The following is a 144,179-nucleotide window of genomic DNA, read 5'->3' on the forward strand; positions in this document are numbered from 1 at the left end:
GAATTTAGGGACCTAAATTCTAGGGAATGTTCTTTCCTGCAGTTTTCTGTTGAGTCAATTTCCTGCTCTGAAAAATGAGGGTGTTGGACCAGTGGTTATAGATATCTAGCTGACACTCGGATTCACCTGAATAGCTTCATAAAGCCATAGATGTCAAGATCCCAGAGCTATCAAATCTAGACAGCTGGAGCTGGGGAGAGGAGTGTTGTAAAGAAGGGTTTATAAAAGAACCCTGAAAACTCACTGGATGATCAGACATGTTTGGAGCCTCTGAACAAGATAAGCTCCTAAGTTCTCAGCTCTCAGAATCTATGACATTACACCTATTTAGTTAAATTCTTCTGTCAGAAGAAACTGATCTGGGGTTGAGGCCTGACCAGAGGGTAGGGTCTACAGAGAAATAAAACAGAAAATAGGAAAAATAGTAAGAGGCATCATTTTGCCTCCTCTATGTATCTGAAGATTTGTGTTTGTGGAGTTTCTGTTCAAGTCTTATCATCATAGTCATATTGTTCAATGATGAGGTTTCATCTCTTCATGTTGTCTTTAAAACTTTTGAAAAAGGTGCCACTTGCGAACAATGATTTTATAGGGAATAATCGCTTTCCCTGCTATCCACCTCATCTCACTTGTACTCTAAGTCTGAGTTTCATTGTGCAAAGGAATCTCCTTGAAAAGTTTGTTTAAAATGCAGATCTCTGGGCCCTCCTCTGATTCTAACTCAGGAGATTTGGGTTGGGTCTCGAAATCTGCCTTTTTATGAGCATCTGAGACATCCAAACTGCTTTTGATCTCCCTATAAAACTTAGTTTGCAGCCTTTCTCAAACTACCCTTCTGTTAAGCATCTCTTAGGTCCTTCAGCCAATGAATGGATAAATAAAATGTAGTAAATCCATACAATAGAATATTATTCACCCATAAAAAGGAATGACATATGGCTACCTGCTACAACATGGATAAATCTTAATAACATTATGCAAAATGAAAAGTCAGACATAAAAGGCAACAAACTGTGTAATTTATTTATGTGAAATATCCTGAATAGGCAAACCCATAGAGACAGGGGTTTGGAGGGAGAGAGGAATGCAGAGGCAATGCTAATGAGTAGGGGGTTCTTTATGGGGTAATGGAACTGTTCTTAGCGATGGCTGCACAAATTTGTGAATATATTAAAAATAGCTAATTGTATACTTTTAAAGGGTGAATTTTATGGCATGAGAATTCTATCTAAAAAAAAAAAAAAGTCCCTAGGAAATTGTTTAAAAAAGCAGATTCCTGGGTCCTACCCAAGATCCACTGATTTAGCACCTCCAGGGCAGGAACCTAGGAATCTGTTTTTTAAATAAGCTCCTCAAATGATTCTTATCAAAGCCAAAGTTTAGGAAGAGATCCTTGGTGCCCAGCAGGCCTTGAACTGCCCTTCTTTATGGACTTGGATACTCCATCTGTGGAAAGCAGCTCCTAACATGACCACTGTGGTCCCTGCTTCTGACCTCCCCCTGAGTGTGGACTGGGTTTATTGACTCCTTTCTAATAAACAGAATACAACAGAATTGATGAGATATTATTTATGATTTTAGATTTCTACAAAAAATGTATCTTCCATCCAAAGAAGATGGGTCACTGTAAACACACACACACACACACACACACAGAGAAAACATGTGATGGTGAGGATGTGGAGAAATTGAGACTTATATGCACATTTGGTGGGAATATTCAATGATGTAGCTGCTGTGAAAAACCAGATGGAGGGTCCTCAAAAATGACAAATAGAAACACTATCTGATCCAGCAATCCCACACTGGGGTATATCGCCAAAAGAATTGGAAGCAGGATCTTAAAGAGATTTTTGCACACTCATGTTTACAGCTAGGCTATTCAGAATAGCCAAGGGGTGGGAGGAACCCAAATGCCTACTGATGGATGAATGGACAAAGAAAATGTGATATACACATAAAATGGAATATTATTCAGCCTTAAGAAGGAAATCCTACCACATTCTACAACATGGATGAACTTGAAGACCTTATCCTAAAGTGAAATAATCTAATTACAAAAGCCCAGTACTGTGTGGTTCCACTTACATGAGGTACCTAGAGTAGTCAGATTCAAAGGGACTGAATGTAGAATGGTGGTTGCCAGGAGCTGAGAGTAGTGGAAAATGAGGTGTTGTTCAACGAAGACAGAATGTTGGTTTTGCAAGATGAAAATGTTTTGGAGATATGATATACAACAATGTGACTATACTTGATATTACTGAATTACACCCTTCAAAATGGTTAAGATGGCTTAAAAAAAAAAACTGGCTTCCATCTCAGCCTCTCTCACTCCCTCTTGGTACGCTTACTCTCTGGCTCTGGTTCTCATTCAGGTCATCGGCTGCCATGTTGGGAAGACCCTCAGACATCCTGTGGAGAGATCCACATGGTGGGGAGCAGAGGCCTGCCAACAACTCTCTGTGTGAACTTGGAGGTAAATCTTCTGAGGACTGCCCACATGTGAATAAATCTGAAAGTGGATCTTTGACACCCAAGTAGGGTCTTCCTACTAAACTTCAGCCCTGGAAAACAGCTTGACTGCAACCTCCTTGGAGATCAGAGGGCACTCAGGTAAGCTGCATGTGTTTTCTGACACGTGAAAGCCATGGGATAATGAACACGTGTTTTAAGCTGGTAAATTTGGGGCAATTTGTTATGCGGCAATAGGTGACTAACACACCATCCAATGCATTTTGCTCAGTTAGATTGCAGTGCAGACCCCACCATGTTGGTCCACCTGTAACTCTGCTTTTCAGGATAGAAAAGTGTATGTATATCATGGTAGGTCAAATAGTAGAAACCCCAAAATGTCCACATCCTAATCCATGGAACCTATGAATATGTTAGGTCACATGGTAAAAGGGAAATTGCAGATGTAATTAAGTAATTAAGCAAATTGCAGTTTGTAATTAATTACAAACTTTAAAATAGATTATCTGGATGATCCAGTGGGCCCAGTCGAATCACATGAAGCCTTAAAATCAGAGAACTTTCTTTGGCTGGAGGTAAGAGAGATTTGGCAGAAGTCAAAGATGGAGAGATTTGAAGTGTGAGAGGAACCCCACCATTGCTGTGCTGGGGAGAATGTGTCCAGAGCGAAATTGAATGTGGGCAGCCTCTAGGGGCAAACACCAGCTCCCAGCCGACAGCCAGCAAGGAACTGAGATGTTGGCCCTGCAACTGTCAGGGACTGAACTCAGCCAGAAACCTGAACGAGCTTGGAAGCAATTCGTCCAGAATGTCTCCAGGAGGAATGAAGGCCTGCTGACACCTTCATTTTGGCCTTGTGAAACCCAGAGCAGAGGAATCAGTCCAGCCAGCTGGGACTGTGGATCTGAAAGGTATGAAGAAGTACATTTGTGTTATTTTCAGTTACTAAGTTTGGGGTAATTTGGGTAGCAGTGGAAAATTAATGTCTTTACATTATGATATTACACTATGAAAATGGTATTTATTGGGCTTGAGTACTTTCCTATCAAGTATCACAGCTCTGCAGATATTTCACAGTGTTATTTATCATTTTCTACTTAAGCCGCTGAAGCACTCATTCACTATCTCAGTGCCTCTCTGTACGGCAGGCTTGAACGTTCCATGCATTGTTTTTCAAGGCTCTCTGGGAAAGACACTCCTTCTCTGGGAAACTGGCGTCTGGCTGGAGAAAGACTGAGTGCCTACTGGTTGTTTCTGAGGCTACTAATCAATACTTACCATTAGGACGACAACTCCATGCATCACTAAACTCTGACCTCTGTGCCCCAGAGCAGTCCCAAGATGCCAATTGATGCACAGGCAATATACATATTCCTCAAATGCCATACCCATTTCATAGACTTCCATGAATTAAATTTTAGAGGCTTTAGTGATGGCAAAATAATGTTGCTAATGTACCAGCACGCCCAGAATATTTAGAAAGGGTGATAGGATGAAAGTAATTATGTTTGTGCCTTTTAGAAAGATGTTTTGGATGGATGCTGCATTTGGATTGATGGCCAGCTGTTCTTGTCTTCTACACAGCTGGGCGGTGCTGGCATAGAGTGTCTCTTAAGTCAGCCGTGAAAATAAGTACATACCTACAAGCCCAAGACCTGAAAGCAAACAATTGGCTCCCTCTAGAAATCACAAGGCAGGCCTAAAAAAGCCTAAAAGAGCTTTAACTGCACTTTCCCTTTATCTATAACTTTTGGCACTTTATTTCCCCAGAAGTATGTGTTTTTCAGCGAACTCTTCCTAATCGTCTACTATCATATAACATTGAGGTCTTCTGAGTAAGAAGGGGAGGATACTCCAGTGTTCCTGGATCTGTTCAAATGGGATCAATTGCCAAACAGTTGTTTGGATTAAAACCAAATGGTTAATCTAATCAGGCTTTTAAAAGGCAGTTATTTTGATTAAAGGAATCATATCTGAATGGCCTTTGGCAGCTTTTTATATCTAATCAGTGGGTCCCACACATTTAGCCCTTCTGTAGAACAAGGGGGTGTTGATTGCTCAGGTGAAAAGTGGTTTATCGGAAGAGAAGACTCATGAAACCCCATTGAAAGAAGGATAGCTGAGCCTCATAAGAACTGAAAAGCATTAAGAATCCAAAAGGGCAATTCTGTAAAGCAATTATACTTCAATAAAAAATAAATAAATAAATTTAAATGCAAATAAAATAAAAGAAAATAAAGAATTCAAAAGGGCTGCTGCCTCCATCTCTTTCTGGAGCTGCCTGGCCTCCGATCATTGCTTTACTCTGAAATTCTCTGCTTAATGGTTGATGTGCCCAAGGCTAAAAATTCTGTCAGCCTTGAGTTTATATCACTGTGAGTTCTGTACCCATCACTGTCATGACAGACTTCATCCAAGTCTGAATTCAGATGTGTTCAATTTTAAGTTCCCAGGGAAGAATCTTATTGGTTTGGTGTGGTCAAGTGTTTAGTTCTGGTCTAATCAACTGTACCCAGGATGAGTCAGGTCATGAGACATGAAAGGCTTGTCCCACCAGGTGGTGGATGGGGCAAGGAGAAAATGATAGATGCTTCCAGAATTTTTTCTAAACTGATAATAACAGATGCCTGTTTTCTACTCCTCTTCTTGGGTGTGTGTGCTCAGCCATGTCTGACTCTTCGCGACCCTGTGGACTGTAGCCTGCCAGGCTCCTCTGTCCATGGAATTTTCCAGGCAAGAATACTGGAGCACGTTGCCATTTCCTGCTCCAGAGGATTTTCGCAACCCAGGGATCAAACCTGTGTCTCTTGTGTCTCCTGCATTGGCAGGAAGATTCTTTACTACTGCGCCATCTGAAAAGCCCACTTATTTTCTTACCAGCCTGCAGACTCTTCAAGGGTAGATGAGCTTTTTTCATCTTATGTCTTCACCACCACTTCAGCACTACTTAACTCAGTGCCTTATATATAGATGTTCTATAAGTAAAGAAAGACAAAGTTGCTCATGCCAACTTCTAGTCATATGTACTTCTCAAAGTTCTAACCATACTGGTCATAAACTAGCTGAGTGTTTAGGCAGAAAAAGTAGGATCAGATAGGCTGACCACTCTTGCATTCTTTTTTCCAGCACTGCTTCGGTTAATAATGACTAGTATGTACTGCCCATTTTCCAAAGAGCTAACATAAAGTGCTTTATACATCATATCCCATTTATTTGCTGTGATAGTCCCATGAAGAAACTGGAGTTCAGAGAAGTTAAGTAACTTGCCCAAGGTCACACAACTCCAAAGAACTATGGCCAATTCTAAACCTAAATCTATAGCCCTGTCCTCCTAAGCACTGTCTATGCCTTCCTCCTGGGCCAGGAGGAGTTAAGAATGAGGCTGAGAGATGAAGCTAAGAGGAAAGATATTGGCTGAGTCAATGCCAGTTTTGTGAACTAAACAAAGTTGTTCCATGCTAACAGGTTTTGAAAGCTTTTTGAACATGGCCTTGGGCCTTTCATGATTCTGAGTTTTTCCTACAGCTCCTCTTGATTGAGTCTTTCTAGGTTGAGCTGCAGGACTTAAGTAATTCAACAACAAGAAATGAGTCCTCAGAATTCCCTTCCTTCCCTTTTAAGCTGGGTGAGAAGTTGTCCCTCATCTTTGTGCTTTTAACCGCTGGAAAATGTTCCAAGGAATCCAAGACAAGACCTGAGTCAGGGCTGTCATTTTGTTATTGTACTTTGCACAGTGAGAGCTAAAATCCAGGCTGCCCTCCACTTATCAAGTCATGAACCCTGATACTAGGCTGGCTGTATTGCTTAGAGGGAGAGGTGCCCTATTCTAGTTCCAAGCTAGGGTACCATGTGGGTGCACTGTGGTCCAGAAGCAGCCTTGGATGGATTTAACATTGTTTCAGATCCTCCTGCTTTAGGTTTGGATTATGATCTGTGATGATGCCATTTCTGGATAATACCTCTAATCTCTGTATTGGTAAGAGGAATTCAAATTCTGTTAAGTTCTCAAGTGAAAGAGGTGTTGACATTCGTGCCTAGAATTGAGTTTCCACATGTTGGTGAGAAGGCAGGGTCCTCTCCTTGGCACTTCCCAGCTGGTCTCTCCACCCACAGCTCTAAGATTGCCACAGGGCAATCTTAGCAGTCTTGGCAATACTGGGGAAAGAAATTGAAAACTTGGTTAGCAAAACGACTTGCCCCAGCCTTACAGCAGGCCAGTGTTAACCTAGTGAAAGGCTGGCTTGCCTTAGAGCTCTTTCTTTCTGAGGACACTGAAAGTACTTCTGCCCAACCCCCCAGGATACTATGGGCACAACTAAAGGGTTACATGGTATTTATGGCCTCTTTTCTTTCGTTTCTAGATAATGTTAAGATGCCTTTCCAACAGGAGGCCATGATTTAAATTAGGCATGTGTGCTCATCCTGAAATACACACACTGGAGTATATTTGGAACAGAGATAGGATTTTAAAGAAAGAGAATTTTGAGTTTCGAGATCCCCTCCCACCTGTCCCCTCACCCCAGTCTCATTCAATACCTGGAGATATTTATAACACAGCATTACCTTGGTATATAGTGGTTAATAAAACAATCAGTCTGCAGGGACAGAGCTGGGTGGATTCAGATCTCATCCCTGTCTCTCACCAGCTCTATGACCTTAAGCAACATGCTTAAACACTCTCAAAGACTCATTTTCCTCATCTGAAAAACAGAGAGTTTCTTCTCTGTTTCCTCTCCATAACCTCATTGGGAGGTTCAGTGAGATAACACATGTAAAATAGTGAGGACAGAGCCAAGAACATTTGCATCCATAAATGACAGTTCTTCTCACATCTCAAGATGGGAAACTAAATTCTGGTTGAGAACTTGTTGAACACCTGAGACAGTTTTTGTCACCATTTGTTGGAGGTCCCCTGTACTCCATGTGAATGCTTTCAGAATTCAATCCTAGTCCCCCAAACCTTGTCTGCATTGCTTCTCCTACCAGGAAGCAGTTCTGGCTACTGTGATGTGCACTTAGCCGTGAGCATGCCTCTCCCCCTTGGTCTCCAGGCCCCAGAAGTGCAGTGTTAGGCCAGTGAGCTTGTAAACAAGAGTGCAAAGCTGGAAGGAATGGGCTGTCCATTGGATGTACTTGGGATGCAAAGTTGTTGGAAAAATGAAATACTGAAAACGCAAAGCACTGGTGGAGAGAGAAAGCTCATGACAGCAAATTTTCCATTCTTAGATATGATCACTTCTACCTCCAGGATATGGTAAAACTTCCCAGTGGCTTCTTTTTAATCTAAGGAGGCAGTTAGTGAATGCACTGACTTTGGGAAGAGGCAGCCCTGAGTTGGCTGTTACTAGGGACCTCAGGCAAGTTATTGAACTGCTATGCACCCCAATTTTCTCTTTGATAACATGGGAATATTAATAACATCTATCTATCTCACTTATGTTTTGAGGATGAATTGAGATAATCAGTGTAAAGTGTGTGGCATATAGTAAGCACTCAGTAAAAGTACTTTATGGCCAGCATCATTGTAATTATTGCCTACATCTTGGTGATGCCCTGTGTATGATCTGCAAAGCAATCAGCCTTCTGTCAAAAGTTGGTAAATAAACGGTGGATGTCATGTCTCTGTTGTGAATATCAACTGTAAAACCTAATTGTTCTTTTTAAACTGAGGGCTTGCCCCATTCTGTAAAGTCTCTGGTTTGCTGGCCCATGATCCATCCTCACCCTGTGAAAGAATGCTTTCCTACAGCAAACACTGCTGGTTGCCAACCCAACTGTTAATTGCCCTTTTTTCTTGTAAACAGAACACCAATTCTACTCAGGCAGCCATGTTTCATATGCCTAACCCTGAGGGAGGAATCATGATTTGGGTAAGCCATTTATGGCTGGCCCCTTTACCTTTTTCTTAACTGGTCTAGAAGAAGGCATGTGATTGAGTTTCCAATGAAACATAAGGGAAAATCTCCCAAGAAAAGGAGAGAGTAGTGTGGGGTGAGCCTCATTTTGGCCCCTGCTGTCTTCCTTTCTGCTTTAGGTACTGTCAGCTGAGGATGTGATGCTTGGAGCTGCAGTTGCCATTTTGTGACCATGTGGTTATAAGCATGAGGGTGTCAGAGCAGGAAAAAAAAAAAAAAGAGGCCAGCTTCCTAATGACATTGCTAAACTGCTAGACTGACTCTGGGGATGCTTGCTTTCAAATTTCTATTTTCATACGCAATAACTGTTCTTATGATTTGGCCTATTGTGAATCTGATTTTCTGCTACTTAATTGATACCCTCCTTTTCTGTTTGCCAAGTCTGGAAAATGACTGCTATACAAATTTTGCCTACATATAAAGACATTCAGTTTCCAGTTTCTTTTCTACATTTGGATAATCAAGTGTCTTTAAATAAATTCCACACTCACCATTATAGTGAAACTGTTCTTGAAAAGGTCACCAATGACCGCTTGATTGACATGTCCAACAGCTTCATCTAATTTTACATCCTGCTGAACCCCTGATTCATAGGACAGCTTGACCACTTTCTTATTCTTAAAGTGAGTCTCTTCCTTGGCAGATGTCACTGCTCTACTTCTCTGGTCCCTTCTCTGTTTTCCCTTCTTTTCCTGCCCTTCAACTATGGATGAACCCTGACATCCTGCCCTTTGCCTTTTCTTTCTCATCGTTCTCCAGGCATTTCCCCTGAATGCTTTCTCCAGTTCTAAGCCTCCACAGACCCAAGCCACCACCATAGTCTCCAGGTGCAGGTCTTTCCTCAGCATCTAATCCACCTTTCTCTCTGTGCAAAAAATGTGCTCATTTAGATGTCTCCCAGGACTATAAACACCATATTGCTAAAGTGAACTATGTCCCCTACAAATTACTTCTCCTCTATGACACACCTCACTACTCACACCAGCCCTCAGCTGGAAATCTCAAAGTCATCCTCAGCACTCCTTCCCTCTCAACATTCAGTTAATCATGGAGTATAAGAATGTCTCTACTCTCAGGAGTCTGTGGCAGGTTCTTTATGTTCATGGCCTCCATCTCCATTTGTCATCTCTGTATCACGAAAGCCGCTCTTGTGCCTCCAAGCTCTCCCCTCTCCAATCATCTGCATCATTGTTAGAGTAGATTTTCTCAAAGCAAGTGGAATCATATCGCTGGATTTGAAATTTTCCAAGTGGATAGATGTGTGTGTAAGGGGGCGTGGGTGGGGGATTGTATCAGTCCATCATGCCCTCCAAATAAAGTCCACACTGTACATTATGTAGCATAGAAGACCCTTTAGTCTCTCTGAGAATAGCCTGGGATTTGTGTTTCATCTCCTACCATCTCCCCTCTACCTTCCCTGCATCCTCAGCTTGACTCCTCTTTCCCTTTACTGTGTCCTCTGATTTCATGCCAGACCCCCATTTCCCAATGTTCTGAACCACCCTCCAGTTCTTAAATCCAACTGCATTTCTTCCCCAAAACATTCCCTGAGCCTGGGACTAAACCAGAGTTTCTCATCTTCGGCACTGCTAACATTTAGGGTTGGATAGCTCTTGTTGTAGGGGCTGCTCTGGGCATTATAGGATGTTTAGTAGCTTCCCTGGCCTCTACCCACTAGATGCCTGCAGCTCCCTTCTCCCCACAGTTGAGACAAGAAAAACATGTCTAGAGACTGTAAAATATTCTTTGGAGGAAAAAATGCAACCATGTACCACCGAGAGCCATTGAATTAGATCAAGTTTCCTTCTTATCACCCCATAGCTCCCTGTTCTTTCCCCATTGTATCACCTGTGGCACATTTTTAGAATGACCTCTCTGACTGTCTCATTTGTTTCAACAGACTTCTATCTCCAAGAGGGCGTCTCACAGGGCCTGTCCCCAAATAGGCATGCTGTGCAGCTTCATGAAGGAGGCGGCTTCATGATGGGAGCCACCTTGCCTGTGCTCACCCTGGTGCCCCGCGTGGCGCTAGCACACAGTGAGGCTCACAGATACCTGCTGAGTGAAGGAAAGACTGAAGGAGCCCATTCAAACGCTCTTTCTGTGGCGAAACTTTTGCCAAATATTTGAGTGAATGTTAGAATTTTTTTCTTCTCTTTACCCTATAATATTGTGTATGTGCCCCAGCACTTATTCCATTGGATAATAATTACAGCCAAGTTGTTAATAAATGTTAGTAGAAATTAAACCATGCCCTCTCTCTTCAGGCCTCTTTCCAGAAACAGGAAAACTAGGTCCATTCCTATACCCAAGAAATGCATGATCTCCCTTTTCCTTAAACTGCTACCCTTGTTCTGTCCCTGGTTGCTCTCAGCCACACCCTCCGCACACGCTCATCCATCTTCCTTAGCTGAATTCAAAGAGAAGGACGGTCTCAGAGTTGCTGAGAATTAAGAACCAGCTTCTACTTCAAGGCCCCATCTTGCCCTGCTCTTCTCCGATTGTGCTCCCAGCTCTGGCAATGAATTCTGAGAGGTCTTAATAACAGATGGTGCTCGCTCATAGCCTCTCCTGGGGATGGGAAACACCAGCCCTGCAGCAGACCCACCACCTGATGACTTGAAATACAAGAGGCTACGGTAGGCTCCTCTGGAAAGGAGCTGTGATATTATTCAAGCAGACAGATATCCAGACTCGTTCACAGCGCTTTTCAGGTCTGTTACATCTTTCTACTTCTCTGTATTCTATTAATTTTTGAGAGCTTGATATTGGAACTCCAACTAAAAATCTTAATTTATTGACTTTAAAAAGTAATTGTAATATATACTGGAAGTATATGTAACCTTGTTCTGTATTTTACAAATCTCCTGCAAATGTGTCATCCCACTTCAAAATTTTTAAAAAACTGGAAAAACAAAAACAAAAACAAAAACTAAACAGTCAAAACAGGGATCAAAAGGGAGAGCAGCCGACTTGGGCAAAGAGTAGGACTCAGAGAAGAGTTGGGTGGTTTTTCCTGCACAGTAGATGGTTAATATGCATTTTTTAAAATTCACAAAGGCCTGTAGAGAGAAGATGCCGAAGTTATTATTTATATTTGGCATCCAACCGTCCACATAAATAACAGCACGGGGCCCGGTGTTTGGTTTGAGGTCAGCTCCGTTTAAACAGTCAGGCCAGGTGCAGACCCACATGCTGGACCTTTGAACTCAGTGTGTTGCAATCCAGATGTTCGGCAGAGGTGATGGACTTGGGTCATGGACAGTGAGAGGGTGTGCAGTGTTCTTCTAGCATCTTCCACAGGGAGCCCTGGACAGTAGACTTGGCCCTGAGCCCACTTTCCTCGCCAGAGTCAAGAAACAGTAGCAGCTGCAGTTGTTGCTAGGGATGAGGGATCATCCACTGGGGAGTTGAGATAGCCAGGAGGGGGAGGTGGGTAGCAGGAAGGAGGTCATGAAACTGACCGTGCTTAACCACTGCCCACATTTGGATTACTTGGAGACATTCTGCAACAGGAAAAATCTTAGGCTTTTAATGACAGCCCTGACAAACATGATCCGTATGACCAAATCAGTCTCAAAAGCAACTGCTATCATTTATTAAAGGAGGATTTGCCAAATTGCATGGTTCTTCTAGGGTTTTCCAAATCCCACACTTTTGCCTCAAAAATGTGCACAGAGTAAGAGGGGTTTGAACTTTTTGAATTTAATGCAAAGCACATCTGTTGTTTGGGTTTTGTTTGTTTGTTTGTTTTTGCAGTTTCAAAATATGTTATATAAAAAAGAACCGTATAGCAATAAAATGGTAATGTAAACACAAACCCTCCAAAAGGATGCAACATATTTCTAATGAAAGGAAACAACCACCTTCGCTTGATTCACACAAAAATAAAAAAATGATGAAGAGGGGCTGTTTCATTCACAGATTGTGGAGTCCTACTGTTTACTGCTCTCTGAATGAGTATTTTTGAGGCAAGACTTAAAAAAACAGGAATTTTCAGAATGAAGGAGCTCCTGGCACAGCAGAAAGGATGCTGATGTTGGCAGCCAAGCAACTTGAATTCCGGTCTTGACTGCTGACCCCTTGTTTCCTGGCTTCCAACCCTAGCACTCCATTCAAAGTGCTCTTGTCAAGGGTACCAGCGACCTTCTAATTGCTAAATCCAAAGGGCATTTTTCAGTCCGCTTCTGACCCGACCTCTCTTCAGCAGATGACATAATTGCCCACTCTTTCCTCCTTGAAATCCTCTCACCCTGTGCTTTCAACAGCACCACCCCATCCTGGTTATACTTCAGCTTTCCCCGTCAGCTCCTTCTCAGACCCTCTCTAGGCCCTTCTCTTTTCCACCAGTGGCTACTAGCAGCTGCTGTGTGCTGACGTCACACAGGGCTCTCTTGAGTCTTTTCTTATCAACGTTTCATTCTGGGAGCTAGGACTTAAGGTTCCACTTTACAGACAAGGAAAGCAAGGCTCTGAGCAATGAAGTAATATTCACCCCAGATCACGTAGCTGATAAGTAGCAGGACTGGAATTCCCATCTAGGGTTCTTTTAATCCAGACTCAAATTCTAAACTACCACATAGTCATTTCTCTTCCCCAGGCAGCCCCCTAAATACTGCTGTTCCCAGACCTCTGTTTGGCCCCTGTTTCTTCTCTCTGCCCCATCCCTGCAGAAGTTCATCTACAGCCTTCCTCTCTCAGCCCCTCTGTGGTATCTTCAGCCAAAATCTGTCCTCTGATCCACTTTTCCAAGATTTCTCCGTTTGCATGTGCCACAGTCACCTTGTAGAGGTGGTGATGGTAAACTCACTGAAGGCCACTCCATTCCAGATATTTAGTCAAAGCCTACGGATTGTTTAAAGAGTCGGTGCATGACCTGATTCTGCCAGGAGAGAGTTCTGGGAATGTTTAGGAAATTTTTTTTCCCTCTTAAAGAGATACATGAAAAATGGTTCCTTTTCTTCTTCTAGGTGTTGCATTGCCTTGTAATACTGGAGTCGTGACAACCATCAGCAACCATAAGGGAAAGATGGAACCTGGGTTCTTAATAGCCAGTTGATGGCATCTTAACTAGGACAGGAGCTTCCAACTATGTTAAATAATACATTTTCTCATTGTTTGTATGGGTTTTTCTTTTGTTGTTTTTGTTGTTGCTACTTGCATCCAAAAGCATCCTAAGTAAAACATCAAATTCATCATATCCACAACTCAACTCATTATCTGTTCCTCCAAACAGCCTCCTCTCATAATACTCCATCGCTGTTAATATCGCTATAATTGACTCATTCACCCAAGTCAGAAAACTGGACATCATCCTTGATTCCTCCCTCTGCTTCACCCACAAAGTGCAATCATGAACTAAGTCCAAGAGATTCTACTGTTGACAATCTCTCATTTTTTCCTTTCCATTAACCCTCTCCTGTTCTTTTCTTTGTCATTTTACTGGTTAATTGCCCCCTTTCTCAGTATGACTCAAGTCACCACCATCTATATTACTCTCAAGAGATTTTTAAAACTCAGTACTGATTCTGCAACTTCCTTGATTAAAATGTGTCAATAGTCTACCCTTGTCTTCAAGATGAAATCCTTCCAATCCACATGGTTTCTTAGATGCTTTAAGATGGGGCTTACTTCTCTGGACTCTCACTTCTACCACTCCATACACGCTCCGAGTTCTAGCACACTCATATCTGTGGTCCACTAGCCAAGTATCTGGAGAAGGTGATGGCACCCCACTCCAGTACTCTTGCCTGGAAAATCCCATGGACGGAGGAGCCTGTTGGCTGGAGTCCATGGAGTTGTGAAGAGTCAGACACGACTGAATGACTTCACTTTCACTTTTCACTTTCATGCATTGGAGAAGGAAATGGCAACCCACTCCAGTGTTCTGGCCTGGAGAATCCCAGGGACAGGGGAACCTGTTGGGCTGCCGTTTTTGGGGTCGCACAGAGTCGGACACGACTGAAGCAACTTAGCAGCAGCAGCCAAGTATCACTGCATGTTTGGTTCCCTCGACCTCAGATGTCCTCCCTGACTTGTTGCCCTAGACAATCCTGGCTGGCTGGATGTTCTCAGGCACCTTACTTTGCCACTAATGTAACATAGCAGGTGTGCATCTCAGTCATGTGAGAACAATATCTTTCCTTATTTTTATCTCTCTCTCCTTCATTTTGACCTGAGCCCCCATCCCAACTCAATCTCGGTCCGTTTGGTGCTTTCCTTTTCTCCAGTATTGTATCCAAGTTCTAGACTGTCTGGTGTCAGGGTGCTGAGGAATGTGAACTCCCTGGTCTCAGGGCATCCATTCATCACAGGTTGCCATAGAGACATCCCTAGTTTTCTCTTCATGGCCGCTTCCAGTCTAGGTGTTATTTTGGCAATGCCCACTCCATGCTGGGTCCCTGGAATCTCTACAAGGTGGCTTTTGGTATATCTGCATAGATGGCCCCATACCTGCTCTGAGATCTTGCCACCTTCCTGGAGGTCTGCAGACAGACACCCCTGCTGTTTGGCCCTTGCCCTCTCCATCTCATTACCTCTTTGCCTTCTGTCTCTCCTGCAGCACCTGGGAAGTATTCTTGTCTCATAAAAACATTTCCAAAGACTTCCCTGGCAGTCCAGTGGTTGAGACTCTATGCTTTGACTGAGGACACACGTCGGGGCACTAAAATTCCACGTGCTGCATGGTGCGGCCCTCAAAAATAAAATAAAATAATACTTCTGTCTGCTTTCTTCTTCTGAAGATTCGATTGTCCCACACTTCCCCTAAGCTTCCCTGGGAACATGGAGAGTTTATAATTAGGGAACACAAGAGACAGAGACTGACAGGCCTTTTTCGCTTCTACTGTGTCACATTGCTTCCTCTCAGAGAGGGAATTAACTGCTTGGGAAAGGGGGAAATGCCAGGAGATGAAAGAACACAAGGCCAATTACAATCACCTGGCCACCGCCGCCTTCCCCAACCCCTGTCATTTTCTGCTCAAGGCCCATTTCTCTCAGCCCATGCGCTCTAGCAGCTGAGGCCTGACATGGCCTTTCTCCCAGGATTGTCAGCACCTGAAAGCTGGCACATGGTGGGTGCCTTGTAAACAGGCTAAAATCTAAAGCTAAAAGTAAGAGTGAACTTTGGAGTCAGGGAGAGCCAAACGAGTCCTGCCAGCTGCCTTCCTTTTTGAGTGACCTGGAGCCAGTTACTGCATCTCTGTCCATGGGCAGTAGCCACGGGGAGGCAAGAGGAGGTAAGAAACAGTGCTCCTCAAAGACAGTGTCCCTCCTCCTAGCCTGCCCAGATTCTGGATGGACAGTATCATCTCTTCTCAACCATCATGTGGCCCACACTTCCATATCAGAAGCCTCTCCTCTACAGATGTATTTAGTGAGACCATAGCTTTGTGTCCTGACCCCTCGAGGTGGGTACCTCCACTCCTTCCAATGAGTGACTTCCAGGATTCTTGAGTTCCAGGCATTTAGTTTGTGATGAAGGATAAAGAACTTGGAATTCTGGTTCTGCCACGCCCTAGCTGTGGGAAATTGGACAGGTTTCTGAGTCTCAGTTTTCTCATCTGGAAGATGGGAATGATGATAACTAACTTAACTCAGGCTGCCTGGGTTCACATCCCTGTGTGTGTGTGCATGTTCAGTCACTCAGTTGTGTCTGCCTCTTTGTGGCCCCATGGACTGTAGCCTGCTAGGCTCTGCTGTCCATGGAATTTTTCAGGCAAGAAGACTGGAGCAGGTTGCCATTTCCTACTCCAGGGAATCTTTCCCAGTAAGGATTGAACCCGTGTCTCCTGCATTGGCAGGTGGATTCTTTACCACTAGCAGCAACTGGGAAGCCCCTGCCACTTTCCAAATGTACAACTGATTTTTGTCTTAGTTTCCTTGTATGTAAAAGAGGCTCCATCACAGAACCTACCTCACAGGGTTTTTGTTAGCATTCACTGAGTTAAAAAACCTAAATTGTTAGGAATTCCCTGGTGGTCTAGTGGTTCAGACTCTACCACCCCCCACCCCACAAAGAAAAACCCAGAGAACAAAAACAAAACAAAAAATCTTAAATTGTTTACCATCTCAACTGTAAGTACTCTGTGTATGTTGGTTATTATGATCCTGCTGTGGCCTCTCTTTACTGCCCACAAACTCATGACACTGTATTAGTCTGCTTGGGCTTCTGCAACAAAATACCACAGATGTGGGTCAGGGCATGGCTTAGACAACAGAAATGTATTGTCTCGCAGTGCTGGAGGCTGGAAGTCCAAGATCAAGATGTTGGCAGGTTTGGTTTCTCCTGCTAGATAGCATATTGAAAAGCAGAGACATTACTTTGCCAACAAAGGTCTGACTAGTCAAGGCTATCATTTTTCCAGTGGTCATGTATGGATGTGAGAGTTGGACTGTGAAGAAGGCAGAGTGCCGAAGAATTGATGCTTTTGAACTGTGGTGTTGGAGAAGACTCTTGAGAGTCCCTTGGACTGCAGGGAGATCCAACCAGTCCATTCTAAAGGAGATCAGCCCTGGGATTTCTTTGGAAGGAATGATACTAAAGCTAAAACTCCAGTACTTTGGCCACCTCATGCGAAGAGTTGGCTCATTGGAAAAGACTCTGATGCTGGGAGGGATTGGGGGCAGGAGGAGAAGGGGACGACCGAGGATGAGATGGCTGGATGGTATCACTGACTTGATGGATGTGAGTCTGAGTGAACTCCGGGAGTTGGTGATGGATAGGGAGGCTTGGCATGCTGCGATTCATGGGGTCGCAAAGAGTCGGACACGACTGAGCAACTGAACTGAACTGAACTGAACTGAGGCCTCTTTCCTTGGCGTGCAGACGGCTACCTCCTGGCTGTGTCCTCACTTGACCTTTCCTCTGTGCATATACATCTCTAGGGGGTCTCTTCCTCTTCTTACAAGGACACTGGTCAGATTGGATTAGGGCCCACACTAATGGGCTCATTTTAGCTTTAATGCTGCTTTAAAGGCCTCTCTCTAAATACAGTCACATTCTGGGGTGACTGGGGTTAGGGTTTAACATATGAATTTATGTGGGGGACACAATTCAGTCCATGACAACATGTAAACAAATCCTATGATTACATGTTCTGCAGGGGAACCTCTTAATCTAATTCTTGATAATGAAGTCCAGGGTGTTTGGCTTTAGGGGATTTCTTCTGTGGTTTAGTACTGAGAACCTGCTCTCAGAGAAGCAGGTTTTGAAGCCCCTGTTTAAAACTTGCTCAGGGGTCTGTGACTTGCCTGATCTTCATGGAGCATCTTCGTGCTGAGGAAGAGGATGGTAACTCACATGGGGATAGCTGTGAGGACCAAGGGCATCATACGGGTGAAACACTCCATAACCTCCACACCCACAGGTTTTTGCCTCTGCCCTAAAAAGCAGAACTAGATGGATGGTCTTGACTCTCCTTTCCATCCTCAAAATTCTATGACTATGATTCTAAGGGTAGAAATGCAAGCATCAAGAATAAGCTGCTGTGGAATCAGTTTCTGGGCCCAAGGCATCAGTAGATATACTTGAATCAATGCAGGAAATCACACCTGTCACAGGGACCCCTTGCTCTGCATATTCTGAAGCCCCAACTGCAGCAGTGCCGATGTCTATCATTCAGTCCCATGGTCCTGGCACATGTGGCTTTTCTGCTTTGGCAAGAACTCACAGTAACATGGGACCATAAACTAGATGTGCTGGGGCAGAGAACCTCTTTGTCTTTAAAAGGACCCTGTGATGCTGTCAAAAAAGACCACCTGAAGTTCCATCTCTGCCACCTTCCTCAGGTTCCCTCTAAAACCGACTGGTTATTTTTCAATGAAAGTTGTGCTCTAGAAGCAGAGATGAACGGATGGAGCTGGGAGATCAATGTTTAGTTTGAATTCAAACCCTGTCCCTGACTCTGGGCACTTCACTGACTCAGTTTCTTCATCCGTCAAACAGTCATAACAGTTCTTGGCTCACTGGGGTGTTTGGGGTTTCCATGGGGTAACAGATGTAAAAGTGCTTCATTCATTCCACCAGTAATTTTTGAGTAGTCACACACGACTTAGCAACTAAACAGCAACAACTGTGTGTAGGAACATTTCCTACCCTCTTTTAGGCACTTGGGATACAGAATGAAAGCAAAGCCATCATCCGGAGAGAAATTAAATTCTAGTGGATGCATCAGGCAAAAACAAATGATACATCACGCTATGCCAGGACGTGTAAAGCATAACGAGGAGACAGCACTGACGGGGGTGGTAGGGGGGTGGTAGGGGGGTAAGATGGCTTAGTCAGAGAGAGTCTCTTTGAAGAAGGGGTGTTTAGCAGATACCTGGACCGTGAGAGAGACGGAGCCATTGGAATATCTGAGGAAAGAACAGGCAGGAACACCCTAAAGGATGGCTGCACTTGGCAGGAAACTGCAAGAGGTGCTGAGTTGGGAGTGGATGAAGTCAGCAGGCCTCGACGACCAGGGTCAAAATTCTGGGTTTAATGCCATTTTAAAGCACTATATGTAATTTTTAGTTATTAATTCCATTTAGCTCATGAATCACTCAAGAAAATGTATGATTTATTAATTTTTTTATATACTGTGAGGTTGGAAAAAAAACAGAATGTTTACTTTGCCATCTCAAAATTGATTAAGAAGAAAAGATCAACATCCTTGATACATTTTGTATCGATTAAATGAAAACTATTAAATGTAAAGACAGAAAATGTTGGGGGGCGGGGGGAAAGGTTCTGAATTTTAACCAAAGTGCCACGAGAAGTCATTGGAGGATTCTGAGCAAGGGGAGTGACTCTGTCATCTACATCTTAGAAGGATCCTCTGACTACTGTTTGGAGAATAGACTTTAAAGAATCATGGTAATCACTAAGCTGACTGTCAAGTATTGCTTGCACCTCCCGGGTACACGGTGGGTTGCATTTCCTATTGCCAAGTGGGGCTATCAGACTGAATTGAGGGGGCAGAAGTCACAAGCGTCACTTCCAGGGAAAGCAGTCAATTGCAGGTACGAGACCCTCCAGGGCTCGTTTTCCTTCTGTGTGAGCAGTCAACAATATTGGAGGTGAAGCCTGGGTTTGGAGGTGGACAGAGCTGCAGCTGGCCTGCAGTGGGTACATCGCTTAAGTGAGAAATCAACCTTCATCAGGATAAATCATGAAGATCTGGAAACTGTAACCATAACCTAACTGAATCTATCCTAGCAGGTTCCAGGAGCAAGAGGGAAAGTAGGGAGCCATTTAGAAGGCTGGAAAGTGATCCCAGCTTAACCTGGAGTGATAGCAATGGGGATGAAGAGGAGTGGTCAGATTCAGGATATGGATTTGCTGAAGGACGGGAGATAGGGTATAAGGCAAAGAGATGAGTCATGGATGCCTCCAAGGATTATGGCCCGAGTAACTGGGTGAATTACTGGAAAGAACACCTAGGAAAGCACAGGGCTTACCCACAGTGTTAGGCACACAGCAAAACTACAAAATTGTAGCTTTGCGGTTATTACTATAAAGAGGGCAGGCAATGTGGAGGCTGGGGACCTTTTCAATTCCAAATGATCAAAAGTCAGATTTATTGAGGCATAATTTATATGGGCTTCCCAGGTGGCGCTAGTGGTAAAGAATCCTCCTGCCAATGCAGATGTAAGAAACGTGGGTTTGATCCCTGGGTTGGGAAGATCCCCTGGAGGAGGGCATGGAAACCCACTCCAGTATTCTTGCCTAGGCAATTTCACAGACAGAGGAGCCTGATGGGCTACCATCCATAAGGTCACAAAGAGTCGGACATGACTGAAGTGACTTAGTACAATTTATATACAGTGACAGCTACTTTTTTGGGTGACTAGATCCGAGTTTTATAGACATGTATTTTGTCTTAGCCACCTCCACAATCAAGATGCAAGTTACTTCCATTGCTTCCCCAATTCCCTTTTGCTGTTCCTCCTTGTGTAGTCAAATCCTCCCTCCACCCCTGGCAACCACTGATCTCTTCTCCATCCCTGTAGTTTTGATTTTTCCACAATGTCACTTGAACAGAATCACACCCTATGTGACCTTTGGAGACTGGGTTCTTTCACTTAGGATAATGCATTTGGGATTCACCTGTGCTGCAGAGATATGTCCAGAGTTTATTCCTTTCCCTTGCTGTGTAGTATTCCATGGTGTGGAGGTACCTACTGCTCATTGCTTCTCATTCACCAGCTGAAGGGTATTTGGGTTGTTTCCAAATTTTGGTGATGAGGCATCAATATCTGAGCACAGGTTTTTGTGTGAACATATGTCTTTACTTCTCTTTGTAAATGTCTAGAAGTGGGATTGCTGGCTTATATAGTAAGTGTATGTTTAACTTTGTAAGAAACTGTCAAATTGTTGTTTCAGAGGAATCATACCATATTGCCCTCCCACTGGTGTTGTTTGAGGGTGGCTCCATGTCTTCCCCGGCCCTTGGGAATGTCAGGATTTTTTATTTAAGCCTTTCTAAGGTACAGTGGTATCTCACTGCGGCTTAATTTGCATTTTTCTAATGAATAATGATGTAGAGTGTCTCTTCACATGCTTATTAACCATTCATACTTTTTTTTGACAAAATGTCCATTCAAATCTTTTGCTCATGTTTCATCAGATTACTTGTTTTTCAATTGTAAAAATTCTTCATATATCCTGGATGTAATTCCTTTATCAACTATGTGTTTTGCAGATATTTTCTCCCAGTCTTTGACTTTTCATTTTCTAAATAGTGTCTCTCAAAGAGCAGAAGTTTTTAATTTTGATGAAGTCCAAGCTACCAACTTTTTCTTTCATAGGTCATGTGGTTTTGTTTGTTTGGTTTTTTTTTGTGTCTAAGAAATCTAGAACTATCCAAGGCCACAAAGGTTTTCTTCTTTATTTTCTTTTGGAAGTTTTATAGTTTTAGGTTTTGCACTTAGGTCTCACCTATTTTGAATAAATTTTTGTAAATGTGACAAGATATTTCCTACTGTGCAATAAGCAGATCAATAAAACTTGCATGTGCACAGGTGACAGTGTAGCTCGTGGAAAAATCTGGTTAAGTTTCAAACACAGATGTTCTGGGAAGCGCCACCTCTTTCTGACTCCAAGGTTGAGTCTTTAGAAGTTAATCCTATCTTCAATAACTCTCTACAGATGTCTTCAGTGGTACCAGCACAGGCCTGAGTTTTTCAGCGAAATGAGCTAGGTTTTCTCCAGTTCCTAAGATACTGTAGGTAGTTAGATGCTTCAAGAAACAATGTTTTCTCTTAAACCACTGACGGAATATTCAGTGCAAAGTAGGGCATTAAATCTTAGCAATTACAATAGAAAAATCTTAATCTTCCTAACTTCTGTCCTTCTTGGGTGACTTTTTCATTCAAGTGATACTGGTTTTTTTCTTCCTGTTTCACTCAATAACACTATCTTGGAATGTTTCATTAAAGTTATTCAGATCTTGGTACACTTAAAATATCAAAGATAAAATTAGTGAGGAGAGAGTGTTAGGAAGCCAACAGAGAATTGTCCACTTGTGATTTGGTCAACTGAGGGCATTTTAAGCAGGCAAATACCGTCTACTACTGCCAACACTCGTTTAAAAAAAAGGAGCATTTAAATGACCCAAACCTTCAAGAAATGAAAAAAATTGGAAGGACATAATATCAGAATAAAAAATAGTGTTTGCTGAGAACCAACCAATTGGTAATTTATTTGGACCTAGTATAGTATTCATACATTTATCCCTCTGGCTTTCTCATTTCACTGCAATCTCACCCCAAACTATAGTTTGCACTCAGACTAAAGGAAAGTATATCATGGAGCGAGCAAGCCCTAAGGTACTGGAGAAAGGCTTTTTTCTCTCACTTAAAGTTCCAGTCTTAGTATTTAGATTTTCTGTCTGGGAGTAAAGACAGGAGAAAGCTGAGCTGATAACATTTCAGACCTTTCCTTTGACAGGCACCAGTAGTTTTGCATCTTTCTTGGGCATAAGAAAGGAGGGAAGTTCTTTATGAACTGCCTTCTTGTTCAACTTCCAAGGAGATCTAATCCTCCCACTGTGTCCCCGCTCCAAGGGAATCAGCCTCTCCCAGGCCCTCATTCATGAAAACAGACCACAGACAGTCCCCAGCAGAGAGTCCTGTTAAACTCATCCGTGGCTTCAGCAGCACTTAGGATAAAGACTGTACTTTCACCTTAGCGCACCCCACCAAACAGGACATAGCCAAGGGCTACATCTTCAGTCTCAGGGCTCCTCTGTTGTAGGGCTCCTGGTACAGCTGCTTGCCTCAGATTTCTTCAAAGCTCCACATCCCTGAATGTTCTTCCTTTCTCTTCTAGGCAATCTCGCCTTGCATCCTGTACTTTGCAGTAGTTGTCACAATCATAAAGAATTACTCAAATACAGTTGGCCTTTTCAAGTAGAATGCAAACTCCGAAAGAACAGGAATCAAGTCTATCTCGTTTATCTGATCTTCTTGTCCCTGGCATGGGGCAAGGCACCAAGTTGCTGTGCAATAAATTACTGTTAAATGAAAGAAATCCTCTTCAATGCATGTTTACCAGGCACTGTTCTAGGCATTTATATATAACAGTGTGTGTGTGTTGGAGTGGGGATGGTGGTATGGGGGAGAAAAAGAGGGAAAAAAAAATCCTTGCTGCTATAGAGCTTCTATCCTGCTGGGCAAAGATCTGCTAAACAAGATAAGTAAACGGCATGGTATGTTAAGCAGTGATAAGTGCAAAGGACAAAAAAAGTAAGGCAGTTAAAGAACACGTAGAGGGCTGGTGGATGATATTTTTGGATTAGATGACTTGAGAAAACCTCACTGAGAACGTGTCTTTTGAGCAAAGACATGAAGGAGGCAAGGCATCTGTAAATGTGGTTATTGGGGTGGGGTGTGGAGGAAGAGCATTCCAAGCATAGGGAATAGCAAGTGCAAAGGCCCTGCGGTGGGAACATGACAGTCCTGGAACAGTCAGTGTAACAAAAGTGGTGAATAAGGAGGAAGGAAGCAAAGCGTCCAAACGTAGTCTTTTAATCTGCCCTGTGTATCCACGGAATCATTTACACCAGACATTTCTTGGAGAGTGCTTCTGACCCTGTCTATTCTAAATTCACAGGTTTCTAATAGTTTTAAAGCAGTAGAACCTCTTTCCAGTGGAATATGAAATGGAAGTTCAAGATAGGAAACAAGGGAGCAAGAGGGTGGCTCTCTGTCAACTCCCACCCATCCCTTCACCTCACACTAGTTCAAAGCAACTAGTGGTGGAAGAAGATTTGCTCCCCACCCAGCTCAGGTTGAACGCACTGCTCTAGAATCATAGTCTGATGCTCTGTCTAGAGCCATGCTGTTCTCCAGCATGAAGTAGAGTTGTCTGGCTCCTGTAACCGCAAGGAGACTCACAGTACATATTTACCTCCAACATGTGAATGAACTTAGCTTCTACAGTTACAACCACATGGTGTGATGTGTGGGTGTGATATGTTCCCAGAAACTAGTTCTCTATTCTGGAACTTCTTTTTTCTTCAACTCAGGTTTTAAAACTTTTCTTTATTTAAAAGAGGTAAAACAGGTCAAACACACAAACACAAATACACTAAAGGGCTGGTCTCCTGTGGATAGCTAAATGACCATGTATTTGCAGTGGAATTCTACACACTTACGCAAATGAAAATGAACTACTAGGACAGGCAACAGTATGGATTAGTACCGCACATATTTTGTTGAGCAAAAGCTGCCAGCCAGATACTTCAGTGTATACCGTATGATCTTCAGGCAAAGCTAGTCTGCAGGGAGGAAAGATGGAAAGATTCTATATCTTGATCTGGATGTTGCATGCAAAGGTGCAGTGGATACATGTAAAAATTCATGGAGCTATCAAAAACAATTTGTGCGTTTTACTCTAGGTAAACAATAATAAAATCAGTGTCCTTCCCACTACCTGTGGCTCCCAGCTACCCTCCCCAGAGGCGGCTACTCCAGCTGGGATTTCTTAATTCCCTTTTTCTCACTGTACCTTCATGCTAGGGGCAGAGTCCTGGGAGCATGCCAGGCAGACACCAGAGGCCAAGGCTGTGGGCACCCGGCCATGGCTTGTGTACATGCCCCTTGTCTTTCTCTGGCCTCTTTGGCCCTCAGCCCCATCCCTCCCTCCTCCTCTTCCTCCTTTTCTCCCTGAAGGTTGGCCGGGGAGGTTGCTGACCCTGGCTAACAGTGTTGTCCCTCCTGGCCCTCCAGGGTGTGCCTCCCCGGCAAGGACACCATGTGCTGATCAAGGTTATCACTGACACATTCCCTCCCTCTTACATTCTCTCTCTTCTGATCCCTGGACTGATCCTAGGACTTCTTGCTCCGTGGGTACTCTATCTCAGGGAAGTTAGCTTCCCCGGTGTCCTGCCCTGGACCGCTTCCCTTTTATAGGGCAGCCTTGATAGCAGCCCATTCTGCGTTTGCACATAAACTGGGGGGAGGGGAGCTATCTCAGTGGAAGCTGAGAGCCCCTCTTATTTTCCCTCCACACCCCCATCCCCACCCCTCAATTTCTAGCAGCATCCTCTGGCCCTGTCCCTACCCCCACCCAGGGCTTCCACCCAGCCAAGCTTTTTATCTTATCATCTGGGTCCTACCTCTACCACGATTCCCCATTGCCTGAGGGCAGAGGGGCCTGAGTCACGTTCAAGTCAATTTGGCAAGCCTTCTTGGAGCAGGCTAAAAGGTAAAGGGTACTACTTGTTCCTGGCCTCCAAGAAGCTTCTAAAGCAGGGGAAATGGTGCACAACCCAGGCCCAGTTATAACAGTTCTCAACCACTACTTTCTATTGGTCCTTTCTAAGTGCCAGGTACTGACCTGCTTGCTTTTCGCGCATTAAGTCCCTGAATTTTCCAAACAACCAAAAGAGGAGACGGGCACTGAGGTACAAGGTTTAAACTGCTGGCATGTGGCTGCCGGCATTTGAACAGTAACTTCCCTAGGGAAACGCCCCATTTAGGCTCGGGGGGGGGGGGGCGGTTCAAGCAGAAGCAGAGTGTCGGGCCCTGGGGGACATTTAGTTGTGCCACACCTCTTCCGCACAATTCCCTCCTGCTTCAAGGGCTTGGAAAGGGGCTTCGGAGCGGTCTATCGACTCGAGGCAGGGAATTTACGAGAGGCAGGTACAAAGCTCAGCGTGGCAGAGGAGCAGAAGGGAGCAGGGGAACCTGGGCCAAAAGAGGCCCTGCCAGCTCCGGGGGCACTGCAAGCCTCGAGGCGTTGCGAGCGTCGCGGTGCTTGAAAGCCCTAGCGGCTCGCGCAAACTGCGCCCAACTACTTCCCCGGGGCGGCTTTGGGGCCCGGGGCCCTGCGACAGCCCTACGGGGCGGCCGCGCGGGGGCCAAAGCCCAGAGTGGGTACCCGGGCGCGGCCACGTGCGCCCTGCCGGGCTCGCACGCTCCGCCACGCCGGGCCGCGGGGCCACCAGCAGGCACGCGCGCCCCCAGCGCGCACACACTCCGGGGCACGCACACCGACGGCCCGTCCCACGTCCACCACGCCCCGCCCTCCCCCGCGCCCCGCCCCCGCCCTCGCGGCGCCGGCCGCCGCCTTCCCATTGGCCGCCTGGCGAGTGACGCGCGGCGCCCGGCCCCGCCCCTCGTCAGTCACTCGGCGGAGGCGGCGCTGGCGGGGACTAGTCTCGTCCGGAGACTGGCAGCGGCGGCGTCGGCGGCGGCCGGAGCTCGAGCCCCAGCGGCTGAGGGCGGGCGGGCGGGCGCGGGGGAGGGAGGGGGGCCGGTCCGCGACGACTCTCCGGACGGCGTTTCTCCTCCGAGCAGCGCGGGTGTCGGATTTGGGGGGGGCGGGGGTACAGCCCATCCATGACCATGGGCGACAAGAAGAGCCCGACCAGGTACCTGCTCCGAGCCGAGGGGGCGGAAGGGGAGGGAGGGCTGGGGGCGGGCGGGGGCCGGCGACGACTAGGCCCCGGAGCCACCCGGGGCGGGGGGAGGCGCTGCTAAGATGGAGATCCGGGGGCGGGGGGAGGCGGCGGCGGCGGGCGGTGGCGGCGGCGGCGGGAGGCGGTGTCGCTCCCGCTCGGGGCCGGCGGCCGTGCGCGCCGCAGCCATGGCGGCTCCTCCTCAGCCGCCCTCCGCCGCCGCCGCCGCCGCCGCCGCCGCCACTCCTCCCAGACAAAGGGAGATTTAACCAGGTGGGGAGGGAGGGAGGGCGCGAGCATGGGAGGGGAGAGGGAAGGAGCCAGCCCACTCCCCGCCGCCGGCCTCGGGCTGCCCCTGCGCGCCCCCTCCAGATCCGGCCCGCGGCTCCCCTCCCGGCCCCCCCAGCCCCACGCTCAAGTCCACAAGTCCGCCCGCTTCCTGCGCCCGCCGCGGCCCTTCCCGGGGCGCCGCCGCCGCCTACTGTGCGAGGAAGCACAGCCCGGGCCCGGAGGCTGCACGGTGCCGGTGGGGGCGCCCCGTCCCCTCCCCCGGTCTCTCCTCTCGGCCCTGAAAAGGGTGGGTGGGTGGTCGTCTTAGAGAAGTTTCCAGCGCCGGATTCCTGGGAAATTACGACGGCTCACCAGCGCCTGTGTTTTTGCTGTCGCTCCCCCTTTTTCCTGCTCCCTGACTCTTCCCTCCCCTTTCTCCCTCTCCTCACTCTTCTGAAGGCCAAAAAGACAAGCAAAACCTGCCGCAGACGAAGGCTTTTGGGATTGTAGCGTCTGCACCTTCAGAAACAGCGCCGAAGCCTTTAAATGCAGTATCTGCGATGTGAGGAAAGGCACCTCCACCAGGTACTTGAAGATCTCTATTACCTTTTGTTAAAGGACTTTTTTTTTTTTTTAAATCAAGATTGGGGAGAGGGTTGTGAGCTCTACTTTCTGCCCTCTTTCCAACTTGTTGATTACAGCTTTTTCTGCATTTGCAGGTTGGGGGGGGGTTGATGTGTGGTTTTGATTGTGTGTAATTTCATGTTGGGTGCACAGCCTCGTGTTCACTGAATGATTTATGGGAGAGAATTTTCCCAGGTTTCGTCTTATTTCAAACAGACGCTGGATTTATTTGACACTTGTATCCATTGGCTTATTGGTGTTGGCTCCAAAAGACAGGAAGCAGTACTTTCGCTATGGATTGTAGGACATTGGACCTTTTATTTTTGCCATGTGCAGAATGTTTTTAATTTGCCTATCCTGATTTATTTTTCTCTTCCCTGAGAAATTTGGTGGTGGTTGTACAGTAACGGGGTTGTTGTGCTTTTCCTGTCTTGAACTGCAGCTGTCTCCCCCCACCCCTTGCACTTGACAATAAATGGTGGGGTTTGATAAAGTGCATTTTTTGAAAGACTGAACTGCCAGTTTGTGTGTCTGTGTTTTTTCTGATTAGCTTATGAGGGATGGTGATGGAGGACGGATTTTTGGAAAATGTGTAATGAATAGTGTGGATATACTGAAGTTTGTTTAGAGCTTTATTATAATGAAAAGAATGTTGAAGGAATTTCTTTTCATTCTAGTGAAGGTAGTAAAGTGTATGGTATCAAAACGAGTTGAACTACTTCAGATTTAACATTTAGATATACTTGAATGAAATCTCAAAGCTGATTTTTTAAGTATTTCGGTCCTCTTTTAACTTTTATCTTGTATTGTTTCGGTGATTTTAGTTTGAAGTTAAACTATTCTTTATGTCATTTAATGGGCAGACATTGGGGGAGTGTGTGTGTGAAAATGAGATGGAATGAGTGATTTTCCTGTGCATCTTTAAAGTTGATTGCTGAAGGTCTCATTTCATCAGGTACTTGTTTTTGAATTGGCAATCTTCCAACACGACCGTGTAATAGTACTGCACAGTTCTAACTGGATGTTGTTCTTTGACTAAGTGAATGTGTCCTATTAGGGTTTGGTTGCTTTGTTTATACCTGGAACTAAATAGGATATTGAGCAACCTAAAGAATGTAACTGGGATGAATTGGTCCAATTACTGGTGGAACACTTCTGTGAATTTCACTGACTGTAAGTAATGAGACCTTTAAGTAAAAAATACTCCAGGGCTAAAAGTATTTCCCCATAGGTACTTTTTAAAGTAAATTCATATCAATATTTGGTATTGTTATAGAGCACATTTAGTTAAAAACACCCATTGGGAGCTCAGTAGATCTTGTTTTGCTACTTAAAACAGGGAATTCCATCAAATGACATCAAAGTTTAGAAATGTATTTGTTATTTAAAGCAATAGTGATTGTATTTTATTTGAGTAATGTTTTTTTACGTGTAGAATCCCTCAGAGGCCAAACCTCTTTATTGTGGTTTTGCTTTGAGTGTTACCGTAGATGATGTTAAAGTAATGACTAGGAAACTCCTAAGAACTTGAGAACTTCACTAGTGAAGAGAAATAAATTCAAAAGTTTACATCCAGTGTATTGCTGGGAATAATTATCTCATAACAGTGCATTTCAGTTTCTACATGTATTAAAAAAAAATCTGACTCATCAACTTTTGGAAGCACGTGGAAGGTGTTGATTTTAAAAACAATGTAGATGTTTAAATTTCCTTCAGACCCATAGATGACAACATTAGAATTAAGTTTTTTAAACAAATATATTAAATTCTTAATAATGAAAATACAGGAACATGATACTCATCCGTTGTCTTTAAGAGTCTATGATTTTTTGAGGTCTGTGGTTGTGTAGGATTTGAACACAGATTTAAGAGATCTGAGGATTTAGATTCTTACCCAACTCATGATACTTTTACATAACTTAATTTCATGTTGGTGGTTGTCAGTATTTTGGTGTGTTAGAACTAAAAGTCTTTATAAAAGACTGTTCTAAAAGTCATTAATAAGGCAAATAACATTTTGGCCTTCCTATGCTGTGAATGGATTTCATGTAGAAGGGTGAATTCGACAGGTTTTTGTCTTGTGCTGTCCAGTGTATTGACTGTTGGCTGATTTCTCTGTGATACTAGTTACTACTGCCTTGTCTTTTCCCCGGGCCTTTTTTATTTGTAATTTAATTGATACAGCAAAGGTTTGACATTTGCTGCCTTTTATAGTTTTATTTATTTAAAAAATTTTTTTTGCCAGACAGCATGTGGGATCTCAGTTCCTGACCAGGAGTTGAACCTGCATACCCTACAGTGGAAATGTTAAGTCTTAGCCACTGGATCACTGGGAAGTCCCATGCCTTGTGTAGTTTTAATCAGACGTGGTATTAGAAATGACAGTCGAAAACTTGTTGGGTTTTGGATACTGGGTAATAAGCAAAATTTTTTTGATTTTTAGTGTAATTTTTAAGTAATGGAAGGACTTCTAATCTGCTGACTGGTATAGTAATTTGGTTTTCTCGCTCTGAGCTGATATTTTATAACAGCCTTGACAGTTGGGTAGCTCGTGGTAATTCTGGAGTTTGTTCATCATTCATGTCATTGTTGTTGCCATCATCTGACAATCAAGTAAGGAAGTCAGCTTTGAATTAATGGTAGTCCAGTAGGATCCAGACTGTATTCTTTGAGAATAGAATTGATATTCTTCAGTTTGATTTGGAAAATACTGTCACTCATCCAAAGCACATTTATTAAATTACTAGGATGTGAAAGATTCCTGCTCAAGACATTGAAGACAGGAAGGGGTTTTTTTAGAAGGCTGGTAAGACATGTATAGGAATGACCATAATCCAAATTATAAAGGCTCTAGGAGAGGTATGCATAAAATGCTACAGGAGGTCTGAGCAATCTGGCTTGGGCATCAATTAGAAGAATTCCCCTCCCTTCAGTTCTTCTGGAGAATAATTGATTTCTACAGAATTACCTGCCATCTTTCACTGTTATTGCCATGTGTACCAGATAAATTTAATTCTACAGGTAGAGTCATGAAAGTGATTCAGAAGGTCTTTTCTTTTTGTAGCAGCATAGAGCAGAATGAAAGGTCAGAAGCTCCAAAGGAATCTGTTAAGGGAAGAAAGAAGAAATACTTTGTTGGCTACTTGGAGGTTCAGAGGGCAGTGGAAATCTTTATTTTGGATTTGTTTTGCATCTCTTTAGTTCTGAAATACACTCCTTTTCCCAACTATTGCATTCCACTCTTTATTTTTTTTAAATAGCTTTATTAAGACATACTAAAAGATTGACCAGTTGTATAAGTTTTTAATTCAGTGATTTTTGCTAATTTTAAACATTGACTATACAGCCATCACCACAAACCAGTTTTGGAACATTTCTGTCGCTGTGAATGGCATCCTTATGCCTGTTCTGTGATACACTTTTTAATAATTATTTATTTAGTGAGTGATTTATTTTTGGCTGTGCTGGTCTTCTAGTTGTAGCAAGTGGGGGTGCTCTCTAGTTGAGGGGCTTGGGCTTCTCATTGTGCTGGCTTCTCTTGTGGAGCACAGTCTCTAGGGCTTGTGGGCTTCAGTAGCTGAGGCACCTGCAGCTGAAATGTTCGTTTTCCCACCATGCTGACGTACTCTGAGCTTTTCAAGATAGAAAATAAAGGAGTGTGTATGGAAGGTGGTGTTGAGTGGGAAGAAACACTATCCCTTCCCTAGGTGATAGCCTAAATAGTATTTGCCAGCCCACTTTGCAAATCTCATGAAAGAGGATATCAGCTTTTAAAAGGGAAAAAAAGCCCAACAAAACCACAAACTCACAAATTTACCTAACCGTTGTTCTTCTAAGTTGAAGTTCTTGAGTACTGGACAGAGTAATAACTTCCTAGACATCTTGATAAATGTATTTTACTTTTGGTCTTGTTAATTCTCTGAATGCAATTATCTGTAAGTAAATATTGTAAAATAAAAATTACTAGGATACTGCTGCAGCTCTTCTTGATTAGTGGTGCCTTGATAATAGTGCTGCACTGAATACTATCCCCCTGAAAAATGTACTCTATTTAGAGCTTTTACAGACGAGTAATCAAGTGAGGTTAGGTGTGTAATAAAATGGTGTGGCCTTAAAGAAAAGAAAAAAAAAAAAGCCTGGTACTCGGGATATTGAATGGGAATTGGTAGTACTCAGTTGTCTGTGTGTAAAATAATTCCCTTGTCCAGGAACTCCGTGATTCTTTGCAGTTGCAACTTTGGACGTTTTCTCCCCCTAAATTGATACCCTGACAACTTTAGAGTCTCTTGACTTGTCATGAAGTTCTTTAGAAGTTTTAGGGGGAAAATGCACGTATTAGGTGAAACATGAAAAGTTTTCGTCTTTGCCGAAAGCTTCAGAGGTGCATCATCCTGTGATACTTTTCAGATAGGAAGACTCCCAGAAAGCTGGAGAGTCTCCACTCTGGCCTCATCTAGAGTGGAGCAGGGCTTCCTTCCCCAATAGTTCTGGGTCATCTGCCACCGCGGTTCTGCTTCTTAGGCCACGTTGGTTTTTTTTGTTTTTTTTTTTAGTTTTACAATTTTTATTAATGTTTGGCTCCCCTGGATCCTTTGTTGCTACTGAACTCCAGTTGCGGGGAGTAGGGACGACTCTTGATTGTGGTGGATTCTCTTGTAGAGCACAGGCTCTAGGGTGCATTCGCTTCGGTAGTTGCAGGATGGGTTTAGTCGCTATGCGGCATGTGGGGTCTTCCCAGAGCAGGGATTGGGCCCATGTCCCCTGCGTCGGCAAGTGGATGCTCAACCACTGGACCACCAGGAACTCCCCGCACTGGTTTTATTTTAGTGTTTGCCTTTTCATAAAATTTCTCCATAAAGTACATAGAAAATTATCCGTCTTCCAAATCATCAAACCTTGTTAAACATTTCAGCCTCATAGTTGGTGCAAAAGCGGGTACAGGTTAGAGATTATTCTTAACCCAGAAACGAAGTGATAATTTATTTTGTGTTTGCTGTTACACTGGACTTAACTGATTTATTGTTACTGACTTGATCTTATGTATACTTGGTGACCTTAAAGTATCAATAAATTACCTGGGCAGTTGTGATTGACAAGCTTTTATTGAGTACACAGTCATCTGGGCTCTGTGTACGTGGTGTACAGACAGATGAGATCTTTGTTTTCATGAAGCTTAAAGTACTATGGAGAGGAAAAGAAAATAAACAAGTGAACAGAAGAGAAAGATCGTTTCAGCTGGAGATCAGTGCTCCAAGGAAATTGGAGCAGGATAGGGAACTAGAGTGGTGAGAACTGGGTGGAGCAACAGCTCTACAGACAGTATTGAAATGCACACTGGCCTTTTTAGGAAACACTCATGCTGCTTTCTTCTGGAACAAGGGGATAACTTTTTTTTTTTGGAGGTTTACCTGCACCAGTTTGCTCATTTGGTTGGGGATAGTTTATAGAGTTTGAGCCTTTATGCCCAGGCCAATAAACTTTTAGTTAAACTTGTAGACGAAAGTCTGGCCAGCTGCCTATATACTGTTGCAATTGACCCTTGAACAACTGGGAGATGAGGGGTGCTGATTGCTATGCCTCTGTGTGTAGCTGGGACATTAACGTTTAACAGTTGTCCCTTGGTATCCAGAGGGCATTAGTTCTAGGACCTGCCTTGGTGGTGGTGGTTTAGTTGCTAAGTTGTGTCTGACTCTTGTGACCCCATGGGCTGTAGCCTGCCAGGTTCCTCTGTCCATGGGATTTCCCAGGCAAGAGTACTGGAGTGGGTTGCCATTTCCTTCTCCAGGGGATCATCCCGACCCAGGAATCGAACCCAGGTCTCCTGGATTGCAGGCTCAGTTTTGCAGCTGTGAATTCAACCACCCACGGAATGTGCAGTACTGTAGTATGTGTTTATTGAAAAAATCCGTGTATAAGTGGACCTGTGTAGTTCAAACCCATGTTGTTTAAGGGTTAACTGTTCCTCGAATAGGAGATGTTAAATGGATTCAATTATGTGTTATTTTTTCATGCATCATGTATTTATTGTGTACTTTCATAGATGCTGAAGAAATTCCAACTAATTGTATGTAGTTTAGCGAAATAGTTATCAGCACTAACACAGTTCCTTAGTACTTGAGGAAATAGTGGATCTCTAAACTTGAACTAAAACATTTTGCAATCACTGTAGTTCTCATTTGCCCTCTTGACCCATCACCAGGGCCTTTTCTCTTTGTGACATCTTTTATACTATCATTTGCTCTTCTGGTGTGTGTTTTTTTTTTTTTGGCTTGTTTATTTTTAAGTGAACTTTGTGAATTGTAGCATACATACAGAGATGTGCAGAAACCATAATTGTAAGACCTGATGACTTTCACAAAGTGAGCACACCTGTGTAACTAGCAGCCAGATTAGGAAACAGAATATTAACAGGACCCAAAAAGCCCTTTGGGCCCCCTTCCAGTCACTTCCCCCATCCCAACCCTGTTCTTACTTCTGACACTAGAGATGAGTTTTGCTTGCTTTTAACTTAGAGCATGTACACTTCCGGGTCTGGCTTCCTACACTCATTCTTATATTTGTGAATATTCATGTTGTGTGTGGTTCTTGCTTATTTTACCAGTGCTGTTTTATCGTAAGAATATCTTAAGTGTTGAACTCTGCATGCAGACCTCTAACACGTTCTAGAGATAGAATCTCTCTTCAACTTCTGTTCATTACCTACATACTTGAACTCGGGCATCTTCCAGCAGCAGCATAAATCCACATATCATTAGGTGAAAGGAGGAAAACCTGGTATGTGGAACTTTCTAGAGTATATAAATAGAATAAACTTTTGCCTGTCATGAGTAATATTGTTCATCAATCATTTATATTTCAAGGCTTTGGTTAAATAAACACAAAATTCCTGCTCTGAAGGAACCTAACAAACTTGTTGAAAAGATAAGACTATAAAAAGATGACCAGTGGTTGTGAATGCAAGCAATTGTTTTAGAGGAGGTGGAGACCCTGTTTTGAGGGGTATTTGGGAGAAGACCTCCTCACTGAATCTGAGATTTAAACTATGCCTTTTTGTTTCTTGATATGGGGTTTGTTATACAATTTGATGCAAGTTAGTTCTATGCCTTCTCCTTTTTAACTGTTCACACTCAGATGTCACCTGTACCTTCCCACTTGTCTTTACAGCTTGATAATTCCCAGATACTATTTATTAACCACCTGTCACCACCCCCATGCATGAATACACGTGACAAACAGATCCAACTGGTTCTTGGGCCTCACCACTTGGACAGCTTAGATTATCTCCTGGTTCTCATTGTTCTTAGGGTAAAGTCCAAATCCTTAACCATCACAAAGGCTTTCTGATTTGGTCCTTTACTGGTTCTTTAGAGTTGCGGGATGCAGCCTGCCCCCACACCGTTCGCCTCCCCCACACAGCACTTGTGTCTTTCATACTGAACTGCCTGGTATTTCCCTGTATGGACCATACTGTCTCATTTCCATACCTCCACACATTCTTTTCCCCTGGATTTCTTCTCAGATGTGCCTCCTTCCTTAGCTTGGCTGGCTCCTGTTTGTCCTTCTAGACGTCTTGGGAAGTCTTTTTCCAGTGCCCTACAGTCATGTATGCCTCTTCATAACATTTGAACCGTATTTTTCCTTGATTGCCTCTGTTATGTTTTCACCTTTTTGAGGGCATGATCTTTCTTTGTGTGTGTGTTACAGAGCCAGGCGCTCAGTAGGGGTTCAGTAAATGTATATAGAATAGATGAAGACTGGAAGTTTGAATTGGAGTTGCCTTGTAAAACTGTTCCCAGTTAAAGAGTTCTGATACATATTCCTGCACATTAGGGCTTGCGTTTTGTCTGTAAAGTTATTGAATTAGGGGAAATTTGTCTTTATAAAGTATGTCCTTAAGAAGTAGTATTCTCATTTTCTGGTTTTGTTTCCTAAACATGTTCTAGAAATTAAACACAGACTGGAACCTTGGAGACCCTGGCCTGTGCATTTAAAGTACTTTCTGGAGTGGTTTTGGGCTTCAGAGTTTTAGCACACTTACCTAAACAATAACTGTGACCATTCTTCTTCTCTTTGTGTTGAGCATTTGGTGATTTAAGCTGCCAAAAGTCATATGGAAAAGTCTGCAAATAAAGCAGAGGACCAATCATATTGTGTAAAACCAATTTTGAGGTGTGTTAAGGAACTAGGTAGCAGTCCATGGCATTGCAAGAGTCAGACACCACTTAGCGACTAAACGAGGAACTAGGTGAGTGTGCTTGTAAGCTGGCACCTAAAGGCAGTTTAGAAATGGCTACAGAGCAACTTAAGTGTTGTTGAAAATGTTAGGCTATGCTGTCCACTGTGTTAACATACCCATAACTTGATAGTTGCACCTTGTATATGGTGTACATTACTGTTATTTGAATTAATTACTGCTGTTAAGTTGAAGTGTTGACTCATTCATTTATTTATTTAGCTATAGTTTCAGTTCTGTGCAGTGATTGACACAGATGGATGCCAAAGATGAATTCTCAGTAAAGGCATTGCAAATAAACCCCTGTGTAACTCAGGAATCAGAAGTACAGACCTTTTTCGACTTAAAATGGGATTATGTCCAAAACCATCATAAGTTGAAAATAGTGAAAGGTGAAATGCATTTAAAACGCCTAACTTGCCAAATATCACAGCTTGGCTTAGACTACCTTAAACACCTCAAAACGCTTATGATGGCCTACAGTTGGGCAGAATCACCTAACACAAAGCTAATTCTTTAATGAACTGTTGAATGTCTCATGTAATGTTTGAGTACTGTACTGAAAGTGAAAAACAGAATAGTTGTCTGGGCACAGAATGGTTGTAAGTGCATCGGTTGTTTGTCTTGCCGACTGTGTGGCTGTTAGGGAGCTCCAGGGCCTGCCCTCTGCCCAGCATCACCAGAGAGTACTGGACCCCATGCCTCTGGCCCAAGGAAAGATCAGAATTTGAAGTGTGTTTTCTACTGACTGTGTACCACTTTGCCCCATCAAAGTCGAAAAATCCTAAGTTGTGAGCCATCATTAAGTTGAGGACCATCGATAGTTGAAATCACAGGGTAAACAACTGAAATTTTTATTTTTAAATATAATTAGATCTTTATTGCTCCTCTCCTTTCCTCCCTCAGTCAATTTAGAAAATCTATGTAGGTTATTCTTTGATTGGGAAAAGAAGCTAGGAAGCGGGGATGTAAAAGAAGCATCTTAAAACTTATTTATAACATTTTCTCTATAATTTGAGATCATTAGCAATACAATTGAAGAGAACAGTTCAAAAGCCTTTGGAAGAGACAAGAAATTAAGGGTGATGTAGGATGCAAGTTTCATCAACTTATTGGTCTTAAAATATCAAATGTGTGGTGGTTAGTTGGAGAAAACAAACCTGGTGACTGGTTTCCAAGAACAGATATGATTTCATATGTAGGCTCTCAGTTTTTGATTAAGTAGGTCTGGGGTAGCATTGCATTTCTTACAAGTTCCAAGGTGATGTTGATGCTGCTGGTCTAGGGAGCATACTTTGGAAACTGGTTTCAGTTCAGTTCAGTCGCACAGTCGTGTCTGACTCTTTGTGACCCCATGAATCGCAGCACGCCAGGCCTCCCTGTCCATCACCAACTCCCGGAGTTCACCCAAACTCAGGTCCATCGAGTCAGTGATGCCATCCAGCCATCTCATCCTCTGTCGTCCCCTTCTTCTCCTGCCCCCAATCCCTCCCAGCATCAGAGTCTTTTCCAATGAGTCAACTCTTCGCATGAGGTGGCCAAAGTGCTGGAGTTTCAGCTTTAGCATCATTCCTTCCAAAGAAATCCCAGGGTTGATCTCCTTCGGAATGGACTGGTTGGATCTCCTTGCAGTCCAAGGGACTCTCAAGAGTCTTCTCCAACACCACAGTTCAAAAGCATCAATTCTTCGGCACTCAGCCTTCTTCACAGTCCAACTCTCACATCCGTACATGACTACTGGAAAAACCGTAGCCTGTTAGAAGCCGTCAAATAGCTATAAATATTTTGCATCTCTTAAAAATGTTTTGAGATCTTTCATACACTGGTGGTGGGAATGTAGAATGGTACAACTACTCTGAAAAAGGTTTGGGCAGTTTTTGTTTTTTTTTTTTTAACAAAGTAGAAATTTGACTCCTGGACGTTTATCCCAGGGAAATTAAAACTTGTATTCACACAAAATCTGTTCACAAGTGTCCATGGCAGCTTTGCTTGTAATAGGCTGAAACTGGGAAGAAAAGTGTCTTTCAGAATGGTGCATCCGTACCATGGACTATTACTCAGTTCTTAAAAAGGAGCAAACTGTTGATGCATACAACTGGCCTGGATATCAAAGGGCCCTTGTGCTGAGAGAAAAAAGCCAGTCTCCAAAGGTCACCTATTGTAGGATGCTATTAACATTCTTGAAATACAGAATTAATGGTTGTCAGGCATTAGGGATGATGGAGAAAGGAGGGAGACTGATGTGACTATAAAGGGAATAGCAAGAGGGAGATGCTTGTGGTGATGAAGCAGATCTGAATCTTGATGGTAGCGATGGCTTCATGAATCCACATGTGTGATGAGATGGCGTAGAACTGTTTACATGTATTATACCAATGTAAATTTCCTGGTTTTGATACTGTGCTATAATTAAGATGCAGTTTTGAGGAAATTAGGTAAGGTTTATATAGGACCTTGTACTATTTTTGCCACTTCCTGTGAATATATAATTATTTCCAAACAAAAATTTAACTCAGCATTAAAGAAACTAAGATCATGACATCCAGTCCCATTACTTTATGGCAAATAGAAGGGGAAAAGTGGCAGCAGTGACAGATTTTATTTTCTTGGGCTCCAAAATCAACTCAATGGACATGAATTTGAGCAAACTCCAGGAGATAGTGAAGGACAGAGGAGCCTAGCATGCTGCCATCCATGGGATCACAAAGAGTTGTACATGACTTAGTGACTGAACAACAACAAAAATTTAAGGGAAAAAAATTAGAAATAATATGTAATAAAAGAAAATGCTCTTAATTTATTAGAGAAAGCAAGTTATAAATGGTAAACAGTATAATCCCACGTTAAACATTATTTCATGTGATTTCATCTGCTATACATACCTAGAAGTAATGACTGATCAAAATATTAATTCTGTTTGGTGGGATGATGGGATTTTTTTCTGTGTGCTTTTCTGTAGTTTCTGTAGTATTAATGAGCCAGTATCAGTTTTCTAGTTGGAAAAACCAATGTTCATGATAGAAGATTTTAAAAATAATTATCTAATTCTAGAAATTGAAATTTAAATTAGCAAAATCATATTTTAGGTTAAGGAAATTTAAAGTTCTGTTCATATTGATTACACTAACTTAGTGGGGTTTTTTGATGTTTATTTTTACTTACTAATTTTTGTCGGTGCTGAGTCTCTGTTGCTGCACAGGCTTTCTGTAGCTGTGGAAGGATGGATCACTAGTTGGGATGCACAAGCTCCTCATTGCGGTGCTTCTCCCATTGTGGAGCACAGGCTCTCAGGCATGCAGGCGTTAGCAGTTGCAGCGCATGCACTCAGTGGTTGCAGTTGCAGGACTCTAGAGTGCAGGACCAGTACACACTTCAGCACATGGGCCTAGTTGCTCCGCTGCATGTGGGATCTTGGATCAGAGGTCAAACCAGTGTCTCCTGCATTGACAGGTGGATTCTTTACTACTGAGCCTCCAGGGAAGCCCAGATTAAACTAACTTAGTATTAAAACAGCAGCTAGGATGGGAAAATACCTGTATACTCTAAAACATACTGTGTTTATAAATTTAAAGTTGTCTTGTGCTCTTGTTGTATAACATCGCTTAGATGTGGAATCTAGAAAAATAGTACAGATGAACTTACTTGCAAAGTCGAAATAGACATACAGACATAGAGAACAGATGGGATACCAAGGTGGGCAGGAGATATGTGATGAACTGGGAGATTGGGACTGCTGTGTATAAAATAGATAGCTGGTGAGAACCTACTGAATAGCACAGGGAACTCCACTCGGTGCTCTGTGTTGACCAAAATGGGAAGGAAATCCGCAAAGGGGGTGGGGGGAATACATTGGATTGGTTGTTTAGAAACGTTGTTTAGATTTTTCCATAGCATGGTACAGAAAAACTTAAATGACCTTTTCTGCCAACCCAATTTGTATATGTTAGCTGATTTTCTTTGTCGTACAGCAATAACTAACACAATATTGTAAAGCAACTATATTCCAATAAAAATTAATTTAAAAATTAAAACATTTAAAAAACTGTGCTCTTTTGATTCACAAAATCCTGTATGATATTCTAAATCAGTGTTGTCCAGTATATGCATTATAAGCCACAAGTAATTTTAAACTTTCTAGTAGCAACAATAAATAAAACTAGGTGAAATTAGTTTTAGAATATATTTTATTTAATCCATTATGTCAAAATCATGATTTCAGCTTGTAATCAATATAAAATTGCAGTGAGATACTTTGCATTCTTTTTTCATACTAGGTGTTCAAAATCCGTTGTGTGTTTTATAGCACAAGTCAATTCAGACTAGTCGTGTTGCAAGTGCTCAATAGCCACAAGTCCCTCGTGGCTCTTATATTAGAGAGTAGTAACGGTAGGAGTTGAAAGTCAGGGCTTTGGTGTCAGACCTAAGTTTGAGTAACATCACATCTGTCATATGCAATATTGAGACCTTGGGTGTGTTAATAGATTGTGTATTAGACGACTAACCATTCTAAAGGCACAGCTGATTTCTTAGTATTATTACTAGTGAATAAATATGTAAGAAGTATATGAGATAATCTTTGGTTCCAGAATTAAAGTTTTGGGCACTAACTTTTAAATTATGGCTGAATGAATGGACAAATATTTGAGAATTTATGTCCAAAATACTGCATGAGGCACTCAAACATTTGGACTGTAAGTTCTAAGATGATATCCTCAAATACAGTGTATTTGCATAGTACTTTACATTTTGCATACCAGTTTTATTTCTGTTTTCCCAGTGCAGTACTCAGAGCAGTCCTGAGAGGTAGTTGTTATTCCAGCTTTCACTGTTGAAGAAGCTGAGACTCAGAAAAGTGAAATAACTTACTTGATTTAATACCCAAGTTAGTAAAATAGAAGAAATAGAAAAATGAGTATAATTAAACAGGTAAATATGATACCAAAGTGTTCTAACTATATTCTTTTGATTCTTTCCCTTCCACATTTTCCACCTCAGAGAAGAAACACATCATCCTCGTCTAGGGTCATTTAAATTAGGAGAGGGTGGTGACAGAATGTGAGTTGAATAGCTACCTCTTTCAGAATTATCCTGTCATTATTATTAGCTGAATCAGATCACCTATGTTGTAAAAATGTTAATGTAAGCCTGTATAGACAAGGTGATATATTTTGCTCGTTGTTATGTTTCTCATAAAGTTGCAGGTTTATCATTCTATCTCTTGGCTAAATATACCCATAAAAATGGGCTAAGAGTATGCTATATGTGCTGACCGCCTTAAAATCATCTTCTTTAAGTGCGGTTTGTCTGAAGTGCTGTTCGTCGCTTGACTTACTCAGAATATTACACAGCTCTTTGAAAGAACATTGCATGCCACCATTAAAAGTCAGCGGTGAGAGGCAATGAGTTTGTGAACGATGGACTCTCGAGGCAGCGGTGCAGTAGAAGGCAGCCGTCTCCTGAGTGGAGTCAGGTGGAGCATGTATCATCAGGTGTCAGTTACTGTGTTACAATATGTAGATTCTCTTTACACTTTGTGCATTGTGGAACTTCTGGTTTCTTCAATTAAATTGAAGTCACAGGACCTCCAATTCGTTGCTATCAAGTCATCTTCACACAAGTACTTTGGTGTACATCATTGAAGCATATTTATAAGAAGGGTAATTATGTTTTGGTGCTCACGACAAGAGGGGAGGTAGGTGAAATGTTCTTTGCCCCTTAGTTTTCTCTTTGCCTTCTCAGTTTTCCTTTGGCTTAGCATGATTTACCTGACAATACCTCTCTTCCTGTCTATATTATCTTTACTGTAGGTTGAGGGCTATGAATCTTTCACAAAGAACCCATCAGAACTCCTACAAAAAGAGTCATCATTTCTGATCTTGGTGATACTTAACAGCATAAAATTCTGCTCAGTGTTTGTTTGTTTTCCTTTATTGGAGGGGTGTGAGAATTGTGGGTTGTAGCTATTCCAATTGACTTTGGGGATGAAATTTGATATAGTCATGTTTCAAAGATTTCTACTATTTTGTCTAGACTTTTTGTCAGGGGCAGTCTAGAATTTCTTAGAAGTTTCACTGTACACAGTGTCTGCTGCTACAGTTATATAATTAAAAAATAATATATTGTAATAAAACTTATCTGTACAGATTTGTGTACAAGGTTAAAATGTAGAACTGGATTGCAGTTAACACTTGAAATACCCTGAAATTCACAGAACTGAATGACGTCTGTGTTTCCTCCAATTTTGAAATACTGTGATGTATGTCAGTTTTGGTAGCTTATAATGACTCTTAAATATCATGGATGCCAAATACTTGTTTTAAAATATATGGAAAATAATGTATTTGTAATGTCTTAACCCTCCACCCACAAGCTATAAAACTGGCTGCACGTTTCACAATCTCTCAATAGGAGTTCTTTATTTGTGAAAACTTTCTGGCATTGTCGAGTTTATATACGGCTATGTAGTTTCCTATTTAAGTTATAGTTAATCTTTTTATTTTTAAATTCTTCATTTATGAGTTAACAAATCCTTGTCCCTGATTTTCCCAGATAGATTAAGCTCATTGCAGACTGACCAGAACACTAGATTCAGTTAATCTAGTAAGGATATTTAAGATACGGGCTTCCTGACAGAACACCTAGTGTGGAAGATGATTTTTTTTTGGAAAGTAAAGACAGGGGTACTGCAGCCCTAGGGGTATTCTTACTTACTCTTTGTTATAGCATTTAATTAAAAGAACAAGTTTATAGAATGGATAAACAACAGTCCTATTGTATAGCTCAGGGAATTATAGTTAATAAGCTGTGATAAACTAATGAAAAGAATGTGTGTGTATATATATATATAACATATATATAACACATATATATAACTGAATCACTTTGCTGTACAGCAGAAATTAACACAACATTGCAAACCAGCTATACCTCAACAAAATGTTGCTGATGCCTTTTTTTTTTTTTTAGTTTGTGTTATTACTCAAATAGTTAACGCTTGCATCATACCCCACGTCAAAGCTGGGTTCTTATAGAACAGGTGTACTTTTGGACTTTCTCATGCTTAGCGTTTATTGGACAACTTGATCAAGTGAGCTGCTGCTGCTGCCAAGTTGCTTCAGTCGTGTCCAACTGTGTGCGACCCCATAGACGGCAGGCACCAGGCTCCCCCGTCCCTGGGATTCGCCAGGCAAGAACACTGGAGTGGGTTGCCATTTCCTTCTCTAGTGTATGAAAGTGAAAAGTGAAAGTGAAGTCGCTCAGTCGTGTCCAACTCTTAGCGACCCCATGGACCGCTAGGAACTGTAAATGTAACACAGATCCAGAAGGAGCTTCATTAGGGGTAACAGGAAGGACAGTGGGATATAGCTCCTCAAAGACTTGATCAGTTCTGCACTCAACCCAATAATAATGCTGGTAAGGGCCACCGTTTAATGCCCATTTAACGTATAGCAGGCCCTGTTCATTTCATACATTGTCTCAGTCAATCTTTACATGGCCATGGTGTGTATATGATTATATTTCCATTTTACAGATAATGAATCTTAGAGTTCACATTCCTAATGGAAGTTAAAATAGCAGTTACACTTGACTTGGATCTTCCAACTTCACAGGATTTCCTTTTGTTTTCTGTTTAGTCTTGTCTGAAAATGTCATTGCCATCTATTTTGCCATGCAATCCAAATATATGAATTTTGACTCCACCTGTAGCAGTCAGATACAGAATTCTGTTGATTTATTTCTCTTTTCTGTTATTACTCTAATTTAGTTCCTGATCATTTCATGTTTTATTTAATTATGAACTTAATTAATCACAAGCCTGTGGTTGAGACCTGCACCTGGACCATTGCATTAGCTTTGAGACTTGTCTGCCAGTTACGTCACACGTCCAGAAAACATGTAGCTGACGTAGCTTATCTGCTTAGAATTCTTGGTTGTTGCCTTGTTGCCGAAGGAGGTATTGACTTGCTTCCTTAAACATGACAAAGAAGGCCCACCTTGGTTTGGCGCTATCCTGCCCACCTGCTCATCCATGCCATATCTTATTATGCACCTTCCAGTCAAACTTAGTGTTCCTTCAGCGTATTCTTTCATGCTGTTGTGCTGCCTAATGACTCTTAACAGCTGCCTAGACCCAGCTCCTGTAAACTCTTTTGGGAAACCTTCCTTGATTCTTTTCTTTTGTGATCATTGAAGCACTTTGTATGCATCTCTAGCATAGCATCATTCTGTACCAGAACCTCTTGTTTGTGTTTGTTCCCCAATTTTTCTTTTGAAGCTTTCATGAGCATGCACAGTGTGCATATGGTTACATTTTCAGAGGCAGGTTCTTCTATGCCGTTGCTGTTTTATTCTTCATTGAACCCTCTAGGGTGTAATCCATTCTCCTAATCTCTTTTTTAAAAATCCTGTTTCCTTTTTAAAATAATTGTAGAGTATTGGTTTACCCTCTCTGCACATGTCCATTAAATTAAAAAAAAAAAAAACACCTTGATAAGTGACTAGGAAATACTGCCAACTGTAGTTTACTTCCCCCTCTTTAGTTTCTAATTTTATATTTATTCTTTGCATAGTCTGTTGTTAACTGTTAAGTTAGGTCTCTTGATTTTCTCCCTTTCAAGTTGATACGTGCTTTTCTGCTCACAGTTAAGACAACAATTGATTGTAAGGTAGAATTCTTCTGTAGTGGTGTCTGTTTTAAAAAGATGATCCTTCTCAGGAGAACTAAAGAATGCTTCCTCTTAAATTCCATTCTGTCCTGTGCTTGCTGGCTCAAGGTTTTAGAAACAGAGTTATCTCGAGAGTTTTGTTAAACAGTGACTAGAGGGTCTAGACTCAAAAGTATGGCTGAGGAGGAAAAGGTGGATTAAAATTGACAAGATCACAAAGCCTTATTTCTCCTAGAAAGTTTGCAGCTGTGGGACTCAGAATGATTGTATTTCTCTTAGCAAAAGGATCTTCAAGAGGTGGACTAGAGAATTTTTTGAATTGTTTAATAATTTAGACATGTTTGAATTTTACCTGTTAGTTTTTCAGGAGTGAAGTCCCACATCTTTCCCTTTTCAGCTGGTAAGCCTCTGAATTAGTATTTTCAGAACTCCTTGATTTAATAATGAATTTCATGTGAGAAGATGTTTTTCCTGATGCATTATTATGTTTTGGTAAAAATGAATTTGTTACATTTTAAATAACCTGTTAGCTAGTAATGAACAGTTAATAACTGGAGCATGAATTCTGAGACTAAATTCTCAGTGAAAATAGAGACGAAAAGTTTCTAAACAGATGTTAACATGGAAACTTAATACCTAGTTTTAGAGGATATTTACAAGCAGGAAATGTCCTATAAAATTTGAATAATTTTAGTGTACAGCAACTGGGCTGATGAGTAGAAACTTTTGCTAAATTTAGTATTAGAGTTAATCCTAGTACTTAATCAGTGTACGCTAACTTGACAAGTCATTGTGATCCTCCATGGTTTTGAAGGTGTATTTTCAGAATTAATTCTGTCCGTAACCTGCTCACAGAAAGTTGGTATGAGGGTATTGCCTTGTTTTTCTCAGTGACTCGTAGAATGCTGAAATGTCCTTTTTAGTTTTGTTTTGCTGTCACCAAAGTTTGTTTTGTTTCCACTTCAGTGATTTTGCGAGTAAACAGGTCTTGATTATCTTTTCCCATTTCCCTTTACTTTATCTAGGGTCTATATAGTTTTATATGAAATAATACTTGAGAAATTTTTGTTGGTAACTCTTGTTCAAATGTCTATAGAGTAAAATTCAGATTTACATTAGTTTAGCTTCTTAGTTGTAGGCAGTATGGTGAAGTGGAAAAACCTTTCAAACTCTTACATAATGACAAGTATATATTGAATACTTTTGTGTCATTTAAACTTTTCAAACCCTGGTGCTTATGGATGAGATTTTCAATATAGGTCAGAGCTAACTTATAACTTGGCTTATGGTGGTGGCTGCTATGAATTTCATTTTAAAAGTCTTTTATGTAATTGAATAAACCTACCTGGATTGTAGAATGTAAGATACAGTATGTAGGTTTTTTTGTGTCCTTTGTATTTTTTTCTTTCCTTTAAAGAATTGGCTTTTGAACTTATGAATTGTTCTTTATATTCAGAATATTTGTAGTGTGCAGACAAATCAGACTTCTTCTCTAGTCCTGTTCTTGGGTATATGATTTGACCTTCAGTTTAGCAAACATTTGTGGAATGCATTTTATTGCCTGTGAATGAAGACATTTGTAACTCATTCCATTGGCTGTATTTAAAATCAAAGAAACCAGTATTGTTGGCCTCCCCTACTTCTGCCCTGTGAGATGAGGCAAAATAAGCGTGATGAATGTGGAGTGATGAATGCATCAGTTTCCAGTTGTCTTACATGATTTAGAATTTCCTCATCTAACTCCCAAGTTCATTTTAATCATTTTAATTTCAACCTTTTTATCACTGCTGTCACACACACCCCTGCCCGCCCAGAAACCCCCCCAAATAAAACACCAGACAAACCCAAGCCCTGGAATTAGACCAAAAAGGCTTGTGGCAAATGGAAATTGATAAATTAGTACTTTTCTTTGCTTACCTCTGAGTTTTCCAGACTCAGAGCTGACTAGATAACTGACCTTTAGGTAAATTCAGCCTAGCTAAGTATTGTTCCTTTCATATCTTTTCTTGCGCTGGACATAAAATGGTTTGGACCAGATACTGGTGTGGACATAGAAAAAGAGTAGGATTTCTGTATGTAGGGAATATGAGAAATAGCATAGTGACCCCCAAATCACATGAAGTTGTAAACAAGCCTGATTTATGGTCTCTTCCAGTCATCAGGAAAACCACTCTATGCCTTGGTGAAACTCTGGCAGTGCAGATGGTTTCCTCTGGAGAGATGCATGTTATAATTTATAGGGTGTGTTGTGTGTGTGTGTGAAATGGTAATGATCATATTGATACTAGATTTACAGCTAAAATGTCAGGCTCTGTTGCCAGTTAAAATTACTAGGAATGAATATAGAGTATTTTGAAAATACTTAAGAAGTTAGTGAGAAAATAACTCTGCTCTACAAGAAGATGACCTATTTGTAGCATTTCTAGAATGTATCATCAAATAGTACTGAACAGTTAGATTTTTATCTCCTGATTTAAAAGATGATGAACAGTAAAAGTTGTGTAAATTTTGTACACTAACGTATAATTTCTGCATAAACTGTTATATGTAATCCTTTGTATTGATTATTTAAGAGAAACCAAGAAGTATTATACTGCAGTCAGGAAATAAAGCACAACATCTTGTCATTTGTGTTTATTTTTTCTCAATTTTGTTAAGGTGTATTTGGCATATAAAAAAATCCACATTTAAAGAATATAAACTGGGAAACCACCATAAAGAAGATAATGATCATCTGTTACTACTAAAAATTTCCTCTTGCCCCTTTGTAATTGCCTTTGCTCCTTTTTGTCTCCAGGCAACTAGTAATCTGCTTTGTGTCACTGTAGATTAGCTTGCGTTTTCTTGAATTTTATCTAATTGTTATCATACACTATGTATTTCTTTGGGTCTGATTTGCTTGAATTAGCTTGCTTATTTTGAGTGTCATCCGTGTTAAATACTTTTGACTGCTGAGTAATATTCCATTGCGTGCATATTCTGCTGTTACTCCTTCACCTGTTGGGGGATATTTGAGTTTACATTTTCTGACCAAGTCTTTGGAGTGTAGACGTATGCTTTCACTTCTCTTGAGTACATATCTAGGGGTAAAATCAGTGAGTATGGTTAACTTTTTAATAAGCTTCCAAACTAGCTTTTTCAAAGTGATTATATTATTTTTAATTTCCAAAACAGTGTGTGAGAGTTTAGTTGCTCTACATCTTTCCCACTTTGATGTGGTCAGTCTTTTTACTCTTAGAGGACTTCTAATGGTATCTCATTGTGGTTTTAATTTGTTTCCCTAATAAGGAATGATGTTGAGCATGTTTTCATGTGTTTAGTTGTCATCTGCATATTTTTTTAAGTTCTTACTTTCTTTTTTGTATCTTTGTTTTAAAATTTAGTTGCTTGACTTAGTGAATTGTAAGAAGTTCTTTATTCTTGATTTGGATATATGTTTTGAAAGTGTGTTGAAGAGAAGATTTACTAATATTGATGAAGTTTTAATTTCTTTTTTCTTTTATAATCTTTGTGTGATTTAAGAAATCTTTGCCAAACATTATCACTCTAGTTTTCTCAGGTCATATTCTAGAAGCTTTATAGTTACAGTGTCTACACTTAAGTGTTATTATTCTCTTCATCTCTTCCACTGTTGATGTTATCTTTGGAAGTCTATAGTTTGGTTGCTTGATGGGTTGCTTCTTATTTGAGATGAGGGTTTCAGGGTGTAGCTTGCTTTCTCTTGACATGTTTCTGTTCTTGAACCCATCTAATTTCCCTCAGTGGGAAGCATGTAAAGGAGATTAGTGTGCCTTTTTTTTTAAGCTACCATCTATATGATACCCACTTCTTTTCCCTTTGTAAGATGTCCTTTGCTTTGAATCCTTTCATATTGATTATTCTTCTTGATGACTTTTAAAAAATATTTGTTATGTATTTGGCTGCTCTGGATCTTAGTTGTAGCACGTGGGATCTTTGATCTTTATTGCAGCAGTGGGATCTTTAAGTGCAGCATACGAACTCGTAGTTGCAGCATGTGGGATTTAGTTCCCTGACCAGGGATTGAGCCCAGGCCCACTGCATTGGAAGCAGTCTTAACCACTGGACCACCAGGAAAGTCCCCTTGATGACTTTATTTATAAGCAGTTGTGCAACAGCTGGAATACTTTTACAGATCTAGAATGCTTTACTTCTCTTTTTGGAGGTCATCAGATTGTACATTTCTTTGCATTAGAAACTTACTGTCTAGAAATATGGACCATTAGAAGCATGCTATCTAGAAACAGGGACAGCTCACCTTGTCTGGTAGAGTTGATGTTTGATGAAGCTGCTTGTATGAGACTCCTCATCAGAAGGCCATCTATAGGACATGATGAAAGGAGTTTCTGAATGGAGAATTGAAATGATTGAAATGTTTTGGAGAAAATACTTAAGGAAATATATGAGAATTTTTTAAAAGTTAGTTTTGTTGTGGTATTTGTATATAGTAGTATCAGAACTTTTCATGTATATGTCTGAACTTGGTTTTGTAATTACAATCAAGGGAAAGATTATTTCCATCATCCCAAAGGTACCATTTAGTACTTACATCAGCAGTATAGGAATTCCATTTTGGTGTGTCCTTCTCAGTAGTTGATATTGCCAGTTGCTGTTTTGAGTAGTAGGTTGTAGTGGTACTGCATCGTAATTTTTATTTTCATTTCACTAATGAATAAGGATAAGCATGTTTTCATTTGCTTATGTAACTCACCCATGTATCTTTGATAAAATGAACTCAAGAAGGTACACACTTCAGTTATAAAAAAGGGATATAATGCACAGCATGATGACTGTAGTTTCCACTGCTTCCTGATACACGCTAGTTCCCCGCTTATCCATGGGTGATACTTTCCAAGACCCCTAAAGGATTCCTGCAACTGTGGGTAGATAGTACTGAACCCTTATCGTTGTTCAGTCGCTAAGTGTGTCCGACTCTTTGTGACCCCATGGACTGCAGCACGCCAGGCTTCCCTGTCCTTCACCATCTCTCGGAGCTTGCCCGAACTCGTGTCCATTGAGTCTGTGATGCCATCCAACCATCTCATCCTCTGTCATCCCCTTCTCCTGACTTCAGTCTTTCCCAGCATCAGGATCTTTTCTAATGAGTAGTTGCTAGTATGTAGATACTAAATTGATGATTGTATTCACTTTAGTAATTTTTTTGGTATGTTCTTTGGGATTTTCTGCATATACAGTCTTGCAAACTCTGAATAAAGACAGTTTTATTTTGGTCTTTTTAGAATGTCTGCTCACTCCGTGGGCAAGAACCTCCAGTACAGTGTTGAATAGAAGCCTTAGTTTGCTAGTTTTTTGAAAATTACTACAGTGAATGAATGTTGCTTTCTTACTGCATTTATTGAGATACCGGGTTTTCTTTTTGGCGGGGCGTGGAGGGGCGGGAGGGTTGCTGCACAGCTTGTGCGATCTTAGTTTTCTGGACCAGGGATGGAATGCGACTTCTGTAGCGAAAGAACAGAGCCCTAACCACTAGACTGCCTGGGAGGTCCCAGCATACAGTTTGTTTGTTTAATCTGTGAACATGGTGAATTATTTTGATTTTTCAAATAGTGAAACAACTTTGCATTCACAGTATAAAACCCACTTAGTCATCATGTTTATTATTTTTATGCGTTTCTGGATTCAGTTTACTAGAAATTTGTTAACAAGTTTTGGGTCCGTATTTGTGAGAAAGATTGGCCTGTAGTGTTCTTGTGTTAGACCTTTGTCTAGTTTTAGTATTCAGATAATGCAGGCCTTTGATATTCTAGATACTGAATTGAAAAAAAATGGTTTTTTTCTGGATGAGATCTGTAGAATTCTTTTCCAGGAGAGACACTAATGAATTATCTTGGCTTGGAGGGTTTCTTCTGGATTTGTTAATTGCTGTAGGTTATCTAAGTACAAATCAGTTAGTTTAGTAGATACAGGTCTATTTATATTCTCTCTTCTTAAGTGAGCTTTGATTGGAAAAGTTCCTTGACACATAGTTCATCTAAGCAGTCAGTATTAAGCATAAAATTGTTTGCAATTTTCCCATAAACTTCTAATTTGTAAGAGTTGTAGTGATATCTCTTCTTTCATTCCTGATAGAGATAATTTTTTTATATTCTTTTTTCCTTGACTTAATATGTTAACCCCTTTCAAAAACGTAACAAACAGCATAATCCTGTAAGTTAATAGAAAAGTACAGAAGAACAGTAATAAGTACCTGTGTACTCTTACCACTCGGTGTCAATAATTGTTAACATTTTTTTTCTACATTTGCTTTGTGTGTGTGAATCGGTCAAGTTGTGTCCGACTCTTTGTGACCCCCATGGACTGTAGCCTGCCAGTCTCTGGCAGGGGGATTCTCCAGGCAAGAATACTGGAGTGAGTAGCCATTCTCTTCTCTGGAGGATCTTCCTGACCCAGGGATTGAACCTGGGTCTCCCACGTTGCAGGCAGGTTCTTTACTGTCTGAACCACCAGGGAAGCCCCAAATATTTAAATAGAGAACATTTAGTTTACGTTGAAATGGTGAGTACACACGCCACTGTTCCTGGAGCTGGTGTATATCATTCATGTGCACACTTTGCTATTTCTAGTACTTGTTTGTAAGAATTGATTATCAGTGTCAACCTTTTTTCTTTGGAAAATATGCCTCAATGGTGCACAGTGCCTCTCCTTTTGCATCTTTCTTTCCATTCAGTTTTGTTTGAGATATATTCATGTTGAGACTAGATCTGACTTGCACATTTTAATTGCTGTGTAGTATTTTATTGGGTAAAATATAGCTTGTCTATTCTTAAATAAGTTGCTTCTCCTTTTTCTTTATTACGGATAGCACTGTTGGAAGCATCTTTGAAAATTTTTCTTGTGATAAGTATGTGAGTTTCTTTAGAGATCTTTAAGTGGAATTGATGGACTGTAAGATATGAGCTTCTTCAGTATTAAGAATCATAGTCATCCCTGGGTATTACCAGGGGATTGTTTCCAGGAACCCATGAATATACTAAACTCTGAGAATACTCAAATATCTTAAAAAAACTGACATAGTATTTGCATATACCCTACACACATCCTCCTGTGTACTTTAAATCATCTCTAGATTAATTTTAATACCTTATACAAAGTAAACACTATGTAAATTGTTGCTGTCACACTGCAAATTGAAGTTTTGGGTCTTAGAACTTTTTGGAGAAATGTTTTCCTTTTTTGCAAGTAGTTTCAGTTAGCAGTTGGTTGAATCTGTGACTGTGGAGCCTGCAGATAGAGGGCTGACTGTGTATTGGATTGTCCTCCAGACTCTTTGCCAGCAACACAATTCCAGTTTTCCTGTATAAGGCAAACCTTGTTTTACTGTGCTTTACAGGTAATGCATTTTTTTTTTCTTTTTTGACAAATGGAATGTTGTGACAATCCTGTGTCAAACAAGTCAGTTGACATTATTTTTCTAAAAGCATTTGCTCAGTTTGTGTCTCTGTCACACTTTGGTAATTATTGCAGTATTTCAGACTTTTTCATTGTTAAATGATGATTGTGATCTTTGATGATACAAATCAAAGATTTTACTATTGCAAAATTTTATGATGCGCTGAAGACTTAGATGATAGCATTTTTAAGCAATATTGTCTAATTAAAGTGTGTATTTTTTCTTAAAGCCCATAACATTTAATAAACTACAATATAGTGTAAACATACTTTTATATGCACTGGAAAATCAGAAAGTTCATTTGACTCACTTTATGGCTGTGTTCTGGAACTAAACCCAGGATATCTCCAGGATATGTCTATAATGCCAGCAGTGGGATTATCAGATATAAATTTGAGAGGGGAGAATGGAATCTAGAGGATGGGGAAGAATTTTTCATGGTTTTGATTTACATTTCCTTCGTCAAGAAGGTTAAACATCTTTTCAAATGTTTGTTAGCTCTTTGAAATCCATCTATATTTGTTAACTATTGAAATGTTGAGAGGGCTTAATCTTCTGAACATACTTCCCTGAGTTATAATTTTGAACTTTGGCATTCCTTTTTTTGTTGCTTTATAGAATCTCTTATGTTTTCTCTCCTTTTGTCTCTGGTTATCTGTTTAGTTCAGGGTGCAAAGGACTATGTGGGTGCCCATTTTGATTATCTTTCTGTTGTTATAACTACCAGGTAATGTTTATAGTTTTAAATGACTACTTTACAGCTGCTCCTTTCTTTGAAACGGACAGGAAATCTTACCCACTTCTGCCCAATCCTGCTGTTCGTGGCAGCTGTCCATTCCATCTGAAGACTACGTAGTGCCATCAGCAGGTCACCAAGTTCCAGGCACTGAGTCTCACAGGCTTTTGTTGTTGTTGTTCTTCTTCTTCAGTTGCTAAGTCATCTCCAGCACTTTGCAACCCCTTGGACTGTAGCAAGCCCGGCTTCCCTGTCTTTCATCATCTCCCAGAATTGGCTCAAATCCGTTGAGTTGAGCCAGTGGAGTAGTCCATTGAGTCGGTGATGCCATCCAACTATCTCATCCTCTGTCACCCCCTTCTCTCAGTCTTTCCCAGCATCAGGGCCTTTTCCAGTGAGTTGGCTCTTTGTCCCAGCTGGCCAAAGTATTGGAGCTTCAGCATCAGTCCTTCCAGCGAATATTCAGGGTTGATTCCTTTAGGACTGACTGGTTTGCTCTGCTTGCTGTCCAGGGAACTCTCAAGAGTCTTCTCCAGCACCACAATTTGAAAGCATCAATTCTTTGGCGCTCAGCCTTCTTTATGGTCCACCTCTCACATCTGTACCTGACTACTGAAAAAACCATAGCTTTGACTATATTGACCTTTGTCACAGGCTTTTAGTGGGAATAAAAGTGAAAGAAGATGAAATCAGATTTGCAAAAGACAGGTGGAAGCAGAATGGCAGTTTATGGTGATACTTCTTTATACTAACCAGAATGCCCAGATATCCTTATCAAATGCACTTTGTCACATGCCAGGGTACTAAGAACCCAGGGTAGTGATTTGAACTTATTTGGTAAACCTGGAATTTGTAACAAAAGGTGTGTCTGTTTGTGTGCCTTACAGTTTTTTTAAAGGCATGGCTTATATACCTTTCTGATTGATAATAAGATTGTTCTTGTTTTTGGTGAAAATTTTAAGTCTACCTCCAGAAATTGTTTCACGTGACTTGGTGTAGAAGTTTTAAGTGCTGAATTTCTTTCTGCCGAAAGTTAATGATTGATTTTTGATCAAAACTTTTCTTATGGTGAGGAGGCTTATGCCCCATAAAAAAAAATAATGTATAGCAAGATTTAAACATAATACCTCCTCAGAATATGTGATACATTGGTATTGCACAGTGGTAATATATAGTGTGATTTTATTTTTACTTAAAAACCTTTATCTAGAAGTACATGTAGATTCATATGCAGTTTTAAGAAATACTACAGAGACATTTCATGTATCCTTTACCCTGTTTTTCCCAGTGGTAATATCTTGCATGACTAATACCACTTTTAGAAAATCAACATTGATACAATCCGTAGACTTTTTTCAGACCCCTTTGTTGGTGGTGGGTGTGAAAGAATTTTGTGTATTTGCTTTTTTATAATATTACCACATATGTAGTTTGTGTGACCACTATCACAGTCAAGGTGCAGAATAGCCCCATTACAAGAATCCTTCATGCTACTCTTTACTAGCCATAATTATCACCCGTACCCCAAGCCTCTCTCACAACTACTCAGCTGTTCTCCATCTCTATAGAATGTTATTTAAACGGAGTCATACATATGTAATTTTTTGAAATTGGATTTTTTTACTTATCGTAATTCCTTTGAGATCCGTTCAGGTTGTGTGTATCAATAGTCCATTCCTTTTTATTGCTAAATGGTATTCCGTGATATGAATGTACCATAATTGTGACATAGACCCATCGAAGGACATTTGGGTTATTACCCTTTGGGGCTATGAACAAATAGTTCAGTTCGGTCACTCAGTCGTGTCCGACTCTCTGTGACCCCATGGGCTGCAGCACACCAGGTCTCTCTGTCCATCACCAACTCATGGAGTTTACTCAGACTCAGGTCCATTGAGTCAGTGATGCCATCCAACCCTCTCATCCTCTCTCGTCCCCTTTGCCTCCCGCCTTCAATCTTTCCCACCATCAGGGTCTTTTCAAATGAGTCAGCTCTTCGCAGCAAGTGGCCAAAGTGCTGGAGTTTTCAACTTCAACATCAGTCCTTCCAATGAATATTCAGAACTGATTTCCTTTAGGATGGACTGGTTGGCTCTCCTTGCAGTCCAAGGGATTCTCAAGAGTCTTCTCCAACACAGTTCAAAAGCATTAATTATTCGGTGCTCAGCTTTCTTTATAGTCCAACTCTCGCATCCATACACAACTACTGGAAAAACGATAGCCTTGACTAGATGGACCTTTGTTGGCAAAGTAACGTCTCTGCTTTTTAACATGCTGTCTAGATTGGTCATAACTTTTCTTCCAAGGAGTAAGCATCTTTTAATTTCATGGCTGCAGTCACCATCTGCAGTGATTTTGGAGCCCCCAAAATAAAGTCAGCCACTGTTTCCCCATCTATTTGCCATGAAGTGCTGGTACCGGTTGCCATGATATTCGTTTTCTGAATGGTGAGCTTTAAGCCAACTTTTTCACTCTCCTCTTCCACGTTCATTAAGAGGCTCTTTAGTTATTCACTTTCTGCCATAAGGGTGGTGTCATCTGCATATCTGAGGTTATTGATATTTCTCCTGGCAGTCCTGATTCCAGCTTGTGCTTCTTCCAGCCCAGCGTTTCTCATGATGTACTCCCGCATATAAGTTAAATAAGCAGAGTGACAATATACAGCCTTGATATACTCCTTTCCCTATTTGGAAACAGTCTGTTGTTCCATGTCCAGGTCTAACTATTGCTTCCTGAACTGCATATACGTTTCTCAAGAGGAAGGTCAGGTGGTGTGTTAGGAGACTTGCCTGTGGGTGTCCGGGAGTCTCTGGTGAAGGCATGGGTTGGAGGTGGCCTGCTGCAGGGTTGGGGGCACAGACTGTGACAGTACATGCCTGGGGTCTTTTGAGGGAAGTCATCATCATCATCATTGCCTCCACCATAGTTTGGCCCCAGGTAAATAGCAGAGAGGGAATACGGCCCCACTCATCAACAGAAAATTGGATTAAAGATTTACTGAGCATGGCCCCACCCATCAGAAGAAGACACAGTGTCCCCCTCAGTCAGTCTGTCCTGTCAGGAAGCTTTCATAAGCTTCTTAATCCTTCTGTGTCAGAGGACTGACAGACTGAAAACCATACTCACAGAAAACTAACCAATCACATGGGCCACCGCCTTGTCTAACTCAGCGAAACTAGGAGCCATGCCGTAGGGCCACCCAAGCCAGACGGGTCATGGTGGAGGGTTCTGACAAAATGTGGTCCCCTGGAGAAGGGCATGGCAAACCACTCCAGCATTCCTGCCTTGAGAATCCTGTGAACAGTATGAACAAGTAAAACTGGCATAAATGTTTGTGCGGCTTCCCTGGTGGCTCAGATGGTAAAGAATCTGCCTACAGTGCAGGAGACCTGGGTTCAATCCCTCATTTCCCCTGGAGAAGAGAATGGCTTTCCACTCCAGTATTCTTGGCTGGAGAATTCCATGGACAGAGAGGAGACTGGCAGGCCACAGTCCATGGGGTCACAAAGAGTCAAAAGTGACTGAGTGACTAACACAAATATTTGTGTCCAGGTTTTTATGTGAACCTAGGTTTGTTTCTCTAGGATAAATGCCCAAGAGTACAATTAGTAGCAATGCATTAAAAAAAAAAAAAAACACTGCAGTTAAGACTGAAATATGTATGCTGTGTAGAATTTTCTAAACAACATGTCTTAAATGATAAATTGCTACTATCTTGAATTTACTTTAATTCTAATTTATATTTGTAAAACAGCCTATTGCTTAATTGGTAAATAATAAGAAGTGAGAAAATTTTGAAAATTTATTTTATAATTTAGATGATTGGGTTTAAAGTTAATAGCATTATTGCATTATTTACTATACAGTTCACCCATGAAACGATTCAAGTCCAGTTTTAGAACATAGCAGCTTAGAAAGTTCCCTCAGACCTGTTTGCCGTGAGTCCTCGCTGTCCAGGTAACCATTGATAAGTTTTTAATCTTTCTATAAATTTCATGGCAGTGGAATAATTCACTATATAGCCTTTTGTACCTGGCTTCTTTCACTTAGTACAGTGTTTTGGAGGTTTGTCCACCTTGTTTCATTATTGTAGTAGTATTTGGTTGCATGGTTAAACCAAGTTTTCTGTATTTTCACCAGTTAATGGGTTAGGATTGTTTCCAGTTACGACTGTTAGGAATAATGCAGCTATAAACATTTGTGTGGTTATTATTATTATTTGTGTGTTGTTTCTCTTGAGTAGATAACTTAGGAGTGGATTACTGACTTGCATATTTAGCTTCTACAAGACTGTCAAAGAGCTTTCCAAAGGAATTATACTTTTTTTATATTCCCACCAACAGTGGTTACATTTTCTCCACATCCTCACCAACACTTGGTTGTACTATATTTTTTATTGTAGTCTTTTTAGTGAATGTGTTGAAACTTCATTGTGGTTTTAATTTGCAGTTCTGAAATGACTAATGGAAGAGCATCTTTTCTTGTGCTTATTAGCCATTTGTGTATCTTCTTCAGTCAAATGTCTATTTAGATATTTTGCCCATTTAAAAAATTGAGTTGTCTGTGTTTTTAGGGTTGTAAGAGTTCTATGTTGTGAATATATGTCTTTTATCAAGTATATGTGCCTTTTCTTTTTCTTATTGATATGTTTTGAAGGGCACAAGTTTTAAATTTATCATTTTCATCCTCATATAGAAAAACATTTTTTAAGAAGGCAGTCTTACCAGTGGAAGAAATATACTTACATTGTGACCTTTATTCGTCTGTTTCTAAGATATACTGAGTTCCAGCCTTGATTGTTTTCTTGGTTTTAGCTTTTTTTCCCAACAGTGAAACAACAGCTTATAATACCCAGAGCCTTCTGAATGTATTATAAATCTTGTGTGAAAAATTAGGTTTTCATCATTTTACTTTATAGTGAAAAAGTAATAAATAATTCTCCCCCAGGTCTGTTTCAGACCATTTTTTGAATATCAGGTAATTAAACTTGATTGAGATACACAATATACATGTTAAAACTAATGCCAAATGCTATCAGAAATTCAGGGTGGTGGGGAACCACTGTCTCTGAACTCTGGAGCTCAGTCACAACAATGTAATTCTTGCTTGAGAGGGATCAAGTTTTTTATCATCATTTTTCCTCTTCATATCTCACTTCTGTCTTAGTTTGACATTGGCTCACTAGTAGTAAATTATTAAGCGCAAGGTAGATCTTGAGTAAATTCTGTTTGTTTTTTTTTTCTTAATTTGATCAGAAAAGGAATGCAAACTACACCTATTATGGCGTTGGAGTTGAATTTTTTACGCACTCATTTTCATAAGCGGAAGGCAGCAGAATGATTCTGCTTAATTGAAAGTGAACTTCTCAGGTGGATTTCAAGATGGGTTCAGGTTAAAGATTATTGAGTACTTTTTCACTGCTTTGCAACAACCATCTTTTATGAATCTCCCTATTCCAGAACAGTCCCGGCATTGGGTCAGTACGTATTCAGAAATAGATAGCAGACCATATAAGAGACTCTGATAATGAAGATCAGAAGCTTAACCTGTGATCACCTCTCAGGACTTTTTAGTATGAACTGTGTGTAAACTTCCTACGCATATTTTTGCCTGTAACAGTTAAAATTTTTCTTGCCAAGAAGTAAAATGACATATCTAAAGTTGATAACATGGAAAAGTTAACAGGGATTTAGTTGTGGCTTCAGTGAAGGCCTCTTAACCGAAATAATTTAATGAGGGAGAACATGTGTGGCATCCAGGGTGTTGGTGGAGTAACATGTTAAGGTCTCGAGCAGGACCAATCCCAAGAGAAAATTGTTGTTCAGTTGTGTCTGACTCTTTGCAACCCCATGGACTGCAGCATGCCAGGTTTCCCTGTCCCTTCCTGTCTCCCTGAGTTTTCTCAAACTCGTATCCATTGAGTTAATGAGGCCATCCAACCATCTCATCCTCTGTTGCCCCATTCTCCTCCTGCCCTTAATCTTTTCCAACATCGGTCTTTTCCAGATGAGTCAGTTCTTCGCATCAGGTGGCCAAAGTATTGAGCATCAGCATTAGTCCTTAACAGTGAATATTCAGAGTTGATTTCATTTAGGTTTCACTGGTTTGATCTCTTTGCTGTCTAAGGGACTTTCAGGAGTCTTTTGGGAAGTTGTCTTTGTTTTGCATTGTACGCCATGCCATGGACGTTGATCTTTCAGACATGGAACACCTGTTTGTGCAGATATTTACTTGTTGCAGTTTCCCGCAGCATGGTTGATTGCACAGAAGTGAAAATATGGGAAAGTGTTTTAATAAGCATGCTATAATCTTTCAAACATCTACTCTCTAGAGGTTTTGCCAGAAATGTATTTCAAGTAAGTAATAGTCTTCAAGCCTTCTGTGGTGATAGATCCTGCTGAGTTAACCACAGAATTTTTTGGTTAGGCTGCAGTTAGCCAAGCAGCACTTAGTTGTATAGGCAATCTCATCCTATCCTGTTACCAACCACATCTAGTAAGCTGAGGACCCTCCAGCCTAGTTTGGATGCCTTCTTTCAATTACGAACCAGGGTGCGTGTTTTGCAGACTGTTGAGAAAATGTGGAGAGTTAACAAGCAGGTGAGTGGACTTCCTGTCTTTAATTCTCTTCCTCAAAGTAATGGTGTTTCTCTCACTGATCATGTTTTAACTATATGATTTAATGAGGTTTTCTTCACAGCATTTACAGCTGGTGGTTTTTATCTTTCTGTTGTTGAAGAATATTCTCTGATACCCTTGTTTGTCAGTGTCAGTGCCAGAGTATGCAGGGAGGGTGTTTGGGAAGGAATTCTGATTTGATCAGGAAACTAGAACTGTGTATCTTTAGGCTGCTCTTCTCCACTTAAGCATGAACATGCATTAAAAAGGTGGATCTGCTAATAAATAATGGAAACCCATTTGCTGCAATATAGAAAAAATGTTAGATGATCTATTGTCCTTTATTTGTACCATTAGTGTAGCTGCGTAAGGGTCGATTGGGACCTTTCTGAGTCTCTTGAGTGATAAAAGTGTGACCCATCGTCCCTTTGCCTCCCTAGAGATCTTGTCCTTTATAGTTGCCAAGGTGCGTATATCATCCTGCTCACCTGTGAAATGGTTTTATGGGCCGTGGGGCATCCTCTGTTTACATTTGGTTCTGGAGATAAATGTTGTGACTTCTCATCACAGATTCACAAATTGGCTGAATCATCCTTAATTTTTGCTGTTGGTCTTAAATTTGTCTCTTGGGCTAAAGTTGATCGGTTGCTCATTTCTCATATATAAGTGGTATTTAAGTTTGTGTTCTGAAGTGTCTGTATATTAATAGCTTAAAATACATACTTTAAAGTTTCTAAATCATGGCAAAAGTTTGAGTAATAACCACTGTTAAAACCTGTGACACTGAAAATAAATGGCTTTGGCTTGAGCCAAGTAAGTTCAAACTTAGCTCGTTCTAAAAGTATAAATGAGACATGAGATGTTAATAAGTTGAACTTATAAAGTATTTTCTTATAGAAGCATTAAAGATGAGATTCACATTTTATTTCTAACTTTTTCAAAAATTACTACAAATGAGACACCTAAAGGTTCGATGGTCTTAGCATATTTTTCCTGATAGTAATCAGTTTCTCACTGACTTGAACAACAGTGTCACTAATAAGTAAACAAATCTAAAAGTATTTTCAGACTTTAAAAAAGTTGACATTGAAATGTAAACAGATAAGCTTAGTTCTTACAATGTGTGTTCAAGTGGATATAAATGTTGAATTCGGGAAGCGTTATAAAGTAATGCTGTTTCTTCCCTATCACTGCTGTTGCTAATTATCACCCCATTATAAAGTCCTCTTTTTTTTCTTTGAAGTGGTGTGTTTCACCTGTAAAGAGGACTAATAGTGAAGGGAAATGGAGAGTGGCTGAAAAGGCCTGAATATGGGATGTGACTCTGAACTTGTCCTGGCTTTTGTTTCTAAGCTATAAATAAAAGACTTACCTTTACTAGATCTCAGTAGTGCTTTGCAGCTCCAAATCCTTAAATTCATGAGTTCTAAATGTTTTTTACCTAGTTTTATTCTAAATAAATAACATCATCTGAGATGCTCAGCAATTAAATTATTTGCAAATATTGTACAGTTGTAGATTAGCATATCTTACTGCTTCCCCCCCACCCCCACCTCTAAGAAAAAACTATAACACCATTGGAAATTTCTTACCATCTAGTAGCTTTAGCAGAAGCCTCAGGTTGAGTTTCTATACACATAGTGTGTATAGAACACATACACATTCTGTGTACAGGCCTAGGATAACTAAATGCACAGAATTCTTAAACCCAACTAACTTTCTTAATGGTTCTGAAGAGAGTTGAACTCTACTGCTCTAAGGCTTCCATTGGCAATAGTGAATTACCTTCTCCCTCATGCACTCACAATCATATTAGTTTATGTATGTATACACACACACACACGTATTCTTGTCTGCATCTCTGGGAGACTTGAGAAAATAATAAGATCATTTTTCGTGTGCTCTGTGGTTCAGGTTGAGAAAGGCTGTGGACACTGATGTGGTGTAATCGATTCTCATGTGAATTTACAAATGCACGGCAAAAACCTGCAGCAGAGATGTTCTGTGTACTTAAGAAATCAGCCCCTGGCATAAGCTTTTAGTTTTCCAGGAACCCAAACACTCAGTGAACACCTGCAGTCCTTTCTATCACTGGTGATCGTGTGCTTTGGCTGCCCAGATTATTTGGAGTTCCCCACACTTAAAAACTTGTTTGTCTCTCCCCTTGCACGTTTCCCCTCCTCGGAATGTTCCCTTTGTTCACTGGTTCATTGGCTGAAAACTCCCTAGTCAGCTTCTGTTAATCATCTCTCGGTACAGAGTTGGTTTTCCCTCTTTTGTGCCCCTATACCTGGCCTTGTAACCATCTTTCACATTTGAAAAATAGTATTTTACAGCAGCATCTCACAACCCCAGCCTTATCCATCCCCAGAGGGACTGTTAGACTTGTCAACATCTGATGTGTGTTGGTTGAATATGGAATAATCCATTTACAGTCTCTTGCTCAGTGTAGATATGATAGGCATTTATAGTACGGTTTTGCAGCAGTGTATCTGGGTAGCAAACAGCAGAGTGATTTGGTCCATATGCATATAGAAATGCAATCTTGGCTTTGTTAATACCACACTCAAATCACCTGAGCCCCAAAACTGCTATTACCATGAAGACATTAAAAAACAGCTCAAGTGATGTAAAGGCTGTGTACGTCAAATACAGGTATGTTATCAGTGGCATAGGACAAGGCAGAAAGAACTTTAAAAAAATAAATAAAATAGAGCTTCAAAGGAGGTACCTACCCAGGAAACCTAAAGTGAGATGGCCTATACTGTCACTTTGAGGCCTTCCCAGGTGGCTGAGTGGTAAAGAATCTGCCTGCCAGTGCAGGAGACGCAAGTTCAATCCCTGGGTTGATCCTTGGGTTGGAAAGGTCCCTGAAGGAGAAAATGGCAACCCGCTCCAGTATTCTTGCCTTGAGAATCCCATGGACCGAGGAGCCTGGTGGGCTACAGGGTCGCAAAGAGGAGGACCTTCCGTAGCGATTGAGCACCAGCACATGTTTTCATTATATAGAACGGCTTCAAAAAGTCAGTACCATTCTTGGGCCTTTCATAGTTTTCTCATTTGTGAAACTGTTGTTTTGAGAGAATTGTTTGAGGATATATGAGCAAGTGTGTTGAAAGTGAGAAAGCAACAAAATAGAAGTGTGAAATATTAGTGAAACCGGAACAGATTCTGAAGTTTGAATTGTTGAGAAGTTTCTAGAATTGTCACCTCTTTTCTCAAAGAGGTTAATACATAAGACCTTGCATATAGTGAATGTTCAATAAATATTTCTTGAGTCAGGGGAACAAGTGAGGCTTGAACAAAATGACACCATGGCTTGGATTGGAGTGCAAAAAGAGTGGTCCAGGCCAAAGAATCTTCCGGAGAATGTCTAGAAGTGCCAGTGCTACCTGGCAATGAATTGTGATGGTAAGAACTTAGATCTGGCTTTAGGGCATGAGGGAACTCATGCTGACACTTTGAGGGAGCTGCTGCTGCTGCTAAGTCGCTTCAGTCGTGTGCGACCCCATAGACAGCAGCTCACCAGGCTCTTCTGTCCCTGGGATTCTCCAGGCAAGAACACTGGAGTGGGTTGCCGTTTCCTTCTCCAAAGCATGAAAGTGAAAAGTAAAAGTGAAGTCACTCAGTTGTATCCAGCTCTGCGTGACCCCATGCACTGCAGCCTACCAGGCTCCTCCATCCATGGGATTTTCCAGGCAAGAGTGCTGGAGTGGGTTGCCACTCTTCTACTTTGAGGGAGGGAGTGGTGTAATCAGTGACAGTGAATGAACTTTGGCACTCCTTGTGATCAGCTGAAGACAGGACAATACTAGAGGCCTGAAGGTTTGTAGTAAAAAATAGCTCAGGTGAGCTGTACTTTGATCCACAGTGGGAGGTGGAATAATAACCATTTATTGAGGGACCATTATATGCTAGACCTGGTACCAGGCGTATACTTTTTTATCTTCACAGCAGCCATGGAGACACCTAGTATTACTGCCGTTTTAAAGATGAAGATAGACATAACCCATCTGGAACATACGGAGTCCGTATGATGTATTAACTCCAGTTGCAGAGGAAGGTGTTACATGACAGGGAAAAGTGGGAGTGGGTGGAAATTCCTGTTTGTTTGTCGTTATAGTGAACATTGTCTCACTGTGAGGAAGAATCTTTAACCACTTTGGAAATTCATACTACCAGTTCATTTGATAATGAACGGTGGGGTAATGTATTGGGGGAGGAAAAATAACAAATACATACATTGGAAAGTAAAACTAGGAGCTCTGTCCAGTAACTAACTTGGCACTTGAGTAACCTAAGTATATGAACCACCCAAAGAAGAAATGAAAGTAAAATTTTAATCATGCGAGTATTTGATGGTGTTCACTGTGTGTTTTATTCTGCAGAGCCCCTACCTAGAACAGGTGATGTTTTCCTCTCTGATGTCTTCACACTTCTTTACTTTATATAGATCTTAGAGGTTTATACGCAGCAATCCACTTCATTTAAGCTTTCTATTCCTTCATGCAAACCGCCTTTCTAATTGCATTTCTTTCTGAACTGCTTATGTCAGCTTGTCACCTTCCTTCCCTCAGCCACCACAGAGATTTGGATCAAGAAGATTCCTGTTGTATTGAGGTGCAGCTGTTCTGTAGGGAGTCATGTGATTCATTGCAGCATACCGCTAGTACTCTTTTGCCTGTTTATTCACCAGTTTACTGAATGAGAATCCGCCTGCCTGTGCAGGAGATGTGGCGGATTTGCAGGTTAAGAGTCAGATATAACTTAGCGACTAAACAACAAAACGCAGTGCTTAGCTTGCTTAAGATATTTTATCTTGTTTTTTTTACTTTATATGTTCTGAATATTTTTATTCATATGTCTAGACCATCATCTCCAAAAGGAAACTGTAATATCTTCCACTTGTTTGCCATTGAATCCAGTGTGAGCAGGCTCATTTCTTTTCTTTTTTCTTTTTTTTTAAAAAAAAAAGGTGTAATAAGGAACAAACTTAGTCATTCTAGTTTTGTGTGTGTTTTAAGCTACACCAATTGGATGAAATAATAAAGGCAAAGGAAATTTGCCTATTAAATTACTGAGTTTATAGAAACAGCTTTTAAGTACCACATGAAAAGCACTGTATTTGTAAAAGATGCCTGATGTGTTATAAAATAATTTTGACTTTTTTCTGCCAGTTCTAAGATTTATATTAAGTTAAAATTTTAAACACAAAGACATACTATTGCCTTAATGGTGGTGATGATGGAATAGAACACATTTCCAAGAATGCAGCTGTTGTGAAAAGAAGGACTTCTACTGGATGGCATTTTCAAGTCATCTCATTTTTTCAACGTGTAATTTTCGGGAAGAAAATAAGAACTTGCATGAAGAGTGTTGTTTATTATGTCATCAAAATGTGGAATGGGATATTCTTGTTAATAGATTTAAAGAAAAAAAAACATTTTATGTATGTTTGCAACTTAGAAGTTTTGCGGGTGAGAGGCATTTGGTGACCAGACATTGTTTTTTATTTCATTAATTCCTTCAAGGCTCCTCAAGACACGTGATGTTAGGCTGACAGTTCATGTGCTCCGTCTTTCAGGCACACGCCCAGGGTCCAGCCTGTCACTAACAGAAGTAAAGACATTAAGGATCCCAGTAATCCGCTGTCACATGTGTGTATTCTGATCAGTGGAACTGGGAGAAGTTGTGGGTATTAAGGGCTACAGACAGTGAAAGGTACTTCTGCCATTGAGGTGAGACTCTTTAAATGGAAAATGACTTCAAACAATAGTGCCAAGATGGTGTCGTTTACAGTTGGCCCAGGTTCATCTTAGAATGGAAAGTTCTTGGAGAGAGCTAATTTTTCTCATTGTGTCACCTCTAATTGTTCTTAGAATGGCTTCACTTTTAAAATAGAGAAAGTGAAAACTGCATTGCATCTTTTGAGATAATTGTCACCAAATTCTGAATTTTTTCGTATGTAAAACTGCCTGCTTGAAATCTTTATGCTTAGTGCATCAACCTCATATCTCTGGAGAGATGCACAGAAAATCCACAGTTGCCAGAGAAATCTAAAATTACTCTGAAGTTGCATTTGACTTTGAATTATTAAAAACATTACCATTGTATATAACCAGGATTGGGGGATAGAATCCTATTATTACAGATAATATTGACTAGCAGTTCTCTTATATAACAAACATAAGCTATAGTTAAAGTCTCTCTGCTTAAACAGGCAATTTTAACAGCTTAAGAGTTGACCTACATTACTCTGTATTGAGTTCCTAAGACTGTTGCATGCTTGCAGCTTCAGGAGCAGTTTTGAGTGCCCTTCTTTCCTCCCATTCTTGGCGTCCTTAATATTCTCTGTTGATTTCCCAGAGCTTTTTTGCCATAGACGGCAAGTAGACACATCCAGTGGTTTCCTTGTCCGTGTTTTTGTGTGTGTGTGTGTGTGTTTTGCTGATAATGGAGGTTGGGGGGAAGTTTTTCTCTTGAGCAGAAGTCACCCTTCTTGTTTTGTCTGACATTTATAGATTTTACTCCTTTCACACAATCAAGAGTTTTGACTCGTATTCAAGACTGAACTTACTTTCAGGGTGGTTCTTACTACTCTAGCTCAGCACCTCACTCCATCTCCACCTCATTTTTTATACCAACTCGCTTGTTTGAAAAGGATCTGAAAAGAATGAGTGTGGTTCCTGGGACTCAGGTACTCTGATCTATGTTTGGGGACCCCAGCAATTGGGTTAAATCTAGGAGGAGTTAGGGGGCAATGTCTAGCAGTTAAGGAAGGTCGATGAGAAACATGGGGCTATTTCTGAGAAGCTTGTTAGGAGAGTTTGTCCCTAAAATGGCTCTCCATGCAGACTTCACAGTAGAGTCTCCTGGGGAGCATGGTTCCTTTGCCTAGATGGGCTCCATCTCAGACCCATTAAAGCAGTGTCTCTGTTGGTGGGACCGGAGCCTCATTATGCTTTCAAGGCTGCCTTGTTGATTGTATTGAGAGTTATATTGAGTTATATATATAGTCAGTCTATATTGAGAGTTACTGATGTAAGGGTAAACATAGTAGTTGGCAATCAGTGATAGGAATCTGGTAGGATTGTCTACCAAAGCTGTTCCTCCTTTAGCAGTTTCTGTGTCTTTTAATATTTTGGTGTATTCCTGTTGTTGAACTCAACTTTTCATTAAGCTAGTGAATTTTACTTTTCTATAAAATAGTATATAGAAGACAGTACAGAGGACTTAGGGTAGTTGAGTACCTGCTCCCTGAATAATAGTGGAGATCTGGCTCCCTGCCTGGCCTTGTGGTCTCATCTTCTGGTTCCCAGTCTGCAAATCTGCCACCTTGGTCTTCCTTGAGTATGTCCTACACTGTACTATTTTCCTCCTGACCATAGGGCCGTTTCCCGTGTTTCCCTACCTGAGGCTGCCTCTGTTTGACTCCTCCCCCACCATCCATCTCTGGTTCACTCCATCAGCCTACCCCAAAGCCACTTTCTTTGAATATGCTCTCCATGTTCCTGTGCTTTCTCAGTTGTAATTTTCTATGCATGTGTGTGGTTATTTGCTACTTTGATTCCCTGTTTAGACCTAGCTTTTTACGAGCAGAAAACAACCTGTTTTTACCCACTATTGGCTGTGTCTAGCATCTAGCACAGGGCTTGAGACACTGCATGCATTGAATGAGTGGATCAAAGTGGCAGTGGAACTGGACGCAAATTCTGTAATCTTGTGTGTGTCTGTAGAACCAAATAAATAGGACAGCTGTTAGGAACTCAGAGACTTCTGAGGCTGGAGATACTGAGTAGCATATAGGTTTTATCTTAAAGCTTTCAGGAGTGCTGTTTTGAGAATTCTGGAGCCCCATTTGAGCTCTGCACATTTGGTCTGGTTTGGAAGGGAGAGAAATTATGCTAATTGTTTATCTTCCATGGGCTTTGCAGGATGGAAGATCAAGAGTCAGTATGGAAAAATAGTGGTTTATAAAGAGTGATTATTTTTAGAGGAATTGTTATTCAGTGGTCGCAAAACTTATGGACACAGATTAGTTAAAACTTTTTTGGGTGCTTTTTTTCTTTTAAGGAAATAGGGATAATTCACACCTTGGGTTTAAAATTGGCAGGCAAATCAATTGTTTATTAAACCACCTGTTTATTAGTAGCAGAGGAGTCTGGGGATACATGTCTAATATTTAGGAATGTATTTTCACATATCCGTGAATGTTAATTTCAGAATATTTACATGAGTTTTATAAGGAAGGCAGTGTTACGGAATAAAAAGAGCAAGACCACTATACCCAGGAGTTAGACAGTAAATAACAGTTAAAACCTCTGGTAGATCACTGATTATCTATATTTCATTTTTGTCATCTGTAAAATAGAAGGAATTGAACTAAATATTTCCTAACTGGGAAGAACTGAGAGAACATTGTTACCTACAGCTCTTTCTTTGGTCTGAATTTACCCTACCTTACAGCTTAAATGAAAACAGAATGAAAGATAATCACAGATGCAACTCCCTTAATTCCTGCCTTTTTACTGTCCAGGGAATAAAATGCAATGTGATTCATCAGTGTTATTTGCTAATGACCAACTTTGCAGGAAGCCTGAGGCTTAAGCTCACTGGAAAGCATTAGCAAAGCCACGGTATTCATGACAGTAGAATGAAGACCTTTCTGTGATCTTGGTAGCCAGCTCTTCTGAGAAGTTTCCAGGCAAAAATCACCATCCATGGCTTAGGTAGAGCTTTAGGGGGTCAGTTTAGAACTTGTGCACAAACTGAGGTGGGCTTTTCAAGTAACAGAAAATGAGACTTTAACTATAGATGCCTCTGCTTGCTCACCCCGCAAGGGAATGGTTGACCTGGTCTAAGTGCCTACATTGTTGTCGTGTTTCAGGACTTGCCTCTGTATATGGTCGCTTGTATCTGGGCCCTCATCACAAAATTCCTCCTCCAGCTTATTTTGTTCAGCTCTCCCCCAAAATCTCCCCTCCCCCAAATTACTGATAATAATATAAACAGTCTGTTTGTCCCTAAATTCTCTTCTTAAGGGTCCAGTGGCCCTAAGTGAAGACTGTTGCCCTTTGGTTTTTAAAAGTACGAGGAAGCCATGGGAAACTCAGCCAAAATTTGAATTTCAGGTGATTAGAGTGACAATGTCAATGCCGTATATTCTTTTTCCTAGTCATAACTCTCTGCTTTGATCTTTCATTATATTTTAGATATATGTATATATATTTAATCTCTGATTAAGAAAATTTATAATCCACTTCCTTCTTTGTGGTATACAATGGAAGTAAAATAAAGGTTCGATTTTTAAAGAAATTTTTAAGTTTTCTTAAAACATTGAATTTCTCTAAGGTACTTCATATTTTTTAGATTTTTTAAGAATTTTACTTCAATATGGACTCCAGATACATACACAGCTTTATGTTAAGTATATCTAAAATATTAAAAGACTTTAAACAGTATCCGTATCATTCTTGGATTGAAACTGGATCCTTACCTATCACCAGATGTCAGAGATAGACAATAGGGTCTTTCCTAAAAGCTCTCAGCACTAAACAGGAAAACTGTGTTAACCAAGGGAATGCACGACTATGTATAATTTCACAGTGAGTAGCCAGCTATCTGTTTGTGGCAGATGTAGCTTGATCCTGTTGTTTTTCCTGTGGGGGTTTTCAGGGTCATTGGCCCACCAGACTGATTTCAAGTGCTGGCAGTGATATTTCCACTTAAGGAGGACTTTTACCAAGAAACCTTTATTGGGGGATAAAGATTTCTAATGAGAAAATTAATGGCTCTCTAATTTTAAAGACAGAGACAAAACATTGTCTTAAGGCAAATTAAACAATGAGAATGGCATTCCCTTTAGATAACATTTCACTGACTTTTTAGAGACTTCCTAATAAAAGAGCATAAGCAAATTGTGTGTTTTTCAAACCTTAATTTCTTTCCATTGTCCTGCAACGCTCCCCTTTTAACTACAAGAACACCTGCTTACCACCTAATAACAGTTAAGTAGACACAATGAAATTATTTTAGGCTTCTTCATATATGTTTTAGATACGAGTCATGAGTATCTGAAGAGTTGACATGAGGTCAGAGCTGAGTTACTTACATTAATTATTGAATAAGATTCACTTCCAGCTTGCTTGAATTAACCATTATTCCCTCTAGAGTAGATCTGATGAGACTGTATAATCTTAAAGGTTTTGTAGAAAATAGATGTATTTTAACGTGGAACATGGATTCTCTTTCCTAGACATTTTTCTTTTAAACTATTGTCTGTTTGGGAAATGTAGGAGGCATGTGTCCCTGCGTGAACTATTGATAGCTATTGCTGTGTAACAAATTATCCCCCAAATAGCAACTTAAATGTTATCTCACAGCTTTTTAAGTTTTACTGAGACACAATTGAATTATGTATAAACACACACAAATAGCACTGTATATAAGTTTAAGGTGTATAGCATGACTTGACTTAACTATATTGTGACGTGATAATCACATAATTTTTATTAGCATCCATCATCTCAGATACCAAAAAAAGAAAAAAAATATTTTTTCCTCGTGAGAATTTAAGATTTACTCTCTTAGCACTTTCAAATTACCATGCAAGAGTGTTAACTGTGGTCATCATGTGTGTTACATCCTCAGTACTCGCTTAATTTTATTACTGGAAGTTTGTGCCTTTTCACCACCTTTATCCAATTCTCACACCTTTAAAAATGCTTAAGAATCTGAGAGTGGCTTAGCTGGGTGATTAATCTGGCTCAGGGTCGCTAACGAGATTGTATCAAGATGTTGGATGGGGCTGCAGTCATCTGAAGGCTTGACTGGGGCCAGAGGATCTGCTTTTCTAGATGACTTCTTGTGTGACTTTGCTGAAAACTTCAGTTCCTCTAGCTAACGGTGGGCAAGGCAGGAGGTCTTGGCTGCTCATCACATGAACCTCTTCTTAAGGCCTTGTAAGCATCCTCAGTACATGCCTGCTGGCTTTTTTCAGTGGCCCAAGAGAGAGCAGGGGGGATGCTGCAGTCCCCTCTTACTCTCAGCTCAGAGCACTGGAGTCCCATTCTGTCCGTTAGATGCCTGTTACGAAGTGAAGGGACAGAAGGAAGGTATAGCAGTAGGTATCTTTGGGTGGAATGAGGAGCACTAGTGTATTTGGGTGGTATATTTGTGTCTGTATTTTGTTGGTGCCATGGTATGTGAAGAGCCTGTGCTTTTGAGGAGTGTGTGGTTTTCTATGAAGTGGATTTGGGAGGGCGTGAGTGGACATGTATATGTGTCTGTCTGAAGGGGTATGTGCTGGTATATGTGAGATGAGATTGAGGTAAGGTAACAGTGGGATGCTGTTTTTATCAGAAAGGAAGACTGATTGATTGGCCGGATAAGGTAGACTCTTGACTCTCTCAGGTGGGTTGAGATTTCATTTGGAGGCCTCCAAGAGGCATTTCTGCTTTTGGACGCTGCCTTTGCTGTGAACTGGAAATATTTTGTTACGTGCACGCATGCATGCGCGCGCGCGCACACACACACACACAGTGTTGATAGGCCCTTGGACAGCAGGGAGATCAAAGCAGTGAATCCTTAAGGAAATCAACCCTGAACATTCATTGGAAGAACTGATGCTGTAGCTGAAGCTCTAATACTTCAGCCACCTGATGTGAAGAGCCAACTCATTGGAAAAGACCCTGATGCTGGGAAGGATTGAGGGCAAGAGGACAAGGGGGCGACAGGATGAGATGCTTGGATGTCCTCACCGACTCAGTAGTCATAAGTCTGAGAGAACTCCAGGAGATGGTGAAGGACAGGGAAGCCTGGCATGCTGCAGACCTTGGGGTCACAGAGTCAGACACAACTTAGCAACTGAGCAACAACAAAAACATGTATTTAATATGGATGTCTTTGCACAAGCATGTTGAATTTGTCTCACCCAAGCTACCCATTTTCGCCTGTTTCCATCAAGGATCTGTTTGAAGTATCACCAAACTCTTAATTAACATTTTCATATTGGGCCTAGTGGATTTGGTTATAAAAGAGATTAAATAAATCTTTTTATAAAGACTTATTCCCTCATGTTGAAACATATTCCAAAGCATTTCTATTTTGAGAGAGCTTTAAAATGCAGATTTTGAATTCAGGGCTATTTGCCCATGGTGTCACAGGAGAAAAGAAACAGAAGAACATCCTGTAATACTAGACAGTTGGTGATTTTTGTTAGTCTTCAAGCTAACCGTTTATAGAGGCTTAGATCTCAAAAGAAAATAAGTAAAAACTGTTCTTACATCACAAAATACTTGCAGTTTATTAGTTAGGGAAATTAATATGCAAGCAGAAACTCAATTTAAGAATAGACAAGCAAGTTTGAACTTAAACTCTGTGTTAATTCTTCTCTAATAAAAGGTAATGATGGGACCAAAGTGAAAGGGAAAGATGGAATGATTCTGGGATATGGGTGTTCTGTCACACCCTAATGGTAATAAAGTCGGTGACTATATAGAAAAAAGATAGGATGGCGTTTGTGTTCAGTCATGTTTAGTCATTTTCATTTAGCTGAGTTTTTGAATACTGTTCAAGGACTGTCTTAAATTCCGTATTTGTGGTTTTCATAGTTGATAAAGAGAAAAATTGGACAGCTTCAATAATAGCATCCTAAGATTTTGTAAGTCCCAGATGGAATCTTAGCACATCATCCCTGTTCTTGTTTGTTTTTATATAAACTAGTGTTTGTGGTACCTGTCTTAACTGTGGGATCTACAAATCTTTTGAAGTTAAACCCTCACATTTACTTGTGGGCACTTTTTTCTGAGTAGATTAATAGTTAGCATATTTGCAAAAGTTTGCAAGAAGGACCCACATACCCACCCAGGTTAAGAACTGCTGAAGAATTTATTTGCAACATGCATAGTGTTCTTTATCTCTGTTTCCTCAGCACTTAGCACAGTGACTAAGTATGTCCTAGGGATAGGAGTCTGGTATTTTTCTAGGAAAATTTATTGCTATAGATGTCCCATAATTCCCTCTACTAACGCATGTTTTGCTTCCTTTTTCTTCTTGGGCCCCAGAACCTCAGAATAAAATGCAGAGCATCTTCAGGAGAGCAGTTCTCTTGGATCATTTTGAGAGTTTTTATTTTTTAAAGTCCCTAGGTAGAGACATGCAAAGTTAACTATTCCGGTCAAGTGGCTATAGAGAGGAGGAAATCCAAGCAGACCTCGAAACGAGAATCGGAAGTGTATATAGGGCTTCTGTGGTGGCTCAGCGCAGGGCGTCGCTTCCATCCCTGATCTGGAAAGGTCCCGATGCCTCAGGGCCACTGAGCCTGTGCTCTAGAAGCCATGCTCCGCACACAGGAGAAGCTGCCACAATAAGCCTGCACACCACGGCTGGAGAATGTGTGCAACAACAAAGATCCGGCACAGCCAAACATAAATAAACGTTTTTTAAAACGGTATTTAAAAATTAATTCCTTTTTTAAAATCCAGTTTTGTTTTTAAGCACTATGTGTTTTTATTGCAGTGGTAGCGATTCAAGTGCTGAGTGATCCAAAGGAGTAAATCAAATTATACACTGTTTTTCCTGTTCTGATATGCCACATTCCCGTATTTTAACCTTCCTGACATAGTGACATATACTAAAATTGTTGACATTTTACTTGGTGTTAGCAAGTAGAGGTGTAAAAATTTCCCTTTGACATCTGGTAAGAAAACATGACATCAGTTGGGGCTTGGAGTAGATGAATAAGAGTTTTAGTTACGCACTGACCCTTCTCTTAAAAACTCTGAAAAATTTTTTAAGAGTCTTGGTTAGACACTTGCCTGGTAGTTTACTGTGTGGAGAGGCAAATTAAAGCCAGATTCTTGTGACAATGACTAGTTTTCTCTAGGCATACTGCTCCTCTGTAAAATAAATGAAATTTTTCATTGTTATTAAAAACCAATTACTTTGAAGCTAAGCAGAGTAGCAGCCAGTGTACATCAGCCGCCTTTGCAGGTGTTCCCCTGTCTCCGTCTGCATTCCTGGATAATAATGCAGCCACAGTATGGTTACCCTGCGAACTGTAATATGTAAAGTGTATAAACTCATTACCATATTGGTTACTAGCTCGAACTTTATCACAGACACAGCACTTAGAGTAATTTTTATTACTAGAAAAAAAGGACAACAGTGAAACACAACTTCTCTTAGAATAACAATACCACCTCTACTCCGTTCTCCTAAAGGAAAAAAGCACCAGTCTTCATACTTCAACTGACTTGAGTGGTGAGACGGATGGAACACGAAAACACCGTATGAGAGCTACAGACTCAGGGAATATAGTAAGGAAAGCCAGAGAAGGTTCTATCATCAAGTAAATGTGGAATCACTGGGTAAAAACAGTGCTATGCAGATTCAGTACAGACGTTTCTTTAATGTTTGCCGTCTGTTGTGAACCCTAAAGGGGGTGTGATGACATGCATTTCTCTGCATAACCTAACTTCTCAGCTGAGAAGCTGAGCGGAAGCCACTGCCGTGTGCTGTGCCTCCACCACGATTGAGCCTCTTGTTCTCTTTACTATTTCTTCCATTTTAAGCATGTTCATATTTTTCTTAACTCTATGGGAGAGTTTTAGTTTTGCCAAAACATAGTCAACAGATTGTTAATCATATTCTTCAGTAGTGGAGAAGGTTAAATGAAGCTGATTCTGTTAAAAGTACACCAGGCAAGATAAATTGGGAGTTAGTGAATATTACCTAAGAGTTTCACGCAGTTCTAAAACTTCTGAGTTGAATTTGCTCATTCTTCAGGAGTCATTTGTTGGGTAGGAAACACCACTTCTCTGTTGAAGGTATTAATGGTTAGTCGTAATGTCCTTACAGATAGCCCTGCCAGTCAAGAATAGATTTCCTAGCTTCTGTGTGAAAGGAAAGGGTTTGGTCTTGATTTATTGTGTGTTGTTCTCAGGAGATGTTTCCTACTTAGAGAGTGAATATGACTATTGATGAGTTTGTGTCTTCCTGAAATTTTCCTTTCCAGGTCTCCTGAATTGCAGGCAGATTCTTTACTGACTGAGCCACTTGGGAATTGCTGAAGTTTTCCTTATTAGATTTTAAGTTTGGCGAGATTGTGTGTCTGTGGCTTACTTGTTAAGAACAGTTAGGTATGGGAGGAAGTTTTAAATGAATTTTTTGTGATCGATGAATTTGATGCAGTAATAACTCACGTAAAAAAGCAAATTCCTTTTATAGACATTTGGACAAGACCCTGAATTAGTGGTTAAAAATTGAATGCATTGTAATCTGTTTCTAAAAGAACTGTGTTCTCAAGTCTGGGCATGTTATTTTAAGAGCATTCCAGTTTCTCAGAATGAGGCCTGGTTGTGGGTGTGGATGCTCTTATTTTAACGGGAAGAGTGGACAGCTGTTAGGGCAACAGAGATGGCAGAAGTACAGGATATGGTCATCGATTTATAGGCTGTGTAAACGCTGTATGGGAACTGTACAGGACTGGAGCAGCTCTGTGCACTTCTCCAAGGAATTTCAGTGTAATAGCAAACTAAAGTAACCAGAAGATAAATTGTTTTCCATGTAATGTTTAATAATACTGGTAATTCAAAATACAATTTTTAAAAACCTTTAGAAAGAGAAAGCTGTTTGGCAAATTCACTCAACTCATCAGTGGTGCTCAATAACTGTAGTGTGGCAGTTAAGACTTGTCTTTTTTTTCCTTAGTGAATGATTATTTACGTAGTATCAACCCTCTGAGGCATATATTGGTATGAAACTTAGGAAAGCATTTTTTTCTGTTTTTACTAAACCAGTTTTAAAAACTTGGATTTGCTTAAGACTGCATGCAAAAGTGTGTGTGTGAAAGTGAAAACCAAAATAGTTCTGCTCTTCTACACCCAAGTGTAGGTTTTGCTGGTTCTAACATTTTATCTCATCTGTATTGAGACAGATGTAGGACATGTATTTTTCTCTCTGTTAAGTGGTTGGGAAAACTAAGGCTGAAGGCTGTGGTTGTTAAAAATCATTCTGCAAATTGATAAGAGAACTGGGGATAAAATGCCATTTCCTTACCATCTATGACTCTTCACTAGACCAGTTACATTCAGATGAAATATAGCAAGCAGATTACCTGTATAAATATTGTTATCCTGTGAAATCTTACTGTCTGATCCCATATCCATTATTCCAGTTCACTGAAATCCTTAGGTTTCCTTAGATTTCCATTCTGTCATCCAAAGTGGTAGATCTCCCTCCAGCTGTCCTTTTTAGGCTGGCCACCTGTCTGCTGTGTCCACATCTAATCAGTTGATTTTTACAGACCTTTATATAGTACATACACTCTTATTCGTCTGGGTCAACTGGGTAACTTTTAAGAATTGGTTGATAGCTCAGAGTCAAAACGCTTTTTATTCCATTACTCTACACCTAAATTAGACAAGTCATTGTCTTTTATTTTCTTCTTTCGGAGTCCAGTACCTCAATTAAGGTAGACAGTCCACCAGCCTTCTGGTTTATTTATAGCTTTTTTCAGTGGACGCAACTTAAACACAGAATTCTAATTCTGTAGAGACATCAGCCTCCCTGCCCATCACTCAGTTTCTGCAGTTACTATATTGACAAGCTTCTTGATCTTCACAAACACTGCAAAAGTTACTGTTTCTGGTAAGCCATCACCCGCATTTGTGTAAATGTGCCTCCTGGACAAAAAGTTGGCTCAGTGTCATTAGTCATGGGGAATTGCAAGTTAAAGCCACATTGCGAAGCTAATATACGTGCACTAGAATGGCTCAGAGAGACTGACGGTAGCAAGCGCTCCTGAGGATGGGGAGCAGTTGGAAAATCCTGCAGTCACTTTTGAGACAGAGTTTGTCAGTTTCTTATAAAGTTAAATATATATTGTACTTGCCATGGATTTTTTTAGCCAATAGAAATGAAAACATGTCCACACAAAGACTTGTAGATGGATGTTCATAGCAGCTTGATTCATGAGAGGTGCAAGCTGCAGATAGCCCAGCTGTCCATCAGTAGGAGCCTCGGTAAACAAAACACAGCAACAGGGATGACTCTCAGAAAATGCTGTGCTCACTGAAAGTAGCCGTATAAAACAGAAGATATATGCCATGTAGTTCCATTTTATGTGAAACTCCAGGAAAGACTCATTGAATACAGTGAGAGGGAACACAGGCCCTCCCTAGCAGCTCCGCTGGTAAAGAAGGCACCTGTAACGCAGGGGAGCCCTGTTTGATTCCTGGGTCGGGAAATAGCTTGGTGGTCTCCTGGAGCTGGGAGTGGAGATTGTCTGGGAAAGGACACTGAAGAACCTTGATCAGGAGTGGTGATTTCATCTCTGTATGTATTTGTCAAAACAAACTATACTCTTACAACAACGTGTGTTTTGTTGTATGTAAATTACACCTCCTTCTTAAGATTTGTTCTAGGCAGAGATTGTCCAAGTCAGCAGACCTCAGCACTGGTTCCTCTTTCTAGCTCCCCCAGGCCTTCCCTTTTTTGGTTGTTTGGATGGCAGGTGAATAGGCACATGTAAGCAAACAGAAAGGAATTTGGGAAGCCCCACTTTTCTTTAGGATTTTTAGAGCTGTGGAGAGGGCAGGGTAATGTCTGAAGGAACAGTGTCTTTGTTGCTTTCTTCTACCACAGGCTGTTTATTCTTTGGAACATGCACTCAGCCTCGGGTCTTGTACCTTTATTCCTGTGCAGAAGACCTCCAGTTTCTTCCAGAGTCTGAAATCTTTTCCCTTTGCCTCTGCAGAATACCAGAAATATATATTGTGTGTTTGTAGAGGACACTTTTGTCTGACTACAATGTGGGAGACCCGGGTTCAGTCCTGGGATCGGGAAGATCCTCTGGAGAAGGAAATGGCAACCCACTCCAGTACTCTTGCCTGGAAAATCCCATGGACGGAGGAGCCTGGTAGGCTACAGTCCATGGGGTTGCAAAGAGTCGGACATGACTGAGCAACTAAAATTTTGTCTGACTAACTGGAATTGTATCATCATTCCACCTGGAATTTTTACCACTGGCTACAAAATGTTTGATGATTAAGTATGTCTTTAGAACACAAAAGTTTTCTGTTAACAGAAGCATTAGATTAATGATTACATTCTGAGAAAATGTACTCCTTATGATATCCAGAGCTCTAATTTGCTTAGCTATCACCCAGCTTCTGTTAGTGGTTATGCTGTGTGGAATATATCCTGGATTGGGATAAGATGTAATGATATATCACTTTGAATGACAGACAAGTGTTTTATTCCTTCTCTAACTGGACTATAAGGATTTTCTTTGAGTATAGCACTTAGAAATATAATAGTCCAAGGAACATTTGATCCTAAAAACTTCTGTGCTTTTGGGCTTGAAAAAGGGCCAGGAACCTATCAAAAGAACTCAGCCTGAAGAAAGAGCTCCTGATGACCAAAGCTGGGACAATTTGCACAACAAAATAAATAACTATAGAATTGGGTTTTAACCTGTAGGATATGAGAATAGCCATGAATTCATACTGATTAAAAAAATGAAATAAATGAGTTCAAAGAGACAGCTCTTACTTACAGAAAAATTCCAGTTAATAAATGTAGAAGACCAAATCACCGTGGGGCCAAAACAATAGCAATATTTGCAGAATCCATGTTGGAATGCTAAAGTTAGTGGGTGAAAGTTTGTGGAGAAATGGCATATTGTTACATACATAGTTTGAAGAGAACTCTTTTAAAGTCTTTTATTTAATCAGTAATAACTTGAAAGTGAAGAAACCTGACAGACATCACCTTATGCACCTCATCATGGTTAACATCAGTGGGGATAAGACATGGAAACTCAGGAACTCCTTGCTGTGATGCCGCCAGCAGAATGCACGTCTTTGCTCTGGTATTGTATTGTCAGAGCGTATAATGTCATCGTGATCATGAGATAAACCCAAATTGAGGGCGATTTCTCCACAATAAGTGACTAATACTCACAGAAGTGTCCAGGCCATCAAAGATACCGAGGAACTATCAGAGATAGAAGGAGGCTAAACATGAGGAAAAGCAAACTCTGCTGTGGATGCCTAGATGGGAGTTTGATGGTGATAAGAATATCTGTGGGGAAACTGGTGCGATTTTTCAGAAAAAAAGTGTCCTGTTCAATTAACAGAATTGTACCAGTGACTAGTTTTCTTGTTTTAATAATTATACTCTGTTTATATAAGATGTTAACATTAGCTGAAGCTGAGTGAGGGGTATTTGGGAATGCTGTACCATTTTTGAAACTCTGAAAATTAAAATGAAACATTGAAAATTTCACTTCAGACTTCAAAAAAGACCTTGCAAATCTCCATTGTACCTCTGCAAATGAGTTAATCAAATTTTCAGCAAATCTTTGTTTGATGAAGTGCACTTGCAGCAGTTTAGTTTAAGAAGAAAAAAGTCCCTTTCAAATGAAGGCATTTCAAAGTTACTTTTGGCACACACAGAATCCTTACCTTGTTGGAAACTTATTACCGGCATGCAAATTGGCTTACTTTGATGCTAAAGGCAGATGCTTTGGAGTGGAATATCAACTTGAAAAGTGCCTGTACCAGAACGATGCAGATACATGGGTGTATGCAGAATATCAGCACCCCAGTTTAAGTACCCCTTTTTATAAGCTAAGGATTTAGATAAATCTGTGTAACTGAGGAGCTTGCTGGTGCTGTGCGAATCCCACTTGGTTCTGCATTACTTACTCTGGTGATAATGTGGTTTCCCTTAGGGGGAGTAAGCAGACTTACTTAATGTGCCATGCTTTGAGAAGTCAGTTGTTGCTACTTACAGGTCTTTTTTACTTTGATAGAGAAACAGGAAACCAAGGGCATTCCTGAAGGGCTTAGACTCGTCTTCCTAAGAATTTTGTCCTGATTCCCTAGCCCTCGATATTTAAAAATACAGGCAATGTAATACAGCATGTCAGAGTGTGCTTTTTTCATACCTGTAGTATGGTTGTGACTCGATGGTGGGGTATGTTGAAGTAGTTGGGATATTTGAGGTTAAGAGGAAAGGTGAAGGGTTAGGGGGCACATGTGATCTAGTGAAGGATTAGAAGAGAATCGAATCACTCCGTGTGGAAGGGCACATCCCTGAAGTGCCCTTCAGGCCGAATCAGAGACCTGTTTTCAGTCTTCATTTGTAGCAGTTTTCAGTACTACTGACTGCTTCATGAAATCTTTCTCCTGCTCTTTTTAGTGGTTATACCATTCTCCTTTGTTTCCTCAGTTTTACTGGCTCCAATTGAATTCCCTTCCTTAAGGTTCTTTGGGTGGGCCGTGTAGGTTAGTGGAAAGAACAAAAATAAACTTGGAGTAAACTGATCTAGCCTATTTGCTGTTGGACCTTTGGGCTTTGATTCCACCAAAAACATGAAAAAGTTGTGAGAATTATGAGTTATGTATGTAAAAACTCAACACAGTGCCTTGTCATAGGAAGCATTTCGTCATCTGTTTTCTTCCTTCACCTCTGACAAACTGGGGGCTGTTCTCTCTGGGATAGTGTTCTATTCACTGAGAATGTGCCATGTCCTGGGTGTTTTTGCTTAGTCTTGGAAGTATGAAAGATGCGTTTATGGCGTTCCTCAGTGCAGAAGCCCAGAGAGACAGTTCACTATTAGACTACAGTGTTATGTCACGTGCTGAGGCAGCATCTGCTCTCTACACCACATTGTACAGAGAGTCGAGAACAAATAATTCCTTTTCGAGAACAAATGATTACTTTGAAGCAAGTTTGGAACTTAGAGCATAAAATGTAAACGGCGGAGACTGCTGCAGAGACGTGCATAATCTGGTGCAAAGCAACATAATATCGTACAGATATACAGATCCTATAATGCAGAACATTAAGTGGTAGAGGTATGTCCTGTTTTGGGAACCCTGAAAATGTGACCACAAACTATTGTTTGCCAGGAGAAATTGGGAAAGCAGTGGCATATGAGTTGGGTCTTAAAATAGGTATGACTTTTGCAGATGAAGTGTGAGGTTCATTCAGCAGATAAACAAATACAGCCATTGGTTTTGATGTCCCCGGAGGTCCTGGAACCAACCCCCCTCAGATACTGAGGGATGACTGTATTGACATATTTAAGTTTCTGTTTTTATCCTCCAAATTCTAATTATTTCCTGGAATTCTGAGAAACCTTTCATTCATGAGTATCAAATATGACCTTATTTAATTCAGAGATTATATGTGAAATCCCATCGTTAACCTGTTCACTGTCCTAGTACAACAAAATCATGTATATTGAGTTGAAGGGCTTCTCCAACCCAGTGCTTGTGTCTCTAACCAATAACCGCAGGTAGTTTCAGAGTCTTCACCTTCATTCACATCTTATTTTTTAACCATTTGAAATGCTTGAAACCTAAAATTTTTTTCCTTCTCTCCCTGGAAATAAAGACCATGATTAACATCAAGTGCCTGGAATATGAGATGTTAGTTGTCAGAGTTGTAATTGTGTAGAAACCATCAGATGGTCTTCCCTCAAGCATCTGTTTGGTGATTAAACAGACTGGTCTTGTGGTGTATTATACTCAGAAGTTGCTTTACATTTTACTTCGTGTTTTTCCCTTAGAAAAGCCTCTGCATATTAAAATAATGTTTAAATCTTGAGCAACTGATACGTTCCTGAACAAATGTGTGATAGCTGTTTAGAATTACCAAAGACATCATGTTTAATCATTGTAACTGATCTATCTTATGGTGGGTATGTATATTTCCTTGCTGCTATGCAGTATAGAACTTTATTTAATAAAACTTTTGTAAATTATTTGAGGAGAATGATAGTTACAACTTAATTTTTAAAAAGCCCCACAGTATCAGTATATGAAAAACTCTTAGGATTCTTCTTTCTGAATCCTACCCTCTTATAATCCCAAGCAATTAGAATGATGAATTATATTATATCTATGTTTTTGACATATCTTTTGATAAAATATTGATGGGCCAAGGGCTGTTCTCTGCTGGGCTGCCTCCCTTTGTTTGTAAATATTTATATTCCTTTATGTTATATTCTTGTATAAACCAGTGATTCTGACCTGGGACTGATTTTGCCACTCAGGAAATATTTGGCAATGTCAGTCAGAACTTGGGAATGGAAGTGCTCCTGGTATGTGGTGGGTAGTGGCCAGGGATGCTGCCAAACACCTACGATGCATCAGGACAGCCCCCACAGCAAAGAGTTGGGAGCTCTCTAGCGTATCACCACTGCTGCAGCTGGGAAACCCTGTAGTCGACGCCCTTACAAGGTGATGACAGGCTTTAAGAAAGTTTTGACTACCAACGATTTAGATTTAGGAAGCCCATTATAATTTGACCATGAACTAGCCTGTTTGTTAGAACTGTTATTTTCTAGTACATATGTTTTTGTTTTAAGATTAGGCTTGAGAAAGTTCTTAAGATTACGTTAATTTAGTCCAACCCTCTAATTTCACAGGTGAGGAAACCAAGACCTGAAGAGGGCAAGTTTGTTAGACTTTGATTTCTTTATATTATCTAAGTAGCCTCCCCCCCCCCCCGAAGAATTACTAATTTTTCTGTGTGCTTTATAAGTGCCCAGTTTTGTGACTTGAACTGTAATTTCAAAATGGTTAAACGCGTTTTAAATGGGATCTCTGACAGCTGTAAAGTAATTTGCAGAGCAGATTGATTGCTTTAGTATAGAGTTTCTTGGAGGAAGACTTGATTCGTCATCAAGTTTACTTGCATCTGAAGATACAGTTTGCTAAGAGATTTGTAGTGTCTGTGATCCCTCTGAAAATCATTGACATGATTTACAAGGTAATTTCGGTTATCTTTGGGCGGTGGTGAGGAGAGGTCATTATCAGAGTCACTAAACCAGCAGCATAGTTTGTACAGTGTACTTCATGCAGACTTGCTTGTACCTTAAGAACAACTACTCTGTTCAGTTGTTTTTATTAAATACTGAATACAAGTATCTGAGCCATAGAGATTGCTTACTTACTCTGTTCTCATCTCTCTTATCAGTGAGGAAACTAAAGTTTGAATAGAGTATGTAATTCATCCAAAGTCATGGAGTTAGATTCCAAAATAAATGCAGAAAGCAGAGGAGAGACCCAAGGTGTCTCACCTGCTAAGTCCTGGGATGCAACTTGTGTGACAGGGACCAGTCCAGAAAACACAGTGGACCCTCAACAGATATCTGGGCCAGTGAAATCTAATGCATTATATTTTACCAACTCTTTGGAAAATAAACATTTCTGTACCTAGAATGCATAGTGCCCTGCCTCTGCATATAGTTGACATCAGTTTAATGAATTTGGAAACATAAGCCAGAATGCCAAAGATGAAACCAGGATAAGAGACAACGCAGGGACTGTTAAAATTTCTCTCTGCTCCTTTACCCAGTTGGGCTTTAGGAAGCAGAGATGCTTGCCCAGAGAGTCAGGATTTGGCACCTTCGCGAGGTGGGCAAGGGGGGGTGTGCACCCGCCACTCCTGCAGTCACAGTACCAGCAGCTCCTGTGATTCCTACACTGCCTCAGGTTGCTCAGCCAGCGAAAGACCCTTTTCAGTCTTAACACTGAAGTCTTCTACGATATAATAAAATTTGTGTTGAAATAAGGAATGGCAGGTGTCAAAAAGAAATGCGGTTAGCCATCTTCAGAAAAGGTCCATTTTGAAAACAGTTTAGGAAACATTTCTCCGTACATGTCAATTATTCCATTCTTTGTCAGTGGACTTACTTTTTGTTAGAGATCTAAAGGACATATTTATGGGACATTTACTTTAGATATTTGAAGGACCATGATGAAATTCTGTTGTTTTAGGCACCACCTGGGTGAGGAAATGGAAGTAAGCCAGATTTATAGTCTGTGGTTAAAATACTTTTAAGCCTCCTTCTTGGAAGTTTTTCTTGTGCTTGATAAGTTTAAAATGTGCAGTTCTTAGGGTTTTTCGGTCAGAGGATCTCTTGCACTGTTTAAAATTATTACGGACCCAAGTAAAAGTCCTTTTGTTCCTGTTGGCAATACCTCTAGCTACTTTCTGTATCAGATAAAACTGAGCAATGTTTAGCACACAAGAATTTGCCACATTAGCTCTCAGAGTGGTGATGTCACTTTCCATTTAAGCTGAAAAACGAAAATGCAAGTATTATTATGGAGATGATGATTATGGAAAACAGTGTGCATGTTGTAGACCTTCCCCAAGGGGTCTTGAATACCCCCAGGAGTCTCTGGATCACAGCCTGAGAACAGTTGGACCAGAATCTCTCTCCACTGCTGCCAGGTTGGTTTATAAAATAGGGATTTTGTTCTCAAGAATTGTAACCACTTGTAGCTCCTCCCACTTTCTGAATATATGTTTCTGAGTTACAGAAAAGTTAGTAATGCAGACAGTTTTTGTTGCTCAAGTGTGTTTTCAGAGCGTAAGAGATATTTGACTACTCACAATGACAATTTTGAATATGAAGTAGAACATGTCTGCTGTAACGGATGCTTATGTTCTTTCGGTTTCCAGCCAAGTTGTATCTGGTGAATTTGTGCAGTACCACGTATATTGGGAGGCTTCCGTTGTAGCTCAGTCAGTAGAGTCTGCCTGCAATACATGAGACCTGAATTTGATTCCTGGGTAGGGGAGATCCCTTGGAGAAGGAAATGGCAACCCACTCCAGTATTCTTGCCTGGAAAATCCCATGGACAGAGGAGCCTGGCAGGCTATATCTATGGGCTTGCAAGAGTTGGACACGACTGAGAGATTAAGCACATGCATACACATCTGCAAAACCCAAATTCTGTCTGAAATAATGCAGAAAAACTGACAGCTAAGTCAGTGAGGATCCTTACTTCTGCTGTTGCTGCCAGACAGTGTGATTAACTTAGGGACAGCTACATGAAGGATGTCTGTTGCTAGAACCATTATCTTAGAGCAAGGCTTACCAGCTTCTTTGACTTGTATATCTTTCCGTTGGCCTCAGAGCTGAGCAGGGGTGGTAGATGCAGCTCCAGCTGGGGAGATAGTGCTTCGAAATGTATCTGTTACTTTTAAGGTGATTTATCAATATTTTATATACTAGAGAATTTCAGAAAAACATCTTCTGCTTCACTGACTACACCAAAGCCTTTGATGTGTTCAGTTCAGTTCAGTCACTCAGTCGTATCCGACTCTTTGCGACCCCATGAATCGCAGCACACCAGGCCTCCCTGTTCATCACCAACTCCCGGAGTTCACTCAGACTCACATCCATCAAGTCCGTGATGCCATCCAGCCATCTCATCCTCAGTCGTCCCCTTCTCCTCCTGCCCCCAATCCCTCCCAGCATCAGAGTCTTTTCCAATGAGTCAACTCTTCGCATGAGGTGGCCAAAGTACTAGAGTTTCAGCTTTAACATCATTCCTTCCAAAGAACACCCAGGGCTGATGTCCTTGAGAATGGACTGGTTGGATCTCCTTGCAGTCCAAGGGACTCTCAAGAGTCTTCTCAAACTGGGGGAAATTCTTAAAGAGCTGGGAATACCAGGCCACCTTATCTGCCTCCTGTGAAACCTGTGTGCAAGTGAAGAAGCGACAGTGAGAATCAGACGTAGAGCAATGGGCTGGCTCCAGATCGGGAAAGGAGCACAGCAAGGCTGCGTATTCTTTAACTTACATGCAGACAACATCGTGTAGAATGCCGGGCCGGAGGAAGCACAAGCTGGAATCAAGACTGCCAGGAGAAATATCAGTAACCTCAGATATGCAGATGACACCACCGTTACGGCAGAAAGCAAAGAGGAATTAAGGAGCTTCTTGATGAAGGTGAAAGAGGAGAGTGAAAAAACTAGCTTAAATCCCAACATTCAAAAAATGAAGATCATGGTACCCAGTCGCATCACCTCATGGCAAATAGATGGGGAAAAACAGTGCCAGACTATTTGGGCTCCAAAATCACTGCAGAATGGTGACTGCAGCCATGAAATTAAAAGTCGCTTGCTCCTTGGAAGAAAAGCTGTGACCAACGTAGACAGCATATTAAAAAGCAGAGATATCACTGTGTCGACAAAGGTTGGTATAGTCAAAGCTATAGTTTTTCTCCAGTAGTCATGCACAGATGTGAGAGCTGGACAGTAAAGAAGGCTGAGCGCCGAAGAATTGATGCTTTTGAACCGTGGTGCTGGAGAACACTCTTGAGAGTTCCTAGGACAGCAAGGAGATCAACCCAGTCAATCTTGAAAAAAATCAACCCTGAATATTCATTGGGAGGACAGATGCTAAAGCCGAAACGCCAATACTTTGGCCACTTGATGCAAAAAGCCAGCTCATTGGGAAATACTCAGATGCTGGGAAAGATTGAAGGCAGGAAGAGAAGGGAACAACAGAGGACGAAATGGTTGGATGGCATCACCAACTCAATGGACATGAGTTTGAGCAAACTCCAGGAGATGAGATGATGAAGGACAGGGAAGCCTGGCATGCTTTAGTCCACGGGGTCACAAAGAGTCGGATACAACCCAGCAACTGAACAACAATCAGTATTTTGTAAGAATGTCTACATGTTCTGTGTACATGAACTATGACAAGAGCTAAGTGAACTTGACTTCCTTTAATCTTGACTTAAGCCCTGTTAAGTTAGGTGTAGCCCCATTCCCACTTAGAGAATTTACCCAGGCTCAATAGCAGAGTCTGGATAAAGTCCAGAGCCTGTCCTAACTCAGAAGTCTGCACTCTGCCTATCATCTGTGAAAACGAGGATGGAGAAGTTGGTGAGATAAAGGAATGGCTTGATTTTTTTTTTTTTTTTAACCTGATAGTTGGAGTCCAGTTTGAAGGGGAAATTTTTGTTTCCTTATGCAGAGCAGAGTGGTCCTCCTGAGTCAAGGAGAAGAACTCAGACTGCTTAAGGCCCTCCAGTGGCTCATTCTAGAAGATAAGCCAGAGGATTTGAGAAACTTCATGTTCAGTTCAGTTCAGTCGCTCAGTTGTGACCGACTCTTTGCGACCCCATGAATCGCAGCACGCCAGGCCTCCCTGTCCATCACCAACTTCTGGAGTTCACTCAGACTCACGTCCATCGAATCGGTGATGCCATCCAGCCATCTAATCCTCTGTCGTCCCCTTTTCCTCCTGCCCCCAATCCCTCCCAGCATCAGAGTCTTTTCCAATGAGTCACCTCTTCGCATGAGGTGGCCAAAGTACTGGAGTTTCAGCTTCAGCATCATTCCTTCCAAAGAACACCCAGGGCTGATGTCCTTTAGAATGGACTGGTTGGATTTCCCTGCAGTCCAAGGGACTCTCAAGAGTCTTCTCCAACACCACATCAATGCTTCAGAAGCATCAATTCTTCAGCACTCAGCTTTTTTCACAGTCCAACTCTCACATCCATACATGACCACTGGAAAAACCATAGCCTTGACTAGATGGACCTTTGTTGGCAAAGTAACGTCTCTGCTTTTGAATATGCTGTCTAGGTTGGTCATAACTTTTCTTCCACGGAGTAAGCGTCTTTTAATTTCATGGCTGCAATCGCCATCTGCAGTGATTTTTGGAGCCCCCAAAAGTAAAGTCTAGCACTGTTTCCACTGTTTCCCCATTTCCCATGAAGTGATGGGACCAGATGCCATGATCTTAGTTTTCTGAATTGTTGAGCTTTAAGCCAACTTTTTCACTCTCCTCTTTGACTTTCATCAAGAGGCTTTTTAGTTCCTCTTCACTTTCTGCCATAAGGGTGATGTCATCTGCATATCTGAGGTTATTGATATTTTTCCAGGCAATCTTTATTCCAGCTTGTGCTTCTTCCAGCCCAGCGTTTCTCATGATGTACTCTGCATATAAGTTAAATAAGCAGGGTGACAATATACAGCCTTGACATACTCCTTTTCCTATTTGGAACCAGTCTGTTGTTCCATGTCCAGGTCTAACTGTTGTTTCCTGACCTGCATATAGGTTTCTCAAGAGCAGGTCAAGTGGTCTTGTATTCCCATCTCTTTCAGAATTTTCCACAGTTTATTGTGATCCACGTAGTCAACAAAGCAGAAATAGATGTTTTTCTGGAACTCTCTTGCTTTTTCCATGATCCAGTGGATGTTGGCAGTTTGATCTCTGGTTCCTCTGCCTTTTCTAAAACCAGCTTGAACATCAGGGAGTACACGGTTCACGTATTGCTAAAGCCTGGCTTGGAGAATTTTGAGCACTACTTTACTAGCATGTGAGATGAGTGCAATTGTGTGGTAGTTTGAGCATTCTTTGGCATTGCCTTTCTTTGGGATTGGAATGCAAACTGACCTTTCCAGTCCTGTGGCCACTGCTGAGTTTTCCAAATTTGCTGGCATATTGAGTGCAGCACTTTCACAGCATCATCTTTCAGGATTTGAAACAGCTCAACTGGAATGAAGACGAGTATTTACTTTAGAGAGGGGAAAAACTCTTTAGGAGAGAAAAGAACAGCAAGAAGAGATACTATTTCGGGAGCAGAGAGAATTTAATAATGCCATGCAGTGTATGCTCCTAGCAGTGAAGGTCCCAAGGTCACAAACGTTCCGCACTGCTTTTTGGAGTAGCCTGCCTCTGTGCCAAGAGCAACTCTAGGGAAGGCCAAGAGTATCCCTCTTTCTAAAACAAAGCCAGCTAGGTCTGAGTAGTAATGAAGTGAAGTGAAGTCGCTCAGTCGTGTCCGACTCTTTGCGACTCCGTGGACTGTAGCCTGTCAGGGTCCTCTGTCCATGGGATTTTCCAGGCAAGAGTGCTGGAGTGGATTGCCATTTCCTTCTCCATAATGACCTGGGCCTAAACCAGCAAGCTGAAATGGCACCCTAGTCACTGGGACTAACAACTGTATAATAACGTCTGATGTTTCTTCCATTAAGGGAGAATTTGGTTGGAGTACTGTGTGGTTTCATCTTTCCATAACTGAACAGATGTGTTTATTTGTCTGTTGGTCTGTCAAGATAATCAATCCTTTAAAATAGTGACAAAGAACATGCTTACATAGAAACTCGCTTGGAATTTACTAAACTAGATCATCTGCCATATTTTCTCATCTGTTTTTCTTCATTGGGCTAGATTGGCTCACATGGGTGATTCTTAGTAATGACTGTACTCTAGCAGTGCATCAAATACAAAAATGTATGAAATTTTTATGAGATTAAAACCCTGTATTCAAAAACTCTCAGCCTAATTTGGTACACCTGAAAGACTACCGGACTAATAGTCCTTGGTCTGGTTGTAAATCCTCTTTCTCTTTTTTTAACTCAGAATACTAGTGATTGTGCAACATACCTGTTAGCGTTGTTGCAGATAAGCAGTAGTTAGTTGTTGTTGGATTTTGGTGTTTGGTTTTTTTTTTTTTTTTAAAGAAGGCTAGGTAAAGGGGAAGGAGGCCTAAAGTAGTCTGACTACTTCAAATTTGTTTTATCTGTGCGTGTTAGATTTTAAAAGAAGTCTCGTATTCCCGTTTAAGATTTTGTGGTCATTGATGTTGGAGCCAGAATCCTGACTTCTGTGTTCTGCTCACAGCACTTCTCCTCTGCTTTGTCTTTGGTCTTTAAAATATAATGGATCAGGAGTGGGCGGGTGAAATGGACAGAAAACAAGTTGTTCTTGTAGGACCTCTTTTCTGTTTTGCTGCGAAAGCCAGGAGCCATTAGTGTGTGGTTGACAGTGTTGGAACAGACAAACTATGAATCTTAAATCGCCTTAAAAGGTAAATACAGGCATTAGCCCATGTAAAAATGGATTGTATCCCACAAATACGTTTGCTGTTTGATTGCTTTAACTTGGAATACATGTTGTATGCAGACAAGTCCAGACTTATTTAACCTCATTATGGCTTTATCAAGGTACTCTGCAAAGGAAAAAAGTTTATAAAGCATTTTTATGCATTTGGCCCACCCAGTTCCTTGAGGTTACATTTACTATTCCCATTTCATTTTCAAAATGTTGTAGTTGGAAATAGATAAGCAGAGTACTACGCTTTGTTCCCAGGTGGTGTGTGTGTGTGTGTGCTCATGTATGTATTGTGGAGCATCAGTAATAGAAAAATTCAGTCATTGTTGAGCGGGAGGATGCATCCTAGTTAGTTCAGTGCACTTGTGTAGACTCTTGAGTGTAGGGGCAGGAAAGTGGGTCATGTGGGGAAGTCCCCTTGTAATTAAAGAGTCATGATGTGATCTGTCATAAAGAATGGTCGGCTTTCCTAATAGTGTGAGCTAAATGGACAGGCATTTTCAGAGTAGTTAGCTCTTGAAATTGCTAATTCTTCAACTAACAGATTGCCAAGGCAAGGAAGGGGTTGGCTGGGGGCAAGGGTGTAAAGGCAATGTTCAGAGACCTTAAGGGCAATGTAAGTTAACTTGGAGGAGACATTTTGTAAGTTGCAGAGTAGTTTTTTTGTTTCTTTTTTTTAGTAAATAATTTGATTGTCTGATTCCAGAGCCATTGAGGTATTTTAGTTGAAAATAGAGTTCCGTAGGTGAGCCAGAACACAAGTGACAGTTTAGGAAGAGCTGGCCATCGTGAAACAAAGGAAACCATGTGTTACTGCAGAAGTAGTTATCTCTTTTCTCTAGTTGTGGGAGCTGAGATACAGAAAAGCACAGAAGTGATCCCAGATTCCCCGAGCACACAGTGGAAAAGGAAAGGGCTGTGTGGGGGAAATATAAGGTTTGCCCATGTTCCCCAAAAGTGCCATGAGTACGCCCATGTAAGCAATCCAGGAAGATGGCTTGGTTTTCCTGTTTGTTTTTTGCTCTCATTTGTGTTCGTGTGGGCTCAAATAGACAAGATTTCTTGATGATGTCTATTTGAAATGTCACAGCAGATTTTCTTTTGTAAACTATTGTAAAAGTAATAAACACAAAATTTTTGAGAAAACTAAAAATTTTGTTATTGACAGAATATGGTGTTGAAGACTAAGATAGGCTTGCTAAATGTACTTAAAGGAAACCAAGCCCCCTGTTATATTTTAGCATTTCTGGTCAGGCTGTGTAGCATTTTTGTTGTTTGTTTTATTATTTTTAGCTGATGGACTTTGAGGCTTAGACACTAAAAGCAATAAACCACGTTCATTGACCTGAGGTTTCCCCTATACTGTGACGGCTGTTGATTGCTTATTTAAGATTTGTTTCTTGGGAAACTTAGGTAATTTTGGAGAATCCAGACTCTCAGCTCCATATTGAAGAACTGACTTCCCTACAACATGCCCATTAAACAAGCTATTTACGGTGTGTTGTGTAACATTTAAAAGACTGCATTGGGCAGTGTAAATCTGTGAGAAGTAACTATTTCTCACTGATCAGCAGTATTAAATACCGTGATAAGGGTTCATTCCTTATGGGAAATGTTCCATAGACATTGGAAAACATTCTCACCAGCTTCTCTTCCCCTGCCCTTTTCCCTTAAGGATAACCAAGTAGTCCTCCGCTTGCTCCAGTGAGGACGGTGGGGTTATCAGGTGTGCTGGAATTCTTGCGCAGGTGTCTGTCGAAATCGTAGCCTGGATTGACCTGGTCTTTAATTCCTAGCACCCTGTGCCCCCTCCCCACCCAACCCACCCCACACAGGCACGTGTGCACACACAGCACGCGTGGTGGAGGGAGGGACGTTGTGAAATTATTTTCATAAAGAGGAGTTTTTGAATGATGGTTCAGTGGGGTCTGTGTTGAAAACCCCAGTTCAGCCATTTGCTGTAAGCCTTAGACAGGGGTCTTGATCTTCCTGATCTAGAGGACACTGCACTGACTCTGGTTTCACAGTGTGCCTGTCCTGGGATACCTGGGAGGGGGCTCTGCTCCTGCTGCTTCACAGGCAGTGTATAGCGTTGAACTGGGAGAGCCCGGCAGGGTGGGAATGGGGTGCATGTGGCTCTTAGTGGAGCTGGCACATCCCCAACCCTCATGCCACTGGAGCGTGCTGGCCGAGATGCGGGGACGGATGGCAGGGACTGCCAAGGCAGATCTGGCAGGATGGCAGCTTTGGAGGGCCTCCCACTGATGACCCCTTCTTGTTTCTTCATCTTCGAAAGTTACACATTTTGTTCAGTAACACTGCACCATTTCAAAATGAATTAGATGCATTTTCCTACCTCACCACGTTCCCTGATCTGAGAAAGACTGTGGAATTTATTGGGAGAACTAGTTTCAAAAAACTGCTCTAATAATTAAAATGATGATTGTCAACTTGTTGATGAGGGTTTTTTTGGGGCAAGGGGCAAGTGGTGATGGAAGAGTTACTAGGTTGTTGCCTGAGGACATTGAAAATGTACTTCTGAAACAACACAGGTGCCTTTAGCAGACACGCCATATTTCTTGGTAATCTGATCTCAGCCTTGCTGCTGCTGCTAAGTCACTTCAGTTGTGTCCGACTCTGTGTGACCCCATAGACAGCAGCCCACCAGGCTCCCCCATCCCTGGGATTCTCCAGGCAGGAACACTGGAGTGGGTTGCCACTCCCTTCTCCAGTGAATGAAAGTGAAAAGTGAAAGTGAAGTCGCTCAGTCATGTCCAACCCTTCGCGACCCCATGGACTGCAGCCTACCAGGCTCCTCTGTCCATGGGATTTTCCAGGCAGGCGTACTGGAGTGGGGTGCCATTGCCTTCTCCGAGTTAGCCTTGGGTCCTTTTCATTTGTGAAGTTTCGGTTTGGTTACACATTAGAGGGGAGGAACATTTATTTCACCATTCTGGTCAGACATTCATTTCCTTAGGAGCGTGTGAGGACATCCTTAACGGTTTTGCTGTGCGTGTGCGTGTAGGTTGTGTCTGTTGGGTACCGATTGTGGCACACGCGCTGCAGCATTCTGAGGGGTTGCTTGCTGCGGTGTTAGAGCGTGGTCTTCCATGGGAGGAGCGCGAGACCGGCCCTGGGCCTGCTGCCTGTGCACACTGTGCCTTTGGCCTGGGTGAGCCGCCGGGAGCAGCCCCCAGGGCTCCGTCATGGAGCAGCACGTCCAGGTGCCGGCGAGCTGCTCTCGGTTGCACCAGGCACCTGGTGTGAAGGGCTGTTTGTGAGACAAGGGTGCCTTCCTTTCATCTCTGCCTATTCCTAGCTCTCTGTTCTGGCAGTTCCAGCTGCTTACCAGCCTAGGCACCATGTCTGATGTCCATGGTTTTAGGATCTCTTCTCTGATTTCTCATTTCCATATTCTGTCCATAACCCCAGTGCCTCGCATCGCTCCCCTGTCTCAGAAGACTGTGCCTCTGCCGGTGCTTTGCTTAGTTCTATGCTTTCTCTTCTTTGCCCCATGGCTGACATTGCTGTCTTGCCTGCCTTCTGTCTGTCTCCCTCTACAGTACATGTGACTTCAGCCTCCCTTTCCTGTGGAAATCTCCTCCAGCCATGCTGACCCCTCTCTGTAGTGGCAGGACCATCTTTACCTCACCGCGACATTTCTCCAAAAAAATTCTGTTGGCCACCTCTAGGTTATTCCGCTGACATCCTGTCATCCTTTCATTTTTGCAATCCCAGTCTCATGTGGCTTGCTCTCCTAAAAGTCAGCAGTGACCTCCTGATCACCGGAGCTTGGGCTTTTTTCTCAGTCCTTATCGTACTTTGTCTTTCTCTGCAGTGTTTGTTTATTCTTCATTCAACCAGGAGGTAATTTTATTGGGTTCCTGGTACTGTGCTGAATGCCTTAGTGACAAAGATGATTCAGGTGCAGTCGTGCCATTCAGGAGTGTACATTTGATTGATAGTTACATAGTGGTGTGGGAAGTAGCCTTGTAGAACATCATAGGATGTGCCTGGAGTGAGACAGGCCCCCCCCATAACTCAAATTGGGCAGGCCTGGTGGGCGAGCCTAGGGGTTCTTTGGGGCAAGGGTTTGGTGTGCCATTGAGTGTCTGTTGAAGGTGCTCTTGGACTGCTGTCCCGCTGTCCTCTCGTCATTCTGTGTCGTGAAGTATACATACGAGCTTAATTGAAGTTCTCGATCAAGGTAGCTTTTTGTTATATAGTTAGTTAAACTCTGATTAAGTTGTTTCATCTTGAGTATTGGTTAGTGTAAGACAGTTCTATTTTGTTTTTTTACTCTGATTTAAACTGCCTGGTAATCCCTGTAGACAACTGGTCTGATCTGTTTGTGTCCCTGGTGAGTACTTGTGAAATGACTTGTAGTGGTGATTATCTTCTCTCTTAAGTATTAACAGATACACTTCCTCTTTGAAGGAGTAGAATAGGCTGCTGCTGCCTTTGTTAAGTAAGTGTCTGACTTTGCAACCCTGTGGATTGTAGTAGCCCGCCAGGCTCCTCTGTCCATGGGATTTCCCAGGCAAGAATAGGGAAGTGGATTGCCATCCCCTTCTCCAGAGGATCTTCCTAACCAGGGCGCGAACCCGGGTCTCCTGCATTGCAGACAGATTCTTCACTGTCTGAGCCACCAAGGAAGCAAACCTATGACAAAGGAAAGTTCCCTTTCACAGGACAGGGCAGGGCCTTAGCGTGAGCACCTCCTCCCATTGCCTGCTGCACTGCGCATCTGTGTTCGAGTCCCTGCCCAGCAGCAGGTGAGGCTGGTGGTGGTTGTGGTCCAGCCTGAGGTGGCTGTGCCTGTGACTGGCTTTCCTTGTGTGCCATCCATTGCCAAGGCATGTTTGCTGGAGACCATAGGAGACTTGCTCTGGGATTGATGCTTTGTTCATCGGTTTCCTGCAAAGCCACATGACCGTGGAACCAGCACCGAGACGCTCAGACAAAAGCCAGGGACTTCCCCTAGCAGGGGCCTTGATGAAGTTGTGGAGTAGGCGGCTGTCCCCTCTTCATCCTGTATTTCTTCTTAGCCACATCACACCCTCTCCCAAGAGGTACTTGGGACACAGTGTGTCCTGTTCCTAGCAGTTGTTTTTTTTTTAATGGCATGATTATTTTTAAAAGAAACTTGTTTTTCCTAGGTTTGTTTTTTATTTTTTCCTTCTGTTTCCGTTCCTCTACCACTGGCTCTTTGATGGATGAGCCAGAGCTCATCTGTCCAGTTACTTTGTGTCTCATTGTGGAGAGCAGAGTGGGATATAGGGTCTGAGGGCGGTTGTTACATGGTGGCCGGTAGTTGCTTCACCTCATTAGTGACCCTAATTTAGATACATGTGTCCTACCTTGGGCTTCCCTTGTGGCTCAGCTGTTATAAAGAATCCGCCTGCAAAGTGGGAGACCTGGGTTCTATCCTGGGTTGGGAAGAGCCCCTGGAGAAGTGAAAGGCTACCCAGTCTGGTATTCTGGCCTGGAGAATTCCATGGACTGTGTAGTCCATGGGGTCACAAAGAGTCGGACATGACTGAGTGACTTTCACTTTCACACCTTATACTTAGAGAGTTTATGACATTGTAAATGTCTATCTAGATGCTAATGTCTTTGAAAATTAATATTGTGCGCTAAGCTTTCCTTTCTCCCTTTGCCACTTGGGTCTGAATGGTCATGCATTGTGAGAAACATTTGGCACCCTTTAAACTTTGTAAACAATAGTGCTAAAAACCAGTGTCAGTTGGAGACTGGCGCACACATAATGGTTGATGGCACAATGAATGTATCACTTTTCTAAGATTTTTTTTTAATAGTGATTTTCAGTGTTCACCCCTTGGGAGCTTGTATGACCACAGTTGCCTTCTATTGCTCTGTGTTGTTGGTGGTGCCAATCACAGAACTGCAGGGGACCAGACCAAGTCGGAATAATTAGATTGAGGAATGAATGTCACACTTCTAATTTCATTCTCTTTTCAAGGGATTACCAGTGTCCATTTAATAAAATGAGATTAACCCTCTGCAGCAGCAGTATTTGAAAGCTGTCAGTCAGTATAATCTTGACAACTAAAAGAAGTGGTGTTCTCAGCACTCTTAGAAGCAATCATGTTTTATTGGCTGAAAGTCTTGACTGCACAGGGATGTGTGTATTTGTTTGAGCGCATGTGTCTATGTCATTCAAGGTATACAGAGAGTGGATTTGAAAGAGGAAAAGTTTTATGGACTTAACCATACTACCTAGAAATAATAATGTAGAAATAATACCATATAATTTAGTTTTGAATTGCCAGATACCAGTAATAAAATACCTAAACATTATGAGACCAAAATTTTAAAATCAAAGAAATATTTATAAAGCAAATAATGAGGCATCTTTTCTTGACTGTTGTAGAAAACCTCGGATCAATTCTCAGCTGGTGGCACAGCAAGTGGCCCAACAGTACGCCACTCCACCACCCCCTAAAAAGGAGAAGAAGGAGAAAGTTGAGAAACAAGACAAAGAGAAACCTGAGAAAGATAAAGAAATTAGTCCTAGTGTTACCAAGAAAAATACCAACAAGAAAACAAAGTAAGTTCTTGAGTGACTCAGTACAGTACTGTGTTATTTTGCAGGCAAATCAAAGATATCTTTTAAATGCCTCTTTTTCTGTCTCCCCATTTAGACCAAAGTCTGATATTCTGAAAGATCCTCCTAGCGAAGTGAACAGTATACAGTCTGCAAATGCTACAACAAAGACCAGTGAAACGAATCACACTTCAAGGTATTTGAAACTTGACTGAAATACATCACTGCCCAGATTCAGCTGCTCATAATCAAGAGTCAAGGGTGGTTTTGTGCCTGTGGGTTTATAGGCTAAGAGGTGGGATGAAGAGCTGGGGTGGGACTATTAACTTTCAAAATACATGCACATATATATGAGCTATTTTTTTAATTACTGAGACCAAAACAGGAGAAAGATAAATTGATTTTAATTTTGCAGTGGTCCAAAGCTTTGCTAACTGATCATGGTTTTCATTCTTGCTAATAAACTTTTCAGCAGATCTGGTAGTAAGCATTGGTATCCGTGCTGGTGGTTTAGATTCATTGCCACGGTGTCATGAACGTGTGTGTGCGTGAGAGAGAGAGAGATTTATTGCCACAGTGTCATGAAGTGTGAGTGTGTAACATTGGAACCAAAGTCCTTTGCATCCATACCTGATTTAACAGGCTCTTCCCCTGTGCTGTTGCTTTCAGGCCCCGGCTGAAAAACGTGGACAGGAGCACCGCACAGCAGTTGGCAGTAACTGTGGGCAACGTCACCGTCATTATCACAGACTTTAAGGAAAAGACTCGCTCCTCCTCGACATCCTCATCCACAGTGACCTCCAGTGCAGGGTCAGAACAGCAGAACCAGAGCAGCTCGGGGTCAGAGAGCACAGACAAGGGTTCCTCCCGTTCCTCCACGCCAAAGGGCGACATGTCAGCAGTAAATGATGAATCTTTCTGAAGTTGCACATGGAATTGTGAAAACTATGAATCAGGGTATGAAATTCACATCCTCCACCTGCCCATGCCGCTTGCACCCCCTGGAAAATCTTCTGTGGACATCGACCTCTTAGTGATGCTGCCAGGATAATTTCTGCTTGCCATGGGCATCTGGCCACCAAGGAATTTCGCACCCTGACGATTACTCTTGACACTTTTATGTATTCCATTGTTTTATATGATTTTCCTAACAATCATTTATAATTGGATGTGCTCCTGAATCTACTTTTTATAAAAAAAAAAAAAATCTGCTGTGCACAATTTTCCATGTACATTACAACTGGTTTTTTGTTTTTGTTTTGTTGGGGGAGGGCAGGGTGGGAGGGGGAGGGCGCTTTTATTTATTGTGTTCACAGACTCCATCCTTTCAGCATATCCTTTTAAGTTTAGTTCTTTCTTCCAGTTATACTATGTACTATCAGTTTTGATATAACTATATATATATAAATATAAAATTATATATAAAAGGTTATTTGAAACCAATCCATGGCAACGCTGGTGCTTGATACACTGTGAAGTGAATACAACATTGAACAGTTACAGATCTGGGACAGTCCCTTCTATGAAAGTGCTGAAATTAAATTAAAATCAGTCTTACATGAAGTATGTTCCAACCCACGTGGGAACTTGACTCTCATCTGTCTAAAGAGTACTGGATGATACGAAAATATATATTTTTTAAACAATGTGATCTCAAATTTAAAGACTGCTCCAGATAGCCTGCATTTGTGGTGGAAAGACTGACAAATCACAGGTGGTTTAGTTGGGAGGGCTTTGATCATTCGAAAGTAACTAAACTAGCTCCAGAATGCCAAGTATTCATGTAAATTACGGTTACATGTTCACTTTGCTCTTCTTACATAAGCACTCATGAAAATATGGTATTCTGTAACTCGAATTCCATCCATATTCCAGACCTCTACTCATGTCTGAGGTAAATCGATAAATTGTCTCTCAGTTTTAGGATTCAAACTGTCTTACTTGTACTTTTGGTCCATACAAGAAGCAAATCCCTGTTTCCACTTTGCGCATGGTGTTTTGTTTAATCGAACTTTATTTGCCTCACAGCCCCTTGTTTCCCTTACCATTCAGTGAGAATTCTTTTCCTTTCTTTAAGTCTAGTCTTGTTGTTTGACTGAACAGAGGTTATCAACCAACACATCCAGTCCCCAGTCCTGACATGAAGCTTTTCAGTTCCATGATGTGTCTCGGTTCCCTGCTGTGGGAAGGAATGCAAGAGGTGAAGAAATGGTTGAGGGGCTGGCAGCTAGAGTTGCAGGGAAAGCTCCTACTTCCTGTGAGCTTTTACTTCCTCAACACAAAGACAGCTTGAGTAAACTCTTTTATAAAAAGATTCTATTCACTTTTTTTTTTAGATGCCTTGCAAAAATAAAAAAAAAACGTGTAAAAGACCACTAATACGAACCCACCCCTCCTCATTAAAAAAAAAAATGTTGCTTTGCTTTGTTTGGATTTAGGATCTCTCTTCTGTCTGACTCTTACATCCATATTCACAGAGTTCGTAGACTTGAGAGCCATTTCAAGCATGGGAACTTGATGTCACCTTCCTTTATTCAACCTGGGAGGGCAACAGATTAGTGGTTTGGTGTGAAAAACCTGGTTTGCTTAAGAATAGAAGTAACTTCTGTGTATGGAGGCAACGAGTAAAGTGAAAAATTAACAGCTTGATTTGAGTAGCCAACAGGAAAGGCTCCTTTCACGTTTACATTAAAACTATTCTGTAGTCACTGATGTACCATCATTTAAATTCTGTTCTCAAAGGTATAGATGATAAAGCAGTGCCATTTGTTGCTGTGGTCCTATTCTCAAATGCATGGACAATGTTTCCCCTCTTTTTAAAAAATACTGCTTGTATCTGGGATGCAAGCTATACTTACCTTTTTAAATACATTTTTAAAGTATTTATTAATGAACCAAAGGAAATCAGATGCTTTCTATAAGCATCAGAATATATAATACATAGTGATTTGACTATGAATTTTAAATCCACATTTTAATATTAGTGGGGTATTGCAAAGACATTCCTTCTAAAGTTTTAATATTCCTTTTATTAAGGGTCTCAGGGAGGGTAAATTAGTCAGCCATATTTATTTTCCAGAGATGTAAGGAATTGCTAAGTTTTTTAATTAACTTTTTAAAAAAATTTAAATGCCACCAAACTCATGTGGGTTGCACTGCTTTTGGAACCAGTAAGTGTTGGTATGCACTTTGTTCAGAAACACTGTGTACTTTTGCAAAATTAGTTTCATGTAAAGTGATTGGACCCCTAGACTAGTGGAAAAAGCTGATTAACCAGCTACTCAGAGGCTGCTAATTCATTGCCAATGTCTTGGTTTTCAGTTCTGCCTCCGTGATAAATTTAAGGATAAAGAATAGGGAGGGGTGAAGGAAGGGAGGATTGCTTTAGAACCGGTGAGATGACGACGTTGCCAGTTGGGTAGAAACTGCAGCGCATGGTGGGAGTGCTCTCAGCAATCAGATGTTTTTGGGCCCGTCCTTTAGCTGCTGTTGTGTATTGTGTTATGGTAGTGAGATGATAGGTACTTTAGACTTTTAATTTCCGAAATGGATGACATCCCTCAGGCATGTATTCTGGAAATGGAATTCCTGTAACTTCCTGCTTTTGCAGTTGACCCTACAATTAGTAGGCAGCGTGTAAAGACACTAGTGTAGATGATAAAAGGTATATATTGAAAGAGGACCAGAAATACTTGGTATTCAGCGGCACAGTAAGCAGGTTATAAAAGCAAAACAAAAGCACAGTGTTAATGCTTGCAAGTTTCCATTTGTTTTAATGCCACACGATCTTTCATACTCGTGCGTGAGCTCGCGCACACAGAGCTTACCCAACCTGCTCTGCTTGAGTCATGCAGTTCAAAAAAAGGCAAAAAAGAAAAAAGGTAAAGACATCCTGATACCCTCAAAATATTTTCAGTCAAAATCTTTCAGTTTTAATCTGGACGTTTAAAACATTGGCAGAAGCTTCTGTGAGTTTAGTTCCACTAAGATGTTTCACCTGCCTTATCAAGACCATTCTCAGTCTACTTTTTTAAGCTACCGTATCTTAAATTATTGAAAATTTATTAATTGCTGATATATAATAACCTTTGCTTGTATGTAACCGAAAATGGTTTAAGAGCCAACATTTAGAGTATGACAATGGAGCTGAACAGTTTTTAATGCGCAAGCAGTTCTGTTCTTGTGTATGACTTGTAACCTTAATTTACTGTGTAAAGATGGTTACATTATTTCCTTAGCTTTGTTTGTTGGAGACAAATAGAGAATGCTTGTTAAGTATGTCAAAACATAATCTTATCTTGTGAATTTTTGTTATTGTATTATACGAGCTCTATTTTTCATTTGCCCAGAAAGACAGCTTGTATAACGCTTTTGGAAGTTTCTGCTCTGTAATGTCTTTAGAGCTGACAGTCTGTTAGGTTTGTTTTTTTCTTCATGCTAAAGTGTCGGTGGTTTTGTGAACTGGTCAAATTCACAGGTCTTAAATGTTTGGGGGAAATTTATATTGGACACTGCTCTTTGTCTAGCAAATAAAAGATGTTAATATATTCCTGTTACTGGCATGTGCACGACTATGTTATTAGAAGCCACTTTATCGTTTTCCTGCTTTAAATAGAAATGTCTATTTATGAACTCTGCTTGTAGTTTTTTCACAAATAAAATAGTAAAATTTACATTGAAATCTTTATTTTTGTCTGTGTAGACATTAGCAAGTAGGAGGTTACTTTTTGTACTCAGATTTTTCACTTATGTAGTATTTCAGGAGAGCTTGAGTTTATCCGATGCTGAAGTTGATTTGGGTATCTCAGTACATCGCTCAGAGCTGCAGCAGAAAATATAATGGAACAAAAGAATGCCCAAATTTTGGAAGAAAGCAAACGAGTGTCTCTGAAGGAGTCCTTTGAGGTGTAGGCAGTGATGATTTAATGAAAGAAGTGAAGATGGTGGGTAACTGGTTAATTCAGTGCCTGACTGAAGAACCCTGGAAAGAACCCATTTCTGGCCAACTGCAGGTAGGTTAACTATGACTCTCATGTAAAGGAAATAGCGTCATACCTAAAAGCTGCGCAAAGCCGGCATCTTGCCCAGTGCTAGGGAGGTAGTCACTTCCAAAGAATGTGGAAACCACTTAGGACACTTTTAAGACTCACCCGATTACTCTTAGTCTGTACTTGAACTAGCAAATGGGAAGAGTGTAAATGGTGCAGGATCGTAATATGAAAATTGATTTGTCCTGGGAAAAGAAAGCAAACTTCATCCTGTTTTGTCTTCCAGTACTGGGTCATAACCCGAGTCTGGCTCTTCAAGAGTCTTGGAAAGAATCTGGATGGATTGAAGAGTAGGGAACAGATAGTGACTCATGTTTCCCAGCACCCTCAGGCAATGGGCTGGCTGCACCCCGACTCTCAGCTTTCCTTGGTACCTGAGGAATCTGAGGGCCCCCACACTGGCACTACCCTTTGGGGAAGCTAGAGGCTGCCCCCCATAATAGATGAAGGCATACAGTTGAAGGCTGGTCCCTACTATGGAAATGCAGGCATGTCTTTTAGTGAATTCCTTCAAGTTGTGAAGATGAGAAGGAAGGTGAAGTCTCTAACACATGTCTAGACAACCCTACTGAGGAATACCATGGCCGATGTATTAACATCACCGTGGTAGGAAGCTCTTGCTGAGTTAATCTTGGTTGAGGGTAGGATGATGTCTTCAGCTGAAAAGTTCTGCATTCATTGTCCGGTAACATGGAAACCGGCCAGCCCCTTCCCCAGAGCAGTGAGAAGGAAAGAGCTGTCAGTGAGGCCCTGTATCTCTTTCATCCATGACCTCCCAGCAGTTCTGTAGAGCTCTTGAAACTTTAACATCATAGCAAGGAAAGCTTCAGAGCCACTGGTGTGTTAGGTGTAAAAATTCTTGATCCAAGTCTTGCTTGCTAATCATCAAGAGAAGCCAGGTTCTAATCTGGCCACCCTTACTGGTGCTTGTCAGGAAAGGTCAGTCTGCATCTGGCAGCCTGAGCTCTGTTACACAGAGTAGTTAAGAAACACTGAATACTGTTGAGAAAAGGCTCAGATTTTTCTAGAAAAGATCATTGGCCTTGTCTGGAGAGAAAGGGACTGAAATCTGGAGTGAAGGCTGTTGTGTTCTGCCTGGTCACCCTGCCTTCTCTCCCGGCGTTAACTGCAAGGCTAGGGTGGAAGCCTGCTGTGGGGCATCCAGTGCCTGGTTATGCACCGGGTGTGGTTCTGATTGCGAGTGGGACTGGCTGTGTGGAGAAAGGGCACAGGCTGAGAGTGGCCGCTCCTGCACGTGTCTTTAGACCATGCACACCTGGTTTCCCTGCCTCGCACGTACCAGGCATCACAAATCGATCACAGTACTCTGGCTGAATTCAGACTCAGAAATCTCAACACGGCTCTCCAGGCATCCCACGTCCATGGGAGGTAAATGCCTTTGCCCTTCCTGCCCTGGATCAGACCTACCGAGGCAATCGGGGAACCCTACAAGGCCATTTTTAATCAACTCTTCCACTGTGGAGCACTTCCTGGAGCCGAAGGAATTCCAGGGAGAAGGCAGCTGAGAGGCTCGAAGGAGTCAGGGAGGAAGAGAACGAAATATCCAACACACCAATTCTTCAATAGCTCAGCACGGGACAAGAGAAAGAGGCCCATGGTGACACTGTCACTTTAAATGCCCGACGCCACGGTGCTGCCATGTAGGCTGGACCAGAACTTGCCCAGGCTGCTGCACCGGTTCTGCTGACCTCCAAGACTCTCAGATGACAGGGCAGAACACCAAGCGGATGTGATGCTTGGAAAGAACAGGACAAACTTTAGGAGCCAGAACTGGGTGAGACTCCCACCTCCACCTGACGGGGTGACCTTGGGCAAGTCAGCCTCCCAGGGCTCATTTTCCTCACCTCTGAAGCAAACCGCTCCTGCCCTGTTCTCTGCTCCAAAGTGGCCCATTCGTTGCTAATATTTTGCTATGTTTCTAGTAAGGGAGAGCAAAAATTTTCCTGCATGTTCATTCTACTGCTTCACTGATGTTAATAGCGGGAATGAATGAGAAGCGTTTTGTTTTGTTTTGTGATTGTCTTATCTTGTTTTTAAATATTTCCTTATCTATCTAATCTTTCTGCCACTTCCCACCGTGGAGGCCACATTTGAAACCACAGTAGCTTTGCAAGGGTATTGTTTCTTTCACTTTCAGGTTCCAATTAATCACAGAGATAGGGCCATTCAGAGCTGTAAACCAGGTCCAACCGCAGAAGAGGGAAAGTCCTGGCTCTCGTAACTGTAACCGGAAAATCTTCCCAGAGTGTCTGCGTGCCAGCATCGTGGTCATGGCAGGGGGCCGGCTCCCCACCCTGTGGGTTTGTCCTCTGTCACTTTCCGGGAGGATTTAACAGCGTGCTCCGCTGTCAGCTGCGCTCTTGAATCCTCTCTCATCTTAGTGACAGTCCTGCTTAAGTGAGTCATTCTTGACTCCCTGGACACCAGAAGCCTTTCTTCCTGACAGCAGGTGAGATGCTGGCAGCCTCTCAACGTGACCATCCACTTCAGTGCCTGTGAAAATCCCCACCGCCCTGAGACCCGGACATCTGAAGATTTTGCTTAATAGAGTCGGCTGCTGCTTGAGGGAGGTGTGCCCGGCTGGCTGGGGAGCCCAGCAGGAGACCCGCTCTGCCTGCGCCGGGGACCCTCCATGGCTGCTGCCTGGGAAAGGCTGGTGCGGCTGGAGGGCACGGAGGAGGCAGGCCACCCGGCAAGCCTGAGGAGCGAAACACACAAGACAAAATTCTGGAAGCATGGAGAGGGGGCATGAAATGCTGCTTCAACGTGAATTTCAACAATGGAACACAGGATCTCAAAGAAATTTCAGTTCTCAGTGTGCTCTGCTGCCTGATGAGTGCTTCTATTGGAAAGTTCCAGGAAGCCTGCTCTTTTCCTGCCCTTCAACCGCATGAAGCCTAGTTTGAAGAGAGGACGGAGGAGATGGTAAATAGGTATCTTGACAAGGTGTGGGCTCCAAGGCCCTACTACAGGCATTTTCTCGTCTCTGGCAGTCGGCAGATAGAGCCAGGGGCCTTCTCTCACAGATTCTCCTGAGCACCTCTAAAAAGCCTGCCACTCAACCACGTGATGGCCTGGCCATAACCCGCTTCTGTTCTTAGCCCGTGTCTCCCGCCATGAAGCCATGCCCCTCACAAAGCCCAGCACTGACTCTGCTGCTGTTTGATAGTAAAGGCCATAGTTCCAGGATAGAGAGTAGCCATAACCTCACCCCTCTTAACCCACTCCTCCCCACGTGGAGGGTTCTGGCTTCAATTTACAATTCCCTTGGAGAACAGGCTCTCGCAGTCCAGGGGCACTAGCTGTGCTTCTTGCGTCCCAAGAAGCATCAGACCCTGTGGGATGAGCTGAGATGGTGGCCAGCCTCTGCCCGTGTTGAGAGACGTAACATTTTATTTCCTGGCTCTGTTTGGATGGCTGGCTGCAGCACGTGTACCTTCACTTCTGGCCACTCTTAACTCTGCCCAAAAGGCGTCTACCCAGGAAATGACACCCTGATCTGGTCTCCACTAAACCATTGCTGTGGACCACACACAAGCAGAACTGTTCTTACATCTTGACAGCCTTCGCCCACTGTCACAAACGGCCCAGCCAGCCTTAGCCCAGGTCTGTCTGATCAGAAGGGTCATATGTGAATTTAAGAACACTGACATCGCCCAGTCACCCAGTAGAGACTCTTAACATCCTTGGATGATGGAAGGGAGGCAAACATCCTTTAGCTTTGCCTGATTCCTCAAGCTTCCAGCTTGGGACTTGACTGTGATGGCTGCAGTCATCTCAGTCATCTCAGCCTATCAGATCACCCTAAGGTTGGAAGCTACACAGTCAGGATAATAAGAGTTGAAAGATAGCAGTCTGGACACCCTGTGTACCTCCTGACCTCACAGGTGAGACAGAAACTTCTCTTTTATTTAAGCTGTTGTGTATTAGTTAGGATTCTCCAGAGGGAAAGAACCAATCGGAGATAAACAGGTGACCCTTGAACAACATGGGAGGGTTAGTTGTTCAATCACTCAGTTGTGTCTGACTCTTTGCAATCCCAGGGACTGTAGGATGCCAGGCTCCTCTGTCCTCTACTATCTTCCAGAGTTTGCTCAAGTTTATGTCCATTCAGTCGGTGACGCTATCTAAACATCTCATCCTCTGCTGCCCCCTTCTCCAAAAATCCAAGTGTAACTCACAGTCAGCCCTTTGTATTAACATCTGTGGTTCTGCATCTGCGGATTCAACCAATTGGAGATTCAACCAACTACAAATCGTGTAGTGTTGTATTGATAGTATTTATTGAAAAAAATCTGAGTGTAAGTGAACTACCTGAGTAGTTCAAGTGTATCTACCTGAGTAGTTCAAGCTGTGTTGTTCAAGAGTCAGCTTAGTTCAGTTCAGTCGCTCAGTCGTGTCCGACTCTTTGCGACCCCATGAATCACACCAGGCCTCCCTGTCCATCACCAACTCCCGGAGTTCACTCAGATTCACGTCCATCATGTCAGTGATGCCATCCAGCCATCTCATCCTCTGTTGTCCCCTTCTCCTCCTGCCCCCAATCCCTCCCAGCATCAGAGTCTTTTCCAATGAGCCAACTCTTCGCATGAGGTGGCCAAAGTACTGGAGTTTCAGCTTTAGCATCATTCCTTCCAAAGGAATCCCAGGGCTGATCTCCTTCAGAATGGACTGGTTGGATCTCCTTGCAGTCCAAGGGACTCTCAAGAGTCTTCTCCAACACCACAGTTCAAAAGCATCAATTCTTCGGCGCTCACCCCTCGTCCAAGGTAAGGAGCAGCAGCTGTGCTTTGCTGGAGCAGCCGTGAAGAGATACCCCATGCCCAAGGTAAGAGAAACCCAAGTAAGATGGTAGGTGTTGCAAGAGGGCATCAGAGGGCAGACACACTGAAACCATACTCACAGAAAACTAGTCAATCTAATCACACTAGGACCACAGCTTTGTCTAACTCAATGAAACCAAGCCATGCCCACGGAGCAATCCAAGACAGGCGGGTCGTGGTTGAGAGGTCTGACAGAATGTAGTCCACTGGAGAAGGAAATGGCAAACCACTTCAGCATTCTTGCCTTGAGAACCCTGTGAACAATATGAAAAGGCAAAATGATAGGACACTGAAAGAGGAACTCCCCAGGTCAGTAGGTGCCCAATATACTTCTGAAGATCAGTGGGAAATAACTCCAGAAAGGATGAAGGGAGGGAGCCAAAGCAAAAACAATACGGAGCTGTGGATGTGACTGGGGATAGATGCAAGGTCCGATGCTGTAAAGAGCAATATTGCACAGGAACCTGGAATGTCAGGGCCATGAATCAAGGCAAATTGGAAGTGGTCAAACAGATGGCAAGGGTGAACGTCGACACTCTAGGAATCAGTGAACTGAAATGGACTGGAATGGGTGAATTTAACTCAGATGACCATTATATCTACTACTGCGGGCAGGAATCCCTCAGAAGAAATGGAGTAGCCATCATAGTCAACAAAAGAGTCCGAAATGCAGTACTTGGATGCAATCTCAAAAACGACAGAATGATCTCTGTTCGTCTCCAAGGCAAGCCATTCAGTATCACAGTAATCCAAGTCTATGCCCCAACCAGCAATACTGAAGAAGCTGAAGTTGAATGGTTTTATGAAGACCTACAAGACTTTTTAGAACAAACAAACACCCAAAAAAAGATGTCCTTTTCATTATAGGAGACTGGAATGCAAAAGTAGGAAGTCAAGAGTGAGCTACAGATAGAGATATACAAGGTTTCCAAGCATGGCTATAAAGAACTGAATTCTGGGAAGCCTCCAGTGGAGTTTTGGCGAGCAGGGAAGCTCACTGGTGCAGGTGATGGTGGGGAAGGGGCCCAGCCTTGGTGCCGGGGGCCTGCTCTACACTGTGCACTCCCTAGGAGAATGAGTCCTCGCCGGCTTCCTCGAGGCTGAGGAATGCCATGTGGTATGCATTACCCACCAAGTAATAGGCCATTTACCTTCCCCAAGGCTGGGGGCAGATGGACCTAATTGGTGCAGCCCCTGGAATATTGTATGTCTCTCATTGTGGTCCCAGGACTTGAGACCCTCTTACTTTTGCAACCAGGACAACATGTGGCAAACATGGTGGTCTTCGGTCTCAACGGAAAAAGCAACAAAACCACATTTTAGACGGTGTGTGTGGGGGGGGGGGGTTTGAAGTGGTTTCTGGTTAATCCTAGCTGCATCAGGCCATCTGAGAGGTTGGCTCGAGCTGGGGGCTGCTAGAATGAGGAAACGATTTTGCTAAGCCAGCCTGTGTCTGCATTCCCAAATATGGAGTTCAAGGATTCATCTTGGAGAAAATGAAACAGAAGCTTCCAACAAAGGGTTCTTGAAAGTCAGTTTGTAATTAACCTTTCTGTGTAACATGAGATTTCTCAACTAGATGGAGGGGGGAAAATAGATTCCGTTTTAATAATTAACAGATACTTGTAAACAGCAGTTCCAACATGCTTAATAGAGTATTGATAACCATAGGCTGGGGTGTTAGTTGAGAGGCATGTCTCAACTGATCCAATCTATCTCTTGCCTTGAATTTGGGTTTTCTCCTGTACTTGATAAAGAGGCTGGGCCTGGCCTGGCTCTGTGTGGGGGCTGCCACACAGCTCCTAGAGCCTGGGGCCTCGGTTACAGGCTCTGCCCTTGTTTAATTAGCGACCTCGCAGACTCGTCTCCAAACCATAATTGAATTCCCACTTGATCCGTTTGACCCCAGCTTCCCCCTGGAGCCAACTCTCCTGTGGACGGTGTGCTCCGGGAACCTGTGAGGGTGGAGGGGTTGCCACCTGTGCCCTCCTGGGCAGAATGCAGCTCCTGGACAAGTCTTGTGTGACCCAGAGGAACTGAAAAACACTGTGGTGTATGAAGGCTGTCCATGTATTAGTTTGCTAGAGCTGGCCATGATAAAGTGCCCCAGACTGGGTGGCTTAACAACCCACAGTTCCTGGGGCTGGAAGTCCAAGGTCAAGGTGTGGACAGGGTTTCTTCTAGAGCTGTGAGGGAAGGACCTGCTCCAGGCCTGTCTCCTCGCTTTGTCGGTGGCTGTCTTGCTGTGTCTGCCTACATCGTCTTCCCTCAATGTGTGTCGGTCTCTGTCCCAATGTCCCCTTTTTATGATGAAACCAGTCATAGTGGATTAGGGCCCACCCCAACAGCTTCACTTTGACTACATCTGCAAAGACTCTGTTTCCTTATAAGGTCGCATTCTGAGTTCCTGGGGGTTAGGGCTTCAACTTGTGAGTTTTGAGGGGACACAGTTCAACCCCTAACAGAGGCCATGGCACTCCATTTGCTATGGTGCCGTCCATCCACTGGTCCCTTTTACTGGGTGCCTGTCATTAAGTACAGGCTTCTCAGGTAGTTATAGTGATAAGGAACCTGCCTACCAATGCAGGAACACAGGCAAGCGACTTGGGTTTGATCTCTGGGTTGGGAAGACGGCATGGTAACCCACTCCACTATTCTTGCCTGGAGAACCTCATGGACAGAGGAGCCTGGTGGGCTACAGTCCATAGTGTTGCAGAGTCAGACACAACTGAAGCGACTTAGCACACATCATTAAGTGCATTCGCTCCTGGCTTCTTTACTCTTTTGGATTGTGGCCCTGCCCTTGTTTAGAAGTTTTCTCATTCATTCATTTGTTTGTTCATTCATTCATGTGTCAGTCAAACATGGTAGTGCTTACTTTGAAAGATTGTTAGAAAATAAAATATTTTTAGCTTCATGCCTGACAGATGCTAGGTACTCAACTGCATTGATTCATCCCTGCATTTACTGACGTTTATTAAGCAGCACTAAAGCAGCCCAAGGCTGGGCTGAGCCTGCAGAGCCGGGTGAGATATCTGCCCTGACCAACATACAGGAGGCAGCGGTGTGTGAACAACACTGCTGAGTGCTCTGTGAAGATAGGGGTCCCGGGAACCTGGGGCTGGAGCAGAAAGATAGGGGCAAGAGGGCAAGGATGAGCTCCTAGAGGCAGTTCTGCAGAGCCCAGGGTCCACGGGAAGGCAGCTGAGTTTCCTTTTAGTGTCCCGGATGACACTATTGGTAGTTTTTCAGCAGAGGGTGACAGAATCAAAGTTGTGCTGAGGGCATCGGGTTGGACTGGGCAAGAGCGATTCTGGCAGAGACCATGGCAAAGCTGCTACTGGTGTCCCAAGGAATGAGATGGGACCTGGGCCAGGAGGACGGTGGTAGAGACAGGGAGAGGCGGTTGACTTTGAGAGATGAGGGTTAGAAGTGGCAGGATGTGGCGATGGGCGAGTGGGTGTGTGGACTGGGGGCAAGGATGGACTGGCTTGTGGCCCCTGCTGGAGGGTGCGGCTTCCCTCAGAGGAGCAGGAGGGTCTGGCTGGTGGTGAGGAGTCTGGACTTGATAAAGCATGAAGAGTTGCTGTCTATCGTGTGCTTGTTCGTTCCACTGCTATTTATGGAGTGCTTGTCCACAGCATGCACAGTGCTGGAGGCCAGGGCACGGCAGTAAGTAACGCAGAGCGTTATGCAATGGACATTCTAATGGGGAGATAGACAGCAAGCATGGGAGCACATAGATGATAAGGCTGTTCCGAACTATGATAAGGAAATGAGACCAGCCCCAGCGATGGGGAGAGGTTAGGGGCTACCTAAGTTGGAGTGGACAAGAAAGACCTCTCTGAAGAGGTGATACTTGAGCTAAAGCCTGAATGGTGAGAATAAGTCGCGTAAGGAAGAATGTGGGGAAGTTCTTGGTGGACACAGAATGTGCAAAGGCCCGGAGGAGGGAGAAAAAGGCTCCAAATGAGATGGGAGTGAGAACCAGGGACCAGGCCCCTTGGGGAAAGACAGGCGTTCATAATTTCCCTAGGACTGTGCTAGGTCGAGAAACCTTTAAAGCCAGAGAGGGCCAAATTTGAGAGAAGCTGAAGAATTCTGGGGACCCTGTACCTATGGTTCTGTTGGCCTAACTTGGTTTGAGTTGAGTTTTCATCACTTGGACCCCAAGGGTCTTGATGAACCCATCTGGGAAGAAAACTCTTTATGGAGAGGGGGATGGCAGTGGGCGGGGCGTGTGTCAGGGTCTGAGAGACCCAGACCAGTAGCGCTCTGGGGGCCCTGGGGCTGAGCTGGTAGACTTAAGTGCACACAGCTCCCCCAAGACTTCTGAGAGCCAAGACCCAGGCCTCAGTTTTCTGGAACAGCCGCTCTTTCAGCAGTTTTTCATGTGGGGGTCTGCGTGCTTGTTTACTCACGCTGTCCTTACCTGAAACTGTTCGGAAACCACTGAGCCAAGTGTGGGATGAGAAAACTTTGACAAATGGGGAAACTGAGGCTTGGGGAGATTAGTGAGTGCCTGAGCAGCACAGCTGTGAAGAGGTCACCCTGAGTGGGAGGCAGGCCTGCAGCCTCTTATTTCAGGGCCCTTTGTGGTAGAAAAGGCAGCCTGCCTCAGAGGCCTGGGATGGGAATTTTGCTCTGGCTCGGAGAATGTCCTTCCTGGCTGTGGCCAGGCAGGGGCTTGGAGGAGCCACAGCCTTGGATCCATCTCTCCCTGAAGTGGACCAGGGCCGTGCACCCAGGACCACGAAGTGCAGCCTAAAGTGGAAACCAGGGGCACAAGCTTTGGAATCAGGGCTGAGTTCTAAAACTGGGGCTGTGCCCAACTGACTGTGGGATGGATGTAGGCATGTCAGTTGGAGTCCCAAGCCTCAGTTTCCTTACCTGGGATAAAATGCGCAGCAGCCCCAGCAGGATGCAGTGAGATCACAGTGAGACCTCGCACGGAGTCTGTACCTCTGCACCTGTTGCCTGGCATACCCTGAATTAGCTACTGCTCAGCTATTAATGCCATCACTTCACAGGAAACGTTATTTCATTCTCAGGCTCACACTGCAGGGCTGGGTACAGGAGGCCCCCAAAGGCAGAGCCTAAAGAAGGCCCAATCAAGCCCGGTTTGTCCATTGGCATGGCAATCCCACCTCACAGTAAATTTCTGATGGAAAGGAAGCCTGAGAGTTCAGTGTGTGTGCACTTGATGGAACCGTGAATTTTCTTCCTGCCGTGGATCTTTCTCGTGGACCAAAGTTGCAGGAAATGCTGCAACTGCTCTTCTCACATCTTTGTTTCATTTTTATCTGATGAATGATTAAATAAGTAAGTTGACTTGTGATTTCAAGGAGCAAGGAAAAAACAGAAAGAGAAAACCTGTACAAGGCCTGAGTGGGCCCAGCTTGGGTCACATCACCAGACCAGAACCAGCTGTCTGGTTAAGGGGATACAGTATTCCCATAGGCCAAAAATGGATTTCTCTTTCTTGTGCTAGAACTATGAGTGTCACATATCTAGAAATTTTGTGAAGCAGAGTAGAAGCCTGAAGGCTCGGGTAGTCGTCCATCTTTGTACCTCTGGGACCATAAGGTGAAGCTAATACTGAGGGAAACAAGGCCAAAGGATGAGAAAGAATTGTGAGAACATTGTTTGAGCATCTGGATCCAGCTGTACCCGAAAGCCCTAAAACTCTACAGCAAAGTCTTTGGAGGAATGGAAGTGGGCTTAAGCCAGTTTGAATTGGATCTTGCCACTGAAAACTCCTTAACTAGTTCAGAACCAGAGCTGATGGTAGTAGAAAGAGAAGGCCAAGACCAGCCTTGGGCTCAGATCCTAGCCCGGCTCCTGAGAGCTGTATGCCCTGGTGGAGCCTCAGCCTCCTCATCTGTAAACTGGGAATAATAGTACTCTCTTTGATGACTGTTGTGCTGCTAAACTATATAAAACAGGTTTTCTGGATGTGACCAGTTGTAGGTACTCAGTGAATGGTCGATGTTTACTATAACCAGAGGATTCAGAAGCGGGCTTCCTGTCCTCCCTGGGCCAGGATCCAGCCTCACAGTTTGTTTGTCCGCAGATCCCACAAGTCACGCGACAGCACTTCCTGTCGCCCGCAGGACGATGGGGTTGGCACAGGCTCTGAGCTCTGACAGGCCTGCACTTTCTCTTCCAGAACCTCCCTCCTGCCCATCCTCCCAGCCCAGAGGGCTCAGCACCTTGGAAATACTGCTGTGCCAGTCCCACAGACCAGCCTGGCTATGCGCCTGGGGGGAGCTTCCTCCCTGTCCAGAATCACAAGCTCTTGGAGACGGGAACCAGGGACCCCGGGAGCTCCTCCTGCTTTGGTGGAAGGAAAACAGAGGCTTTCGGTGGGGGGGCTTTGCTAGAGCCAGGAGGTGGCATGCCCAGAATCCAAACCCTGCTCTCCGCTGGCCCTGATCCCCACCCTCAGCTCCTTTGCTGGGAGGGGAGATGTGGGACTTTCTCAGCACATGCCCACGTGGCGGGCAGTCACTCGATTTTAGGACACATACCAGAGAGTGTTTTTGATTTTAGCATCTTTGTATTCATTTGGACAGTGATCCCCTGCCCCTTCCACAGGACAAAGCCGGGTCCACAGGAGAGGAATCCCTTTCTGCGTTGTCCCTACTGCCATTTCCAGAGCCTTGAATACTGCCTGGCACATAGTCAGCGCATCATCAGTGTTTGGTTGACTGAACCAGGAAATAAAATTTGGGGGCAAATGTATGGCCAGCGGTGCAGTTTCTCCCCACTCAGAGATCAAGTTCTCTTTGGAAATCCATTGGAGTTGGACAACATCAGGTCAGTTTGAAGATAAATACTAAGGGATGAGGGGCAGCGTATGTGTGGAGGTGGAAGCAGCAGTCAGGTGGAGCCTGGGTGCCTGGATTCAAACCGTGCCGGGTGACTCAGACCCCACATCCCTGCCAGCAAAATCGCCTGCGGTTCTTTGTGGGCTGAAGCAAGAAATGAGCACGCCCTTCCCAGGTATATTAGTTTCCGTGGGTGTCATAACAGATTAACCACAGCTTGGCTGACTTACAGCGACCGAACTGTCGGTGTGGGCAGAGGCACACTCCCTTGAAAGCTTCCATGGGAGGCTCCTTTCTCACCTCTCTCAGCTCCTGGGGGCTCCAGGCATGCAGGGGTGTGTGGCCACATCATTCCAGTCTCTGGCCTTCTCTGTGTCTATGTCTTCTCTGCTGTCTTAGAAGGGGTATTGGTCATGGGATTGAGGACCTAGCCTGGAAATCTAGGGTGGGCCCATCTTGAGTGCCTTGGTTATATCTGCAAAGACCCTCTCCCCCAAGGTTCCGGGGGTAGGACTCTCTTTGGTGGTCCCAGATCAACCTATGATACCCGGGGGTCTGGAACCCGTGGAGCACCAACCCCAGTCCTGCGTGTCGCCTTCTCCAGGGAAGCCCAGCTGTGTCCCAGCGCCTCTCAGGGGTGACACATGTGGGATCTTTATTTGTGGCACGCAGGATCTAGTTCCCCGATCAGGGATCAAACTCGGGCCCCTTGCGTTGGGAGTGTGGAGCCTTAGCCACTGGACCACCAGGAAAGTCCCAAATGTCACTTTCTGAATGTCTGTGGGAAGGAAGAAAGGAGCACCTGCATGAGGAATGTGGCGCAGGGGTCCCGCAGGCCTGGACGCCCATGTGTCTGTGCTGCTGTCTCAAACATTCATACATCACCTGTTGGCAGTGGAGAGAACAGTGAGCCACACAGACACAGTCCAGCCCTCATCGGGCTGGCAGCCTAGGGCAAAAGAGAGGGTTAAAGTGAGCCTGTAGATAAAATGATGACAAGCCATTATCGCTGCGAGAAAGGAAACAGACTGTGTGTGGAGATGGAGCTTAACCACAGGGGAGGCCTTGCAGAGGAAATGGAATTTGAGCTGAGACTTAAAACTGGGGAAAAGCATTCCAGACAAAGGGATAGCATGTGCAAAGGTCCTGAGGTTAGAAAGAGCCCAGCCATCAGATAAATGGAAAAATGTCCAGTGGGTTGGAATGTAATCTATGGGAGTGAAAGGGAAGGAGGTTAGCAGGTGCCAAGTCCCTGCTGGCCCTGTCAGCTGTAGGAGGAAATTTGGATTTTATTCCAAAGATTTCAAATAGGTTGTGTCATACCTTGAATTAGCTTTTTGAAGGTTCCCTTTGGAGAATGGGCAGAAAACAAGACAAGGCAGGGGTTGGCAACCTTTCCCTGTAAATGCTCAGATAGTAAATATTTTGGGCTTTATTGGGGGCCATCAAATCTCTGTCTTGACTAATCAGCTCTGCTATTGTGTAGCACAAAAGCACCCAGAAGTAATTCGTAAGCAACCTGGTGTGGCTGTGTTCCAATAATACTTTATAAAATTGGGCAGCACTTGGACTGTGGGCAGCACTGACTGCAGTCAGTGGCTTGCTGATTCCTGTTGCTGGGGGACCAAGCTGGAAATGAGAGGAGCACCATGGCCCTGAGTGAGTGACTTAGCCTTTGGAGTTCTCAGTGTTCTCATCTGTAGAGTAGGCACACCTTACCTCAAAGAGACATTTGTGATATTTCTGAGTATTAATGGAGAGAAAGTGCTGAGCATAGAAGCCAGGCTTGTGGTCGGAGCTGGACACGTGGTGGCCACACACCAGTGGCCCCTCTCTTATCTCATTGAACCAGGGTGGTTGGATGTGTAAAGAAAAGACTTGAAAGCATGGGGTCAGTAGCCTTATACACATGCTGGTCCTCACGGTGCTCTGGCGGCTGATTGCAATGCCTGCATATGGAATTGCATGAATCCAGCAGTGCCATGGATTAGAGCCTCCGCTTCAGTCGGGCTGACACTCTGCAAATCTCCCTCCCTGTTCGTCACTATGGCCTCACCTCCCCACCTCCTGTCACTCTCTTTCCTCTTTGGGGAGATATCTTTGCAGCCACAGCTGCCACTGTGCTGCCCCTCTGGGCTGCAGATGGGGCTTAATGACACAATGCTCGCTGACACCTTCCTGTGGCTTTTCCTCCCTCTCCCACCATGGGTGATTTGGAGACTTCTTTTTCTGGCTTGGTAGGAAGGAAACTATGCAGGAAGGTAAGTTTTCTGTTTTTCTTGGGCATTCTGGCTGGAGAAGAGGGAGGCGAGACAGGAGAGTTTTGGGGAGAGTCTGAGCTCATTCAGCTTCCGGCTGATCCTGGGGGAACAGCTTGGGAGGAGAGGTAAGGAGGCTCATGTGGGACCTTCCCTGCCATGCTTCCCCGTGGTTGGGGTCATTACCACAGGCACTGAGCTCGGAGAGCAGGTACTTCAGGGGAGGGTAGAGCTCCTCTTGAGGTACTGCGTTGGGGGGGACCCTGTCGTGAAACTCAAGGAGGCAGAGGCAAGGGGGATGCACAGAGAGGCAGAGAATGTGGCCAGGACCTCAGGGCAGAGAAATGGATGATCCCCAAACCCAGAGAGAGAAAGAGAAGACAGATGGATGGATAAATTGGTACAGAGATAGATAGATACACACACACACACACACACACAGGCACATACATACTTAAGATACAGAGCATGTCTTCTCTCTGCAGTTAAGTGAGAGCCATTCCTTCATCAACAAAGATTTCTTGAGCACCAGCAATGTGCTGGCCATCGGCTGGCCCAGATTACACAATGCCAAGTGAAACAGGCATGCTCCCTGCTCTCACGGCACACTCAGTCTGTTGTGAAATCTAATGCCCTGGGCCAACAGAAACTATTTTTACTCCTCTCGTTATTTCCTAGGGTGAGTCACCCGGCAGTGCCGCCATTACCCCATCATCAGCCAGGAGAAGGCAGAGGGCAGGACCTGATGGCCTGGTACCCACATAAGTACGTTTGAAGAGGCTGACCGGCATCCTTGAGCGGAACTGTGAACATGTGAGAGTCAGACCCGCCTAGGTTCAGATCGCCAGCTTTGCCACTCAGTGGCTGGGTGACCTTGGGCAAGCGACTTTACTGCTCTGTACTTCAGGTGCCCCGTTTGTCCGTTATTGTTGGTGCTGGGGACGTGGCAGTGAGCAAGGCAGACAAAATGCCCAGGCTTTGTGCATGTTACATCCTAGTTGGAGGAGACAAGACAAATACATGAATTTCCAATACACCAGTTGGTGATGAGTGGAATGGAGAGAAGATGAGGCAGGGTACAAGAATAAGGAGCACTTGACGTGGGTGAAGGAATAAGCCATGTGGATTTCTGGGGGAAAGGCATTCCAAGCAGTGAAGAAAGCAAGTGCAAAGGCCCTGAGGCTAGAGGGACTTTCAGATGGGATTAACATAAGGAATTTGAGATGGGAGATGACCCAGGTGAATGCAGTGCAATCATAAAGGCCTTTTTTTAAGAGGGAGGCAGGGGATTGGAGGCCTAGAAGACCATGTGAAAAGGGAAGCAAGAGGTCCCGTGATCAAAGGTAGGGCCGCAAACCAGGGGAGGTAGTGGCCTCTAGAAATTAGGAAAAACAAGTTTCTCAGCTGAAGACATCAGAAAGAGCTCAGTTCTCCTGATACCTCAATTTTCTTTTAAGCTCAGCCGCGGCGAAGGGATCCCTCCCTCCCCTGAGTATTTCTGGGAGCCCGGAGTGGGAGGTCTTCAGTTTGCCTCAACTGTCCCCAGCCCCAGACCTAGGGCTGCTTCCCCTGCCCCATTCCCCTGGTACTACAGCTCTGGGTCCACTAGCCAGTCCGGGTGCCCCCAGGCGCTCCCCTCTCTCCCACCTCCGGTCTCTCACAGACCTTCCCTTCTGCCTGGAGTGCCCCAGCCAGTGCCCTCTGTGCCTTGGGCTAGCCCTTGATGTCTGTGACTCCTCTAGGCCTTTCTCATCCCCTCCTCTGTCCTTAACTTAGCTCTTAGCACGCCCTTGGTATTTAAAGGCCTATTTTCTTCTTTGTTTTTCTCTCTCAGGGAAAGACAAATGGCTCCTATTTATGAGTCCTCATTGTGTGCAGTCAGGGTCGCTGTGAAGAGTTGCAGAGGCTGTGGCTGATCACATAGAAATGTGAAGAGCACCTTGTAGAATTGTGTAAGGTGGCAACCACTCGGCTAAATGCTCAAGTGCTCGTTTCCTCCTCGCAATGAGCCCCAGGGTAAGGTTAAGACCATTTTGCAAATGAGGAAGCAGGTTTGGGACAGAAGGGACAGACTCTGAGCTCCCTGCGCCTTTTATTTTTTAAGCATCGATTGAGCATTTTGTCCAGCCCTCTCCACGACTCTGAGACTGATGCTGTAGTCACCACCATTGTGTAGATGGGACAATTCAGACTCAGGGGAGGAGTCGCAGTCCCAGGGTCACAGGTCTAGAAACCGACTGAGCTGGGATTCCAGTGCTGGTCAGCCTGAGGTCTTAAGCCTCAGGAATAAGGAAGGAATGAATCAGGAGACAGCCTTCAGTTCCTTGGCTGTGACCTTGGGGATGCTTCATTACCTGGTTTGTGATAATTTGCTGCTATAGGTGGCTCTGAGAGTCTAATCTGTCCTCAGAAGCCCTTTGAGAATAGGGCAGCAGCATTGCTGTGGGGGGTGGGGGTGGGGAGGGAGGGATTTTTCTGGGTTCCACACCCAGGTTCTCAGCCCTCTGGGGAAATTCCACCCCTTGGCCCGCCCTGGCGCAGCCGGGAGCCTGGCCTTTTCTCCTGGCCCTGGAGAGACTTCAGAACAGTGGGTGTTCCTGGAAGAGGCCCCTGCCCCACCAAGGCTACTCAAGAACCCTGGGTCCTTGGCTGTTCCCAGGGGAACCTCTAAGACTTTCCTTCTGATTTTGCCTCCCTGTCCCCTGGGGGCCAGGCCAGTGGCTGTGGTGTCTGCAGAGAGTCTGTTGGATCCTTTGGGGGCCCGGGGGCACCTCAGGGCGGCTGGGAGGGCCTGGTGGGGCTCAGTCAAGGGGCTGCTTCCCGGCTGAGTGGCTGCTCCCAGCACTCTGAGGCTGAGTGAACTTCCTGGCTTCCTTTCAAAGATCTTCATTAATCTCAACATCTCCTTTGATATGAATATGAATATCATGAGCGCTCACACTGCTTGGTCCTTTACCAGGTGCCAGGTACTGAGCTGCAGTCTTTATCTGCATTATATATTTTTCTCACAAGCTTATGGAGGAAGAGCCATTACTGACACCATTCCCTTGGTGGGTGGGTAAGTGGCACACATATCTGTGAATCCAACTGGAGTTCTGCTAAACGGCCTCTGGTTAGAAATACCAGTTGAACAGATTGAGGAAACTGAGGCTCAGAGAGGTGGAGGGCCTTGCCCAAGGTCATTAACTTTGCTCCTGACAACCTGCTGCTCAGTGCCCCCTGGGAGAGTGGGAGCAGCTTGGTGTTCACGGCTTTCCTGAACTCCGGTGGGGTGGCCCCAGGAGGGCTGTGTTTTGGGAAATGCCCCGGGGCCCTGAGGGTGGTGGGCCTCTGTTTCCTCAGCTATAAAATGGCAGTGGTAACAGAAGTGTGCCTGACAGACACAGGCTCCTGCCTTAAGGCTTCCTCAGCCCTGAGTTACAAGGCCTGAATTTTCTAGAGCTGCAGTTGGCCCGCAGCCAAGCCCCGTAACTGGCAGTCACGGGCTCTGCCCCGCGCCCGCCGGGCTTGCCTCCTTCCCCTCCCCCACACCGGGCTCCTATAATTGGAGTCCTGTCTGTGAGTTATTGGCTCAATATTTGTATAGGTTTCCCCCAGCCCCCTTTCTCCTTGCTGCCCCCGAATAAAGGAGCCGCACGACTCGAGCCAAAAACACAGCTCAGAGCATGTGTGCCAGTGACCCAGCCCCTGTGAGGGTGAGGTGGAGAACTTTCCATGTGGGCCCAGCCCTGGGCAGGGCCTGTTCCTGTTCTCCCTCTGGCAGCTCCTGCCTGCCTCCTCCTGCTGCTCCACAGAAGCTGCTCTGTCCCCTCAGGCTGGGCCGGCTCCCTGCAGGGCCTCTAATGATTCTTCTGGGACAAGTATCCACTCTGTTTGCAGGCTGCCCAGGAGGCAGTCAGCCAGGAAAAGTCAGTCAGTCTGTCATTGTCTCACAGTCAGGCTCCGACAGACAACCTGGGCCACACAGTGAGGCAGGGCCCCTCACAAGTCCAGTCACAGCTGTGGTCAGCCGGTCGCTTGGCCAGCCTCAATGGGTCAGACAGCCGGGCAGTTAGCCACTGACTCACAGATGGACTTGGTTATACCTAGTCACAGCTGTTCACACCAGGGCTCACAGTCACCGGGTCATCCAGCCAATCTCAGTCACCGTCTCACAGTCAGACCCAGCGGTACATTCAGGGCTACACTGCCAGCCCCGCCACTCACTGTGTGGGTCACAGCCACGGTCAACATGCCTCCTGCCAACTGGTGAGTCCCAATCTGTCAGTCAGTCAGTCAAGGCCGGGTCAGTCAGCCCACCTCCAGCAGCCGCCCAGTCATCTAAAGCACCTTGTCCTGTCACCTAGCAGCCCGTCAGAGTCAGTCAGCCGGTCAACATGTTGCAGATAGTCAGCTGGCAGAATGTCGTCTCACAGTCAGACGCAGGTACACAGGCCCAGTCAGCCAGTCAGGCAGGTGATCATCCATCAGTCCGGTCTGTCTCAGGCAGCCCATGGTCATCAAGGCCGCCGGACAGTCAGTTTTCAGTGACTGAGGCAGATAGTCAGTCCACTGAGGCAGATAGTCAGTCCACTCAGTCAGACCAGTCTTTCTACTGAGCTGCTGTGTCCAGGTCAGTCCCAGCCACAAGGTAATACCAGCCAGCCAGTCGGTCCTTCTCAGAGAGTCACAGGTGCAGGCACCAAGGGCAGCTGAGGCCCTGGGGCTGCAGTCAGATATCTGGTCGTCCAGTCAATCTGAAAGGGGCAACCCCTCCCCCAGCTTTAGTCCTTCAGGCAATATCACCACTCGAGGCTGTTGGACTGGGAGTCATAGTTACCCAGTTACCTAGTTAGTCTGAATCGGCCACCAGTCCCACTGAATTAGTCACAGGAGTCAGGCGAAAAAAGTAAGTCGCGGTAAGTTCCTAGGTATCCATTCAGTCTTAATTAGGCAAACAGCCAGTCAACTACCTACCACCAAGCCCATTGTCATGAACCAGTCAGCCAGTTGGTCATGCGATCCCAGTCCGTGAGCTAGTGTGCTGATCAACCAGTCCCTTGGCCAGTCAGGCTCCACCCATCAGCCTAGTTTCAGGCAGTCCATTCAGCGTGGTCAGTTGCAGGCTTCCACAGTCTGAGGCCAGGTCCAACCCAGTCACAGCCAACCAGCCCCCATCAGTCAGTCACTCATCTAACCTCATGCGCACCAAGGTTCAGGCTGGCTTCTTACAGAAGCAGATGAATCGTTAGCAAATCCCTGACAGAAATCCTAAATCAAACCCCAGACATGCCTTAACCCCCTTCAGCAGTGTCCAGAAACATCAAATCAGGCTTTGCTCCTGATTTGTCAGGAAGAGTCGGGGTGAGGGGCAAGTACGTCGATTTACAACTCCAGCGGAATTCACTTGTCAGCCAGTGAGGGTGAAGACCACCAGAACAGGGCGGGAGACCCCAGGACAGCTTCCTACCCACACCACCTATATGCCCTTGGTGGTGTTCTCAGAGCAGGGACCACCCAGGGCTCTTCACAGAGGAAGAAGGTGGGGAGCATACCGGATGCCCCAGAAGCCCCTGGCATCCTCCTTTCCCTCGTGCCCCCTCTCACCTCTTGCTCTCCACTCCCTCTTCCATCCTCACCTCCCACCTGCTCTGCCCAGATCCGCACCCAACCCTCCCCTGGCTACTCAGATCCTGTCCTTGGCATCCCATAGTGCTGTTCACCTCCTCAACACATATGCATGGACACCACTCTCCTTCACTTACCTCCTCGTTTCAGAGCATCCTGATCCAAGCAGCCTGGGGAGGGGGACGCTCAGGCCCCCTCTGTGCCCTGTCTCCCCTTTCTGCCCTCATGAATTCCGCTGCCCAGCGATGTCCTTAGGGGACCCACTCCTGGCTTGAGAAGGGGCATGAAAAGGAGATGCGGCTTTTCCTGCTGCAACACCCCCTCCTCCCAGCTCTCTGGAGGAGAGGGATGACAGGGAAAACCCTGGGAGGGTGGTCTCCATCTCCCTGATTTCCTGTGGTGGCCCCAGGATTCCTCTGGAGCCAGGTAGGAGTTCTCATCATGGGGCAAACAGGCTCCAGTCCAGCAGGGGAGTCAGCGGGGATTTCTCATCCTGAGCGGAGCACTGTTCAGAGGCACTGAGGCTGCCTCCGGCTGGAATGGACCTGCTCCTTGCAGGGGGGCTATGGGCCCCTTCTGGCATGGGGACTCGCCCACTTGTGACAACAGTGGGCACAGTGGTTGGTTTTCAGAGCCTCAGATCCTAACTCCTAGGGTCAAGGTGTGGAAGAAGTTAAGAAAGCATCGAAAGGGATTAGGTCCCTGTTGACTTGGGGCTAATTTTTTCTAAGCAGGCAAACTGATGGTCCAGGCTAAAGGGGCTCATGGAAGCTTCTTCCCATGACTCTTCTCAACCTGATTCCACACACACCCGGCCCTGCCAGCAACTCCAGGGCTTCCTGTGCACCGGTGACGCTAGATGGGCTGTCAACATTTTACACCTACAGTAATCATGTGAAGTCTGTGCTTTTGCTGTGCCCATTTTACAGAGGAAGAAATTGAGTTTCCAGAAGTTGGAGTAATTTGCCCAAAGTCATGGTGCTAAGCGGCAGAGCCAGAACTGTCTGACTGCTAAGGCCCAGGGGACACCTCCCCTTGTTCTGAGAGCCTCATGTGCACCGCATGCCCTGTCCGGCAACATTTCAGTCTTTCCTCCGCAGTCTCACACTTCCCTGTCTTCCTGCCTCACCTTCTGGCTCCCACTGTCTGGAACTCCACTCTCTGCTTGATGTCCCTCGATATTTGTTCTTCCTTCTTCAGAAACTGAACCTCCAATTAGGTTAGGTGGAGGTTAGGTGGATGCATGATCCCTTGGGATAAAGAGGACATTCCTGCAGCTGACCTTGCTGTTCTGTGTTTATGCCTGGGTTAGGGCTGACAGGATGCAAAATCAGGCTACTCTTCGCCGGGATGGCTTTTCTAGGAATTGAAGAAAGCTGCTGGTGGTCTCCTGGCCTAGGGCTGGGAGGGTGGCTGGCTGTGTGTCGAGGAGGACGCAGACCCGTGTCAGGGCACACTGGCGGGGACAGAGTGCACACTGGGGTTTCAGTCACCCTGTAAACCAGTCCTGGCATGGGGTGGGGTAGGAGGGGGCTCAGCCCTCGGCCCAGCCCTGGGCTCTGCCCCAGGCATAGAGGGAGAGGGGGGAGCCAGCAGTCAGTGGTCTGTGGAGCGTTTGGCAGGGTCTCTGGGCCTGGGACCCCAGGACCGGCTGTCTTGGGGCCTGTGACTGTCCTTACTCAGCTTCCCTCACCCGCCTCCCCCTTCAGCCTCTCTCCCAGCTCCCCACCTCTCAGCTGTCCCCATTTTCCTTCCTCCTGCTCTGCCTGCTCCCCTCTCTCCAACTCCTTCCTGCTCTCCCGCTTCCCTTGTCCCTCCTCCACACTCAGCCCTCCCCTTTCTCCCACCCCATCTCTTCCTCTCCCTTTGGGTCTCTCTCACTTGGTAGAGCCTCCATCTCGTTCCCAGGGGGCTGTCAGTTTAAACATGCCTCTCGCCCCCTCCCTCAGTCTGTAGGTCTCTTTTTGTGTCTGTCTGTCGGCTTCTCCTCCCTGCCTTCCTCCTGCCCCCACCTTCCCTTACTTTCTTCCTTCCTCTGGTGAATCTCCTTTCCTGAGCTCAGGTTTGCAGGAGCCGCCCCCGTGTCTGCAACGTTCTGTAAGCTGACCGACCCTGACTCGAAGCCCAGCCCTCGTGCGGGCGGGCCAGGTTCCCCCGCTTATCTGGCTCAGTCCCCATGGAGCCTCCCCAGCGTCTTTCCTGCAGGGTTTGCCTGAGGGATAGGACCTCTTCAGTCTTTCCCCACCCTCGTTGCTGCCTCATTGCCAAGTGCAGCGCATCCTTTGAAGTCTCCCAGGGCTGCTCTTTCTAAGCCACACTTGGATCTGGCATTCTTCCGTATCAGATATGGGGAATCGGCCTCCTTGGGATCCCACAGAGGAGCCATCAGCTCCTCTCCCCAGCCCCACCCACCGCCCTGAGGGTGCCCTGAGCACTTTAAAGTTCTATCCCTTTCCTAGGCAATGTTCCCTTCTCTTCCCTCTGGGAGCCCAGACTAATCTTCTAGATTTCACAACAGCCAGAGGCTATCTCCAAACCCTGCAATAACCCCGAAGGGCCTGGCTCCCTGCTGGAGCCACTGTGAGCCAGCACAAACAGCTCTCCTTCTTTCTGCTTCTTCCCCAGCAGCAAAGGCAAAGCAAACACACATCAACAAAAGGCTCAGTTAAACATCGCCCCATCACCACCACCTGCCCCCACACTCCCCCCATTCTCTGTATTCTCAAGTCACTGCTTTGCACACCCTTGATCTGTGTTAAGCCTTGCCCTGTATCCAGCTGGGGGGCTGCACACCTGTGTCCTGGGGGTGGATGTGCAGCAGGCCCATGTGGGAGTGCCTGTCCAACCACGTTCCCAGCAGGATCACCGCTCTAGGCTCTCCTGACAGCCTCTACTTGAACAGTCTTTTGGTTTAAAGACAACTCAAGCACCTTGGGAAAGAGTGCTGAGGCCTTTGAAGAGGGGCTGGGTGCCGTGTTTTCCTTATCCCAGGTACAATCGCCTCCCCCCCGCCCCCACCACCCACTCCAGCTTTTGCTCCATCTTGTAATTACCTGATAGGCTGTTTGCTGCTAACATGTGCTGACCCGAAGTTGGTAATCAGTTGGGTGGATATCGGTGGAGGCAGAGGCCCTCAGGAGACTGGGGAGGGGGGCATGGCAGCCCCAGGGACACTTCAGAAACTCTGGCTGAGGAGTTGGGCTGTGAAGGGAATGTAGGCAAAGACTAGGAGGCGCTTAGACGCTATCTTTTGGGGATGGGGGAGGTCGTAGGAGAAAGGCCTCTGGTGTATGTATCTCCACATCTTTTGAGTCTTGGTCCAGATAACAGGAATCTTAAAAGCAACTCTATACTGGCCCCAGTTTTGCAGGAAGTGAGGGCTGTGTTTTAAACTATAAACTTTCCCATTAGCAGTAAGAGCCCCAGGACCCCACCCAGCGCCTCCTGAGATGCGGCTGCCCTGCAGGAGAGATTTCTGTAAGGGACCTTCTGGTCGCCTTCCAGCGACACTGCTCCCATTCTGTATCCCCAGCGGCTCTGTGGAGGACTTTATTTCGATTCATGCTTGGTGGTGATGATATTTTTTGAGGGGCCTGCAGGGTGAAAGGCAGTGTCAGAAGCCCTTAATTCTGAGACTCGAGGGGGCTTTGCAAAGACAGTCCCTCCCCACAATGACAGTTCCTCCCCTGCTGAGCACAAACCTAGCATTTTCCTCACTTTCGGGTTCCAAGTAGGAGGGCCAGGCCACAATGTGAAATGCTCTTAGAGGAGTCCTGCTGGGGTGACAAGGCGGAAGAAAAAGGCAGATGGCTCCCCACTGCCCTTGGGATGACATCCAAATGGCCTGCCTGCTGGATTCACAAAGGCCGTCCTCACCCTACCCCTGGGCACTGCTCCAGCCTGTGCCATTGTAACTGGTAGCCTATTCCAGCCATTAGAATGTCTTCAGTCTTTGGAACAGGTCTCCTGGCACCTCAAACCAGCCCCTCTATAGAGAGCACTCTTTCCTCCCATTACCTCTTGGCCAACTCCTATGCAGCCTTCAGGACTTAGGCATCACTTCCGCCAGGAAGCCTTTCCTTAATGCTCAGAGGAGAGTCAGTAGACCATAACTGTTAGGAGTTCAGCCACAGTTGGGTTAGACTCTCACTTCACTAGCTGTATTAGTTGCCTAGGGTTGCTGTAACAAAGCATCCTAAGCTGGGTGATTCAAACAACTGAAATTTATTGTCATAGAATTCTGCTTGAAGTTCAAAATCAGGGCGTCTGCAGAGTGAATCTGTTGCCTGCCTCTCCCCTAGCTCGTGGGAGCCTCAGGCATTCCTGTCCTTGTAGAGGCCCTCCTCCCCGTTCCTCTTCATTGTCTTCCCTCTGTGTGATGTCTCTGTGTCCAAATGTCCTGTCTCTATAAGGACAACAGTCAGTCATGTTGATTAGAGCTCACCCTAATGACCTCATCTGAGCTTTCCCTTTGTAGAAAGCATTTCTCCAATTCAGGTTGTATTTTGAAGTACTAGGGTTTAGGATTTTTTACCAGCTGAGCCACAACGGAGAAGGCAATGGCACCCCACTCCAGTACTCTTGCCTGGAAAATCCCATGGACGGAGGAGCCTGGTAGGCTGCAGTCCATGGGGTTGCTGAGAGTTGGACATGACTCAGTGACTTCACTTTCACTTTTCACTTTCATGCATCGGAGAAGGAAATGGCAACCCACTCCGGTGTTCTTGCTTGGAGAATCCCAGGGACAGCGGAGTCTGGTGGGCTGCCGTCTATGGGGTCGCACAGAGTCAGACACGGCTGGAGCAGCTTAGCAGCAGCAAGCTTAGCAGTAGCAGGGTTTAGGATTTCAAGGTATTTTTTAGGGGGGAGATACAGTTCAACCCGCAACCCTTCTCTGTGACCTTGCATGTGTCACTTCATGTCTCTGAGCCCTGTTTTTCTCATCTGTTAAATGAGGGTTGTGAAAGGGAAAAGCGTGGCTCCAGGATGCTGGGGACTTGGGCTCAAGGCTTAGTTCCACTGACCAGCTGTGTGACCTTAGGGAAGTCCCTTTACCTCTCTGAGTCAGTTATCTACTGCAGCAGACAAAGGAGTCCCAGGCTTAGGGGCCTAAAACAACCGCCATATATTTCACTCATAAATCTGCAATTTGGGCAGAGCTCAGTGGGGAGAGCTCTTTTTGAGTTCTGTGTGACAAAAGCTGAAGCAGCTCAGACTGAGGCTGGAGGATGAGTTAAGGTGACTCATTCATGTGCCCAGCAAGTAGATGCTGGCTGTGGGCTGGGCACTCAGCCAGGGCTATGAGCCAGGGACCTTGGTGTTTCTTGTGAGTCTCTCACTGGCGCTGCTTGGTCTTCTTCACAGCACGGTAACTGGCTTCTAAGAGTGTAGCGTGGTGGTCAGGTCAGGCTTCCAGAGACTCAATATTCCCCCACACCTCGAAGGTGCCATTTACTTGTGTTCCCTTGGGAAAGCACTTCACCTCCCCAGGGGTTCAATTCCCTGTCTGAAAAAGGAGGCTGAGAACGGATGCCTCATTGTGGGTAGCAAAGGAGAAGATGCACGCACAGGTCTTTGCTTAGAAGAAAGCGCACATGACATTCTCCATAAACGTCTTTTTTTCCCGTAAACGTTGCTTCCCAGGTTCCTAAAATGGAGCTGGTGTCAGAGGTGGGACCCACAAAGGTATTCCATGAAGTCACTGTTTGTGGCCATACGATGGCAGAAATGTAAGGAACCTGTAACCAACACGACCAAATGAATGAATGCTTTCTGTCTTAGGCTGCGTCCCTTCAGAAGCAGACTCTGAGGCAAAGATTGGAGAGGACTCCAGGAAACACAGGCAGGTGTGTAGAGAAATGAGACAGGGCAGGGAAGCAGCCAAGACGGTGTGTATTAATGAACAGGTCACTGCTTTTGGCACCTGGGACTTGGTGCCATTGGGTCCCCTGGGAGAACTGTCCTGCTTGAGATCCGAGGAAGCTGGGTATTGGATCCCCACCTCCTGACTGTTTCGCTTGAGGTTGCTCCTGGGGTGTTTACTGCACAAACTCTGCCCGGTCAGGCTCACCCCTGAGGCCAGGGGCTCCCAAAGATGAGGGCTGTCCAGGTGCTTGCTGAGAAGCCTTTGGATGTCAGAGAACAAGGATGTAGGTGAAGGACCTAGAAACTCAGTTTGGGGTCTCAGGGCTCCCTGATTCTGGATGTCCTTCAAAGGCAACACATGATTCTGTACATGGTCTCCCCTCCGCCCTCTCCTACACTCTGAATGTTCCCATAGAACAATGGGTGTCTGTCTGCACGAACCTTCCTTCTGCTGGCATCTTCTCGGGCTTTTTCTCCCCATTGCCTCTAAAGCAGGTCATCTGATCTGAGACTCTGAGGAGTTGGGGCTGGCTGGGAAATTGGTGGATAGGTCTGGGAGGAGCTGGTTTGCATGAGAACATTTAAAACATGTTTGGCTAAAGAAGCAGGGAAGTTTCCTGCATGGGTGTCTGGAGGTTGGGTGTGAACCGCTGGCCTGTTGTTGGTGCTCCCCGCCCCCTCCCTGCCGTTCCACATCTGGCTCCGAGTCCTCTGCAGGAAGGGGCTGCAGCAGAGACTGAGGTCCCCTTCCGTGTGGGATGAGGGGACAAGCTGGGCCTGTCATTGACACTGCACTCTATGTTGGGCTTGGGTTCTATTCCTGGCTAAGCCACTGTCTGGTGGTGACCTTGGACATGTCACTTTGTTCTCCAAGCTTATTCTTCTGCATCTGTAAAATGGGGTCAGTTCTTCACTTCTGCCTCACAGGGCCAATGCGAGCTTGGCACTAGACCTGCATGTACTTGGTAAATGATAAAGTGGGGTGAAGAGCGGCCCCCACTTGCAGCCTGAAACCAGAGCTCTAGGGGTGTGTTCTTGGAGAATTTGAGCCTTTGAGGATCCAGAGTGGCATATATGCTATTGGCTACCTTGGCATTGGGGACATGAATGAGGACCAATTCCAGGCAGTGAAGATTGATGGAGCAGGGCCTGCAGAGGAGAGGGTGTCTGCGGCAAACTCTGGAGGCAGTGAGTTCATAAGGCTGAGTGAGACACACCTTGGAAAACTCACCACACCCAGGGAAAATGGGGCCAGGAAGAAAGGACTCTGGTGCATCCATGGGAGGCAGGGCTACGCAATGCTTGCTGACTTTACTCACAGAAACTTGATTGAGCCTCTGCTATATACGCGGCCCCATGCGGAGGGCTTGCCTCAAAAAAAATCCTATTTTATCCAAGCAGCAATGGAATGAGGTTGAAACTATCTTTTGTCTTCATTTTATAGATGAGCAAATGGAGGCCCAGATAAGAGAAGTAGATTCCTGGGGTGGGGGTGGGGTGAGGGACACACAGCTTATCACTGGCAGAGTTTGGGCTCGAACTCATGTCTGGGGGTTGACTGTAGAATCTGGATGTTTTCCACAAACACAACTAAAAGAAAGTCTCGCTTTATTCTAAACAGGAGGAAAACAAAGTGACGAACTAGTCTAGCATGCAGATCAGAGGAATTTGCCAAGAGGGCCGGAGCTCTCCAGTGGGATCAGCTATAGTAATTTGTTGACCCCTACAACTTTCCAACTGCAGATATGGAGCCCCTGGTTCCAAAATGATTTGAGAATGTCAAGGTGGTGACAATTCAGTATGAAACTGAATGTGTGGCCCTTCTAAGTGCAGGGCCTGGGTGACCACATGGACCACACACCCACAAAGTCCCTGGCCTTGTACCCCTGCTGCCAACAGCTAGTGGGTACAGATGGGGTTCTCTGTGGCAGGATAAGTACAGGGCAAGCTCCAGGGCCAAATAGCCTGGGTTCGAACCCTGGGCTCCCAGCTTTCTAGTTCATGACCCTGAGTAACTTCTTTAACCTCTCTGAACCTCAGTTTCCTCATCTGCAAAATGGGATGTTGTTAGTTCTTTTCTAGGAGTAGTGTGAGGTGGAAATAATATGATGCAGTAAATTGTTGAGCCCAGTGTCTGGCCCACAGTACATACCAGCAGTACCAGGTACTGGAGTCAATAGTCCCTCCCCCTTCCACCTCCCCCAGGGCACAGACGCCAAGGAAATGCCAGGTCCCAGCTGTCATTTCCTCCTGCTGCTCAACCTCGGGCCAGAATCTCAGAGATTGCAGCTTCTGCTCTAGCAACCCCTCCTCCACTCCCCATCCCCCAGGCTTTTAATGAGTTTAGTATTTTCATCAAATCATTCTTCCTACAACACAGGACTGGGGTAGGCTAAAAATAGCTCCCTGAGTCACGTGACAGCTCCAAATGCGGAGGCTCCCAGCAAAGGTACAAGTGCGACTCCCTGTTTCCTAGGAAATGAGAGTCATTGTGATGCCTGACGCCAGGCCTCTGCCAACGCAGCCAGGGCGCTAGCAAAAAGCACATTGTCTGCTGTGACATCCCCGCGTGTGGCGGGCGGAGGGCGAGGCCGTGGGGAAGGCAGAGCCCCCGCAGCTGGCAGACCCATGGCCTGGCGCCCTGGGGTCTGAGCCAGAAGCTGCCCCTCGCCTTCAGGAGTAAGGGGACCCCAAGGCAAGAGCTTCCCCACGCCTGGATTTTCTGACCCCATCTTTCTACCTAGGAGCAGTCAGGAAACTGCTTTGCCAGCAGGAATGATGTTTTTTTTTTTTTCTGGTCCTTACACTTTCTACCTCTTGCTCTCCTGTCAACGACTTGCAACTAAAGGTATTCTATTGTTTGGCATTGAAAGTGAATCTGTGGACAAACACTCCCTCATGGAAATCTTGCCAGGCTCCTCTACTCCCTGCCCCCACCCCCCACCGCACACCACCCCCCGGCCCCCCCCCGCCCCCCCCCAACCAACCCCCTAACTCCCAGTTCCCTAGACGGGTCATGAGACTCCCAAGCTTGAGTGCCTCACAGTCACCTGGAGGGTTCATGAATCCCTTGATGCTGGTCACAGCCCTGAGAGTGTCTCATCCTGTAGGAGTGGGGTTGGGACCAAGACTTTGCATTTCCAGGTAGTTCCCACAAGACTCTGGTGCTGTGCTCCAAGGAACAAACTTTGAGAACCACCGCCCTAGATGCTGTGGCCCATATTTCCCATCCCCTCCACCTCCCCCCATCCCTACTTCCCTTCCTTCTCTGTTCTCATCTTAGAGCAACCCCATGTCACTTCTGGGCCCTGGCTCTACCCTCAGTAAGGCTCTCTGGCCTGAATCTGCATCTTGCTGCCTGGGCTGCCCTCTTTCCCACTTCTCACTGGCTACCTCACGCTTTAAGTGTAAGAATTACAGTAAAAATGATTGCTTATTGATCAGGAACCACAGAGTCCTCCCTCTTCACAATGCTGTGCAGTAAACATTGCTTTTATTTCCATTCTATCCACTGTCATTATCTCCATCCTGTGATAAGAAAACCAAGACTCAGATGGCAAGTCATAACCCCAAGTCACAGAGCTAGAAAACAGCTGGGGTTTAAGGTGGTCTGAATTTTAAGCCCATAGGTAAGTCACAGCTCATCTGCATCCCTTGGGAGCCTTCCCTAAACCTTCTAGACTAGATCTTGTATACCTTCTTGGAGTCCCCCTATACTCCCTGTGTGTCTCTATTAATGCACTAGCAGCCTCGTACAATAGTGACCCTTTGATGGGTCCGTCTCCTGATTTAGATTGTTTGTTGCTTAAAGGTGTGGACTTTGTCCTGACTCATAACATCACAAGTGCCTAGAACAGGGTCTGGCATTAATAAGTGCTCAATAAACGCTCATTTGCTGGCTGACTGACTGAATAATGGTTGTTTAAATGTTTGTTGAGTGAATGCACAAATCGTTGCTGCCTGATTACTCATCAGGTAATGCATAAACAATAGGTGCTCATTGCTGGAGTAAATGAATGAGCTTATTCATTCATTCAGTTCCCTAGACAGGTTGGTTGGTTGAATGAATGAACTGATGGTAGCTACTGAAAATGCTTGCTGGATATATTAATGAATACATGAATGACTGGTAGGTATTCACTAAGTGTCTGTTGCCTGGCTGGGTGCAGGGATGGGTTGGACTTGCAGAAGGATGGATGGGTGGTTGAATGGTAGAATGGATAACCAGTTAGGTAGGTTGGTGACTAAACAGTCCACAGAATTCTCCAGGCCAGAATACTAGAGTGGGTAGCCTTTCCCTTCTCCAGCAGATCTTCCCAACTCAGGTCTCCCACATTGCAGGTGATTCTTTACCAGCTGAACCACAAGGGAAGCCCAGGTAGGTTGGTAGATGGATAAATAGATGAAGAGATGGGTGGGTGAATACCTGGATGGATGTGTGGTGGATGAGGGGATGGATGGATGGGTGGATTGGTGTATAGTTGGATGGATGGGTAAATAGTTGGAGAAGTAGGTGGGTGAGTTGGTGGGTGCATGGTTAGATAAGGAGGTGGGTGGGAGACACGGCCATGACTCTGGCCTTGCCAGCATAGGTACTCTCTGTGTGATGCCACTTCCACCAGGTAGATGACAAAGAGTGAGTTATGCATGGAACCCCAGGGCACGTGGAGTCTGCAGTCAGCAGGGCAGCCGGAGGGTTCTCTGCGCCACGAGCTATGACTTGGGAAGCCAGGTGGATGATGCATCATGAGTGTCACAAGGGGGCTGTGAAAGTGTTTTAAATGTCAGGATGTCACCCAGCTGTGAGACTGGGTCTTGACGTTTGTCATGTTCCCGAATCACTTGTTTTAATGACTAATTATTTTCCCTCTTCTGACATGGCTCCTTGGGGGAGAGTGCGGGAGCTTGGCGGGAAGCCGGGAACCTGTGCTTGGCAATTGAATTCACTAACAAGCCAGACGTGAATTAACCCCGACCTGCCAGGTGTGCAGCAGAACCTGGCAGGCCCAGCTCCCAGGCCCAGGCAGGTGCTGCTCGGCTGGGAGGTCCTTCCAGGGCTGCCAGGCACCCGAAAAGAATTCAGAATGTCTAAGCCCAAATCCAGATGGCTGTCTGAAAATCTATGAAAATGCAGGTTATTGGCTCAAGAGCTACTTGATTTTGATCTAAATGAAATGATTAGCCTTGTGGTTTTTATAAAAAAGTACTTGCTACGTGTGGGCCATTGTATAAATACTTCACCTGAAATATCTCATTTCATCCTTGCCATAGCCCTTTTATCATTATCTTCTCCATTTTACAGTTGGGGAAATTGAGGGACAGAAATTGTTATCAAGGTTTTAAAACATGTCTTGAAAATTCTCTGATGTTCCCTTCAAGAGGTGAAGTCTAATTCCCTTCCCCTTAAATTTGACCTGGGATTAGCAACTTGATTATGCAGAGCGGAATGAGGTAGAGATGCCCTATGTGACTTCTGAAACTAGATCAGGATGGTGGCACAGCTTGCTCCTGGCTCTGTCTTGAGACACATGCCTCTGGAGACTCGAACTTCCATTAAAGAACTCAGGCTGCCTTGAAACCGCCGGGCTGGAGGGAGAGCCCCTGTGGGGAGACCACATCCATGCAGAGAGAGGTCCGAAGTGCTCTAGTCATTTCAGTCTCAGCAGTTCTGCATCTTTCTTGCCCTGGTACCAGACACGTGAGTGAGGAAGACTTGGAGGTGACTCTATCCGCAGGCCATGCCTGATCGTAGCTGCAAAATTGACTGTGAGGGAGAACCACCCAGCTGAGCCCAGTCCAACCCCATATCACAAGTCATAACAGTAAAATGACTGTTGTGAAGTTTGGAGAGGTTTTTATGTAGCAGTAACAGAAACAATGGTGAAATGTCCTAGATGATACAGCCAGAGAATGGCCCAGCCACTATGTGAACTGGGCAGGTTGGCTCAGGAGCCACACACTTACCCTGTAAAGTAGTCCAGACTTGCCTTCATGGTCTTGCCTCTTTACTCTACCCATTGCATGGACCAGTCTCAACATTGGAGGCTTGGAAGAGGATTCAGTTAAATAATCTGAGTAAAGCATTGTGTTCAGTGCTTGGAACATAGTAAATGCACCATCTTAGTTAAATTCATCAACTTCAGCCTTGCAGATCCTCAGACATAAACTTTGCCCTTATCCTCACATTGCTTTCCTTCTCCCACATCACATACCTAACGTGTCTACAGACCCATTTAGTGCCACCTTCTTTGGATCCAGAAAGTCATTCCTTCTTCCTTCCTCCCATCCTGGCCTCTTCAGTCTTTTCTCAACAAAATGGCCAGAGAAATCCTGATAAAATCCAAGTCAAACTGTTCACCTCTGCCCCAGGCCTTCAGGGAACAGCCCATACCTCTCAGTCCATACCTACCTAAACAAAGTCCTTTCAATGGCCTGCAATGTGCTGCACAATCTCCCTTCTCATCACATTCCTCCCTGTTTCATCTCTTGAGATGCCCGCTGGCCCCCAAGTACTCACTCCAACGATACAAGCTCCTTGCTAGAGCAAGCCAGCACACCCTACCTCGGGGCTTGGCTTCTGCGGTTCTCTCTGCCGGAACTGCTTTGCCTGCTGATCTTGACCTGGCTCACTTCTTTGCCTCTTTCAGACCGTGGCTTGAATGTCACCTTCTTTTGGGGACCACTCCTCACATCCCATTTAAAATGGCAGCCCCATTCTCTCCCCTCCTCTCCCTTTTCATTCTTCCCCATGGCGCCTGTCACCACCTAACACACTGATGTCTATTTTTCCTCTTTAACCTGTTTCTTTTCTCTAACTCCACTAGAAGGTGGGCACACAAAAACACAGATCTTTGTTTTGATCACTGCCCCTGAGGGAGAGTGTGGCACACAAGAGGTGTGTGTGTTATCAATAAATGCTTGGTAGGTGATAAATGAATGGTTGTTGACTGTTATTATCAAGGGGACCAGGTAGGAAGCTATTGAGCTACTCCAAGTGAGGACAGAGATGAGGAATCTGTGGAATCTGGTGGAGGAAGGAAGGAATGGTGAGGACTCCTGGTGTTCTGGCCCATGCGAGGAGCTCCCCACCAGGAGACGTGGTGGCAGGAGCCAGCTGTGGACAGAGGGAATGATGCCATATTGGTATGGGACAAGGTGGAAGTCGTGCTGGGATGTCCAGGTGAGCTCTAGGTTGGTGACAGAAATGAAGACTGGGGATGTGGTGGAAAGCCCAGCATGGAAGAATCCTGGGAACCCCAGGAGGGTGGAACCCAGAGGGATTAGACAGTGAGAACAAAGAACAGTGAGGACGAGGCCCCCCCACTGTGAAGCCCATGGGAGCCCGGGGGTCACATTATGGAGAAGAGGGGCTGTGGCGAACAGAAGCGCCTATATAGCTGCTGGAAGAAGAGGGAGCCGCTGGGTTTTCACTGGCTTGTTTTTAGGTGTGAAGACAGGTCTGGGATTGTAAGAGCTTCTGGTTTGTTGAAGGAGGCCAGAAATCTGGATTTTCATGGGAAATTTACTCTTGTTTTGAGAGAGTTTATGCAAGCTTTGCAAAAGTACTATATGGATTGAATAGTGCACATCTATGAGCTGGATTCAGCCCATGGGCACTCAACTGATAACCTCTGGAGTAAGATAATGAGGGAAAGGGCTGGGGGCAGACCCTGGGGCATGCAATCTCAGGGGGTGTTGTCTGGCTAAAGGCACAAGAGGCTGGGGTGCTCTAGGCAGTGGGTTGAAGTGCTGACCCTCAGGTGAGGGCCAAGAATCTTAGAAACCTGACCCTCAGGGCATCACAGCAGAGCCTCACACAGCAGGTCTGTGGAATGGTAGGGGCAGGAGTCAGACTTCACTTCTCTGTTCAAAAGGTTTCCACCTTCCATACAAGGGTCAGCCCAGGGGAGACACAGATGGGGTTTCTTTGCTTCAGACAGGGGCTGCCCCTAGAAGAGAATGGGGCCAGGACAAACCAGCCAGTGTGAGGCCAGTGCCCCCAACACCCGCTTGAAGGGCACCTTCAGAGTCCTCCTGGAATACTGCGATTCTCAGACATTTGGAAATTAAATGTTAATGACGTTCACAACAGAAGAGTGAGGTTTGTGGCTCCCCCCTTCAACTCCCATACCAAACCCAGTCTGGGGTGGACACTGCGGTCTCCCCACTGAGTTACTGTGGAAGCCGGAAGCAGCACTGCCTGCTAGGACTTTCCACGTCGATGGCAGCACCATCGATACAGCACCCACAGGCCACACGTGGCTACCAAGCATGTGAGGTATGTTGAGTGTGGCCGGGCAGCAGGATGCTTCATTTAATTGAATTGAAATGTGAGTGGCCTCCTGGGGTTAGGAGCTGCCTGAGTGGCCGGGGTAGGTCTAGAGATCTGGAAGAAACTGTCATGGGTATAAAGACAGGAGTCTGCTCTTCTCTGCCATGGCTCCCTCCTCTCAGGGCTGGATGGCCAAGAAGAGGCTGGACTTCCTCCTTGGGGCCCACGTGCACACCCTGGTCCCGTCTTTGCCATTTCCCGGGAGCATCTCTGACATCCGGGTCTTCTCCGGCCCAGCAGACAGCTGGACGTGAAGCCGGGCTCAGCGGAGGGTCCCGTGTAGGTTATGGGTCTGGGCCTTATGCTGCAGCTCAGTTCCCTGCCTACCCAGTAGGCTCTGCCTACCCGCGCACCAGCCCAACTCATAATAAAAAAAGGCACTTTTAGCTTTCTTTCCTGATCTCTCGTGTGAGTTTGTCTTCTAAAGGGACTTTGTGGGACCGAAGTGTGTGTGGCGGGGGAGAGCCAGTGGCTCTGGTTTGGCAGGATTGCTGCATTCCCGAGTTCCTAAGACATTTGCATCGAATTAGCTGTAAGCCCCTAACAATGGTATTTTCTTATTTTTTTCTTCTGGTATTCTAATTAAAACAAAAGAACTTCATATATAACATATGAACACAGTTCCTGTGTAAAAGATTAAAATAGTTCAGAAGGCTTTCTCTACAGGTAGAATGGCCCATGGCCTTCGCCTCAGCGCCCCCTCTGTGTGTGCACACACACACATACCAACACACACATAGACAGAAACTGATACACAAAGACATACAGACACACACAGACACACGTGCACATGTGCACACACAGACATTGAAACACAGACAGAGAGACACACACAGACACACATATACACAGACATTGATACACAAAAACATGCACACACACAGACACACAAATAGACATGCAGACACATTCACATAGACACATAGGTGGGTGTTTCTCCCCTCAAAGGTGTCATACTAAATTTGTTTTTCTATGACTTTCTTTTCTCACTTATCACATCTTAGGGCATCTTGCCCTTTCTGTTCGTGAATTAGGTCCTGTTTCTTTTGAACTGCTGTATGGTATTCCACCATATCCACGTGGTACAGTTTATTTAATCACTCCTTGTTGATGGACACTTTTGTGTCTCTAGCTGTTAATAGCACAACCTGTATCGCAGCAGACATCCTTGTCCATGCCTCTTTGTGCAAGAGTGTGAGCATAAGCCAACACACATGTGTAACAGAGTTGTGCAGTCCAGATCACTGCTCAGCATGTATTCGCTCCTCCCTTATTCCAAACTTTGTGACACGCAGATGCCTTCCTGTCCCGCCTTGAATGTTTCTACTTGTCCCTCTTGTCCTTATGCCATCACTAGATGAGGGACATTCCCCAGGAAGCTACTGATCCAAGGAGATGGGAGACATGGTTCATATCAGCCCAACCCCTGCTGAACTGCAGGTAAATGAGCTGGAAAATAAATGCTTGTTGTTTTGTGCAGCTGAAATTTCAAGGTTGTGACCCAGGAGAGGATGCCTGACCCAGGAATGAAAACTGGAAGAGCTTTGAACATCTATCAACATAATTCTTGACATGCCCTTGGACCCGGCCTTCTATTTCCAGGTGTCCAGCTTCCCGAAACACTGCACACCAAAACATATAAACCAGGATCCTTAGGCCAACACCTGCGTGGTAGGAGTGGGTGTCTTCTTTCTCATTTGATGGGTGGGACTGTCTAGGCATGGAGCTGTGAAGTCACTTAGCAACTCATCCTGGGAGCCCGTGGGGGGCTGGGGAGTTCCTGGGGCTGGCTCCCCTCTGCTCAGAGCAACAGCCTCAGGGGTCAACAACCCCCATGGTTTTGCATGTTTGGGCACCCCCTGGCCTATCTGAGGCCAGATCATGGACTGAGAGCCTTGAGGTTTTATTGCCCTGGGAGACTTTTCCCTGCAGGAGCCGAAGCCCCTGCGCAAGCAGTTCTGATCCCTAGAGGGCTGCCGGGGGCTCAAGATTGGCTGAGAAAACTCATCAGACAGAATGCCTGGGGAAAGAAGAATTTCCCATTGGATTGAAGATGACTATTTTCCATTCATCCCCCAAACAGCCAATCTTTTCACCAAAGAACTGCGTTTTCCAGACTCTGTATCCCCCTGGTCCTTCAGTGGCCTCTTGGACAGGATTGCAGGAGAGCTTCCTTGGGGAGGAAGATGCTCAGTACTGCAACCGTGTGTCTGTTGCCAGAGCTCCTCCTGCTTTCTCCCTCAGCTGCTCAGCAAAGGCCCAGGGGGAGGAAATTGATTCAGCCACAAAGTTTCATAGACACTTGTGCAGAGAAGTTGTCTTTTGCTGGGGGGAAGCCCAGATGGAGTCTTGGAGCTGGGAGATAGATCTGTTTGCGGGCTGTCCCACTCACTTCTCGGTCCCACTCTCTCTGTTAGCTCAGTGCTGATAATTTTGTCGACTTGGAGCGCTCACCTGGCTTGGAAGCGAATGGAAAGGAGGAGTTTTTCCCCAGCAGAGACTTAGCATGTCCATGGTTATTTATGATGGATGCTGTTGTTAGATTTGGGGACAGCAGGTTGAAGGCTGGGAGGAGGGAGTGGCTTCATATAGGGCTTTGGAGTCATTGGGGTCTCTGTGCCCAGCTGAGGTTATGGGCATCTGGGCATCCACCAGCATAGCCTGCCACAACAGGGAAGGGATAGATGAGCAGAGAACTGTACTCCTCAACCATCCTGGCTGTCCACTAGCCTGTCCAGAGGGGCTGCTTCATCTTTCATCAGGTTGTGCAGGAAAGTCTTGTTCCTTTTCCAGCTGGTGCCTCTTATTTCCTTGTAGGTCTGTGATGCTGTCTCTGTGATGGTGAGGAGGTGGCCCCTGATTAAAGCAGTGAGGACAGAAGACTGATTGTTCACGGGCTGGTCAACAACTTAGGAGGTGTCAGGCACGAAGCCTTGCCCAGCTGGCATCATAGGCTCACCTCAGGACCAGATACACTTCTTCCCTTTGCTGTGAGGAAGTGGGGGACCTCATTTATCCTCAAAACAACCCTATGAGGTAGGTACCATTATCACCATTTTACAGATGCATAAACTGAGGGTCAGAGAAGTTAGGAATTGTGCCCAAGATCACACAGCTAGCATATAGCAGAGCTGGGATCAAAGCCAGGCCTGACTGGCCCCAAAGGCCACCCACCCTCATAACTACTACCTCCCTAGACGGCCTGCTCTGCAGGAGAAGATCAGGAAGACAGGAGAATTGGGGACGAGAGGCTCTGTCCTGAGCGTCATAGAATTCCACATATGACAATAAGCCTCCCTACGCACACTCAGTAGCTTTATATAGCCAGGGGGGCTCTGATTTTGGTCAGCAGTCTGATCAAAGTCCAAGGCTTTTGGTTTGCTAGCTTTAGCCTAAAATAGCCAGATCACTGCTGCAGAAGCGAATCACTCAGGTTGAGTTGTGAAAGTCAATCGCCTCCCTCCTGGTCGTGCCCCTCCCCAGGGAAGCCTTTACCCTTGCTTTGCCCGCTTTGGGGTGATCAATGTCAAAGCCAGAGTCCTAGACCCCAGCATCAGCTCTTGTCACCCTGCAGTCAGAGAACCTAGGTCTGGTGGGGATTGATGTTGGGTGGGGGTCCCAACCTCCTGTAAGCAACCCAGAGTGCTGGAGGCCCAAGCTAGGGTGTCAGGGGTCCCTCTGCCTGGCAACTCCTGGCAGACGTGCTGCCTGGGGCCCTTCTGCATACAGCACCTCCAGGCTGGGCCAACACTAATATTTACATTCAAAGCCAAGGCTTCAGCTAAGGGCTGCTTCCCATCCCCTGGGCTCTCCTGAGCCCAGGGGATGGAGTTACAGAGTGGGGTGCTGGGTGACTGCCTGTGCGGGGTGAACAGGAACCAAGGGAGATGGTGGACAGGGAATCAGGTCCAAGGCCTCAAATAACAAAAATCACTATAGTGATCAGACTAGCAATTATTTATAAAGTTCTTACTTTGTGTCCGATGCTGGGATAAGTCTTTCTCATGCATTTCAATTTTAGTTCTCACCCTGGTTCTTCAAGGCAGGTGTATCAAGTCAGTTTTACAAGCTAGAAGAGAGGGAAATAAGAAGCTTGCCCAAGGTCATGCAACTAGTAAGTGATGAACCTGGGTGTCCAGCTGGAGCGTATGAACCTTGGCGATTCTCATGCCCAGTTTCTACAAGGAATGGGCAGTTTAACGTAATGAGTGAGGCCTGGTAAGTGTGAAGCAGTAGGGAGTTGCAGGGACTGGGGCACGCTGGAGACGAAACCCCTGTCTAATGCTCAGCTCAAGATAGTTGTTGCCACCAGGAAATGTGGACCCAGTGGGGCCGGCTTGTCTGATTTTCAAGAGAAAATCTTGGCGTGCTTATTTCTCAAATCAGGAGGAATATACATATTTATGTATCTACAGGTTTTTATTTGAAGTATTCCAATTTTTAAATGTTGGCAACACATTCCTTTTCTTACAAAAACACAGTGGGAGCCAAGTCAAACATGGCTTCAGGCGACCATTCTGCTCCCTCCGCAGAGCCCAGCTTGTTTGCCTGGCCCTCTACTTCCTCCATGCAGAAGGGCATCACTGAGAATTAAGGCCCACAGTCCAGACAGTCACCTCTGGGCCACTTTTGGGCTGGGAACCTGGGAATAGGGGTACCCTTTGGTCCAGATGATCAGGGCCCCACTGGTCCCACACTTCGGAGGGTCGCCTCCTGCTGTCCCCCCGCCCATGAAGAAGAGGAGGGTCTGCTGGGCCAAGGTGTCTGCCCACCCAGAGCTCACACCCCTTCTTCTAGACCAGCCTCTGACTCCTGGCGACCCCAGAAGTCCCTACATCAGAGGCCCAGAGCCCGTTTGCCAGACCAGTGTGTCAGATTTCCATTGCTGTAAAAGAAGCCACAGGGTGTTACACAGTCATCCCATTGTTATTACCTCTCACAGCGCTGGGGCTGGCAGGGTCAGTGCAGCGCTGACCCCTCAGGTCTCTCCTGCCGTCCAGCTGGTGGCGGCCAGGGCTGAAGTCATCCTGAGGTTCTTTTACCCACACGTCTGCGGTCTCTGGCTGTCAGCTGAGGTCTCGGCCGGGGCTGCCAGCCAGAACATCTGCACGTGGCCTCTCCAGGGCCCCTGTTTCCTCATCGCAGGGCGAATTATGCTCAGAGCAAGGGTCCCAAGATGGGGAACCAGGAGGAAGCTGGATCATCTTTACCATCTAGCCTGTGGGGTCACTTCCGCCGTACTTACTGGTGGAGGCAGAAGCGAAAGTCTGCCCAGGTTCAAGGGGAGGGATGTGAACTCCCCCTTGATGGTGGAGGGGCAAGATGTCATGGGGAGAAGAACGTGGGCAGTGGGAGATGCTTCCTTCCGGGGCCGTTTGGGAGAGTCTTTTCTGCAGCAGTCTGCTTGCTTCTCTTCTCTGCAGGCCTCCTCTGAGGACCGGCTAGCCGTGGGAGAGGCCCCAGGGCGGTCGCACAGGCTGGGAGCAGTCTGGTGGGGCATAGGCCGGCTGTGCTCAGGCCAGCGCCCAGGCCCCCTGACCCGCCTGTGTCAGGGGCAGGTTGCCTGGAGGGCAGGGCAGGCCCTCTGGATGCGCTTTGAGGAGCCCCCACCGAGAGCTGCATGTGGACAAGCCAGAGGCCAGCTCCTGAGGGATCAGAGTGACGCCGCCGCTGAGCAGGAAGGGCCCAAGGGGAGGAGAGAGACGGAGATAAATGAGCCCCTGTGTGTCCGGCCGAGCATCTTGACTGTGTAAAGGAGAATCAGCACTTGGCTTGCAGGGAGCCGTGAGGGGTTCTACATGGTACTTCCTGGCCAGAACTTGGTTTTGCTCAGATGAGACAAAAAGACACACAAGTCATATCAAATAATGCAAGCCACTGGGTAAGTTTGGGTCAAAGCACAGGCCTTTCTAAAGATGGTTTTGTTTTGTTTTTTTTAAATGGTTTATTTATGGTCATACTTCTTGGCATGGTGGGCAGGATCTTAGTTCCCAGACCAGGGATGAAACCCCTGCCCCCTGGAGTCTTAACTGGACGGCCAAGGGAAGTCCCAGCCCTTTCTAGAAAGAAGAGATCAGGGTCCTGGTTCTCTTATACCCCCTGCAAATCAAAATCACCTGGGGGAGCTTGGTGACCTAGTGATGCCTGGGTCCTGTCAGCTCAGTTCTGAAGCAATCTGTCCCTTGGAGGCCTAGACTTGGGGATTTTTCTGAACTTATTTTTTACAAAGGTACCATTGGTTTATAACATTATAAAAGTGGCATGTGTACAACCTTCTGTTTCTGTTTACACTATAGCATGCTCACCATCAAATGTCTAGTTTCGATCACTCACCGTACTGTTGGGTCCCGATTAACCATTTCACCTTCCTCCCTGCCCCTTCCCCCTGGGAACCACTATGCTCCCTGTATCTACCTGTTGAGTTTGGTTTGTTTATTTTGTTCTGTTTTTTATATTCCATGTATGAGTGATATCATGCAGTATTTGTCTGTCTCCATCTGACCTATTTCACTTAGCATAATGCCCTCCAGGTCTCACAGGGGGATTTTTAAAAGCTCCCCAGTGATTCCCATCTGCAGCCAAGGTTGAAACCCACTGAGCCAGAGCAGAAATAGCTGGAGGGCAAAGACTCCCCTGCCTTAATGAGGGAATGGCTAAATAGACAGAGGGCAAAAGAAGGCATTCCAGGTGGGTGGAACAGCGGGAGCAAAGGAGACCCAGGTGGGAATGTGCTTTGCAGCATTAGGAAATATCCAACACAGGAACGGACGTTAATGTACTAGCCTAGGGGATGATAATGATAACAAAAAAATACTGCCATGTACAGACACTGTGTTATAAACTTACAGATATAATCTCATATGGTCCTCCCTACTTCTGCTCTGTGAGTTAGGTATTTTAGTTCACGTTTTACAGAAGAGAAAACTGAGGCTCACAGAGATTCTGTAATTTTCCCATCGCTAACCCAGAGCTGGGATTTGAACACCTGACTCTAATTTTGAAAATGATACTTGGAGAGTTTGATTCACATGTGGGTGAATTCTCGTGCTTGCTTCGGCAGCTTATATACACATGCGTGGACCTGAGCTAGAGGTGACAGGGAGCCAGTGTAAAGTGGGCTTCAAGCAAGTGGCTGGCATGTTGGCGAAGGTCCCCATGAGGTGCTGAGCGTGGCAGGGCTATGTGGAGCGAAAAGGTAGGAGGGGGTGTTTGTGTATAAGAGAGGGTGTGTCGGTTGAGGCCTGGCAACCTTCCTGAGCATCTCCAGCCTGCTGGCCTTGGCACGTGCTCTTCTTCTTGCCTGGAACTGTCTCACCCCCTTTTCCACCTGTCTCCCTGCACATTGGCCAGGCATAGCTGATCTATCACCTCCTTCAGGAGTCAGACAAGCTGAGTTTTGAGTTTGGGATCTGACATGCTCTAGTCCATGTTCTTGTGCAAATTATTCAGCCTCCCTGATTCTGTTTCTTCATCTGTAGAATGAAGAGTGAAAATAGTCCTGGAGGATTAGATATTATCATGCATATAAAGCTCTCAGGATGCATTATAGTTGCTATTTGTCTGCTTCCCCCTTGAGACTCTAAGCCCCTGAGGGATGAGGCTGTCTTGGCCTCCACTGGAACCCTGTGCTGTGCGCAGCAGGATGCTTGGCATGGCATGGTTCTGGGAGGGTTCTTGGTGCAAATTGGGAAATTCTGGACCTGATCTAGAGGTCACCTGATGTAGGTATGGTAAAGACTGCTAGAGATAATCTCACCCAAGATGTTGCCTCTTGTATCCATCTAACTGGTCACACCTTCCAGACTCTGGCAGCCAGAGTGGTCATGTGATGCTGTGGCTACGAACCAGCCAGGCTGTCTCAGTTTGCATTCTCAGAAGCAGACTCTTTAAGGCAAAGATTCAAAAGCCAGCGATTTGTTTGGAAGGTGATTCCAGGAAGGATTTGTATGGCAGTGGAGAAATGAGACAGGGAGAAGAAGGCAAATGCAGGCCCTGTGAGTAAGCAAGGGGGCAGCTGGGGCTCTGTTATCCTGGGAGCCTCTGAGGCTGAGAAAGCTGGAGTATTTGTCCACCATCTGCTGTCTGTCATTGGTTGAGGCTGCTCCTGGGCCCCATTAACTCTGACTTCAGGTCTGCTCTATGTGGTGACCTGAACAAGCTACTGGGGCTGAAGGAAAATGTTTGTAGAAGTAGTTTCCATGGTACCCAACTAACGAGTGTCCAGGGGACATGAGAAGGGCAGGCACCAACAGTGTCACTTACAGAAGTGTAAGTGGTTAAAGAGAACTTCCTGAAAAGCTCCACAAAAGGGAGCCAGACTCACCTGATAAGGGCTCTTTTGCTTATGACCTTCCCACTTTTCTCTTGCTTAGAATATAGTTTTAATGGCTGGAGCTGTGACAGTCATGTTATGTCCATGAGGAAAAGACCAACAGAACCATTAAGATTTCTTGCTGGTCTGACAGCATTTACCTAGAAAACAATTTGCCACTAGACATGATGTCATATAAGAGGGGAAGAAAGCAACACTTTATAGTTTCAGGCAGCCAATTATATTTGGATTTCATGTTGCTTTCAGCCTAATCCAGTTTTAGTTCAAAAGTTGTAAATATTGAAGAATGAATGAATAAACTCTGGGCAGGGTTTGAGGTAAGGTATAGAGAATACCTTTTGCTTACAGAGATACCCAGCAGGTTTGACTATATTCCTAGACTATAAGGGCTGGATAATAATTATTTTGCTCATTATTTTATCCTCAGCCTGTGCAGAGAAGTCTTGTAATAACTGTGTCCTGAATAGGTTAATGGCCAATGATCCTGGGGGAGGAGAGGGATCTGCAGGTGCTCTGGACAAAATTGATTTACATTTACATTTATGGAACATTCTCCCATGTATCAGGCTGTACTTTTTTTTTTTTTTTTCTTTTAACTAACGGGGAAGGACTGGGGAGGGGAGAGAAAGGAAAGCAAATGAGCTAGGATTAAGTACAAGTGGACCTTGGAGATGTGTGAGTTCAGTTCTAAACCACTGCTATACAGTGAATATCACAAGAAAGCGAAAAGTTTTCCTTTTCCCAGTGCACGTAAAAGTGATGTTTGGGAATTTCCCGATGGTCCAGTGGTTAGGACTCTGTGCTTCTACTGTAGGGGGCACGGGTTCTATCCCTGGTTGGGGAACTAATGTCCTGCAAGCCTCACAGTGTGGCCAAGGAAAAAAAAGTGGCGTTTACACTAGATTATAGTCTGTTAAGTGTGCAATAGGGCTTCCCTGGGGGCTCAGATGGTTAAGAATCCGCCTGCAGTGCAGGAGACCCAGGTTCGATCCCTCTGTCCAGAAGATCCCCAGAAGGGGATGGCAACCCACTCCAGTATTCTTGCCTGGAGAATTCCACGGGCAGATTTTCTTCATGGACTCTGAAGGGTTATTAAAATGTACCCGAGATCAGCTGACTGGTTTGCGGTGGGCCTCTCCACCAGCACCGTGCGGGAACTCAGAAGGAACAAGTGCTACTAACTTTGGGACAAATTCAGCAGAGGAACTCGGTGACTTGGTCTTGTACTGAGAATCAACATTACACAAGGGTCCCAGTGGGCTTTGTGGTGGCAACTCCATCTCACCACACCTGGTTCCCTCCTATCCTCAGGCCTCAGAGACCTCAAGAGACCCGTTCCCGCCCTGAACTCGAATGTGCACGTGCTGAAGGTGTTACAAAAGACCAGGGTTCGTGGGTTTCCCCAGTCAATAGAAATTGACTAGAGGCCAGACAAGAAACTCAGGCAAGCTCTACTGGGGCCCCTGCTGCTGCAGGCGGGGAGTAAGAGCAAACAGCAGGTTCCCTTGCTGGCTCCTGTGCAGGGCAGCAGGGAGTTGCGGGGAGAGGGGAATCGAGCTCGTTCCTTACATGGGGTGAGGGTTGGGGTGTGTCCAGGGGTCAGGCTGGAGAGGTAGCTTAGGTATTTGCCCACCCCTTTCATGGCGTTGTGTGCAGCAGGCATGCTTAGTACGCTGCATTCACTCTCCGAGCTCTGTTTCTGCTCCAGGCTCTTCAAAAGTGGCAGTTGGCTTTTTTGGTCGCTTTGTATCTTTCGGGTCCAGAATTTGCCCCAGCTGCGCATGCGTGCAGTTATTTTTAGTTCCATGTAGTTTCTTTGTATTTCTTTGCTTAAGGAGAGGTGTGTCCAGGAGCAAGCACTGCAGCAGAGGGTCCCAGGCCCCAGCCTGTCTCAAAAGGAGTTGACTTGGCATGGAACAACTAAAGGAAGTGCCTTTTAGTGAAGTTATGGATGGAAATGTCTTCCAAATTAGGAT

The 144,179-nt window shown here is 44.2% G+C and overlaps 1 protein-coding gene across 3 annotated transcripts; it reads left to right on the forward strand.

Annotated features, from left to right (window-relative positions):
- Positions 1-26,196: 26,196 nt before the first annotated feature.
- Positions 26,197-96,305, forward strand: RYBP (RING1 and YY1 binding protein). Of its 3 annotated transcripts, none has more exons than XM_068982695.1 (5): positions 26,197-26,248; positions 27,005-27,130; positions 82,784-82,827; positions 94,880-95,090; positions 95,757-96,305. In XM_068982695.1, exons 1-5 carry the CDS (start codon positions 26,217-26,219, stop codon positions 96,007-96,009), a joined length of 666 nt encoding a protein of 221 aa, XP_068838796.1. In that variant the 5' UTR covers positions 26,197-26,216; the 3' UTR covers positions 96,010-96,305. The 3 variants fall into 3 exon arrangements, with proteins under 3 accessions (XP_068838796.1, XP_068838795.1, XP_068838797.1); XM_068982694.1 differs by lacking the exon at positions 82,784-82,827 and adding an exon at positions 95,185-95,283 and having other exon boundaries at positions 94,914-95,090; XM_068982696.1 differs by lacking the exon at positions 82,784-82,827 and having other exon boundaries at positions 94,914-95,090.
- The last annotated feature ends 47,874 nt before the right edge of the window (positions 96,306-144,179 follow it).

Source organism: Capricornis sumatraensis, chromosome 10, assembly GCF_032405125.1.
Source record: "Capricornis sumatraensis isolate serow.1 chromosome 10, serow.2, whole genome shotgun sequence".
In the NCBI taxonomy this organism is placed as follows: Eukaryota; Metazoa; Chordata; class Mammalia; order Artiodactyla; family Bovidae; genus Capricornis; species Capricornis sumatraensis.

Coding starts and splice junctions, on each gene's coding strand:
- RYBP (XM_068982694.1), top strand. CDS start 26,217: ATGACCATGGGCGACAAGAAGAGCCCGACCAG. Junction 26,249..27,004: donor GACAAGAAGAGCCCGACCAG/GTACCTGCTCCG, acceptor ACTCTTCTGAAG/GCCAAAAAGACAAGCAAAAC. Junction 95,091..95,184: donor AATACCAACAAGAAAACAAA/GTAAGTTCTTGA, acceptor CTCCCCATTTAG/ACCAAAGTCTGATATTCTGA.